Source organism: Cheilinus undulatus, linkage group 21 (genome assembly GCF_018320785.1).
Source record: "Cheilinus undulatus linkage group 21, ASM1832078v1, whole genome shotgun sequence".
Taxonomy (NCBI): Eukaryota; Metazoa; Chordata; class Actinopteri; order Labriformes; family Labridae; genus Cheilinus; species Cheilinus undulatus.
In genome coordinates this window covers 27,834,780-27,938,608 of record NC_054885.1, presented here as the reverse complement: position 1 = coordinate 27,938,608, position 103,829 = coordinate 27,834,780, and the positions used below count along the sequence as shown (strand labels likewise).

At 39.4% G+C, this 103,829-nt stretch overlaps 8 protein-coding genes across 11 annotated transcripts; 5 read left to right on the top strand and 3 right to left on the bottom strand.

Annotated features, from left to right (window-relative positions):
- The first annotated feature begins 19,489 nt into the window (after positions 1-19,489).
- LOC121529607 (G-protein coupled receptor 183-like) lies at positions 19,490-20,455 on the top strand. Its single transcript, XM_041817548.1, has one exon. The coding sequence runs from the start codon at positions 19,490-19,492 to the stop codon at positions 20,453-20,455; it is 966 nt and encodes a 321-aa protein (XP_041673482.1).
- Positions 20,456-20,683: 228 nt separating this feature from the next.
- Positions 20,684-26,438, bottom strand: LOC121529248 (zinc-binding protein A33). The gene is made up of 6 exons (XM_041817023.1): positions 25,865-26,438; positions 25,534-25,629; positions 24,447-24,677; positions 24,348-24,370; positions 24,148-24,266; positions 20,684-24,031 (listed from the first exon to the last, which is right to left on the bottom strand). Exons 1-6 carry the CDS (start codon positions 26,264-26,266, stop codon positions 23,493-23,495), a joined length of 1,410 nt encoding a protein of 469 aa, XP_041672957.1. The 5' UTR covers positions 26,267-26,438; the 3' UTR covers positions 20,684-23,492.
- Positions 26,439-29,997: 3,559 nt separating this feature from the next.
- On the top strand, positions 29,998-32,684 carry tubb4bl (tubulin, beta 4B class IVb-like). The gene is made up of 4 exons (XM_041777845.1): positions 29,998-30,125; positions 31,003-31,111; positions 31,198-31,308; positions 31,401-32,684. The coding sequence occupies exons 1-4, from the start codon at positions 30,069-30,071 to the stop codon at positions 32,456-32,458; spliced, it is 1,335 nt and encodes a 444-aa protein (XP_041633779.1). The 5' UTR covers positions 29,998-30,068; the 3' UTR covers positions 32,459-32,684.
- A 4,204-nt stretch (positions 32,685-36,888) lies between these two features.
- crb3a (crumbs homolog 3a) lies at positions 36,889-41,819 on the bottom strand. Its single transcript, XM_041817077.1, has 5 exons — positions 41,557-41,819; positions 41,266-41,363; positions 40,837-41,042; positions 37,848-37,894; positions 36,889-37,762 (listed from the first exon to the last, which is right to left on the bottom strand). Exons 3-5 carry the CDS (start codon positions 41,009-41,011, stop codon positions 37,553-37,555), a joined length of 432 nt encoding a protein of 143 aa, XP_041673011.1. The 5' UTR covers positions 41,012-41,042; positions 41,266-41,363; positions 41,557-41,819; the 3' UTR covers positions 36,889-37,552.
- A 1,194-nt stretch (positions 41,820-43,013) lies between these two features.
- On the top strand, positions 43,014-47,822 carry asf1ba (anti-silencing function 1Ba histone chaperone). Its single transcript, XM_041777758.1, has 4 exons — positions 43,014-43,401; positions 44,167-44,282; positions 45,377-45,553; positions 47,038-47,822. The coding sequence occupies exons 1-4, from the start codon at positions 43,293-43,295 to the stop codon at positions 47,227-47,229; spliced, it is 594 nt and encodes a 197-aa protein (XP_041633692.1). The 5' UTR covers positions 43,014-43,292; the 3' UTR covers positions 47,230-47,822.
- A 616-nt stretch (positions 47,823-48,438) lies between these two features.
- Positions 48,439-79,287, top strand: prkacaa (protein kinase, cAMP-dependent, catalytic, alpha, genome duplicate a). Of its 2 annotated transcripts, none has more exons than XM_041817293.1 (10): positions 48,439-49,224; positions 65,807-65,868; positions 66,295-66,423; positions 66,958-67,056; positions 67,147-67,229; positions 67,321-67,447; positions 67,540-67,635; positions 67,805-67,927; positions 70,094-70,258; positions 76,255-79,287. In XM_041817293.1, exons 1-10 carry the CDS (start codon positions 49,179-49,181, stop codon positions 76,378-76,380), a joined length of 1,056 nt encoding a protein of 351 aa, XP_041673227.1. In that variant the 5' UTR covers positions 48,439-49,178; the 3' UTR covers positions 76,381-79,287. The 2 variants fall into 2 exon arrangements, with proteins under 2 accessions (XP_041673227.1, XP_041673226.1); XM_041817292.1 differs by lacking the exon at positions 48,439-49,224 and adding an exon at positions 56,425-56,791.
- Positions 79,288-80,290: 1,003 nt separating this feature from the next.
- samd1a (sterile alpha motif domain containing 1a) lies at positions 80,291-95,566 on the top strand. The gene is made up of 7 exons (XM_041778198.1): positions 80,291-80,805; positions 83,326-83,680; positions 84,830-84,969; positions 85,091-85,151; positions 90,809-90,890; positions 91,040-91,154; positions 94,204-95,566. The coding sequence occupies exons 1-7, from the start codon at positions 80,443-80,445 to the stop codon at positions 94,348-94,350; spliced, it is 1,263 nt and encodes a 420-aa protein (XP_041634132.1). The 5' UTR covers positions 80,291-80,442; the 3' UTR covers positions 94,351-95,566.
- Positions 95,567-96,132: 566 nt separating this feature from the next.
- Positions 96,133-103,289, bottom strand: tecra (trans-2,3-enoyl-CoA reductase a). 3 transcript variants are annotated; one of them, XR_005991380.1, is made up of 13 exons: positions 103,041-103,289; positions 102,544-102,889; positions 101,857-101,908; positions 101,703-101,747; positions 101,494-101,597; positions 100,115-100,230; positions 99,792-99,897; positions 99,637-99,709; positions 99,507-99,550; positions 99,361-99,418; positions 97,664-97,752; positions 96,543-96,823; positions 96,133-96,247 (listed from the first exon to the last, which is right to left on the bottom strand). XR_005991380.1 is itself a non-coding variant. In XM_041778200.1 (12 exons), exons 2-12 carry the CDS (start codon positions 102,709-102,711, stop codon positions 96,650-96,652), a joined length of 1,029 nt encoding a protein of 342 aa, XP_041634134.1. In that variant the 5' UTR covers positions 102,712-102,906; positions 103,041-103,289; the 3' UTR covers positions 96,133-96,649. The 3 variants fall into 3 exon arrangements, 2 of the variants coding, with proteins under 2 accessions (XP_041634134.1, XP_041634133.1); XM_041778200.1 differs by having other exon boundaries at positions 96,133-96,823; positions 102,544-102,906; XM_041778199.1 differs by having other exon boundaries at positions 96,133-96,823.
- Between the last annotated feature and the right edge of the window lie 540 nt (positions 103,290-103,829).

Below are 103,829 nucleotides of genomic sequence, written 5' to 3'. Positions count from 1 at the left end.
ATCATTGGAGCCAGTTAGCAAATGTAATTAGGAGAGGATCAAAAACATTTTTTTCCCAAGAAAAGCATTCTGTTTAGTCCAATTCTGATAAAACTACTGCTATAGTTGCATCTAATCACCCCACTGGAGGCCATTTTTAACTGTCTTTCAATACAACTTAATCATGCCTGTAATTACAGCAAATGCATGCTAGTCCATCAAAAGAAGATAAATACAATCTTCCCTACCATGAAAACCTTTTGGTGTGTTTTTTTTTTCTTTTAATAAAGAAATGCTGTCCAGTTTTAGTGTAAACTGCAGCTAGCGCTGCATCCAAACTAAACGCTTCACTTGGCAGCCATTGTTTACTGGCTTGCTGTAAGACTAAACCCTGCCTGCCTTGGGCTGTCCATTCTCAGATCTGGCACAGTGGATGTGCCTGATGACAGATGTGGGATCTGGCCAGTCAATCAGCTTTATAAAATTAGGTTCAGTAGCTCCTCAGAGTTACAAGAGTAACAAAATTCAAATCAATCTGTTGAAACTTCTGTGAAGAATAATTTCCTTATCTTTAGGGTGGAACTTTTGGCCCGTTTATACCAGCCAGCCCTGCTACCGAAATGGACAATTAAATGACATTTGCTTATTTTTACCCCCAACAGTTGTGTTAAACGGTAACTTGAAGTTTTGTATTTGGCATAAATCAACAGGTAGCTATACTGGCAAGTTGTGGTCCAAGCCAAGAAACTGCCAGTAAGATGTAGTGTTTTTAAACCTCTTTTATGTATTCAAAGGGAAATACGAGATAGATAAGCATGTTGGTAGATACTGAGACGTTGCACTAGGCTAATTAAAATAGGGACAGTTTTGGCTTAGGGCAATATTAATCACGGAAACATGACACTGGTCCTTATTTTCACATCTAAACTCTACAAGAAGGTGAGTATTGATTCTAAAACAAAAAGAAAATATCACAACACTTTGTTGATAGTGCGCTTGGACTGGTGTTAGCGTCTGAGATATGCCCAAACTTCTGCAGGCTGATATGAAATCAGTATATGCTTTCAGGGTTTGCATTTAATGATGAAGCCAGAGGCTGCAATAAAATTAAATCCATCTACCAATCTATCTAGTATCTACCATTCTGGGGACCTTCTTTTAAAGGAACATTGTGCTGCCCCCTCAAGACATCTCATACTGATGAGTTTTAATCTGACATTTCCCAAAGCTGTTTTCAGATTTTACCCTGACCAAAGCCATTTCACTTTCTATACTGAGCAGAACTAATCCATTATTGAAAGGGATATGGTGCAGGAGTAGTCTTTCACTAAAAATTAATTGGCTTTAGTATTATCACCACTGAAATGCCAGCTGGAAGTAAAAAGAAATGCCTTCAGATGCAAATTTATTCTATAAGCTTAACATCCATTACATAAGACGTATGGATTGTGTTGTGGCGCTAGGTCAGATGGATGTGTTCACAAAGGATTAGACTGAGTGAGAGCTACTGAAAATGCATGGAATACTGTCAGCATTTCCAGAATTAATGGGTAAACTCTCAGTTTTCCCACTATAGGGCTTCTTACGGCATGGCTCACAGTCTGGGGAATTTTTTTGGGCCCTGAACCAATTTAACAATTACATTGCCTTCCAGTGTATTTTATTGCATTCCATCCCTTCTTTTACAGCATGTCTGAGGAAAAGAAGGTGTAGATAGTTGTATGCAGCAATAGTAAATCTCTGGACAAAACAGCCAGAAAACAAGCACATGCAACTTTTAACATGAACTTTGCCCATAAACAGGGTTCATTGACCTACTGCAAGAGTCAATAAGCCCTGCAGGACCAAAGCAATGATCTACTAGAATTGACCTTGAAATAAAATATTGTTTATACCATGCACTGTTTTTAACACTTTATGTTAACTACATACCTTTAGCATTATAAAGCATGAGTACATCAAGAGTTAAGCATTAGCAAATACTTACCTCATCATCTATAAAGCACTTTTAACTTATGTATGTATAAACTGAGATATAAATGCTGTATTGGTGTAGAGGTAAAGCATTAGTAAAACTTGAGTAAAGCATTAGTAAAGCCATCATCTACAAAGTGTTATCAATTAATTTCTGTTTCAACGCACCTATAAATGTTATGTTGATGATGAAGCATTCATAATCCTAACCTTTACTTGAACAGCAATCCTATCATGCTTTAGGTCCAGTTCAGGGCAGAGATTTACAACAAGACCAGATGAAACCCACAGCTGATTGCGACATGTATTCACTGTTTTTTTCTGTTGCATGAGGATAGTTCAGCACTGATTCCTCTTTGTCACCGCTATCATAGTATGGAAGTGCAGTTTTCACAGAACAAAACCGTGAAATCACAGTCTTTTCAGGGTATAGCTTAAATGTCTACTGATTTAATGTAAACCATCAGCCGACCTGATTCATGGTGTGACGGCTCAATCCACACTGCTGCAACTGTTGCTCGAGATGTCTTGTTGATGTGAATCTTTGGTCTGAACTGTGCTTTACTGAAATTTGCTAATGCTTAATAATGCACAGCTCTTATAAAGCGTTTCCTAGTTTTCGTCCTTATTTGACTGATTTGAATAATCATGTTTCAATTTCATTTCATTCTCTTTCAACATTCAAAGTGTTGCTTCTGTAACTTTTTCACCTTTTCTCTTATTTGTTTAACTTTTTTGGCTACAGTATGAGATTTGCCATCAATTCACTGATAATTTGAGCAGATCTAATGTCTTAACCTACACGTTATTTCTATCAGTTCCATGCTTGAAAGGCTTTTGATAAAGCTGGCCAGCTTTGAACAGAGTAAGAGACAGGCCAATAATCTTCTGTATAAACAATATATATGCAGAAACAATGCTTGACTGATCACTGATGTCAAGGCTGCCTCAAGTCTATGAAGTTTAAGTGTCACACAAGATGCTGCTACAAAGTCAGTTATCGCTGCCTCTAATAAAAGAAATGCTTTAAATCAGATGAAGACAATGGAAATTATGATTAAAAGCTAGGTCTTCATCTTTTCCCTGAGTCCCCTGAGAAGTTAGCAATAACAGCATCTTCAAGCATTAAGAGGCTCTAAATCTGGCTCAAGTTACACAGCATCTAATATAACTATTATCATTATTTGTGTCTTTTATCTGTAGAGGAAGTCAATAAGCAATAAAGAGCCAAAGGGAAAACACTTACCACTATAATATATTTTGTTGAACCCTCAGCACTCTGTGGTTAACTTATGAAAAAAGCCTCGAGATGTTAACTGCAAAAGGCATGCAGTGGCTGCATACACTCAAAAAATAAATACATAAATAAATGATACGTCTACTTTTGTCAATTTTACATGTTTCAGTTACATCACAAGTTTCCATCCAGATCAGTTAAGGAAATTCTAACACCAATAAAAACTTCTTATGTAAAGAAATCAAACTGAGATTAATTGACAATAAGTAAACGTAGCTCATATAAGTTACCTAAACTAGGTATATGTAATATATACCCTTAATACCCTTAAGCACTTTGCTTTTACACTGCAAGTCATACCTATCTATTTACATGGAGAACTGGATATTGGTTTTAGCAATTACCATACCATCACCACCAATGGGAGCAAATTGGGGTCAAGTGTCTCACCCAGAGACACTTCGACATGTGACTGGCAGCTGGGAATCAAACCCACATCCATCTGATTTTAAGATGACCAACTCTACTGAGTCTTAGTCACCATAGCTCAGTTGTGACTGGCAGTAATCTGGTGTCATTACCATCACCAGTAAAATTTAAAATAGATTTTTTGTGGAGCTATCATCACTGGTTTAAACACGTGTTGTGTTGTAGTCCATGCATGAGGCAAACTGATGTGTAGTTAAGTGGTATGAGACGACAACAGCTCAGCCTGAGTCCTATGCTCTTGCATTAGAAGAACCTAGGTAACTAATAGAATGTCAGACACTCGTATCATTGTAATTAATCACAGTAAACAGGTAAAACCTGTGTTCTTTCCTCTCTAAGCCTGATGTCTGTAATAACAGCAACATACAGCGAGTGTGTTCACTTTACAGAGTGTCTCTGTTGTCTTGTGCTGGAACAATGATGCCGCATTGGATCATCTCAGAATGTGTTGAGCCTAGCACTGCAGCATTTATTATTACAGCTTTTAAAAAAACTGTCGAAAGGTGTGTTTAACTTGTGACTTGCTTTTTTGAGTCCATGATGAGTCAAAGAACAAGGCACAGGTTTTAAATGAGGACAGAGAGAAGGGGCAAAGCACTTAAGTGCTACGTTTTAGTGCAAAGAAGGGCCAAAACACTTAAGTGCTACGTTTTAGTGTAAATGCTCTTTTTCTATTGTAAACCCTGCTGATATAACACCTGAACAGAAACATGCTGCCACCTACTGAGAATCAAAAATCATCATGTGAGTGTAGTTGCAATAAAAGAGTGGTTCTGTGTATGTGTTTGGGTTAGGAGTATATAGACCATCCAACAGAGGGAGCAAATGGCACAATGCCAACACCACAACACAAACCCAAGATAATAATGGTTCCACAATGCCTTAAAAGACAAACAGTTATTGTTCTGATTTATGCTAATCTCTCATTCATTCTCTCTTCAGGCTACAATCTCTGCACCACTGCCTAGAGTGCAAAACATGCATGTCTGCAGCTGCACAGAGTTAATATTTGAAGAGAGATCAGTCTTACTACATAATGTCAACACTGGATGTAAAGTTCAAATTACTATAATGGTTTCTGGTTTGGAGTCTCTATAGGCAACAAAAACAAACTTTGCAGCCTGGATAACATAACAGGTTTTACAAAGCTAGACCTGCTGTTTCAGTCATATAAAAACACTCACACAGTCCTAACACAGCACCCTGCTCCTACTGTAGTATTTAAAGGGGGCAAAAAATAACTTTAATTGTTGTCATGGTATCTACATCAGAATAAATGGCTTATGTAAATCTTACCATGGGGATACACTGCTGCAGGGATTAACTTGTGTTCTTACAAGGCTGAAAATCTCTACTACACATTGTTTACAGTATTGAGAACAGTCAGCACTGAGGTGGAAAAATGGGGAATAAACAGGCTTGGGTGCAGTCCATAACAGTGAGCCGTGTGTTTGGGTCAGCTGGGGTTTGTCCTCTCCTCCCTCAGAGACAAGTTTGTTTTCAGAGTCTGGTCATGCTCTTTGAGTTTGGGCATTTGGCAGGATAGCTTATTCCAAGCAAGACAATGAGATCAGTGCACTGTGGCATCCCAAAGTGCTTTCATTGCACTGAAGCTGATTGGAGGCTTTTGATATAACGGCCTGCCTTTGTTCATAATAAGCAGTGAAATGTTGGCTTTACATTCCAGTTCATTTCAGGGCAGATAGTATGTTCTATAGTCTACAAGCAGGTCAAATTAAGCAACAATAAATGTTATCCTATAGAATGTTTGATGCTTCCTCCCTCATTAGTTAACATGTTATCTCCATTTACATAGTGAAGGCTTTTATGAAAGAGCATCAGTGAGGCCTTTGTCTGAGTTCTGCAACAAAGGTTCCAATTAGTCTAGAACTTTGGTGTTTCTACAGCTAATCAAAACTCCTCTAATCTCTTTTTTCCATCTATAAAATTATCAGCAAAACTTTTTGAAGTTAATGTGGCCTCTTGAGATGAAACTTTCCCCTTGATTGTTCACTTTTTAAATCGTCACAAAAACTGCATATAAGCAATATTTGGCACACAGAGGGGCATACTGCAGTTATACCTCTTTCTCTCTTATTTGAATTCTTTGCACTGAAATGTCTATTTTAATTAAAAAATGTCATATATGTTTTTAGTTTAGGTCTTACATTACCCCTAAATTTCAACAGTATTCAAAACAAGAGAAACTATCAGTTTTTATAATGTAGCAGGATGTGTTTTGTTACAGAGGCTGTCATGATGGATCCATCTTGGCAGACACAACTTGCTAATCAGTATCTTGCAAACGTGGACATAATGTGAAAGAATGCTATGTAATGAAATATAAACTGCTAATAGAGACTGCTATTCTGATGCTGTTATGTTGTGCTCTGCTTACTTGTGATGGACCACATTTGTTGCCAACATCTGTGAGTTCAGCCAAGTTCACCTCTCGGTAACACTGACTCCATCAGCCCAGCCTGTAATGTTGCAGCCATCATAGGCAGGTAAAGGAGAGACCAGGCTCACTGCTCAGTGCCCATCTCTGACCTCTCATTATTAATTGAAGACTCTGTTCATTAAATCCTTTAAGGTGTATTTACTCTTCATTGATAAATTTCATATAATGAGGTAGAAAGCGGTAGCTCTGTTGGCCTCTTCACTTGGGAGACCTCCAGCAAGCATTGGGGTAGTTTGTAGCCAAATGCGAAGCAGCCAGGGTGATGGTCAAGTCTGAGGCCATGGTTCCCTGCTGAAAAACGGTGGATTACTCCCTCCAGATGGAGAGTGAGTCTTTGCCCCATGTGAATGGAGTTCAAATCTTGTTCATAAGTGAGTGTAGAATGGACCGTAAGATTGGCGGACTGACCACTGTGGTAAAGAGGGAGTTGACCCGGAAGGCAAAGCTCTCCGTTTACCAGCCCTCGCCTATGGTCATGAACTTTGGGTAACGACTGACAGAATAAGGTTGCAGGCTCAAATGAGATACCTCAGGAGGGTGCCTGGGCTCAGCCTTAGATAGGATATGAAGCCTGGACATCTGGAGGGAGCTTGAAGTATAGAGCCACTGCTCCTCCATCTTGATAGGAGCCATTTGCAGTGGTTCAGGCATCTGAATAGGATGCCTCTGTATCACCACCCTACGGAGGTCTTCTGGGTTAGAGGAACCCTAACCCAGAAGGCCTAACCATTCGACCCTACCCTAACCCTATCCAACAGGGAAAGAAGCGGTATTATATATCTAATCTGGCCTGGGAACAGCTCAGAATCCCCCAGGAAGAGATGGAAAATGTTACCGGGGAGAGTGGTGTAGGACTGACTTGCCTGTTGTTACTGTGGCCAAGCCCTGAGAGGAGAAGAAAATATGGATGGATGGCGGGTAGTCATGCCCTTCCTGGTTTGCACTGCAAGCAATCCCAAAATGCTTTGCAAGTAGCTCATTAGTTGAACCAGGAAGGCTACTAATAACATATTTTCTCCCTCATTATTTGAAATTCATCGATAAAACAAAAAACATTGGTTTACAGTTTAGTGAATCTACATTTTGGAGGGCTTTTTTGTTCCTCAATTCATCACATTTTGTGAATGTTGGTGGAATTTACATAATGTGTGTTTCCTGGTACCATCCGCAGCACTTTAAGTATTAAGCTATCAAAGATATCCCACCAAATATATCATTCAGTAATGGCTTCATAAAATCTAGTGAAGTTAAACTTTTGCTGTATTTGTTGTACAAAACTCATCAACTGGGGGCATTTCCCTGCGCTTTCAAGTTTTGCTCAGAGGATCAAAAATATTTCATGTATGTTTTTCCCTCTCTCAGCTGAATAGTTGGCCCTGCCATCAGCGAGACACAGATGGTCCACCCACTCAGAGATGCTGTATGTAGTGGCACTATGTTGGAGTTTCATGACAAGAGTACAACTGAAGGAGGAGACTTTCCAAACTGAAAAATAGACTTTCTCTGTCTAAAATCGTTTATTTGACTTTGAGCGGAATCCACAGAGGAGAAATAACTGTAACGGCATGAGGCCAGTGATTTAAGCAGTGGAGCTGCTCGTAATGGAAAAGCACACATACTTTCCCAAACAACTAGAGGTGACATATGAACAACCGATGTGTGTATGTTTCCATTCATGCATTTGTGTGTTCATGACTTAGCCTGAGTGTTGTACAGCCAGATCCCCATCATCAGCAGCAGTGGTGGCAGGTTGTTCAGAGAGAAACTGATAAATGTACAGTCATGCTGAAAGGCTATCAGCTCTGTTCTCACTCTAATACCTCTGACAGCCAGCTGCCCTGGGCATGACTCTCTTGGGTGAGTCTGTGACATGGACCAGTGTGAGAGGCACCTCTTATCAGAAATCACCTCTCTTTCCAAAGTGAACCTATAGGAAGCCTGACTAAATGCAGGCTGGGTTCAGGGACCTGGAGGAGCTTCTTCCAATGACAGTAATGGTTTATTTCTAGGTGCAAAAATTGGTTCCTATCACTCTGTGGGATTTATTTTTATCTCCTGTATGGATGAGAGCTCTGCACTCACCTCCAGAGCAATTCAAACTGTGTATAATTATTCTGAGAGCAGAAGCAGGTGTTTATTTCTGCGGTCTACAGAGGCACAATAGAGCCCAGCAGCTCATGTCCCAAAGTTTAAAAATAGCCATTTGGAGGAAGGCCTTATCAGACTATTCACACAACCACTGAACGACATACTCTTTTACTGCCCCTTCTCCTTACAGTTTCACACTTTAAGTCTTGCCAGCTCTGTCTTGTACCCAGTTTTTCCAATAATGTATTCAGTAGCATTGTTAAGTTTTTTACTTTTCTTTGCTTGTTTCTAGAGTTTTGGGCCCTAAGCAAAAATTAATAGGGGTCTCTCCTGCCAGCATTCATCACAATTGTTATGAATAATGTAACACCAACAAAATGTGTGGTAATAATGTACTGCTGCCACTATCATAACTACAATTTTACTTAATGAAGCTTAGTGTAAGTCCAAGCATGTGGACTGGTTCATTTCCAATCATCCTTCCATTCATTAATTATCACTCATTTACATGTCTCCCTTTCCCCGGTCTGTTTCTTGCTGCGGTAATCAGCTGACATGCTACTTAGCCTAAGTTCTAAGCCAATCCCAGACCATGACCTCTCTCGATCCAATCATCTCATCATATTTCAAAGTCTGTTGTCTGTGTTTTCAGTGTGAACGCTTCAACCTTCCTCCACCCCAGCCACCTCCATTACATCTCCCAGCCCACATACTGCATGCATCCCTTCATTGCAACCTTCAAGTCATCTCAGATTAAGTCGCTCCTGATTGAACTTTCTTACAGCCTGGTATCAAAGCAAACAAGTCAACTGCAGTGTCCCCAGCTCTAGGCTGCTTTGTCAGAAATCTAGTAATGTAAAAATTCAAAGAATCATTATAAATTTAAATGCTCATAACGTTTGATCTCAACTCAAAAATATCAAGAATTTTGAATTTACAACAAAAGTTGTAAATTTACACAAAACAAAAGTGAAAAAGCACTTGGATGGACCCAATTTGCAAAAACTTCTCTTCTATGTCTAGATGATAGTGATAATGTGATAATTCTGGGCAAATATCACAATGATTTCCTTATTTATCAGTCCCAGTAAGAAATGTAGTCTGATTAAGCTCTCAACTGCAGTACTAGTGAAATGAAGAAGGCTTCATCTGGTATCATTTTCTTCAATGCAATTTTGACATTATTATCTCAGAAATTCCACATTTGGTTCACATAAATATACAACTTTTAAAGTAAAAAAAAAAAAAACTTTTAATGTAATGAGATTTTTTTTTTTTTTTTCAAAAAATTAGTAGATCCTCTTTATCATTATATCTTTTAAAGTGGTGCTAATACACCATAGTGATGATAGATAGTTTATGTATAGACCTTTTGGCAAGAACCTGCTTTGTTAATAAAATCAATTAAAATTGATGTGTAATTTTTCCAGGTGGGTCCTGGTGGTGGGGGGCTTTTGTCAGATCTGAGCACGGGGGGCCCTGAGGGAAAAAAGTTGGGAACTGCTGGTCTAAATCTAAGGTGAAAAATTGTTTTACACTGTCCTTATGTACGTGGTCTCCCACGATTTTAAATTGTTAATGACTGAAAATCATCTAGTGTGTGGCCAGCCTTTGGTAGTGACAGGCCTTGCCTGTGAAAGGCAGGGCCTCTATTAAGGACACATAATGACTGATTTGATTTTGGCTCATGTTCTATATGATTCTGTTGAGTTTTAGTAAAATTAGCATAAAGTGAACAAGAACTGATGTTAGACAAAGTGTACTTTTTTAAATGTCTGAAAAAATGTCCAGTGTCAGCATTCCATGCATTAAGACCAGAGTGGTTCTGTATTTGCAGGGATTAATTATAGTCTCACTGTAGATGGATGAGCTCTTTTGTATTCTGACATGCTACCACTCCTACCATGCTGTGCTTCATAAACAAACAATTCTGCAAACAGCTACAAACAGCTATTGTGTCTCCTGGCATCACTGCCGAATAAAAATAATCAAATGTCCAGTAAGTCGCAGAAATTCTTTGTCAGCATTATTTTTTCTGCTATGCATGTCTGAAAAAAAATCCAACAATTAAAAATGCCTGGAAAGCATTTTCAAAATCCTCTCCTCACTGCTGTATGAACTCAACATTTACTCTGTTATTAAACTAATCACTCAACCAAACACAGCTTAGCCAGTGCTTGACCTAAAAGGCTCTGTGTGAAGAGAACACTGAGAATTCAATTATGAGCTATGAGTGGAAAGAGAAGATAACAGCACAAACAAATGGAAATATAGCATATTGTTAAATAATTGGTTACAAACAGATTAACACTGTCCTTGTAAGAGAAAATCTTCGATATACAGACTGAATCAAATGAAATCCCTGTGACAAAACCAATAAATCTTCTAAAGCCACTCAGCACTGACTTGAGAGTTGTGTGAGGTATCGAGGCATCTGGGAATCTGCTCTCCGTTATTAAATTTGTTTTCATGTAAATTAGTTTAAAGGATTTATTACAGCATGATCTCAGTGAAGGTGTGCATTTTCAAGTGACTTACGTCTAGAAATGATACTCTTTAAAACACAACGCTGGCTGTCTTTGTTTCCTAAATATGAAACAGTTAACTGGATTAAAATTTCATCATGACAAATGACCCATATTATTTCATCCAGATTTAAATAAGGAGCTCCTTCTGTCTCACAGCTCTTTATGCATTTAAAAACTGTAAAATCATTAATCACATCCTGTTGTTTGATTTCATAATTAATCCCATTAAGGGTGCTTATTGCTAAATGAGACTGGATGTTTGTAAGTTAGATGCCCTAAGAAGAAAGAGCCATAATTATGAAAGAAGAAAGAGCCATAATTATACTGCTGGCTGCATGTTTTGAGTGGCTTTTTGTGATAATGGGGATAAAGCTGGTGGAATGCACATTATTCTTACTTTGGCTCAGGGCTCATTTAAACTAAAACTCCATTAAAAACAACCAGTAGCTGTGCACCACACAAAAATGTCTGTTTGTTCTCTGGAGGACAGCACACACTGCTCATACCTTCATACTGGTATAAAACATTTAGTAAACTCCTTTACTTATCTGGTCAGTCTTTAAAAATGTTCAATGAAGAAAGCTTCAACTGTCCTACCTCATAAATTATTACAAAGTAAACACAAACCAATGCTAGCTGTCCAACAATCATGGCCACCCATGTGTGTTTGGGTGTGTGTGTGTGTGTTTAATCATTTATTAGATTGTATTCAAAAGTTTTTTGAGTAATTTATTGAGCATATTGATTAGATAGAGGTATCATAAAAGTATGTATCAAATATGATACAACAGGCGTTAAGGGGTTAAAATGTGAGTGTGTACATTGAGTGGACCACTTGGAAAGTAATGTTAGACTTCAAAGCAAAGCCATGAAATGCACAAACACCAGGATTCAGGATGCCAGAGAAGAAAGAAGCAGGAACTGAAATAACTTTTCTGGAAAAATATTTAAAAAGGCTGTGACAAGAGGCAAAAATGGGATAATAATTTGTGGGAAAAAAAAGTGGTAAAAGTGGTTACAGAGTGACAAAAAGAGGATAAGAAAGGCAAAAAGCAGTTTAAACTGACAAAAGAAAAAAAGGGCTTGGGGGTTTAAATGTGTGAGAGATGGGCAGAGTGGCAAATAGGGGTGAATACTGACAACAATTGACTACAAAGGCAAACGTGCAAAAAAAAGTGGTAAAAAAAGGACAGATGAAGTAGTGCAAAGGTGTTAAAAATGAGCAAAAAGCGGTTAAATCAGCAAAAATAGGTTAAAAGTGGAAAAAAGGTGAAGAGAGTGGCAACAGTTGCCAGAAAAAAGTGGTTACATAGCAGCAAAAGGGTTCAAAGAGGTATAATGGGATAAAAACGGGAAAAAATTGGTTCAAACAGCTAAAAATGGGATAAAAGTGGCAAAAAAATGGGTTCAAAGAGGTAAAAATGGGATTAAAGTGGCAAACCAGGTTTGAAGAAGTAAAAACAAAATGGGTGTAGTAAAGGTGTTACAAAGTGGCACAATAAGTAATTTGAATATTAGACTCTAGTAATAGCTTGGCATACTTGTCAGCTCCCAAATGAGGAAAGTGTTAGCCATGACCAATGCTACTAATTCAACACACACCCATTGATATCTGTATTAGCATCAATTTAAAGAAATGTATGTCCTGTCTCCCTTTTTTAATGTTTCTTTTTTCATCCACAGTATCTCTGTGGTTTTTTCTTTTGTGCAGCAGGTTTATGATTATTGGCAGCTTCTTCTGTGCGTTGCCTCTTCAAGTTTCAGCCTTTCCCAAACCAAGTGCTCCATCTCCAAACTGCCATGACACACGAGGGCTTCTTTTCCAGCCAATCTCATTTCTCAGTCCCATTTTAGAGGATAAACAAAGCCAAGAATACAAAGCTTTCTAAAGCATTATATCTGACTAATTGTCCAATCATTTATCAACCATCTGTAAGTATTTTTTTTTATGATTTGTTCTCCTGTTTCTGCACAGGTGTTTGGTGTCCTGTACAATAAACACAGGTGAAAAGGAGATTTTTTTTTTCTCTATTAGTGTGTTTCATGGCACAGCAGTCAGCTGTTCCACCTCTATGGTAGCAGTCACTGGCACTGTGTTGTAGAAAGGCAACACAAAACCTGCATTTCTCTTTAGTTATATATTTGTACCAATACATTGTTTGATTCACTCAAAAACCAGAGCTCAAGAAATAATTCTGACCCACTTGTTGCCTGGATGAAAAATTGGTTCATTATTTTCCTAAATAGTGCATAAATGTGCATGCAAAAGATGTTGATAAGAACTACAAATTTCAACCTTGCACTGATGTAAAGAAATTTACCAAGGTCACTAGAGGTCATAGAACATGTACAGTAAAGCATGTGCTATCTCTGCAGACATACAGAATAAGGGAATAACTCATATTCTACTCTTATGGAAATCATTTTGAAGTAAACCAAACCAGTGGACCTCTGAGGTCTTTCATGGAGTGGTATTATGCGCTGACATCGTTGATTAAAAATATAACCCTGATTTTATTTTTCTTTCAAAATCCACCGGATATTTAAACTCGGCAGGTTGTAGTCTATCCATCTTGGAGTGCTGAACACATACACATATGACTTATTCTGACTGATACCATCTATTTTATATGGCCTCATGCATTATACAACAATACATTTGACTTATTTCATTCAAGACAGGAAATATGAGAAAGCATGAGCAATATCCTAACAGCATGATTTTACGATGTGTTTATATAAGAGGTGACTCATCTCTGTTACTGTTATATGAATGGAGCAGACTGGACTGATGTCCTGTGTCTCTGTGCTTTAACCAGATTGTGTTTGATTTAAAACATAAGAGGATGTGTCCAAGATGTCGTTTTATAAGTTTTGTGTTTTGCTCTATTTTATTTTAATCTTCATAAAGATGTTCTCCACTGGATGTGTCATCATTGTACTTCACACTGAGTTGGATGTCCTTGGATTCTACTTTATGATTGACACTGTTGGTGATGAAAGAAGATGATGTCAGGTGCTATTTTTATTTGAAAGAGACTCAGAGGTGGATGGAAATGTAAGACACTTTTTGATTTATTTCTGTTGTCAGAAATTTCAATTTCTTTATTAGTATTGCCCAAGAATGATCATGATGCAGTTAGATCAACAAAAATAACCAAACTCATGGGTTACATTATGAACCCTCAGAGGGTGTAAAAGAAACTGGACACAAAAATATATATATATTTAAATGCAAACTGCTAATTGGATTTCCTTGAATGGAAATATCACAGTGCTGAATATGTTAACAATCTATTTTATTATAAAATAATGACCAAAATATTTAATACAGATCATACAGATAAGACAGATTATTATAGATGGACAATATGTGTTTACTTTATTACTAATTTTTGTGGAAGAGCATAAAAACTTGTTAATTTCTCTATGGATTTTCCTTGTTAGCTTGTGAAAACCAGCTCTGTCATCTAGAGAAAAGGAGATAAATAAGTAGAAATCTTGAGAAAAATACTGAAATTATACAAAAACCTAAAAAAAAAAAAAGAAAAAAAAACCCACATGTATCAAATTACTGCAGCTCAATTCAGGGCTTAAACTTTTCAGCAGTGTTTTTTACCTGAAACACATTCACAACCCACTGGAAGGGGCTTTGCAACCCACTTTTGGGCCCCTACCCACCAGTTGAGAATCACTGATTTTTATAAATTGTTACAATAGCGCCGCTGCAGGACACCAGGGGGAAAAGTATGCTATTTCCCCTCATGCCAAACATAGGAAAAGAGCTGACATTTGATGAAGAACAGGAAAAACTGCAAATTTGAAGCAATGACTCCAGAATGAAAGCCTGATATCTTAAAATGCTTGTTGTTTTCTTTTTTTTTTTGTTTTGTTTTTATGTTTTTGTTTGTTTGTTTGTTTGTTTGTTTGTTTGTTTGTTTGTTTTTACTGCAGTGGCTGCGGAATCTCTTTGTGAGTGTACAAAACTTATTATTTAGTTTGAAAATTTTCAAAGTTATATATCTTAACCTCCAAAATGTATCTATTTAGTATTAACACAATCAAAATGAAATAAATGCATTTTAAAAATGACCAAAATGACCTCCACACCCTCTATGGGTTAAAATGATCAGATGAAAAGCTAAATCGTCTGCTTACAGAAGGCCTGGATTTCAGAGTTTTCTGTAAAAAATTTGAAACTTTCAAGGTAACATTTTGCAGCCAGATATGTGCAGATAAAACACATGGTTGTGGACTGACTTCAGATTTTTAAATATTTTCTGTCAACGGGGACAAAAGTTTAGAGGATTCTCTGGAAAATATGTTAAAACACAGGCACCCCCTGTATAATGGTACTTCTTATTATATCTCACATTTTGACCAACATGCATAAGTACTTTTTTTTTTCCAAAACTCTCATCCTGTGATTTTTATAACAATGGGAGAAAGAAGAATTTTCATTTTGCACTTCTTGAAAAAAATGATGAGAAAAAAGGATAAAATGCTGAGAGGGAACGTTAAAATACAATTTTGACTTTTTAATGAAATTGTAAATCAAACATCATTCTTCTTTCTTGTTTCCGCTTTTTTGTTTCCTTTTTTATTCACTCGTTCCCGTAACTCTGTAGATTTCCTTATCATAGGATAAATAAAGGTTTATCTGATCTTGTCTTATCTCATCCCATCTTGAAAATGTAACCGTATTCTTGGCATTTTGACTTCATTATCATCATTATGACTTAAAACACTTTTATCTTGTGCTTGACCATATTACCCACCAAACATCAAACACCAAACATAATTTGAGCTTTGCTTTAATTGGTTTAAATCTTGTCAGTTCATCTAAACCTCTGTGTAGCCCCAAAAAAGGTGCTGACTTTTATGTTTTGTTTAGTTCTTTGGATTCAGTCCAGAAAGAGCCCAGCTACAGTTGTTTAATGCTGTGTTTAGTGACAGCTTTTTATTTTTCACTTTTATGTTTATCTGACGCCTACCCTGCAGCACTCATTTCAGACATGACAGCATAGAAAGAATCAGTCCAGCCTCTGATGGTCTTGCATACTTTTGTAAGTCATAACAGGGCATTTGTATCATTTTTTGTCTGTTTAATAACCAGTTAAAACTCCTCATTTGAGTTTTAAAATGCAGACTAGATATGGAGGATAAAAACAGTATTCACAGAAACAAGGCTAACAGACAGGGAAATACCCAGAGCTCAGACTCTGTATGGATCAATAATAATCACTTTTAAAATGTTTGATTCCAAAATACTACACATCAATGGTGAATAATGTGAGTGTAGTTTAAGAAATCAGTCAAAATATTCAATAAATAAAAGAGACAGCCTTTGTGATCCTAACTGCCCTGGAGCACTGACACATGAAGTAAATATAATTTCATTTCATGAAACCCTGCTCCTCTTGTGTGAGTTTTTTAGAATGAAGCACAGAGCGCTGCTGCCCCCAGAGGCCAAACAGAGTTAAAACAACCAAATTAGACAACCCCGCTCTTTCTGTCTGGTTATTTTCCTGTCAGTAAGATAAAAGATCAATACTGTTTTTGTTTTTATGTCCACATGGGAACAGGACATCAGGCTCTACTAAGCAGGGACTAAATCTAATTAAAGAACCTGTTAAATAATCAATCTAAACTCACCCTGACACATCCTTGCATGGAGGCTCTTTAAAATTTCAGACTGTTCTTTTATATGTAGTTGATGAGGGATGAACACTTTGGCCTTTTATCTCCACTCAGCCTGTGCGATTTAAAAGAGCAACTCTGCCTTTAACCAAACTGCTGACATTTGTTCCTGTTGTTCTTGTACACCTAACTCATCTCCTCTCATAACAGACTGGAAAGGATGAAGTGAGTGAGGATGACATATATTGCTCTAAGGAAAACCACAGCACCTCAGCCAGCCTGGTCCCATGATGCTCCCTGAATCCACATGTCAAGCTTAGTCTGACAACCCGGGAGATGAGGGAGCAAGAGGGCAGCACCTTAGGCAGAGCCAGGGGGGTTAACAGGACCTAAGCTCTGATTGATTTCTAAAAAGACCCAAATTTTAATGTTGGTTAAAATATTCTGCTTCTAAGAGTAATGATAGAGAACTACAAAAAGGAATAGATGTAGAAGAAAAAATTAACTCTGATTATAACAATATAATTCTATTCTTAAAGCTTAAATTACAAAATAAAACTCTTTCTACTTCTAAGACTTCATACCCTCTAAAGCAGTTGTTGTCAACTGGTTGAGTGATGGGACCCACTATCAACTCCTTAAGGAGAACTGCGACCCAAATTTTGGGGAATGTTTTGGTCAGTCAGATGTATTTAATAAAAAAGAGTAGAGCTTGGACCTACAACTGCACAAAAGGTGAAACCAAAAAATGAAATAGGACAAAATGTGCATGTTTTATAGAGTCTCATAGACAATTTGGTACTTTTTTCTCAAGGCACACAGCCCCATAACACTATGATCATATCACTTAGAATAAAAAGTACTTCACCAGCCTAAAAGATTCAGGGCTTTGGAGAAAACATCCAGGGCATTGTAAAGTTTTAGCCAAGGGAAGATGTAAAGAGTTCTTAAGTAGAATAAAGGAAAATGTGGATTCAGCAATGACGAAAACAGGTAGGTGGTAGAGATGATAATGATTATAATGAGTGAAACATAGGATAAACTTCTGAACAACATGTTTATGACTGTTTTATGTCATTTTTGGTATAAATTTTGCATTATATTTTCTATTTTGGTTAACAAGGCATGGTGTAAAACCACTCTAAGGCATCACGATAACAAAGCCTGATCTAAAAGCTACACTCGCCCCTCTGGACACCAAAAACGGTGAGAGATCCTCCCCTCTTGGTCAGCATCAAACCTGGGACACTGTGGAGAACTTTATAAAGGGGTCCTGGCACAACTCACACCGATGTTTGATATGCACCACATACGACACCGAGCAGACGAATATTCCACTCTGGTGAGTAAAAACAATATCAGACTTGGTGAAATTGTTTAGTTTAGGTTGCATCCAATGAGATTATTCATAAAAAGTGGGACCTATATTGCATTAACATTAATGAAAACCTAAAGAAGTGGTCAAATTCCTTCTTGAAAATTATTTAGAATAAATTAGTGAGGATGTGTTGAAGATTAAATGGCTCCATATCATGGTTAATCAATTGAAACTTCAAAATTAGGGCATATTACTGGGAAAATCTCAATTTTTCACTGCTGAACAAAAGTATTTATGCACAGAATGACCTTTTTATTGGCTTATTAGTGTTTTTATTGATCTTCAAATGTTATATCATCATTAATGAAGGTACTTTAATTTGAAATAGACTATAAAAATTGCAGAGATAATTAACCAGAATAGATTCTTAAGTGTTGTGAGAATCTGTTGAATAATATTAACCATCAAAAGCAGCTAGAGTTAGTTTAAAAGTCTAACAACATATTTGTGTTTATAGCTTCAATGTGCTGACACATTTCACCTTAGACACCTTTTCCAAACAATCTAGCTTTGAAAAGAATTGCAAGTAAAAAATAATTATGCATTTGGGTATTCATCAGCTAATCATACTGTCTAGAATGCAGATAAATATTCAGTTTTGTTGATTCCTTTTTCACCACCTGCCTGCAGAAAACCATGACTGATTAAATCTGCCGGCCTCAGGGACGAGTGTCTTGGCAAAGGGCTTCACTCCTCCGTCAGTGTGATTAGTCCCTGGGGAGCATGTGTGGCCTGAGGTAGAGCCAGCAGGTGTGGTGAGGTGAGAAACAGCATCCACTGAGGGAGCAGAGGGGAGAAAAGGTCCACCATTAAACCAGAATAGGTCCCTTGATGGCTGTACAAGGAACAATCACAGCCTCTGGCTCCAATCGTCCGTTCAGAGGAGGGGGGGTAGCTCAGGTGTAAAGACTCATACTTTCAAAGAGCTGTTGTGAATCAGCCTGAGTCAGAAGTGCTGGAAATAGTCCTTGACGCAAGAACAAAATGGGGTTCGAATGGCTCAAAAATCTTCCACTCAGATACTCTTGTTGAGGCAGAAACAGGACACAAAGCTCATGGCATAGGGCATCTGTAATGGTTTGTTTTATGTCTTATTTTATTTAATATTCTGACATTTAATTTAATCTTTTTATTTTCATCCTCTTTGGTCAGAATTTGCATTATAAGTAGCCAAATCAAAGAATCAACCTTTAGAGAGCTCATGAACATCCAAATATCTGTTCTTTCAAACATAATCATGCAAATACCTGCATGCAGAATGAAAACCATAAACCTTCTGATTTTAATCAAGCCTCCCTTTTATTCTCTTCTAAAAGGGTGGAGCATTTAGTAAAAGTCCCCAAGGTGAGTTAGACTTCCCAGCAAACATGGAGCTACAGTCCCGTAGGAGGGTACATACAGACACAATAACAAGAAAACAGCCTGAGGAGAAGCCTTGAAGATGTTTGCTACATGTTTTTGCTCTCCAGGCTTTCTGTTCGCTTTGCTCTGTGGTTAAAGTTTACCCCAGCTGAGAAAAAACATCTCAGCAGAAGGGTTCACAATGAACATTTTGACATCCCAGACTGCACCACTTCTTTTCAGAAAAACAAGACCTAACTTTAAAAAAAAAATGTTGATACAAGCTGTGTGGTCCAAGTCCAAGGACTATGAATGTCAAACACTGATCACTGTTTTTCTTACTCTTCCTCCTTCAGCTCTTCAGTTACAGAATCATGGAGAGAAATGCATCCACATTCAGCTCCACTTCTCTCCCAATGCCATCCCCCCTTAATGTCACAGCTGACATCAACGCCACCGTGAAGCCCTTCAGTGTGTTTGACGGCTGTGAGCTCCAGGTGGAGGGCATCCTCTTTGACCTGACCCTCCAAATCATTAACGTAATCGTTGGAATCCCTGCCAACATTCTTGTCATTGCAATCCTCATCCACAACCGCAAAGAGCCCTCCACCTCAGATATATTCCTGGGTTGCCTAGCTTTCATGGATGCCTATTTTGGTGCAATGACCCCTCTCAGCTTCCTTAACCTTTACCACCTACAAAGCAAGGACATGTGGTCCGCCCTGAAGTTCTCCTATGGTGTGAAAGACACCAGCGGCCCGTTGTTTCTCTCCTGTATCTGCTTGGATCGCTTCATCGCTGTGCTCTTTCCCATCCTGTTTGGGCAAATCAAACATATAAAGTACAGGTTGAGCCTATCCATTCTGGTCCTCTGCTTAACTTTCGCCTACTCAGCAGCCAAAGTTGTAGGAGGCCTCCCCAACTTTGAGAGGGTGTTCACCGGTGAGGTTCTAGCCACTTTTGCATGGATGGTGGCATGTAATGTGAGCATCCTGTGGGCCTTGAAGAAATCCCGTGGTGCAGGGAAGGATGACATGCACCCCATGAAGAAGAAAGCCTTCAAGATGGTTCTGTCTATCCTTTGTATCATTGTGTTTAACTACCTGCCACCTGTAGCCCTGTTTCCCTTTGAAGACTACTACTCCCCAGATATGTTTCGCTGCTATGTGCAACCTGTGGGCTTTGCTTTCCTAAACATTAGCAGCACCATCCAGCCACTAGTCTACCTGTCCCGTCTGGAGAAGCTGCCTTTCCTCCCAGACTCCTATGTGAAGAAGCTGTGCCCCTGTGTCTCTGCAGAAAACAATAAAACCCCACCTGCTCAAAACCAACAGGTTTAGCTTCAGGATAAATAAAATATTGAACCCTGGGCATGTTTCACCTAGTAAAGCTGGGAAATAAGGAACTGAATACTGTCAATAAAGTTTGACAGATGTTTTGTCTTGCCTTTCTCTTATTTTTTTAAAATATGAATGTTGGGTAAATTGCTTCAACAGAAAGCAACCTTGAAATATGCATCAAATGAGTCAGCCAGTGAAAAATCAATATTTTATTTTCTGTTTGCATTAATCCATCATGCTCTCTACAAATCAAACTAAATGAGGAGAATGCATTTAAATGTTCTTCATTGTAATGAAATCCTTCATTATATTTATTTGACTTTGGCGCCACCATGTGTACAGAGAGATGACCAAACCACACTACACAGCCGAATCCCTTTAAATACACACTAGGCCAATAAGCAGTACATTTTCTGTACCCAGTCAAATTTACACCATGATGAATTTGATAAAGTGCATGATAAAGTACAACTTCTCTCCTAGCCCTATCCAACATGATATGCTTATCACAATTAAAGACGCGCCAACGTAACAGTATCATTCGTTTGGACAAAAGTTACAGGCGTTTCAGCAGAATGAGAAAAGAATTCCTGCACCAAAATCCCAAGACCAAATTACAATGTGATAACTTAAAAGTGCTTTCAATAATACAGCATTTAGAAAGTTTGACAGACATGAAACTGGCAGGCAGAGCTCTGGCTTTATTACTTAACCATGTATAGGTTATCCATATCCATTGGCATTGTTTCAGTGAAAAAAGACTGCTTCAAATGTAAACCTCCTCTTCTTAAAATGGTATGAGCCTTTGTTGTATACAGACCCATTAAACCTTGGGCCAGTAGTGCTGGACTGTGTAAAGCCATGTCAGAACTCACACAAAAGTCAGGATGCAGGAAAATAAAGGAGTCATTCACAACTTCTTGTTTCTTCATCAGTCTGCCCTAGAAGCTGATCCGAGGCAGGCCACAGAGGCAATTGTAAACTAGAAGGCTAGCACTAATGCTACATATCCAGTGTGCATGTTGTATTTACATTTCATTGCTATGCTAAGCTAACTCATCCTTCGCAATATCTTATTGTATGCAGAAAAACGTGGTTTAAACATTTCAGCTGATTTTAACTCCCTAAGTGTGAGTGAAATGATCTCCAATACTGGAGTTATTTGACAGAGATGTTCAATCTGTGTTAGTACAACTCTGTAGAGAGTCAGTTAAACTCTGCCCACTGCCTTTTCAATCAGGTCAAGACAGTCTGGCTGCAGACTGTTCATTTCTGACAGCCGTTCTAACAGACATTTCATCGGAGACTCTGTATAGCTCAGAACAGAAACATGCATGCTAAAACTTTGAAAATAGAATAGAAAGAAAAACAGAAAAAAAATCTGTTTAGATTTAGGATAGAGGTGAGGACGCAAAGGTTAAAAGTCAAACACCTGACCTGCAAAACCTAATTACAAAACACTTGATAAAGCTGACTTTATCTTACAGGAGAAGAGCTCGTCCTCCATTAAAACATTCCAACACAGCCAGTGTAGCTTATGTAGGTTTGTTAGCTGTTAGCTTGTTAGATTACAGAGCTATATAAGCTATGTAGCAAACAGGTTATCTATGTAACAATGTTAGCTTTAGCTAAAGCTATTGAAGCTAAAGCAAGCCACCATTCCTAACTACTTTTAAAACAGGTCTAAACAAAACTGTATCCTGTATTACACTTCCGATCTTTTCTCTATTTTATCTAGGAATAATAAAAATACATTGTGTTGGCAAATTACAGGACTTTCTCCTAGACATACAGTGTCTCGGATGAACGGTCTGTGAGAGTGGCCATTACAAATGTATGGTCTGCAGCTAGAACCCTCTTGATCCGATGGGTGTTAAGGCAGAGTTTTCCCATCATGCCCCTATAGGCAGAGTCTTTAGACTTGTTTTACATGTGTTTATGCATGTTTATATGCTGGATTTTGCCTGTACAGTGATCACTGCTGAGACTCCTTTGCTTATGTCCTGGTAGATTGTGGTTGTTTTTTCTATGTTGGGTGCTTTTGCACCATAAGTGAAGTTATCCACTTTGTTAGTTGGCACCTACCAGTGGAAACTGGTGAAGTAGACTAATTTGTTTTCAATTATCCTTCATCAAGGGCACAGTCTGGCCAAGACTTTGATCATTTTTAAATTTGTGCAATAGGATACTTGTCAGTGCCATGGGTATTCAACATGAGATGGAAATCTCAGCAAAGTGTGACAATTGATTTGTAATGTTTGAAGAGTTGATGATAGAGACATTTTGAAAAATACATTGTGCCAAAACTACACTTTGACTTGCAATAAAATAATACCGTGGGTGTTGAAAATCAACACACACTAAGATAGTAAGAATATCAACATTTTCCAGAGTCAAAACCTGTGAGAATTATATTTACTTAGGGAATGTGTTGAATTGGGAATTATATTGAGACTATTAATTTTGCTGTGCAAAGACATGTAAGCGGTGTCAAACATTTTCTTCACAATAACAATGCAATAAAGCTTGTTTTTCTGTGGCATCAAAATAAGCAGCATGACCAACAATATAGTATGTGCCTTGATCTTAAAGCTCAAGTGAAGGACTTCGGTTTGCATCTTTTTCAGTGCCTCCAACGGACAAGGTAATTCCTCTTTTCTTTTTGCTGATTTTGTCCTATACGTGCAAAAATACTGTATTACAAAATAAAAGTCCAATCCAGCTTTCTTTTAATGGTCATGTGTTTCACCCATTTGTAAAAAGACTGTCTTGAGGTCAATCACTTTATCTGGCACCTTACAGCAGCATTTACAGGCATTTAAAAATACTGCATATAAATGATCAATCTGCCTCCTAATGGCCATTATTGCTTTTACAGGCCATAAAGAGGAATCTATTTTCTTTTAATTGTGTTTAAAAACCAGTTAGAAATTCTTCACGTAAGCTTGAAGATTACAGCAAACCAGTCGGTAATTTTTTTGCATGGAAACAGTTCTCAGATCCTGCTTTCTCAATAATTAATAAATAATTAATCTACTTACTGGCGCAACATTGTGATAAGTACCTTTTCTGGCATTATTTTCAGTGGGTGACTACTTTGTGTGTAAAAATATGGAAGCAAAGGTTCAGTAAATGTTGCTGTAAATTCATAAATGAGTGTGTCATCAGCAGAGTCGGAAAAAGCTACTGTCCCTTTGTTGTAATCCAGCTGCACCTTGACTTGTTTGGGCAGTACTGTAATTGTCAGAGGAGTCGGAGGAGAAGTCATCGCCCTGAACCCCCCATCCCGGAAACACAAAGTCCAGAAGCCATTCTCGGGCCGAGCAGAGACCTCTGTGTTCCTCAGTACAGACACAGAGGCCACGCCCAGGAGCCAGTCCTGATTACTTCCTGTTTCCACAACCCAGTGATGACTTCCTGAACCTAGTGTGGCCGTGCCTACCACCTCGGCGCTGATGTGGAAGCGCTCTGGGTTGTCAGGGCAACAGTTGGCCTGCTTTGAGTAGTGGAGGGAAGTTAGGTCGTCAGACAGGATGAGGCAGGGGTGTGCTGTGTTTGGATCCAAAGTCACCGGGGCTAAAAGACAGGAAATAAGCCATATAGAAAGACTGATTATGAAACTGGGTTTGGTTTGAATAAATCTGCCTCTTTTTCCCTTGAATGTGAAGAAAATTCAAACAATGTATACTCACTGTACTCTATTTGGTCCAGCATTTTCTCCCAGACTCTGTACTTGAGGTTGCCAACATGCTTGGTCATGTCAATCAGTATCCCAGACATGCTGTCTGAGCCAAGTGCTACACTTTTCCCTCTGTGATAACAACAGAAACCTCTCACTGAAATGTCATATCATCAGAATACACAATGTAGCTGCATCGCTTTGCTCACATACCTTTCCTGGGTGTCTTTGAAATTCTGGAAGAAAGATACATTTACAGTCATGATGGGTCATTTAAGGCAACAATGATTGAAAATCTGACCTGTTACACACCTTCAACAAGACCATATCATCCTCTTTCAGCTGCTCCTGTATGAATGAGATGATCTCTGTGAGGTTTAACACCTCCGCTGACAATTCTTTAAATTTATCCTTCAATCCTGCAATTTTTTCTTCTTCTTCTTTTTTCACAGCTGCTATTCTGGCTGACTCCTCTTCATAAAGGACTTGATGGAGCTCCTCGAACTGGCTCTTGATTAATCTCTGTGTTTCCAGTGTCTGGTTCTAAGGATTAAAATCGTATTTAAATTTAGCACAAAAAGAAAGGAAATTTGTATTTGGTAGATTATTCCTTTGTTGTAACAGTGTTTCTGGTAAAAAAATCTTATACTGTTGGAAAGCCTGTTTATTTAATTTTTAAAAAAGGTCCACATTTGTAAGGAACATGCATTTGTGGGATGAGCAGCAGAGCTGAGTATGCAGCTTGCACCCATGAAAAATTTGCCAAATCTTCTCTGCCAATGCCAAACAGCTGATTTTGCCATTGACTCTTGTTTGGTGTTGTTTGGTAGGATTGGAGTCTGAAGAAACAACACATATTAGTAATGTGCCAATACATTCATTCAACTAACATGAGCCTCAGTAGCGTGTGGAAGAACCATACACAGCCACAACAGTCTGGCACCTCCTCCTCATGCTGGTCGCCAGCCTGGCCACACACTACTCTGGAATGGCATCCCATCCGCAAGTCAGCCAATGTGGTTGTCCTGGTCACTCTGGCACGCCCACGCAGATCCCACAGTGTTCAAAGGGGTTGAGGTCAGGACTGCTGGCAGGCCAGTCATCCTCTCCACTCCCAAATTCTGGAGGTAGTCTCCTGCTCTGCATTGGCAGAGAAAATATGGCTAAATTTCATGGGCACACCCCGCATTTCTCCGCTCTGCTGCTCATCTTGCAAATGCATGCTCCTCACAAATGTGGCACCATTCAAAACAGTTTAAGATTTATTGGTAAGAAGCATTGTTACAACAAAGAAATAATCTACCAAACACAAATTTCCTTACGTTTTTTATTTGAGCTAATTTTCTATTTTTATTATTGTTAAATAAAAGCCAACTTTTGTTGTTGTCACACAGGTTACCTTGATGTACTTGAATGTGTCTGTAGATGTTTTGTGGATTCGTTTGAGACTGTCAAGTTTTTCTTGCAAACTCTTGAGGGATAAAGATAGTTCATCCTGTAAATAAAAGAAGGCCTCAGTCAGGCTCAATAGAATAATGTTGCGACATTAGGAGCACTTTAATTTTTTAAGGGCATTGCTTAAAGGTAACAATCAGGACTGACTCGTAGGGCCACATTCTACCATTAGGTGTTACCTTGAATACTTTATGGTGACCAAAAAATCAGAGTCAGCTCATAAAGCTGATGTTGCAATGTAGGGCAGCAAAATAATAATATGTTAATTTTCTTACCTTACAGTCCTGTGCTGCCTCCTCTATAGGCGAACAGTCGTGGGTCTTGTGCAATTTTGAGGAGTGACACACCACACAGATGGGCTGTTTGTCAACCAGACAGAAGAGTTTTAACTTCTCCCCATGTTGACTACAGCTTGTCTTGTCTTCCACCACCACCGAGCTCTGCCTCCTGACCTCCAGAAGAGCCTCGCACACATTCTTCAGAGCTAAATTAGAAGGGGCGCTGGACTTGGTAGCTCTTTTTCTGCACACTGGACACTCACGTAAGCCAGTGTCCCAGCAGCGCTTTAGACAGCTCCTACAGAAGCTGTGGCTGCATGCCAGCAAAACAGGGTCTGTGAAGATGTCACAGCATATAGGGCATGTAAGATCCTCCTCTGGGAGTGACATTCTTTTCATATAGTACAATAAAGTAAATCCACAGTTTAAAACAGCATAAATCCTCAGGTTTTAAGCCCCAAATGAATCCTCAGTCAACAACATCATCCCCGGTTAGACTCGTCCTCTGAAAGCTTCTGAGCACACTGACTGCTTTCTATTGTTCTTCATGTGAAGTAGCAAATGCTCTTCTTAGTTTTCCTGCATGACTTCTGTGGGAGTAACTTAAATCATGCAGCCGGGTGAAACAACACTGTATGTAGCAGTGCTGGGAAACAGGAAATAGAACCCCATTGGCCAGCTGTTAGAAAGCTAAAAAAAACTGGTTGGTGGCTTTCTGCATGCTTGGAATGTCATCAGTCAGGATACGAATCAGTGTTTCAGAAACATCCATGTTAATGGATGCACATTGTTGAACATCTTAGTAATTCACAGTATAACCTCATCATATATTTACACTGAATATGGTGAATGTAGCACCATAACTTAGTACTCTTGTGTTTCTATCTTAACTTGCTAAACCAGCTCAGAGCTGATAGAATGCATTTACATTCATGCTATTCTACCTAACCAGCCTACAACATTTTGAAGAAGACAGTTGCAGTTATGATAAAATGGGATGTGATAAACTGGTAGTAGTGTTTCCCTTACGCGAGTCATTTACAGAACAATGGGGCTTTGTATTGATGACCCAAGTTATAAAATACTAAATTTAGGCTGCAGGTCAATGCTGCCTCACACAGGCTATATTTTTCTTCACAAAAAGAATCCAGCATGTAAAATAGGTGTCGGACAAAAATAGATTTAACGCAGCAAACATCTACTCCCAGCTCTATTTTTTGTGAGTTTGAAGAGTCTGTTTCTGCACATGTGGAGGCGGGTTAAAAATCCAAGTGACAAGTTTTAAGAGTTGGATGTGTCCTGGATTCTGAAAATAAAAACCCAGCTATGAAGAGTTTTAAATTTTAGGGCTGAGGGAGGAATACTCAGAATTTAACTTAGACTTTCTGTCAGTGAAACAGTTTGTTGTTACAGCTCACAACAAGTAATATAAACTAAATGCACCTTTAGGAACAGGAAGATAGGCTCACAGCTAAATTTGTATCAACACTGTGGCTTTCAGCATTAATGTAATTATCGCAATTAATTAAGGTCAAGTGTAGTGTTTTTCCAATGGCACTTACCACATGATTTATTGTCTCTTTTAGCACACTTTGGATAACCCGCCTCTCCTCAGTTGCTTTTTTCCTTGGGCAAGGTGAGAAGCTTATAACACTGAATGTGGTTCAAGATTGGCTTGGCACTATAACACAGCTGTAGCCCATTTCCTGGACACGTCTGTGTGTAATGGCTCTTAATAAGTCTGATGAAGAGAAGTAGAGCTCGAAACGTCACTACTTTGGTGCAATAAAATCTGGATTTTTGTAGTCCTGTAGTGTGCAGGATGTTTTTCTGTTCATTCTTTGTCTCTTTATAGGCTAAGCACCTGCCCTACTAGTTTAGATGTGCGTGTAAGACCTTTCTCTCCCTCTTAACATGCGACTCCAGCCTCAGTCCACTTCTTGTGAAGTTCTCCTAAGTTCTTGCAGTAGGTTGTGCTCATCCCTGTTGCTTGTGCTCCTTTTTTTCACCACACCCGTCTCTTCCAGTCAACTTTCAGGGGATACACTTTGATACAGCACTCTAAGAGCAGCCTGCCCTATCAGACATGACCTTTTGTGGCTTACCCCTATGTGGAGGGTGATGATGACTGTCGTCTGGACATTTGTTGAGTCAGCAGTCTTCCCCTGACACGCCAGATGGATGTGTGAAACACATCCATCTGGAAAACCTTCGATACACAGCAGTTGGGAAAGGGAAGAGCCTTTGAAAAGAACTTGGAGGGTGATTGGATGAACATTCTGTCTGTCTTATCTTTATGGGCCAATCAGAGCAACAAAACACGTGACGTAGCTGCTAATGAGGTATGTGTGCAAAGCTACCGAGGAATAAACTCCTTATAGAACTGCATAACGCAAACCATGGTGACTATAGACATTAGGGGTGCACCAATCGATTGGCCAAAACCAGTATTGGTGCCGATTTCCTTAATTTTAGGAGATCGGTGATCGGCCGATCCTTGTAAATAAGATCGGTGAATAAGATCGGTTTCATATGCCTCTACCTACCAAAATGTGAAAAATGAAAGACTAAGGGAACTGATATAATTTAGTAGTTTGGACAGCAATGCTTTAAACTTCTCATTTATATTTGAGAGAACTACCTCATGTGCAGTTGAAACAACAAGTTTGTATTGTTTCACAGGTATTGTTCAATGTTATTCAATAAAATAAGATTGGAACATTGAAGGTGTATGCTGTCGGTTATAAAAAAAATCGGTATCGGCCAAAATCAGAATCGGCAGGTCAGGCTTTTTAAAGATCGGTGATCGGCCAGAAAATTGCAATCGGTGCACCCCTAATAGACATGTAAGTATATGACTTTTATTGTTTTTGAAAAGAAAAAAACTCAATGCTGTTATGTGTTCTACTTTTAATGAAGAAATGTCAAGTTCTGATAAAACTGGCACTTTAGCAGCATCCACGCTAATGTCTCCTACTATAACGGCACCAGCCTGTTCTTGCTGTTTGCCAACGTCACTACTCTGCCACGCCTGAAAACACTGCCCCTTGCTGCTGGTTGCTCCTGTCACTTTCTAACCAGGCCCAAACGGTTCAAACGGGTGTGAAAGATCTATCAAGAATGTATGGGCATTTAACTTTCTGGAGTAAATCACAGGAAAAAATTCAATTTAACATGTTATTCTAATTTTTTTAAGATGCACTTCAATTTTTAAAGGAGGTAGTTAGGCCAACCAAGGCATAGCTAGGAATTTTAGGCCCCCCAGAAAGAATATTACACCGCATCATTTTTTACAAATATATATGCATTTTAATGCATTTTCGAAGCATATTTTTACCATTTGTGAGCAATATTTTTAATTGGTTAAACTGAATTTACCTGCGTTATTTTGCAACGCTTGACAATACCATTTGAACATTTTTAAGGGAGGAGCAGAGACCCCCCATTTTTTTTTTTTTTTTATCCTATTTGGTACAAGTTTCAGTCTGTTGACCGATTCCTTTTATCGCTTTTGATTCAATAATGACACTAGTTACTAAAAAAAAAAAAAAAAAAAAAGATAAAAACACACTTTTCATTGCAGGTTTCTCAAGGGCCCCTCCCTACTGTGGGTAACCCCCCCCCCCCCGTGCTACGCCCCCTGAGGCCAACTGCTCTAGGATTCCTTATAATGTAGAATATAGCCTATCATCTTAAGTATCCAAGCCCTTAATAGCTTTTAGCCTCGTGCATGCAGGCCATGATTGTTTGATACTGTGTATCTGACCTGAGAACTCTGAGATCCCTATGAGCAACACTGTAAAAACTGCAAACCACGACCTTGATACCATATGTGCAGGCCTCAAACACTAGTGGGCCTGTCTCCGTGAGTAAATGTGGATCCTCAGTGAATGGGTGTGCTAGGGCTGGGTGTGTGGGTGCACCCAGTCCGTGAGAATAATGAGAATCGTATCGACAAGTGATTTGGCTCCTCCTCGCGCCCTATCCGCCATCTCCACGGATTCGGGACCCTCCCTCTCTCCTCCGCTCTTTGGTTGCCATGGCAATGACGTCAAGTTGCACCACCGATTCAGCCCAGTAGACGGTCTAAGAGGCGGTGCAATAAATCTCGGTCATTCGACGCAGGAACCACCATCCTGTGAGCCTCTACTGCTGTGATTCCCGTCTCGTCTTTGGCCGTCCCCGTCTCCATCCGTCCAAAATGCGCGAAATTGTGCATTTGCAAGCCGGTCAGTGTGGAAACCAGATCGGAGCAAAGGTATTCTTCTATTTCTGTGTTTTTTTTTCTCTGCTCGGTTTTCATTTGTGCAGCGGGCTCATGCTGGGGCGCTATGAGGAGCCGTTTAATCCATCTTCCCAGAATTCTCTGGAATAAACCCTCCCCGTGCCATGTAGCCTACTGTCTGGATTGAAGCGTCTTCGTGAAATGAATGAAAATAAGATCTTTTAACACAGGAGACTCTCTCATTGACTTCCTCAGCAGGGCTTCATTTAGGCTCAAGATTCCTGCAGCTATTGATGAATGCAAGCAACCGAAAACATAATAGGCTTAAGATTCTGATAAGCTTTTTGTTTCTGTGAATTTTTATCGAATGCTGCAAGCGATTATATGGACGACTATGGGTAGAAATAATGTAACCATTGTGCCAGTGTAGATCGGCTCCCCCTCCCCCTTCACATTTATGACCTATTTTTACCTATGCTTCTTTACAGGCAGATAATGTCGAAAATGTCGCCATCATCATATATTTTCAGTCAATTTTTGTATTTTAACATCGCCAAAGAATAGCATATTCAATATATGTGCCTTTTTAACACTGCATGGTGCAATGGGTTCCTAAAGTGTCAAAGATAATGTTACTTGTCAGATTATTGCCATCTGCTTGATTCCTCCTGAGACTGTCTGCATTTCAGACCACTAGATTGCCCTTTTAACCTGCATTACGGAATTAAGCATTCTTGCAGCTTATGCTTGATAATTAGCTTCCTTTAAGGTAGATGTAATTAATTCAGGCTGTTGGGATTTTGGTACCCAGCATATTGAAGCTTTTTTGCATTATACATATTTTAAAGCATTTACCTTTGGCTAAATTAACATCTGTCTCTCTCTCCTTCCACGCCTTTTTTTCTGTCAGTTCTGGGAGGTGATCAGTGATGAGCACGGCATTGATCCCACTGGTACCTACCATGGAGACAGTGATCTGCAGCTAGACAGGATCAGCGTCTATTATAATGAGGCCACAGGCAAGTCCTTCTGCAATCCAGATTGAAATGAAAAGGCTAAGATTGACCAGAAAATGACAGTTTTGATATATCTGACCTGCTTCCAGGTGGAAAGTATGTGCCCCGAGCCATCTTGGTGGATCTGGAGCCTGGGACGATGGACTCAGTCAGATCTGGCCCCTTTGGGCAGATCTTTAGACCTGACAACTTTGTCTTTGGTAAGATGAATCATTTCACAGTAGGAGCACCTACTTCTTCTGTTACATGTCTGATTTTCTACATCTGTGAACTCTGTCACTCCTGATTCCAGGTCAGAGTGGAGCTGGAAACAACTGGGCCAAGGGCCACTACACTGAGGGAGCCGAGCTGGTGGACTCCGTCCTGGATGTAGTGAGGAAAGAGGCTGAGAGCTGTGATTGCCTCCAGGGCTTCCAGCTCACCCACTCCCTGGGTGGTGGCACTGGCTCTGGCATGGGTACCCTTCTCATTAGCAAGATCCGTGAGGAGTACCCTGACCGCATCATGAACACCTTCAGTGTGGTGCCCTCTCCTAAGGTGTCCGACACTGTAGTAGAGCCCTACAACGCCACTCTTTCTGTCCACCAGCTGGTAGAAAACACTGATGAGACCTACTGCATTGACAATGAAGCTCTCTATGATATCTGCTTCCGCACACTTAAACTTACCACCCCCACTTATGGAGATCTCAACCACTTGGTGTCCGCCACCATGAGTGGGGTGACCACCTGCCTGCGTTTCCCTGGCCAGCTCAACGCTGACCTCCGTAAACTAGCTGTCAATATGGTGCCATTCCCCCGTCTGCACTTCTTCATGCCCGGCTTCGCCCCCCTCACCAGCAGGGGCAGCCAGCAGTATCGCTCCCTCTCTGTGCCCGAGCTCACCCAGCAGATGTTCGATGCCAAGAACATGATGGCCGCCTGTGACCCACGTCACGGCCGCTACCTCACCGTGGCTGCTGTATTCCGGGGCCGCATGTCCATGAAGGAGGTGGACGAGCAGATGTTGAATGTGCAGAATAAGAACAGCAGCTACTTTGTCGAATGGATACCAAACAATGTGAAGACCGCCGTCTGTGACATCCCACCCCGTGGCCTCAAAATGGCTGCCACTTTCATCGGCAACAGCACCGCCATCCAGGAGCTGTTCAAGCGTATCTCTGAGCAGTTCACTGCCATGTTCCGCCGTAAGGCCTTCCTCCACTGGTACACCGGTGAGGGCATGGATGAGATGGAGTTCACCGAGGCAGAGAGCAACATGAACGACCTGGTGTCCGAGTACCAGCAGTACCAGGATGCTACCGCTGAGGAAGGCGAGTTTGAGGAGGAGGGAGAGGAGGAGGTCGCCTAAAACCTCGGTCTACCCAGCTCCGAAACCACATTTCATATCACCCATCCCCCATGCTGGTTCCTTACACCCTGCAACATGAATCAAATGGTCCGCCACACTCTGGAAAACTGTTACCATCTAGATCGCTGTTACTCTAGTGTTAGACTTTGATGTTAACTGATACTAGTGAAGTTTGGTTTCCGTATGTTGTGAATGCACTGAATTCTTCCCCTTTACATTTGTCCTGTGATTGCCTTGCAAAATTCAAAAGCAAGTGATTTTGACTGTGAAGCTTTGAAATTGGAGGATGATTAAAATCTGATAATAAAAAGTCCATATTTACTGTGTTTGTGTTTTTATTCATGTGAAATCTAATTTTTCTGCATACATTCCAATATCTGATTACTTAAAGTGAAAGTAGTTCTCAACATTTAAGAGATTCACAATATGATTCATGAGTTTGCAAAGTCCTTTTATCCTTATCAAGTTAATTTTTTTTCATACTGAAGATTTAGCAGCCTTTAAACTTTTACATACTTTACAATTATTCTCAAAGTGAAAACAAGAGACTTGGGGAATCAGCTCAGCATCTTAAATGCTGAAGGTGACAATAAGACCGGGTAAAATAATAACATTTTAAGAAAAGGCTACTTTTTTGGTGTTGCATGTTCATCTTACAACTGTCTAAATATGTAACGTTCCCCCATTTCACTCTAAGTCCACAGTCACGCCTACATTTGGAATCAAGATGGAGGAGTGTTTATCATAAAGCATACAGTACAGTCTGAATTCCCCAATGAATTCCACCAGTGGAGAGTCTCAGTCATGTGAGTGACTAATGTATGTGAGTGTAACAATGAACAGAAGGAACAATTAATCTTTGTGAAACTAATCCAGCTCCTGTGATTAAGAAAGGGATTTTTTTTCAGCACTTTTCATACATCATTCCTCTGAAAATTCAGTCTGGGCTGTTTATACAAGCCCCGCCTGTTCTGTGCTCAGCTCAGCTGCAGATAAGCTTCCTCTATCAGTGGGATGTCTCGCTGAAAAAAATGTATTTAACTCAAGTAATAAGAGTTTACAATTAACCACATATAGGACAAAACAGCTATTTTATGAATCCTAATATTTGGGAAAGAGGTCATTTCTCTCTTGTGCTTCAAATCAACTAATCTGCAGGCAGCCTGCCCTGCATGGGGGGACTTTCCAACATTCTGTTAATGCTCAGTCCAAACACTCAAATCAGTCTAATGAAATTTATTTTAAACCACATTCAGCTGGGAGACAAACCTCTAATTTTAAGATATAAAATACAAACACCAAGGCCTGCATAGCTTGTAGTAAGTAAAAAGAATTGAATGCACTATTTTAGAAAGCACATGTATTTAAGATCTCATTAAGTATATTTTGCTCACCACTTTAGCAAGTATTTTCTAATTACAAGCAATGCAAACCTTATTTTGCTATGTTTAAGATATATTTTCTGGACTTGTCTGATGAATTTGTTTTAAAATGTGTGAAATTGAATATTTTTGACTGAAATTAAACAAATGCACCTTCCTAGATTTGATTCTTTGCAGTGCTGTACACATCCAGAATTCAAGACAACTTTACTGCTTTGTTATCTTAAGAAATGTGAACCTTATCTGAAGATAATCAACTTCTTTATTATCAACAAATGGCCTTTAGCTGTTCTCTTTTATTGCTCACGTTTTTCAGAGAGCAAGGGCAACATGCCACAACACATAAATGGCATACTGACACCTTTGACACTGACCGAACTTGAAAAGTTCTGATCTAAGTGTATCAAAGAATAGATTTTGGTATAATTGATCTCACAAATTTCTATTTTAATAGTTATTTACAGTCCAAAATTATAGATGTGTTTAGCACAAGTCTGTATTAAACCATGTAGGCCACCTTTTGCATTATGGAATTTTGTTTGTCCCACGACAGACTTATAATGACTCCAGTTTACAACTCATCCGAATCATCCTTTGCAATATGCTTGGAGAGAAGATATTCAAGAAGGCATTATCAACGTGGATGACCAGGGTTGGATTCAAACTGCAAATATCAGAGGACGATTACTACAACTGGCTGATGTGACTTACATAACACCAGCCACATTGCATAAGTCTATAATACTACCACAAACATTGTAGTTATTAAATGTGACCAGCCAAAGGCACATTTTCACTGTATGTGGGATTTTAAAGACAGCTGTTTTTGTGAAAGATTTTACAAATAATTTAAAAATGCTAGAACTGAAGCTATTTATTTGTCTTTAAATGTTCTTTTTAAGTATAAATCTTGCTACCCTAGCCATATCAAGAGATTAACAAAAAAGCCTCTTATGAGCATGTGCCTAATCTAAGGGGTCGCTGTCAGGAGCTTGAATTCACTGAGCTCCTGAGAGCGACCGATTCTTTCACAAATGTTTGTAGAAACAGTCTGCATGCCTAGGTGCTTGGTTTTATTCACCTGTGGCCATGGAAGTGATTGAAACACCTGATTTCAATTATTTGGATGGGTGAATTAATACTTTTGGCAATATAGTGTATTTTGGAGGTCAAAGGTTAAACATAAAGGTCATTAGGTCTCATGTTCATCTCATGTACTGATTAAGCTTACCATAAGTTCAAGCAGGAAGACTTTTTCATCTACATTCATGCTTTCATTCATTAGTTTTCACTCACTCATGTCTCTCTTTTCCTGATCTGGTTATCAGCTGGTATGGTCGTCTACTCACTTAAACTCTGAGCCAATCCCTTTGAGCCAAAACCTCTGTTGATCAAACCATCCAGCAGCTGTCATATTTAAAATTCTGTTCTCTTTCCTCCAAAGTCAGTCGTTTCAGTGTTATGGCTGCAACCCTCCTCCCCAGCCACCTCCATTTCATCTCATCTGTGTCCAGGTTCAGCCCCTTCGTGCCATCCTACAACCCTTCATCGCCACCTCCAAGTCATCTCATAGGTGTCCAGGTCAAGCTCCTCCGTGCATGCCGCATCCCTTCATCACTACTTCAAAGTCATCTCATCAGTGCCAGGTAATCAAGCTCCTTGGAAATCTGCGCCTCAGAAGTCATTTACTCATCTTCTCCATGGCTCCACAGGGGCCGTGTGTGTGTGTCTGTCCATCAAGTTAATAGACATCACGATGGAGTCTCAGCCCCAAAGACGTTTCACAATGTCAAACATTTCCAAACTTGTATTTTAGCTCATTTAGCTCTCATAATAGTGACACTTTTGATACTACGTGTATAAGGTTTGTCTTCATATACAATCACATTTCCAAATTAAGATCAATAATAGTGTATGACAGCAATAAAAAAAGAATGTGGTGTCTTTATTGGGTAAAGTACTGCTGCACTAACTAAATTTAGCACAAAAACTAAGAAAATTTGTGTTTGGCAGATTATTTCCTTGTTGTAATAATGCTTACTGGCTATAAATCATATGTAGTTGGAAAGCCTGTTTATTTCCATTTAAATGGTGCTACATTTGTGAAGAACATTCATTTGTGGGATGAGAAGCAGAGCTGAGTATGTGGGCTGCGCCCATGTTGTTGTTTGGTGGGATGGCATCCCATTCTTTAACCAGCATTTGTCGCATGCCAGCCAACGTGGTTATGTTGGTAACGCTGCCAGGAACAGTACGCCCAAGCTGATCCCACAATTGTTCAATGGGGTCGAGGTCAGGACTGCTGGCAGGCCATTCCATCCTATCCACTCCCAAATTCTGGAGGTAGTCTCTGATAAACCCCACTCTGTGGGGATGAGCGTTGTCATTTTGGAGGACAGAATTTGGCCCCAGACTGTGGAGATATGGGATTGCCACTGGTTGCACAATCTCATCTCAATATCCCTCTGCATTGAGATTATATCCAATGATGAAAATCAGGTACCTGATAGCATCTGAGGACAACAGAAGCTCAAAACAAGTGTCAATAGCAACATCAAAACAAGTTGTCTGGCACTAAAGAAGATTTGGCAAATTTTTCATGGGCGCAACCCACATACTCAGCTCTGCTGCTCATCCCACAAATGCATGTTCCTTACAAATGTGTCACCATTTTAAAGGGAAATAAATGGGCTTTCCACCAGTACAAGATGTCAAGAAGTATTGTTACAATGAAGAAATAATCTACTTAACACAATTTTTTTTCTCTTTTTTTTTTGCAGAATTTATCGGGGCTCCTAATCTAATTGAGTAGATAACTGTTCAAATACGTCACTACTTTTTGGAGCATTTCCCCTTGTTGTCTTATTTTGCTTGGGTTTGCAAATGGAAAATATAACCTTACCACTATGACTTCAAGGAAAATAAACAACAATAGGATGATTATAATGATGCTTGAAATGTTTCAGTGCTTTTCTGAGTTAAACTATTACACCACCTCAAAAACTTTTTTATATTTATTTGAAAAAAAGCATAAATAAGCTTGTGACATTCAACACATACATGTTAGATTTTTTTTCATTATGTATGAAATCTTGAGTGTAAACAATTGCTTGCTTTCCTTAGTGTAATTTACCAGTGTAGCTCAACCCCTTTTTCTAAAATAAAAATAGTTTTATCTCATTGTTAGGCTGAAAATATCCTTGATTTTTATTCAGAACAACTTATTACGATTCTCATGAGCAAAAATAAAAAATATCTTAACATTAAAGATCAGTGTAGACAATGCAGGTGAAATAATAGATTCAATGAATCAAGAGTAAGGATCAAATGTATTAAGACATTAAGAAGTGAAATATTTCTAATCTCAAATATCCATTGAGACAAATACTGCTGCTCAGATTTCATTTGTAGAGAGGAAATACTCAAAACATCTTTGAAATGTCATTTTTTCTTGAAATCAGCTCGGTCCATACAGCCAAGGGTTTCTCTTCACAGTACCATATGGTGCTTGTTGACTTGTAAGTTCTGAAGTGGCAGCATCATGTTTCCACAAACACACCTGACAACCTGTCCTTTCCTGCATTTGGAGATTTGCTTTCATTCATCTGCTCAAAGAAAGAGCATCGTCGCATTGCATCGAGTTGACACTGCATGGCAAAATTTTTCAGCCAGTCTCCTCACAGAATAATGTGCAATTAAAAAGCGCAAAATCTCATATGAGTCTTTCCTCTTTGGGTAGCTTTAATGCATCCGGTGCCACTGCACTGCATGCACCAGACTGTTCCTCAGCACTGGGTCTATACGTCCCTTCAGTCTGTCTCTTCTTTTTCACCACACAGAAAAGCCATGCAAGAACAGCTAAGACTATAGCCAGAACACCCAGGGTGACCGTGGGGGCCACGATAGCAGCAATGTTGGGTCCCTGCAAATGGGGAAAAAAGGTTAGTGATCTGTCTGTTGGTAGATAATGTCTGATTATGTGGTACTCAAAAAAGTTGTTCACTCACTGTTGAATTGTTAGAAGGGTTTTCTCTCCCAAGACTGGTATAATTTCCTTTGAGAAGAGAAAAAACATCAGGAATGCAAACTTTTCAGGTAAATTCGTTCAGTGTCTTTGTTCAACACAAAGCAAGCCATGGGCCTCCTAACTGTTGACATCTTATTGGCTCTCCATCAAAGCCGGCATTGATTTTGGAAGGGTTATTGTTATTTGTTGAAGTTCATGCACATGTATTCAGTGCAAATTAGAAAAATCTTGCACAGCCTAAGGCTATCAAACTGTTCTCAAAAGAACGGCAGAGAAAAAGAAGAAAATGTCACAGGTCTCTACCCTATGCTCTCTTTCCTCCACCACTCTTGAAACGGTGTATGAGAACAAGAACAGTGCATGAGTGTTTTTGGAGAAGTTGGCTCTGACATTGTCTAGGTTGGATGCTTTAAAAATCTAGCTTAGCCTAATGTTGCTGGGACAAAAGCTGCTTACAAAAGCTTTAACTTTTCAGTTACCTAAAAAAATATAACAGTCCTTGAGCTTGTTGTTTTGTCAATGCTAGCATCTATTGAATGTAAGAACATATAACCACTGATACTAAAACTGAATATATAGTTACATGTTTTTAGTCTGGCAACAAAGATGCAGATCAGATAACAACACCACAGATGTATTTATTTGGATGGTTTAAACAACCAAGATGTTACACTGAGTTTTCAAACCCTTAGACAAGGGCATTTTAGCTTTTACCGTGGACTGTAGAAAGAATTGGACAAACCCTGTGTGATGTCAGCTGTCTACTTACAATGGGCGGACTCATCCAGCTCTTGAAGCCAATCTGCGGCGGCTTCCATATTGAAATCGCTGTCTCAACCAACCTTTGCATTAACCTAACAGCTCGCCTACTAAGCTCGACTTCCTGTCAGCTAGCTGGCTAGCATTCTGGTTGACAGAAATGTAGCTTCTGCCTGTTGAGCTATCTGTCAATCAAATGGGACGTGCCAATCAGTCCACAGTGAGGTTTTTCTAATATAATCTAAACAACTGTGGTACAAAAAAATTCAACTGGCTTTTTAACAGGTGTCCAGACGGGACTTCTGGTGTTGCTGCAGCCAGCCTCAAGTGGACACGCCCTGTATTGCAATTTTTTGCACTTCCACATTGCTTCAACATTAACCATGCAAATAATGGTGGCACCTATTTTCTCCTGTACAGTGCATTCAGAAAGTGTTCAGACCCCCTTTACTTCTTCACTTTTGTTTTGTTGCAGCCTGATGTTAAAGTTAAAAAAAAAAACTTTTTGTTTTCATTAATACACTCAGTACATCACCATGACTACATGAAAACAAAATTTTAGACATTTTTGCAAATTCATTGCAAATAGAAAACTGAAATATCCCATTTACAGAGGTGTCATGACCCTTTGCAAGGACACTTGAAATTTAGCTCAGGTTCCACCCATTTCTCTAAATCTTTGCTGAGATGTTTCTACACCTTGATTGCAGCAATCCTGTCTCTGAGCTCTGCAGGCAGACCTCATTCCTTGGTTTTTGCTCTGATGTGCATAAACAGCTGTGAGGCTTTCAATGGAGAGGTGTGTGCCTTTCCAAATCATGTCCAATTATTTTAATTTAACACAGGTGGACTCCAGTCAAGGTGTAGAAAGATCTCAGGAAAGATCCAGAGAAAAGGGAGGAACCTGAGCTAAATTTCAAGTGTTTCTGTAAATGACCTGAATATTAAACTTGATATGATGTCATTTTTTTATTTGTAATGAATTTGCAAACATAAATAAATAAATAAATAAATTTCTGTTTTTTCATGGTGGGGAACTGAGTGTAGATAAATGAGAAAAAAAAAAGATATTTTAGACAGTAGCATCAGGCTGTAACATAAAAAATGTTAAAGTGAAAGGGGTCTGAATATTTACCAAATGCACTGTAGATTGCATACTATTGTCAAGCATTTAGTACTTTTGTATGCAGAACTGACAAATATTAATGTATAGATAAATGCAAACACAAAGAGGATCATCAAAATGTGCAATAATGCATAATGCTTTCATTTTTTTCAGATTTGACTGCCTGATTAATGCTCTGCTTGCAACTAATGGCCAAATTAATATGCTGTGATTTATGTTTAACTAGCCTAAAATATTGATGCACCTTGGCTATTCCAACATTTTAAATAATTCCTGTAAAAGATTAATTCCTCTTTATATTGCAGTAGTATTTTACTGGTTCAGAAAAAATGAGCTTGAAGCCTAAAGCACAGCAGATTGCTTTGAGTCTTAAACACCTTCAAGGCATAAAAAAAATTAGAAATGTAGTATACCAGATATCCCACCAGTCTTGTGCTGCTTCCACACTTTTTATCCATGACCGGCCATGTGATTACTCAGGGACATCACGGAACTACATAGTAACTACTTGATCTGGAGAGTGAACGGAGAGGAGCTGAGGAATGCAGAGTGTACTGCAGTTATACTGTCAGATGAGTGAAAACACAAGCTTATTAATTAAAGATTGTAAATATACATGAAAAAAATCCTATCTATTCAATATGTGTTTTGAAATTAAGCAGTAAAAAAATTAAAGATGTCTTTGAAAAGAAGGTCTTGTTATGGGAAATTAACTCTTCACTACTGCCTTCTGAGTCAATCATTCACTTGGGTAAATAGAAAACTTGGAAAGGACATAAGTTCAACTTGATAACGAATAGCGTGGGTCATAGAGGGGGCAGCCATGCTGGAATGGGAATGCCAAATGTTCTGTGAAACTGTATTCTCTAATATATAGTTACAGAGAATAAGCTTATGGTAAAATGTTCTTGCTTTGTGCAGAAGTGTTTATGCATTTTTAAGATTAGCGCTGGGATGACGCCTATGTCTTTATTTATCACTGCAAGATTTTATGGAGTGTTTGTGCATGTATAGTTGCGCAGGTGTGGTCAGCTGTTTTGCTTGTGAGGGAGTGTGGCAGATAAAGGGATGGTTACTGACTCACCCCATACAGGATTATTGCTCAGCACCAGCAGTAAAACACTCCCAACCACGACTCCTCCAGGTACGGCCATCACGTCCAAGCTGGCTGCCATCTCGTCCTGGGACCAGCAGGGCCAAGTGGGGGCAGACTGGGACTTAGGGGCATCAGCTTGCGTCCATTTCACAAGGTCCAACATTCATTGTGGATTTATATCCCACCTTGATCAGCTGAAGACAGATTAACACAAATGTTGGGACAATTATTTTGAGGTTTCTGTTGACACATTCAAGGTTTTATTTAATCTGAAGTTGAGACAGAAATCTACCACTATAACTACTGAGTCACATTCAGGCTGATGCTGAATCACTATTAAACCTGCACAGACCACAGGGAAAATAATACGCAATAAATAATAAGTCACACGGAAGAGGAGATATGAAGTAGAGATACCTTTGATCTGACTGTTTTCAGGTGATCGAGGCAAAACGGGAAACGTCGACCAGGTTGATTCCTCACGTATAAACCACACCACAGTGCTTCCACCTCACCTTTGTAAAAATGAGACGCAAAAATAGTTTAGTCCAATGACAGACAGGTAGGTAAGACTACAACACATTAGACGCTTTAGAACAGGGCTGCCATCCTCGTCGCAGTAGCTCTTGGTGTTTTATGTAAAACAGTTTTTCCAGTCTACTCTTCAAATCGCCAATGGTCACATGGGTCAGTTTCGTGTTACATTACCTGAGCGCAGTTATCCACCTGCTGCACAACGGACAGATACTCCTTTGTCGAAGAGAAGCGCGGTTTACTGAAGCACAGCAGACAGCATTTCTTCTGTTGCCATTCAAAAGACTCCTTAAAGAAGACTGAATGCTACATAAGTTACTATTTTAATCTCCCCTGTGTCATACTTTGCCCATAAACCTCCAGAAACTGGTTCAAACTGAACTTTTTGGGCTGCTTTAGAGACCATCTGCTCCCACTTGCTGTAGTACAGTGTTTGACTGCACTCCCTGCCCAGGACTCACCTAGCAACCTGTCTGATTGTGTTGGCGGAGGTGGTGGCGACATGAAATAGCGCCTCCCTCAGGTTTCAGGTTGCCCAACATGAGAAAGGATATCAACATTCCTGAGATATTTGAAGGATGAATTCGGCGGCCAGCTGGTCCAATGGACTCTAATCCTCACCTAATCTCTCTCTCTCAGACTCAGAGGGGCAAAGAAAATGTAGGCTGCTTTGGGCCTAATCTGTGCTGGTCAGATAGTTTTCATTTGGACAGTGTGTGAGTGCAGAGAGGACTTTCTGAAAGCAGGGGTACTGCTGTGGAAAATTACTCCCATAATACAGCAGTGAATCAGTTTGAGCCTGAGAGGAGCTACCCATATCAGCCTATAAATATTTGTTTTTACCCTCTAATATAGCATTATGGCTATGAAATTTCAATATTTTCATGGAGGTTAAGGAACTGAACAATTGCTATGTCATGCCAAGTAATGCATTTTACTTCTCATATGCAGGAAAGCTTTAGCCAAGTTGCAGTACTATCCTGGCGATTTTTCTATTTATTGATTCACTGTATTGCATATGGGCAAGGTTGTAAGATAATACAAGAACTGCAGTCAAGCCTCCCCCAAATTAGTTTTTGACAACACAAACGAAAATGCATCTCAATGGTGTAATCATCATTCTGGTCCCTAATGTACAAAGTTGTCTTCTCAGCCTGTTTGTCTGTTTAAAGGGTAATTGACTAAATACAGCCTGTAACAGTTAGTTGCCCCATGACTGCACAGAGCATCGCTATGTTTACAATCAAAGTCTGGTAAAGCAGTAATGTGGCATTGCTGTATTTTCTGTATTATTTTTTAGAATGTCTGGTTACTGAAATAGACAATTTTAATGTTATTTTTTCACGACAACACCAGGTTTTACGTTGAAAAAGGCAACCCTCTATAAGTTTTACTTGAGATTAAATCAACCAAAGGCTTATTTGAGATTATAACTGGTCTTAAACCTGATTAGAACATGGTCAATATGAAAATAATCTCCTGTAAACGGTAAAATTTTCAGTTAGTGATGGTTTCAGGCCCAGATAGGACTCTCTTGTGGGGCCGCTAGGGGGCGACAAGGGCGCTTTGCCTTTAACTTGATGGAGGTTGTTTATCGCGATTACGCACGTACCACTCGCTTGCCGTAAGGCGCGCAGTGCAGCCTGGGTATGACAGTGAAAGCGGCGGGAGAGCTGTGCATACATCTCAAAATCTAATATTTTGCCCTAAATGCAGATTACTTCTGAAGCGAGTAATGTGCATGTAGTCTCATAAGGAAGACGTGCGTTTGGATAGCATAAGGGCGTTTTGCTAAAAATCCTCGGGCTCTGTTAAAGCTATTGTCGTTGTGGTGTTGCTTTTAAGCATTCCCCGGGAAATTGGTTTGAACGTTTGTTTTTGGTTAGCTGCTCTCTAGCATTTAAGGAACAATGGCGAAGGTACAGGTGCTGAATGTGGCTGTCCTAGATAACCCGAGCCCATTTGGAAACCCTTTCCAGTTTGAAATAACGTTTGAGTGTATGGAAGACCTCCCTGAAGGTATGTACCATCATGAAAAGCTCCCACTGTTGTGTGCTTATGGCTAAAGCACGAGACTTGTGCCTGTTCGGTCCAGTTAGCTAACTGCTAACGACAGTTAATTGCTAAATGCATGCTAGCAATACACTAGTAACCCAAAGTACTGACTTTATAATATGATTTTCAAATTGTTTAATGTTATGGCCGAGGAAAACACGCCTTGGCCAATGTGTGTGGTGACATATTGAAAGAGTCAGGCCTATGCAACTGATTATTTCATAATAACTTAAGTTTTTCTAGTGAAAACTTGACATCCCACATTGTTAAGTTTTTCATCTTCTAATTTATCAAGGACTCTTAGGAACTTAATTGTAATGGACATAGAACAGTTTAGAGAATGTGTGTTTATTTTACTTCACTGACACGAATCGTTTGTCAAAGAAGATTGCAATACTAAGCACAAATGACCACGTTATGTGCTTGCTTTATATTTTCATTGTTAACACAAAGACTTGCTGATATAACTTTGGTGGAAATTTATTCATGATAAATTGATAGGATTTGGAAATGATTCTGCAAGCAAATCACCATCATTGGGAAACTTTACCAAGGCTGTGTTGCATAATAGTTGTAAAAATGACAAATATGAATAGTATGCTATGGATTGTAGACCGATTTCTGTTCATTATTTAAATAGTCAATTCGCTGAATTTCAGAGCAAAAATGTTAGCCAATTTTAAACCAATCAAGTAAAACAACCTCATTCTCTTTGTTTATTTTTCATAGATCTTGAATGGAAGATCATCTATGTAGGCTCAGCAGAAAGTGAAGAGTATGACCAAGTCCTGGACTCAGTATTGGTTGGTCCAGTACCTGCTGGGAGACATATGTTCGTGTTTCAGGTGAGTTCAGAGAAACTAAAACTGTGCTATGTCTTGCTCAAACTAAACTGCCTGTAGTGAAAAAAAAAAAAAAAAGGTTTGTCTTCTTTCAAACTCTCAAATATTTCCTGTTTCCATATTTATTGGATAGTTCTCCTACAGTCATGTCCCTTTTCCTCTTTTTTCCCCACAGAGTTGCTTGAAAAATTAAAAATGACTGACTTTTGTACCTTTCAAACAACCTTATTAGCTAATCTCAAATAAAGTGCTTTCAGTTTATTTACCTGCGTGTGCATGATAAAAATTTTCAAACTAGTGTGACTGACCATTTAATTATCTGTCAACAAGCTTGTAATTTCTTTCAGTATTATAGTGCCCTGTCGAGTTAATGTTTTGGTAATTATCACAACACGTATACATCCAAAAGCAAATGCAAGTTAACATTATCAAGAATGTTGATTACTGCTTTGATTTGAACATATAAAACACAACAATTCATATTTGCTGACCCCAGCAGCCTCTTGTCATTTATGGTCAGGGGAACAGCTTAAAGTCTGAGGCTTTACAGGATCAAAAATTGCCTGTGAAGCCACTATGATGCAGGATCAGTCAGGCATACATTGGCAGGAGCACTTTTTGAAGAATACATTTTCCTCATGGATGTTTAAGATTTTTTAAGATGTGAGACAAAAGTAACTTGTTTATGGCTAACAGAAACAAAGTCTTTCATGCATCAGTCATACAAATCGACAAATAATAACCATCATTCCCTTTGAAAAATAGTGCTCTGAATCTTAATTTTGCATTTATTTATTGTTTTTTACTGCAGAATTTATAACTGTTTATCAAAGCTACAAATTATAGTACTTTAAGTACATTTTTTTTATGTTTGAATGCAGTCCATTGTCCGTTTTTAGATGATTGGTCAAAACTGAGTAAAATTTACAAGGGTGTATTTCATGTAGACTGAAATGGTTTATTACAATCATAATTATTACACCCGATGCTATAGCTCCTATGACAGAAGTTGAAGGTTGAAGTTCCCTGAAGTTTTAGTATTCAACAAGCTGCATTATACTTTTCCACTTGTGAGCAAGTACTGCTTCTTTTGACAGGCTGATGCCCCAAACACTGGATTGATTCCTGAAAGTGATGCTGTTGGTGTAACTGTGGTGCTGATCACCTGCACATACCGAGGCCAGGAGTTCATTCGTATTGGTTACTATGTGAACAATGAATACACAGACCCAGAGCTTCGTGAAAATCCACCAATTAAACCAGACTACACACAGGTCAGTTTAAAGATACAAGGATATGAAAAATTGCTTTATTGTAACTAGGGGTATTTCTTTTTAACTGTTTATTGCTATGGATTTTGCGCTTTATGGCAACTAGAACTGCTTTTCACAGGTTTGAAATGATGCTTTTTGTTTCTGCTTTATATAGTGGAACATAAGGTTTATTTCTAGTTCTAAAGGCATTTTGTTGTAAAACCAAGGGCAACCTGGTAACCCAATTGTTAGTGTGTCTGCTTCATATACCAAGGCCTTACTACTGTGGCTGTGGGTTAGTTTCTAAGTCTTGGCTGTTTGCTGGAAGTTATTTTCTGTCTTCCCTGAATTTCCTGAGTATATGCAGCTTTTGGTATTAACTGAAAGCAAAATGGAAGAAAGAAAATCATATATAGAGTAGCCACTTATCTTTAAATTGGTGGAGGTACCTCTCACAGTCATTATCTTTGAGAAAACATTTATTTGATAAACCAACATACAAAGCTAGAACAGAGATAATCATCAAACAGTATTTCTCACTAATCCATTTTAAAAATGAAGCTTTCATTTTAGTGGAGAGTGCACTTGGGAACAAAAATAGCTAAAATAATCCTTACAAATTCACTTGGTTACATAACTTCAGCAATAAAGCCTTGCAAGTTTTGCTTTACTGGTGAATTATGTCAGAAGTTTTTACATTAGGCAGGATGACTTTAGGACTGAAACATGTAATTTACAAGTTTAAAGGGCAATATGCAGTGCTTAACAAATTTTTTTGGCCACCTGTCATATTTGTCTCAAAGATCATCCAGCATCATGAAGTGCTTTCATGCGGACTCTTTCATTTTCAGTGAGCTCTCCACGTTTTACCATTTTGAACAGGAATGAGGGACTTCAAACTGAATTCACCCAGATTTGAGCCGGCTCACTGGGCTTCTCTGAGAAGTCAGAAATGAATCAAGCATAATATTCAACCACTTAAACTCATTTTTCTGTTCAGGAATGCAAGTAAATAACTATAATTCGACATATTATCAAGAAATATTAATGTGCTTTACTATTTTTTCAGGTTTTTTGTAAATCAGTAAATTTGAAAATTCATGGATAACAATAATAATTATATTTTAGCATTAAAAATATCATTTGGGTTAAAGAGCTTCTACATGTTGGTGTATTAACCATTGCAGAAACATAAAAAATAATTTTGGTAATTAACAGTGCTGTTAATTTAGGGCAACTGTGGCATAAACCTTACTTTGGTTAGGGTTACGGTGGTCTAATAAATTTGTTAAGCACTGTATATTTGTTTTAACAAAGGATTATAATATAATTTATTCTTGAGTGTGTATGAATTGATACCTTTGTACCATTCTTATCTTTAGGATTAGGGATTTCTTGCTGTATAATACCTGATCAAGTTAGTGATAAGAGCAGTGAACAGAGTCCCTAACAAATCAATTTACCTCTCCAAAGTATTTAATTATTTTTCCAACTTTCTGTTTCAGCTCCAGAGAAATATTCTGGCATCAAACCCTCGTGTTACTAGATTCCATATAAATTGGGAAGGCTCCGCAGAGAGAATGGAAGACTCTGAAAATGTCGATCCAAGTTCAAACTCCATGCTCCCTCCAGCCTGTCTCCCAGGCAAGGCACCACCCTTGGGTCTACTACCAGATAACTCTATGGACTGCTTATAGAGAACAACTCTGCCCCAGAGAAGAGAACTCAAAGCACCAGACCTTATTTTTGAGGAATGCCTGTGGACATTCTAGTATTGAAGTACAGACAGACTTGTTTGCCTTACAGCTGCCTTCATTAAATGGAAGCTTGTCAAAAACCAGCCCTTACCTGGGGCTTTAGGTGAGAGCTTTTCCAAGGATGGTACAAAACATCTTACGGGTACAGTCATCTCCTTGCAGATGGGAGTTCTCTCCGTGGTGTTAAATGCAATATTGAAGTAGTGTAACTCTGAAGGGGTACATGTAATGAAGTGACACAGCAAACTAGAAACATAAAGCTGGTGTGGGATTTACCTTTCTTCCTTTTGTTGGAGCAAAACTTAAAGATTTAAGAGGATTTCAGCAATGAAGCAATAGGCAAATAACTTCATTTTGTTTCTGTACAGGAATTTGATAATCCACCATTATGTGTGTTCTAATACCTTTTGCACTTAAATCTTTTCCCACTTAGATTTTGGGGCTTTGTATGGTCTTTATTATTTCTTCCTGTCTTAGCTTGTTTTGCTTTTTTCACTTTTGTTTGAATAAAAAAATATTGTATTTGTTATGTATCAGTGAATGCATGCCTGGATTGAGAGTGAGCACTATTTTAGTCCCCATATCTTGGTAAGTTTCTTGAAGTATTTGTGTCAACAGGTAAATGAAAAGTAGATTAAGACCACTTTTGAATTTACCCAAATGCATTGTGTTTGCCGTAAACACGTTTTAATGATAAAATTATAGCGACCCATCCCTTTTACATATATTTAAACGTGAATTTAGCAATATATTTCCACAATTTACTAAAAATAGCCCGTATTAACGTCACAACCAATCACGGGTCGACGTATACACAGTGGGAGGGCTACTTAACTTTTTATTCATAATAATGCTTCAAATAGGTGAGTGTTTGTAAGATGTGCCCTAGCTTGATTAATATCTTGAATAAGATTTAATGAAATCGATGCATACCAAAAATTATGAAAAACAAAGCAAGGAGCACGGTGACAGTTTAGGGCGTATTGAGTACTAGTGGTCTGGGGGCCGGAACGAAACCGTTTGATTGACGAATCGTATCAATGCAAAGACTGGATGTACTGATGCCTATCCAATCAACACCGGCGTTATGACTTCTGTCGCCTATATGTCTGTGTATGTAGCCAATCAGAGCCGGCCAAAGGCGGGACCAATTCGATGGATGACTGGAGTTTCCCTTGCGGTCTGAAGATTAATGGAAGGGGTCTGTTGATCTCAGGAATCGGCTATCAGATGGTCGGTCCCAGGAAACCGTAGCAATTGGTGCCTGGTTTTGAAGCGAATGGCGAGATAACAGCTTAAGTAAATCAACAGCAGCAGAGACGATTACCTGGACACTACTTTTGCTATCCAGGTCTTACTTGAAAAGGCCTGCATGCACGGAGATAGCACCTGGTTTGCTCAGGCCAGGATACGACTTCGAGGGACGCTTGAAGCTAATGCTAGCTTGCTTGTTAAATTTACAGAAAACATCAGTGGGCGATCTGTTAACGGTCCGGACTGGATTTTGGACAAACCCCTGGGATTAAGGCAAACTCGAGTGACTTCTTGATTTGCCGAAGCTCGCTTGAAAAGTGACGGGCTAACGCTATAGAGCTAACATCCTTAGACCATCCCTGCCAGAGTTAGCTAGCTTGCTAGCCTAGCTAAGCGTTGATGTTAGCTGCATACTTGGAGATAGCATCTCGCCTGGTTTGAGTTTTCTGGACACCTTAAGGAGAGTGATAGAGGTAAATGTACTTATACTTTTTAGTCGATAATGATAGCTGTTAGCTAGTAGCCAGCTGCCAGCTTCATTGAGTCCAGAGAGGTGTTAGCGGTGTAGCATCACTCAACAACTTGTAAAGGAAGACCCAGTTCAAGCCCAGGGACTCAGCCATCAGCCTGCCATCATGGGCAACACGCCCACCGCAAAGAAGGGCAATGAGATGGAAAGTGGTGAGTACCCTTTAACCCGTATCTGCTGCAGCTAGCTCCACTATGCCCCTGTCCTTGGATCGTTTATTTGTTGTCTTTTTGGCAGCGATATAAAAAAACAAATTTACACCTGCAAAATATATCAAGGCCCAGAGAACCTCCACACTTGCACCATGGTAAATTGCTCTTGACATGCTCTTCTGATATAAATAAGTGCAGAATATGTTTAAATACATTGTGACTATAGATGACATTACAGGAAAGTTAGTTAAAATAAACTTATATAATTCAGCCAGGCTTTTTAACGGTGACACCCAGTTTATCTAATCTGACCAGCTGTGGATGTTATCCTTTTTTCCGCTTATTCTGTGGAAAAGCTCGTGATGAAAAGCCCCCGGTTACATCCAGAGGTACAAGTTAGGAGCACAACAACTAACCTTGTACAACAGTCATAGTGTTCTTTTGAAAGTCATGTGTTCACAACATTTTTTTTCTCTTGCTCAAGTTGAGTAATAGCAGAATAGGCTACAATAACATTACGGAAACTAAACCACACTGAGAATTTTTTTTTTTTTTTTTTTTGTGCATTTGTCTCAGTTGTATCCGGACAAATCTGGAAAGAGTGAGAACCAACAGTGGGTATCACGTATGTCAGGATGGCTGTTTAAATGATAGAATCTTAATGCACAAGAACTTGATAATTCAGTCTCTCTAACTGTACTTGACAGTGAGTGAGTAGAAGGGAGTTGGCTGTTATCAGAGGAGAAGCCACCAGGATGGGGTCATATGATGCATAAGGGTGATCCTCTCCAGGCAGAAACTTGGGAATTGAGGAGTCTCTTGAACATCATGTGATGAGAAGCAGCTAGAACAAGGGCACTTGTATGTGTCACTAAGTATGTGTGTGCATGTGTTTGCAGAGAGGAGACGATGCTCAGCCCTCCAAAAATGTTTTGTAGACCCAAAACTTTATATTGCAGATGAGTATGTCAGACATCGGATCAGGATACATTATCACAGCTCTAACACTCAAATGTGAGGTCAAACTTAGATCAAAGCTAACAAAAATACAATTATCTACAGTTATGAAATCTTAAGTAGGCCTGTATCCTATTTATAGATAAAATACATCTTAACTAATCCCAGATGTTGGGATTTCATTTTCCCCTCTGAGCCTTCTCTTGGGCTGATCTCTGATCCTCAAGAGGGCCTTGGCGGACACATTTTATGTTTTTATCCATGAGTCTATAAATAACACTCTGGAGTGCAAAGTCTGAACAGGTATCTGCAAAATGAGTGTCAGCTCCTTGTTGATGGTAGAGAGTATGTGTGAAGAACGACCTCTAGTCTCTCTGTAACATATTCCCAATACTGGAAACCCTTGTAACAAGGCCCATGACTTTCAGGTGTTATAGCACAAAACTTCACAGCTCAAGAAGTCTTAGAAATTAGAGGATTGGTTGGTGAAACGTAGGGACAGTGGAGGCCTTCCTGTGGGGAGGTTTTTCCACATGCCATGCTTCACATCCTTATCAGCTTGATCACAGAGGGTCCACCCTGATCCCCAGAGACAGGTGCAGACCAGGGGCTCAGAGCCCAAACGTTGGAGCGTTCTTTTCCACAGACCAGCTACAGCTTTAGGACAACATCAATGTCTGTTTTGGTTTCTGCGGAAAAGAATAGAGATTGTTGAGAGCCTGTTCAGGTACGAAGTTTCTGTTTCCCCTGTGCTTTGCACGCTGGAGAAAACAAACAGAGCTGCTGAACTGGTATACAAAGCTGCTTTCTGGCCCAAAGGAGGAAGCTGGGTGAACAGACAGGCACTGAACTGCAGCAGGAAGTTATGGAGCGAGGAAGGTCCAGCCCAGCCTCTGCACAGTTGGTCATCGCCTCTACTGCTCTGTAAAGAAAAAAATAGCAAACCAGGATAGCCTGAAGATTTGTCTTTAAGATGTGATTTTCATCGCAAATTCTGGATATCCCATTTTTTAATAGCATCTGTATAAACTGCGGTTTGGAGACTCTGTTCTTGCTCTCAGCTGGCTTCCTCCTGCTTTGTATGATGTCTGTTATCCACAGACTAGCAGGAAGGCTGTTTCAACGAGCTGGGCCCTGTCTAGGGGACGCAGGCAGAGAAGACGACCGACATAACCCACCACAGGAGGAGCTAGAGTCTTGTGGCTGGCGTGAGTTTTCACTAGAAGCTAGACATAGGTCAAGGAGTCAAGTCCAGACTATTTGCCATTAGCTTAGCAAGTCACTAGCTGAGTAAATCTGATGTTTACATAAAAAGAACCAGTTCTTTATTGTGTCTGCTATCAATTTATATCCATACCAAGTGACTAAAATGCCAGTTGGTTTTGTTGGAAGAACATTTCAAATGTAAATGAGTTGTGTAGGTATTTATGGTCAACAGCCAAAATCTCTATGCATATGTTATTGTTTACAGATATGCTGTTTTACTAGTTACAGTTAAAATGGATTTCTCAGTTGAAAGTGTCTTTTTGTTTCTCTGTGTAATAGTGAACCTGTCTTAACTCAGACTTTATTTTTGTTAGAAAGCTTTGTCCTTCTCACAGGAAGAAATCTTATAAGTCTACCTGATTATATGAGTGTTTGATAACTTGTCTGCACTTTGAAATTCTTCTTAACTATCTGAGCCAAAGCATATTTACGGTATGTTATGACATCAAAGATTGTGATATTGACTCTTGATTTTATTTCGGGCATATAATGAGGCGGCACCCAGACAAAGTGCAACTCCCTTTTCTATAAATATCTGCATGGTTCATGTTCATGTCCTGCCCTTGCTCTGCCTGCAGCTGGTTTGTGTAACAGGGGCAGGTTTGTGTTGAGATCGTTCATCACTTCCTGTCTCCAGTTAGAGGGGCTTTGTTAATAGCCTGCACTGATTACTAGTGGGTCTTACTGTTGATATGCCAATCATTAACCTTGGATAAGCTTGCAGCACTAAAATGACAAGTTGGAAATCTTATATAATGCCAGGGAATGTTCATGTGATGCACTTCAGCAGCAAGCAAAGGAATTAAAAACAAGGATGGAGTTCACCATTTTAAAATGAAGGGTAGTTTTGTTTTCGTTCCTGATAATCTAGGAAGGTGTTGTTACACTTAAAGCAACATGTTCTTGTAACTAATAAGGCACAATGTGATGCCAAGCTGCAGAAATCATAGCTCCCAGAGAACCATCCTCAACTATATGATACCAGCCTGACACTGAAAGTCAGTTTAAAAAACAATAAATGGATAAAATAGGTTTACAAATGGTATGAAATTATCATTGGTTCATTATAGCTTCTCTAACAGAAAAAAAATATCAAGATAAATTTTAGCTTTTCAACATTCAAGCTTTAGTGTTAAAACAACAAGTCATAACAACTATATAAAACAGGAAATGCATACATAACGCATGTATTTATTTGGACATACACATAGGTAAGCCAGCGCCATTCCCATACTTCCTTTTGCTCACTTGCAAGTCAAGGTTGTTTGAACAAATTTCGGGGTTTGAATATAATTTGAATATTTAAAAACTAATGTATATTCGAAAGCTAAAGTTACTATTAGAGCGTGTTTTTAAAATTTTTTGCTGTTTATAATCGTTCTCGAGTCTCTCCCCTTGCCCTTTAGTTCACCCATATGTAGGTGTAGGAACCAAATGTTTCGTCAAATGACACGTTATGTGATGAACAATGAAGTTTTCACGCCAGAACACCGAGGCCCAGCAATGGCCGCCATTGGGGATGTTTGCAGCTGTTTATCACCAAGGTGGTGCACATGCTGGTGGTGATTTGGCAAGTGAGGCTTTGTTACATCAAGAGATGCTGATGTACGAGAGTTAAACCGCGATGCCCACCGACAGTAACCTGCTGTCGTGGTGGAAAACATTCCAGTCCAGGTATCCTCTCCTGCCCCAGCTGGCACGTTACCTGTGCATCCCAGGCAGCTCCATCAGGGCAGAGAGGGTTTTCTCCACAGCTGGGACTATAGTGAACAAAAAAAAAACGCTCTGTTCTTGATTTAGAAGAAGTGGGTTGCCTTTTTTTAAGGTAAAAACATGTAGGGACAAGATAGTACCAACATACTTTTTATGTTTTGTTTATTATAAATATGATGTCATCACCACCCTAAAGCAGTGCAGTTCAATTTATTTTTTGTTTGACATTTAATTTCTAACCTGTTTGTTCATTTTAAAGTTGACCATCAGTCCCAAAATACCTGTTAAAGGCCTCTAAATGGTGCAGGTGGCTGTGTTTACACTAAAAAAAGTACATAAAAATTAACATTAACTACTTTTGCTTTTAGCTCATTATTTCTTCATTGCAACCTGTAATGTAATATTGGAGGGCCCTCTAGTGGACATCTGTGTAACTACACAGTGATTAAAGCAACTGAGTGCTTTACATACAAAAAATTAGCATCAATATTCAAATAAAATTTGAAATCTGTAAAAAATAAATCAAATTTGAATGGGACTGTAGGTAAATATTGACAGCCCTAATGCAAGCCCTGCCATATAAACTGCATTATCATCAAAAAAGCTACATCTGCTTAAATCCATCAGCCACGTCTTTGTCCAAATCTGCCATTGCTAGCTGCAACCATGGAGGTTTTTGGTTTCAAATAATTCCACATTTAGACTGAAATGTTTTGAAAACAATCTCAGATTAGCATGAGACCGCAGGTAACACAAAAGCGCTGTAGTAAAGTGATTTACTGCCCAAAAAATCAGTCTCTGTAATGAGGACAGTACTGCACATTCGCTGTTTTTCCTTTGTTTTTGATAATGTGCAAAATTTTTTATCATACAACGGTGCACGAGAGTGTTTCATCACTAAATCCTTCTCCTCATCAACATAGTACTGCAACAGTGAAATTTCAAAGCGCATATTAGCACAAAAATGCTCTGCTAGATCAGTCTTGTTATAACAAAGATAGGAGTGTCAAATGAATGTACTGACAAATGTATCTCCTACGGCCTTTAATTTCTTGTGGATTTTCTCAGAAAGTACAGCGCTTCCTGCTTAAAGCGCAGCCGGAAAAAAATGGCCTTTTCAGAACAAAATTTCTATTTCCCCCTTTTTAATTTATCTGCTTCTTGGAAGTGATTACAACTATCTTTTTCCACCTTAACACGTAAGCTTCAATCCTGTCTCCTTCATCAGCGGTGCAATGATGGGTAAAGGGGTTAGTTGTAATGCGAATGGGCATACAATGGCTGCTAGTGGAGTGATTAGCTCGTACTAAGACACAGCTGCAGTTTTGTCAGAACAGGACAGCATTTCGTTATTTGAACAAGGGCAGAGAGCAACACTGAAAGCTTTTCATGACATACAAGGTGTTTCTGCTCTTCTCCCGGTCTGCTTCGGCATGGGTTTGAAATTGTTACCATGGGGTTTGCCGGTGTGTCCAATGGCTGCTGCTGAGTAGTTGTTAGCTCTGATATATCTGTAGAAAAGCTGTAGTTTAATTGGAACTGGACCACATTTATTTTTAAAACAAGAGCAGAGATCCACACCAAAAGCTTGTATTGGCAGAGAAGTTGTTTCTGCATGTCTCCCAACCGACCTTGGCATCAATTTTATTCACAGAGAAGCTCCGCCATGAACAATCTATTTCAGTGGTAACCTGACAGTTTAAGAGGAGTGCATGCGAACGACATCATTTTGTCTTGTCGCTCTGGTTGGCCTGTCATGATTGTGACAGACAGAACGTTCCTCCAATCCCCTTCTGACTTTTTTTAAAAGTCCTGCCCATCCAAACGCTTACTATGGGAGCTTTCCCGGATGAATATGAAATACATCCATGTAATTGCAAGTTGTGTGTGGGTGTGGGTGTGGGTGTGTGTGTGTGTGTGTGTGTAAAAACACCCTTACAAGGGATGCATGGTGCATTGGTTTAACATCAGTATTAGCTAAAATCTGCCCTTTTGGTGGACATTGGCAATAGGCAAATGATGTGGGTATGAACTAATTTCATTTGCACTCGTTTTTCTGTTTTGCTTTTTAATTCTAGTTGTATTTTTGAGCAGGAGAAGTCACGTTGGACAAACTGCACTTTCTAATCTGTTTAATCATGAAAACAGATAAGACATTGTGGAAGTGATACACCAAAAGAGGTGATGGAAAACATCTGCATTGGTATCAGCCATTGGCTAAACAATCGGTGCAACTCTGACCATTACACAAAAAACACATTTAGAGACAAGAACAGTGGGGGCTAAAACAGATGCATGCACTTAAACTCTCCAACACGTGCATCTTAATGGAGGTAAAGAAACAAAACTGTCATGATTATTAACACAATGTCAGGAATTCTGCTTCTAAAATGGTGTTTATTAAAACCAACCAATTATTCTTACCGCAGATGTAAAATACCTCCCTATTGGTGGTTTTGTTTGAAAATTCATACCGTAAAAATTCCACTGCCCATTTGGAGCTGTTGACTACAGTTGACCTCTCAGTTCTCACCTTTGTACAAATAAAAAGACCTACCTAGTTAACATGCAGCTCTTTTTGCTTTCTGAGATTTCTTGCACATCATACAGGCATGTCTGCTATCTGAACAAGGCCTTATGTAGACTAGGGCCTGATTTGTCGTGCTTCACAGCTAAATGTCGGTCAGCTCGCCCTAATATAACCCCTCTGTTTTTGCGTCAGAGTGGGCCAGTGAGGCCCAGGGGAGAGATGTATGATTGATTTTTGAAGAATCAATTCAGCAGTGGCACTACATAGACTCTGTGGTGCATTTGGGCAGGGAGAAAAATTTTGCTGTGGTTGTTGCGTTCCTGTTTAGCTACTGTCTCCTGAATGACCAATTTTGATATTTATTTAAAAACACTGGGATCAACTGAAAGTTTTTTTAATCACAGATGGGGCATCTGATTGGTTTGGTAATTCGGGCCATTTTAGTCACATTTGATGTGTCTGGCTCATCTCAAGGGTCCTTACTAAGGCCTAGTTTTCCGTATAACTTCCTCTGGGTTGGATAAATATACCAGCCTGTGTTTTATGCCCCTCCCCTGGTGCTCATGCCCCTGTTTTGATCAATACATAGCCCTTATGTGTGCACATGTTTGTGTGTGTGTTTGCGTGTGTTTGACATGGGAGGGAACAGCAGAGAGTACTTTGTGCACAGAATAAATATTGATACAAACCAAAGCAAGGGTCCAATTGATCTGTGAGTGTAGCAGGAACATTGCTGCTCCCCATGCTAAATCCGACCACACGCTGGATGTGGATGCTGCCTTCTGAACCTGTCCAGCAGCGAAGACAGGAAAGATTGGCGACAGACGTCTTGTTGGCAAGGACAGTTGACTTGTTTCTGTGGATGAGAGGGGCTCCCAACCTGACCAGAGCACTCTCAGTGGGGGAGGAAAGGTCATGACTCAGTGACTGCAAGGAAAAGGCCAAGGAAGAAGAACAGAGGAGACTTTGCAGGGCTAATGTGTGACAGGAAGAGCTCCAGAAGACATGCAGGGAAGAGGGAGTCATCCTCACGCTCAAGTGAATCAGGGTCTCACTCGGCAGATGGTGCAGTACTAGAAGTACCTATAGTAATCCCAGATGGTAAGAGATTTGGGGTCAAAGGAATCGCTGGGTGTTGGAATTTGATTGATCATCTCACCTGCAGTTATCACCTTGACTTCTTTAGCAGCCAAGACTCCTAAATCTATAGCAGGGGTTGGTTTGTTTTTGATTGGACCATTCAGCTTCTAGCAAGGCCCATACATTTTTTTTCTATTTAACGCCACCATATGTGGTGCAGACTTACAGGAGTTGAGCAACATTTACTGGAAATGTTTTCTCCCCATTGACTGGTCTGGTTCTATTGCTCTTTGTGGGAGCAACAGTGCTCTTGACATGTTTATGCAAACTTTGGTCTTTGCCGTTCAGTGCTTGCTTTCTCCCATCCTATTGTTGGACCTTCTGGTCTTCAGAGAATTAGCAGGAAATCACGTTATCAGGATCAGGATTTAGCTTTTTTGCTGTGCTCATGTGCATGTGTGTGAGAAATGCTTAAACATTTTCAAGTGCAATTTTCCCTGTGAATATTACTTTGTTTATAACATTGTCATGCTATTCACCACGGTTTCCTAGTAGTGCATTAGTTTAACACTGTACAAGAGATCGTTAGCTTACTACGTACTGTCAGTATTGACTGCTGGCTGGCTTTAAATAAACTGAGCTGAAGGCATTAATGATCCAGGCAGATAGATATTCCATGTTATCCTTAGAAGTTCAATGTTTTCAGATGATTTTCCAGCTGTTAATCAAATGCTATCATTATTCCACTTGGACTTACTGTGATTCCTACTTCAAGAACGGTCCTGTGCAGATATTATTTAAAGCACTAGTTTCAACATGTTTGATTTGACTTGTAAACTTAATCTGTTATCCCATTTTTAAAAACAATATGTATATTAACAACCCTAACCATGCTCATAGTTCTAAAATCTTCTAGGATAGCTACTGTCCTCAAAGAGAGCACACAGATGGTGGGAAGGAATGAGGAAGGACTGGTTATCTACATGTTCCCACAGAGCACTGTAATGAGCCCCATAAAGGTGAAGGCAAGTAGAATAACCTACTACATATGAGATAATGTGTGCCAAGCTGTCAGTCGGTCCACAGGCATGAAGCTCTGTTTGTGTGTTCAAGTCATAAACTGTTCTCCTCTGAGATCATGATGTGTTTATTCTGAATGCAAGGCAGCTGCAAGTTTAAGTCCTAGTGAAGATCAAATCGTCATTCCAGATATGTCTTTTAATGCATTTCCTATACCAGTAGAAAACGCCTGACCTCAGTGACCTCTAATGCTTATTGGCTCCCGTACTGCAGGTGTACAGTGTCAAAGTAAATGACATTACACTTCTTAGGGAAAAAAATTTACAATATTGTTTTTTGAAACTGAAATCTATCTGGGTTATCTCTGAAATCAGTCACTCAGCGTGCAACTCTGCTAGCTAAAATGCCCATGCATGAGGTTGTTTCATGCTGCATGGGTAGTATGATTGACCAGCAACATCAGAGTCTTTTCACATGTTCTCCATAACCTCAGTCTACAGAGGTTTTTCATGTAGGACTTGTGTGTTTAAGCCTGTTCTGTTGGCTGATATCGGGTGTTTGCATTGACCATCCACCGATAATTAACTGGTTGCAGAAAGTTTCTTGCAGTCAGTCCACATCAGAAAGTGGATGTCTTCTTCAATTATTTAAATTGTTCGTCTGCAGAAGACAAAATCTTATTGTGACAAGCTAACCCATAACAATGTTAGCAAAGGACTGAGACCGAAAAAGCTACAGTGGCTCTATGTAAACCTTGGGTGAACCCCATCTTCTATTCAAACAAAAAGATGCAGACACATAACCTGTTTGCTCATAGTGTTTCTGACTTGTGGTCATGCCCAGCACAGAGACAACGACCCAGAGAGCCCAGTCATCAACATGTTTCTAGGGCTTGGCAATTATGGCAAAAATCAAAATCAGGATTAATTGAACTTTTTACCTCGATTACGATTAATGAATGATAATTTCACCCCAACCTCTGACTCAGTTTTTTCGGTAAACATTTGTATAATTTCAAAACAAATATCTGAAAGGAACATACACAGATTAACAACTTATGGTTATTTCTTGAAATAATTGAAATCAAAACACACATCAGCTGAAATGAAAATGTTTTTTGTAAAAAGTCAAATTTTCCAAGAAAAGTAGAAAAAAACATCTTGTATTTCTTGCTAACTAAATTATTTGAATACTGTTGTATAAAAAGTAGTAAATAACTTTGCAGCTCGTGTTGCACAGTCAGCTCCATGTTTGAGTTTTAGCCAACTGGATGGGATGGTGTTACATGACTAGTACTTCTTCTCTTGGGTTCCAGCAGGCTACATGCCTTACAACACCTGGCTGCCTCTCACATGACTACACAGCCAGTAGTGTGTTTTTAAGGGGGTGGTACATTATTAGAGAGAGAATTACAAGGGAACAAATTGAAATAATTGACACAGCAGGTTTATGTCTGTTAGAGGCGCTAAATGTCTGTTTTGATTATTTTTCATTTAATTGCCAAGCTCTATGTTTCACCCCAGCACTAAAAAGAAGCCAGGGGACAAGCCAAATGTCACCCATCTGTGACAGCATAGGTTTATTAACTTGAAGCGCAGCAATGAGGTATAACATATATCCTCTCCACTTCTCTACAAGTCTAATGGGTATAATAATAACAACATAAAGTGAGTCAGTTTTGTTGTTGCATCATATCTAGCTGCTGAATAGAAGAAGATTTTTCTTACGTGGTTGTAAAAGTGACCTGTTGGGAAAATCTGATCTGACTGCATGGTCAAATATGAGAGAAAATGATGGCATACAACAGGTGTTTAAAAAAAGAAGTAATGAAAAACTGCATTATCTGTATTTGTATCAGCTAAGTTGTTAGGTTAAACATTGCCTGTATTTTCATGGCAGGTGCATCTTCGTAGTGCTTGAGAGGTAACAAAATGCAGAAAGGCCTTTGAGTTTACAATAGCGCCACTGTTGCACTTTGTAGACTTACCTTTATTTAAAAGACAGGAAATCTTTTTTAAAAAGCTATTTTGAAAGCAGAACTGTAAAAATGTTTTGTATTTTTAATACTTCTTAATATTTGTCATTTTGAGTTGAGAAACACACACTTCTAAACTGTCATTATTCTTTGCATATTTCTTGATATCCAAGCAAGTAGACTCATGATAATATTCACTATATTGTAATTACAATCACAAATAGCATTATTGTTAAGTATAATCATATTTGCACATTATTGCCAAATCATGCAGCACTACCTTAAACTTGGTCACAGAAGCAGCAGTAAACATAGTAGCTGGCACCAATGGTAAAACTAAGTTAAAACAATGATAAACATCCTGTTTTCAACAGGTTCTTCAAAAAGTCTGCAGTTATTTTATTTAGGTGCTTTTATTGTTAACACTCATGTCAGGAAATGTGTTTTCAGTTGCAGCTTGACTCACCTTAGAAGGAGGGAAAGGAAACTTAACTGCAGGTGCAGTTTCAGAAAAGTGAAGACAGAGAGAGGGACATAAAAAAGCTTTTTTTCTGTGATTTTATTCTCACATGCGTTAGGTATGCCATCACAGGCTTTTCTTAGGGGAGAAGGGAGATCCTAGTTCCTGAATTCGCATTAAATGCATTACCTCTTACCCCGAATTTCCATGAACAGCGTGCCCGCTTCGCACCAGAGCGCCACAGGTTTTCTCCGACCGAAAGGCGAATGACCTCACCCACTGGAAGCGAGTCTAGAGCGCTGTAGCGCGGCGCGCAAGCCCTGATCAGCAGGTGGAGTTCACGGGAGAACTGCGAGTTCACGCAGGAATAGCATGTCAACATCGAACCATTTTAACTTTTGGGGTTAATTTATAAGTCCATGATATTATTGATTCCTCCATTGAGTGAGTACATTAGTTAAAAGGTTAATGTTTGCTTAAAGGATCTGTGGTTTTATGCAAAACACTTTGGCTAAACATCCCGAAAGTGAACTTTTCCTCGTCAATAGCGCCATTGTAGCTTTGTGACCCACTGACCTCTCGGTGACCCTTTGCTCTCGCTGCAGGATGAGACGTAATGTTGATATAGTGATGATTTATGATCAGGAGTTCGTGCATTGTGTTTTATTTTGAAAGAACCGGATGTTTTACGCTTGTGACTTCCATGGTCGGTGCTTTCTGAACGGTAGTGAATTTACGAGGTTTGGCAGCGGCCGGTGCTGAAATAGACCTGCAGCATATCTGAAACGAAGCGGAGCGAAGTGCCGCTCCAGGCATGCACCGCTGCCGGTCTAGAGTGCCGGCTATGAAAATGCTCTGATAGACTAGAGAGGGAGCGAAGTGCTCCGCAGTACGATTCGCTGGCATTCCACAGCGCACATGCTGTATATGGAAATTGGGGGTTAATTTTTTAATGCAGTGATATACCATTACTGCATAATGGTAAGGGCATAAAAACAACATAATACTGTGATACAAGTTTTAGGTTAAAATCGCCTTGCCTTAGTGTCAACTGGTTTGTCAGTGGATTTTGTTGTTACAATTGATGTTATAGTATTCTTTTTGTTAAACAGTTAAAACTACACATTAGCTATGCCTTTCATGAAAACCCTAACAACCACCCATTTAACTGAAAGTCATCAGTAAACTCAGTCACTCTTTATACCATAAAATGTAGTAAAGCAGCAGCAAAGGACATAAAACACAGCTTTACGAGAAGGGGCTATCATAAAAAAAGTAAACCAACTACATACTGATGGGGTAGTACACTTAGAGAGCTTTATCAGTATCAAATCTCGTAATCATTTATCAAGGTGTGTAATGTATATTTTAACTAGGGATGCACAGATGCATCGGTTTAACATCAGAATTGGCCAATATCTGCCCTGTTGACAAACATCAGCCATGAGAAAATAATGCGGGCATGAACCAATGTTGGTAAAATGGTAAATTGGGTTGTAGCAGTTTATTGCTGGCATTTAGCACACATAATGGCAGATTAAGAGAACAGATTTATTACTGTGTAGAAGGTGTGACCTGTTACACTAACTGGGCTGTAGTGTGATCAAAAATGAGAGAAAATGTTAGCATGCTGGGAATGTTAAACTAAAAGAAGTAATGAAAGAATCATCTGTACCGGGTAGGGCTGAACAATTGGGGAAGATAATCTAATTGCAATTTGATATGCGATTATTTGTTAAGTTCCTCATCTCATGTATTTTCTCAAAAAAAAAAAAAAAAAAAAAAACAAGCAGTAAACCATTCTATATCATAACCAACACGATATTAGATTAAGTTAGGGCTGAATAATTTTTTAAAAATATCTTATTGTGGTGATTTTGACTCGTATTGCAAACTGAAGATGAATTTTTGTATTGAAGGGAGGGTGGTAATTTTAATGTAATTCTCATGTTTAATTTAAAACGTACAAAAATGAGGAAAGTAGGATTTTTATTAGTAGACTGTTCCAAGAAAATGATACATTGATGATAGCATGATATGTAACGTATAATATCTCTGCTGCAAAAACAGTTTTTCAACTGGTATTTTGACACTAATTTCAAGTTAAAGAAATATTGAACCTTTTGTGATTTGAAAATTGCAGCAGGCCATATTGCCGTTTAATCTAATTTTCAATTAATTGCCCAGCCCTAGTATCGGTATTGTCCAATGGCAGTTATTGCTTTTAACACTGTATCGGGCTTGAATTTTGCATCAGTGCATCTCTAGTTAGAACAATGTAAATCACTTGGAGTACTGCTTCTGCAACTTTATATAAACATTTGTGGAAGTATGTTTAGGAAATCAGCTGTCTAATTACCTTCTTATAGTCATATGCGCAAAATCAGTGCATTGTCCTTATAGTAAAGCCCGGCTATTTCCATTTCCTTTGCATGCCTAAGTTGACTTTTTCAGCCACTGTTTTACTATAAAAATCCTTTTTTTAACCTTAAAAGTGGTATGGGTAGTAATCCCAAAAAGGCAGAACTGATGGGGCTCTTACATTTTCCTGCATTCGTTTCTACCATTCAATGACTGTCTTACAAAGGAAGTCAACATTCATTTTTTGCTTGTCAGGTTGCTCATATTATCAATTTTCCCCCCATCATTTGCCACATGGAAACCAAATTTGAATCATACGTCACCTTCAAGAATTAGGGATTGATTGGCTCTTGAAGTAGGATGCCCATTGACAACACATGGTCATTTTAAAAGCATGCCTACTTGAGCAAGTTATTTAGCTACAGAAATGTCTGCCCACAGTTTTGTTTGTTCTACCTGCCATGTACAAAGTCAGTTGGATGACCATTTCTGCAATAGAAAGGCAGTTAAACACACACTTCCCTCTGACATGTTCAGCTGATTTATTGGCTGTACATATCAGCAGTATAAAACACACAATGGCCTAGAATAACAGCAACATGAACAAGTGTGTCATCAGGTATAGTTGGTTATCTAGGGTGCCACATACTTGAGGAGGCCCACAGCGAGCCATGGACAGTTTGAATTAAGCCCCAAACACAAAAAAACTACCTTGCTTCTCTTTCAGCTCCATTTGACTCGGCCTATGTTTGCACAGGAGACACTTGGTGTTTTTTACAATAAAAGAAAGATGTGTATATATTAGGCCTTTAGTCAACCAAAGAAAAACTTGCTCGATTGAAATTACACCCATGCATCAACCAATCAATTCCTTCAATGTAGAATAAAACCCCTTTATCTGAGGATCAGATTAATCCATGACAGGTTCCTCATTGAACCCTTTTGGTGTGCTAAATGAACTTAATAATTAAAATAACATGTTTTTTGAAGCATAAAATATTTTAACCTCATTATGTTGCACTGAAATAACAATTCAGACCTGTTTGGCATGCACCAGCCTTCAATCATATAATTTTTGTGATCATGGAAATCTTTGGAATCATATAACCCACAAAACAGCCTCCGATAATTTTAACAGGAGAACTTCTTTCAGCCTGCTGGGGGTGATTTACTAGCAAATATCAAACAGCACGCCTTGTTTATTTACTGAGGTGAAGTGAAAACAAAGGTAAGCAGGTTGGGACTTAATGACCAGAGGACATCATCTTCTCTCTCCTCTGCTGTTCATCTGTCTGTAACAGACACTAATTCTGATGTGTACATTTTAATGAAAACACATTTGCAGACTGTTGAATTAAACAGGCAGATGGAGTTGATGCTGTGAAGGATGGTAGAACAGTGAAACCCTACAGTGCTACTTTAATACTAACATCCAACAGCTCTATGAAGTTTAAGATGTGTTGTTACTATGTTTTTTTTTTGTTTTTTGTTTTTTGAGTGCATCTTTTCTTGGTCAGATTAAAGAAAGCTCATCAACCAATCAATCGACAAATCAAATTGAAGCTGTCAGGCCTAGTTTATATATCGTTATCGGAAAAATTCTATTATCAGGCATCCCTACCCACAACATGATGTTGGCACTATTTATAAATCGTACTGATGTTGATAAGATGAAGTCAAGTTGAAAACCTTTTAGAGTGGCCGCGTAAAGGGACCTCTGGTTTGGTTAAACCCTGCACCTTTCTGCTCAGGTCATTCTAGTCTGTCCTTTGCCTTCTGGGAATTATACAATTTTATGCTTTTTTATCGTCCTGTTTTGTGACGGATCTGGCCACATGTTAAGTGTCTTTCAACTCCAGCCATGGAATTTTAATAGGCCTCATGGTGGTCTTGTATTTTTTTTTTGTTTGTTTTTGTTGTTGTTGTTTTTTGTTTGTTTTTTTTTGCACTGCTTTGAAAGCAATGGCAGAGGACTCTCAGGAGAATGTATGCGGTGCAAAAAAAAAATTTAATCCTCAGCTTCACAATAATGGGTAATGAAGAGAGCCATGCTACCACCTCCTACCAGTGTGAGAAGTTTTTCTGCAGTTGAAGAAATAATGCAGATCAAAGCTGGACACTGAAAATGAATTAAGTGTGGCAGTCTCACGGCATCAGAACTAAGCACCAGTCTGTAGGAGATCTGTGGCATGAAGACCAACTGGAAATTATTGTAGGGCTGGAGATACAAATAATAGAAAGTTTTAATCACTTTTTTATTTCTATAAACTATTCATTCTAAGAGAGTGGGGTGTAATGATAAATATTTAAGTTATGGCTGTTGTTACAGAGACCCATGTTAAAGTAAATGCTGCTGGTTAGTTTGTTAGCAGAGAATGTTTAATAATTTCTTTAAAAAAAAAATACTGAATTTGTAAGCAAAGGGCATGAATGATGGTGTGTTTTGTGTGTATTAGTATACATTTATGTTGTGATGTGTGTAGTGTTGCAAGAGGGCTTTGGGGAGCCACTAGTGTAAGTACATGATTTTGTTGTTTTTCCCTTAAATAAAGCTGTTAAGTCTTTTTTTGTTTTTTTTTGTTTTTTCTGGGGGGCCTCTTTTGTCAGCATGTATCATGACTTTGTAAAGACATTGATACACTTGCTGATAAAGCCTACAGGTGTATAATATTTTACCTTCATTAGACCATTCCTGGGTGTCTCGATCATCTAAAATCAATTCTAAATCTGTGATGTTAAATCCATGTTTTTGTGACTGGAGAAATACTCGATTAAGCACTATCTGTTTTTAATTTATTTCAGGACATTCATTGTTTTTTTTATTTTTTCTATTCCAACAGGAAATAGCTGCATTGGTACATTCTGTGGCATTAACATGAGTTGAAGCCTTTTTATTATTCACCGGGTCTTTATCCTAATTTATCTCACCATTAAAGTACAGGAAGGCCAAGCTGAAAGACACAGATGGACAGCAGCATGAGACTTCTGTCGCATTAATTTTTATTTGTAAATAGGGACAAATGCATATATTGACAAGTGGATTAAGTTTCTTGCCTCCATATTTTATTTGAAACACAAATTTTGTGGTGTTCTCTGGGTTTTGATTATTATGTGAGGTAGTCTGTTTCACAAAATAATTTAGATCTGGACCTGATTTTTCTCTATTTCTTGAAGAATAAAGATAAACTTGATTTATTTGATATTTTGTTACTTGTTGCAGTGAAGGAGTTTCTTGCAAAAGCCAAAGAAGATTTCCTGAAGAAATGGGAGAATCCAGCACAGGTGAGTGTGAAACAGAAGAAGTCTTATGTTCCAGATTATTTTTTTTCAATATTATTTATGATTATATCAGTATGGTTATTGTAACTGTGAAACAGACATTTCTCTTAAGATTCATACATGTTTGTTTACTTGCACAGGGAGAGTAAGTCAAATGAAATCCTAGAGAGGGAGTGCTCCCTCTGCTGGGGTGTTGTGATATTTGTCTGATACTTAACAATTTTATTCACAAAAGTAGATGAAATACTGACTCCACTAAAATTACAAGATGACCAGATTTAATCAAAAGAACGATTTTTTTCTTTGTATTGACATAACTGTGCATTTTTTTCATGAAGTAGTAATTAGGCACATGTAGTGCTCTTAAATAGGACTGTATGTCTGTTTTATGCCCTTTTCTCAAACTGACACCCTATTCTCCCTTCACAGCAAACTGCGGCATTGGATCACTTTGATCGTCTGAAGACCTTAGGCACTGGTTCATTTGGTCGAGTCATGCTGGTTAAACACAAAGAGACAGGCCAGCACTTTGCCATGAAAATACTTGACAAACAGAAGGTATTGTACTGAAAGGCAGGATAGTCAAGAGATACTCTACTGGGTTAATATCAGTTATTGTATGTCTTTGGCCTTGTAGCTTGCATTTCTGACATAAAAATAATGTCTTTTGTGAAATTGCACTAATGTGTGTGCCAGTTCTTGTACTTTTAACATGAAATACTACTGGGACAAGAAGCCATGTCTATTCTACAAGTAAAAGGGTTTGTTTTAACTACAAAGGAGTTGGTTTTGTAGAGAAATGCATAGTTGTTGACCCTCTAGATCTTAAAATTTAAGTAATCTTCTGTGTAGAGTCACATTTATGTCTGACCAGTGATGCATGTGACTGTCTATGACTGTGACAGTCTATCTTTTACAGCAGAACAAGTGCATCTTCTGATGCCATATCGATGTTAGAAGGGCACAAAGATCACTTTGTTACAGAAGTTCAAACGCCCCAGATTTCTTTGCTTTAATAACACTGATGTAAGAAATCAAGTAGCTAAAGTCAGAATGTAGAATTTTTAACACACTATTTTATGTCGACCCCAGGTCGTGAAGCTGAAACAGATAGAACACACACTGAACGAGAAACGTATTCTGCAAGCTGTCAGCTTTCCTTTTTTGGTGCGACTGGAGCACTCTTTTAAGGTATGCATTATAAAGACCATTAGTTCTTCTTTGAGTCATGTTCACCTTGTTTTTGCATGGAAAATTAAGGGTTTGCTCATCCCTCCTTAGGACAACAGTAATCTGTATATGATTATGGAGTATGTTCCTGGGGGTGAAATGTTCTCACACTTAAGGAGAATCGGCAGATTCAGGTAAGTTTACTTGAAGGTAACTCTAAGATATTTCCACGCACCCTAGGGGTTGACTGTAAACATAATATGTTATGCCCAATGTGTTTCACAGTGAACCACACGCCCGCTTCTACGCAGCCCAGATTGTACTGACCTTTGAATACCTTCACTCGCTGGATCTCATCTACCGGGATCTTAAACCAGAGAACCTTCTCATTGACCAGCAAGGTTACATCCAGGTAAAGAATTCCGTTACTTCTGCCCTCAAGAATAATGATGTTTTATTGGTCTTGGTTAGTTGGTCCTCAGAGCTGTGAACTTTGTTCCACAGGTAACAGATTTTGGATTTGCAAAAAGGGTGAAGGGCCGAACCTGGACGCTTTGTGGGACCCCTGAGTATCTGGCCCCAGAGATCATCCTCAGTAAGGTAAGTCTTAACTATTTATGTTACTTATTATGTCACATCACAAGGATGTCACAGTTCATCAACTTTAGGACTTTGGTAAAGTTTCTATGTGATCTATCTGTGATTAGTCTAATGTGTTCCCATTATGTTGGAAAATACAACTGACAGTCCTTGAATTTCTTTTTTCCAGGGTTACAATAAAGCGGTGGACTGGTGGGCTCTGGGAGTGCTGATATATGAGATGGCAGCTGGTTACCCTCCCTTCTTTGCAGACCAGCCTATTCAGATTTATGAGAAGATTGTATCAGGGAAGGTGAGTTGAGGGAAAACCACAGTGCATTTTGTTTTGGTGTGTTTTGTTTGACTGTCCAAATTCAGCAGCCACAGTGTTCTTATCAAGGATTATTTATAAGCAATTTCATTAGCTTTAACAAAAAGTACAAGCAATTTTTAGTCCATTACAAACAGCTGTGCTATTTTCAGGTGTGAGATGAGTTTTATTTAGGGTTCTTGTGGTGCATTAAAACATCGTAAAAAGTCATACACTTTACTTTTTTAATTTCAGTTCTAAAAATATCATATAGTCATGTTTTTACTCTTAGACATCTTAACTTTTAGATGGCACTTTCACTGAGACATATCTGTTTCCAGTCTAAACTGTCTGCATCATAAAATATATACACATTTTTATATTGTTTAACCTTGCATAGCCAGATGGATTGGCCAGATTCCAGTTGTACTGTAAGCTGGTTTACAATGGCTGCTAATGGAGTGAATAGCTTGAACGTAGCTACAGCGGCAGTTTTAAAAGAACTGGATACATTTTTATGCTAAAAGAAGAGCAAATAATCACACTGAAAGCTTTTCTTGGCAGAAAATATGTTTTTTCTCTTCTTCTGGCTGGCTCTGACACGAGTTTATTTCACCAACTGGCTCCAGTAATACTTTCCTAAACCTTTCAGTGGGTAGTTGCCCTGATTGTTGTGTGATATATCCCATGCAATGGATATGTGAAGGTTAGGGATTTGTTAGTCTGACAGTTCATGTCATTTAAGGCAGCATGTTGTGGACTTGCTGACAAAGCATGGATGGATGTGAGGAGAAGATGGGGAAATGAAATGAAAGACTGGAGATGACTGGCTAAAAGCACCAATGCTATAAGGTGGAAAATGATATTAATTTGTCTTCAATTAGAGTCTTGAAAAGGTCTTAGGTTGGTTTAGCTCGGTGGCCAGAGCAGGCATCCATATTCAAAGGCTGTAGTCCTCAGCGCACTGGTCATAGGATTGATTACCCAGTCTTAGCACTTGTTTGGTGCATTTCTTCCCCCACTCTTTTTCCCCATATTTCCTGATGCTCTTCAGCCATCCTCTCAGTTTAGTCTCTGCCAGGTTGATGACATATGAAAAATGTTGAAAGGATAAAACAAAGCATACAAGTTAATGAAATGCATACAAATAAATAGAGAAACTCTGATGTCATTATGTAATATTAGATTAAAGATTTGAAACAGAAACTTTTATTTCCACTTACCTAGGTGATTGTCAAGTTTGCCATTGACTTTGATGTCTCATAAAATCCAAGAGTACAAGATGCCCTTTCAATACTTTTTTTCTTCCATCTGAAAAGTTAACTGTGTTCTATATACCAGTTTTACCAATATACCAGTATAAATGTGGAGACATGCGCCATCATAGCTAAAAGTGGAGCTGCCATCATCACGCGCTGCACAAAACCTGAAGCTATTGAAAATTCACCATTACTGATTGTATTATTGTATTGACTGCTCAAAATATGTAGGGATACATCTTCAACCTCATTAGCTCACTTCATGCATTTAGAAAAAAAGATCATCCACTGTTAAGGAAAGGAAATCATCATGCAGAAACATAGTTTAAACCTTTCTTCCCTTTCTTATATTGTGGATTTTAAAGTAACTGTTAATTTGAAGCTTTCTGTGATCCAAGTAGTCATGAACTACAGTGTTAAGTTGTGGATTAGCAGGTCACTCAGATACATTTCAGCAAGTAATTTATCACTTACTCTGGAAATCATGCAGACAACTTTCCTATCATCAGTTGGTGTTCATTAGCATTGGAACAAACAGGTGCCCTAAGTGACTTTGAACATTGCATCATATTCAGCATTAGGCTGCATAGCTTAAGTATCTGCCAAATGGCTGTGATCTTGGCGTTTTTGCATGGTCGTTTATCAGCTGTGGTGGGAAAAGCAAAACTACTACTTTGGCTCACTCATCAGAGGGATCAAATAGTGGAATCGTGCAAACAAACAGATGTGACACAACTAGGCAAATGACTTTCAAATTCAACAACTATGGACACAATGTCATGTCAGCCTGTACCATTTACAACTCACTCATACAATGCTCGTATCCAGCTGTAGACCAGTGTCTTCCAGTCTGTTTTGAATACTCGGCACAGGGTTTAAACTGACAGTCATGCTGCTTTACTGTTTTCAGGTCCGCTTTCCCTCCCACTTCAGCTCAGACCTGAAGGATCTGTTGAGAAATTTGCTGCAGGTGGACCTGACCAAGCGCTTTGGCAACCTCAGGAATGGAGTCAATGATATCAAGACTCACAAGTGGTTTGCTACCACTGATTGGATTGCCATCTACCAGAGGAAGGTGAGAAGTCTGGCTAAGGTTTTGTGGTAATCTGGTAATAGCATATCCCATGGCATTTAAAAATAGCTACACTATCACTTAAATTACCATGATGAAAAATCTGCTGTTTAATATGGGCATGTTTATAATAAATGCCCTAAGAGTGTGTGTCTGTTTCCAGCCACAGCAACACTGCCTGATGCTGTAGAGGTGATACCAGAAACCCTGTAAATACAAGTTTAGGTAACAGGTTTACCATTAACCATTTAACTTTAATGTGACCTTCTTATTAAGTTACTGTCAGTGTCTGTGGTGAGAGAACAGAAGGATTTCTTCATTTGCATTATAAACATCAGTTTGGATGTGATTATACACGTGGATGTGTCTTGAAATGTTGGAAATATCTGACTGTTACACTGGTTATAATTATTTTATATCAGGGTTATCCAAACAATGGCTTCTGGGCAAACTGTTGCCCGTATTCAATAAATTTAAGGTTATTTCTATTTAATTTTATTCATTTACATAAACAAGACATTCTTTTTTTTTGGTAAAATTAGTGAAAAGGTTAAAAAACGGAATTCCAAAAAACATTAACACAGAAAAAACAGAATTTGGCAAAAAATAAAACAGATTTCATAGGGCCCTACATATACTTTGCCACTAATACTGGGCCTCCAATTTTCCTTCATGTCTTTTTTTTACTTTTTTGCCAGTATGGATGTGAAATGGGTCTTAAATTGTATTTATTATGGTCTTAAAAAGTCTTAAATTTGACTTGTTGAAACCTGCAGAGACCCTGAACAAGCAACATTTGCTAAATCAGACCTCTAATCCCTGGAAAGTTTACCGTAGTCTTATAAATAAGACAGAACAATAACCTCCAGCTCTCATCAGTATTTTTTCTGCATGAGATGGTAACTCTGTCTTTGATAAGTTTTATTGAATAAAAAAGGAACATTATTTACCAGAAATGGCTGCACAATGTGTGTTGATTTTTTTGCGGTGCCCACACACAGATACAGGCAAAAAATGTCACAAAAAATGAACAATTTCTTTCATCCAAAATTAATGCCACCAATAATGAGACGTTTTAAATACAATGCCATATACTTACTGTTTAAAAGTCAGCACAGTCTGCAAAGTTTGAAGCATGACAACAACAGCAGCTGTATCTCTCTGTGACTCGCTCAGACACCTCCAGCAGCCTCTCCGCACACAGTCAGCTAGGAGACTGATGAACTTTCACTGCTGTGTGAAAGTCAGTGCTTTAGAATAAAAAGAACTTACGTTAATTTTTCAGTTTATTTAGTTTACCTGGATAATGCAATGAAGACAGTGTCACTGACTATGTTGAGCTAGAGATAACATGCAGGTTGTTGTTTTTTTTTCTTTTTCCAACAACCAACCGATCGGTTGGTGTGGGTGTAATTTCAGTAGAGCAAGTTATTCTTTGGTTGACTACAGCCCTAGTTTAATGAGATATTTGAATTTTCTTCAGTCAACATTTGTGGGCTGGGTAATTTCACACCATCTGTGCTCTCTCTGCACAGACCGTATACCATTGGAGGCAAATGAAAAAATGGCTAAACATGTTTCCCTCCTTGTTCTTTACATAAAAGCTGTTGGATTTAGCAGGATTACAGCAAAACAGTAACAATCTGAAGTGGATCAAAAGTACTATGATGGCTACAGATAGAACCCCCTTTTTTTAACCCCATTAATTTATATTTATTTTGAAGCCCTGTTAACAGTGTTGGTTATCACTGAGTTTCTTGAAGGTCAGATATTTAAAAAAAAAATAACATTGGGGGGTGACTGTCTTATAGTTCTTACACATAAGTCACACTGAGCAGCCAAAGTTGAGTGCTCTTGGAGAACAGGGGAAATATTATCCAATAAAAAAGAGAAAATCATGCACTTCAAACATGAAAAAATGTCAAAATGAGGAAGGAAATACTTGAAAAGAATTTATTATGATGGCCAAATCAGTTTAAAAAACCAGCATGTATCAAACGATGTGGGTCTTCATCAGGGCTAACAGACAAACGTTTGTGGTGTGGTCATACCTCTATATAAACTACAGCTAATAGCAGAAAGTAGCAAAAATCAGAGAAAAAAGAAGCCAGGTTAGATTCATCAACCAGGGCTCACTAATCAGTCATTATGGTGTGGCCTCCCCCAATACCTGCAAAGAAATCAACAACAAATGAAGACACAAAAGAAATACTCAAATGAAATATCCAAAATACAACAAACATACACAAAAACATCCAGTGTTTAGGTTTGTGAACAACAGGAAAAACACACCAAAGACACAGAAAATGCATTACAAAAAAAACAAAAAAAAAAACAAGATGGGTCCAAATCCTTATTCAAACCAGAATAACCCCAAGCATACAGCGATGGATCCCGAAGGTTTCTCTTTGATTGAGCTTCTCGATTCTGTCACCTCCCTCCTCTGAACAAAGGTTTGAAATTTTTAATACCTTCAATGGGCAATAAGGAATCATTGGCATTGTGGGATTCATTAAAGTGTCAGCCATTGGATTAACTTGATTTCTTTTTCTAATAGCCAGACGATGGCATATTTATGCTCAGCCAGGCGATCCCTCAGGCGTCCTTTGAATGCCCTATGTAAGAAAACCCTTTCTTACATGGACAAAACAAACGCACCACAAAAGTTATGTTATAATTAATGAATTCTGTTTGTCAATTTCATCTACAAACCCTTTTGTTTGTGCAACATTATGACAGTGAGGGTAATATATGCATTTAAATGTATCAGGTGGTTTATTTAACCAAGTCCTTGTTTTGTCTGCTGGAAGATATGAATGCCTGAGTTTCAGGGAATAGCTTTTCTCAGAAGGGGGTGACTCTGTATGACAGCCGAGTGACTGTTGACAATAATTTTAATCTGTTTGGCATGAGTACCGAAAGTAGTAAAAACAAAAAAATAAATAAATAAAAAGGGCTGAGACTGAGAAACTGTCTCTGCTGTTACACTCCAAACATTGTGCTCTGTCAACAGCCTGTTGAATTACTCTGGGCCGGTAGCTTCTGTCAAAAAATCTGCAGGACATAAACTCAGTCTTATCAACAGAATCAGTATCTTGGTCACAAATGCAACGTAGGCCCCAAAACTGACGATAAGGAATGTTATTTTTGAGGTGAAGAGGATGAAAAGAATCAGCTCTGAGGACAGTAATACATGATGTGCTCTTACTAAAAAGAGTGGAGTGTAACGGTCCCTCAGTATCTTTTAAGACGGGGAAGTGAAAGTGAATGCTGTATACTGTGAATATTCAATAATATCTAAATGAGACATAAATGAAATGTCTGTGTTCAGTTTACATTCTACATTTACATTCTATACAATGATTTGTCATTATTAACACTCTGTTCCTCCCTCCTTGTTAATGTAACCCATAAACAATTAGTCAATTCACAGAAACAGAGACATTTAAAGCAGCTATATTCTCTCTAATTCCTGAAGGAATTATGAATTATCCAACAACTAACTAAAATCAGAGACCGTTTTACTCAGCTACAGCTGAAAATCTTTCACCTGACTGCCTCTATCCCTTTTTTTGCCTTATTAGCTGGTGCAAAGATTTTGTAACATGTTTTATACCCACTTAAATACTTAATCATTTCCTGTTAAGTGATATGTCTGACTGAAGCGAAATATTTAATAAATTTGACATTAAGGTAGCCTGTGCGTTAGAGAGGCATGGCGGGAGCTCACCAATCCATACAGATAAGCAGATCCTACATGAATCTAAGGTAGAGGGGAATAAATGTTTCACCTGAAATGTTTCAAAGCTCGAGTGTCTGAAGCTCAGTCACACAGTACAGGGCGTTTGTCTGCACCACACTCCATGCACAGCATGGCTCATGTGCATGTACGGGTTTAGTGCTGAGCAAGTTGATGTCGGCTTTAATAAAATGTTACGTTGGTGGGGCAAAATAAACGATGGTGATAAAAATCAGACCATGGCAGAGTGCCATGGACCATGTTATTGATGGGAAACCCTGGAACTGCAACAGTTAAGTCACGCTACCATCAAAAGCCAACAAAATGTCATCAGTATGCTGCCCATACCAGGTGATAAGCTGGTGAAATGGAGTCACAGGAATCTATACATGTTCCTTTTTCCACAGACCCCAAAAAACAAGCATAGTTAGGAGAAAACAAGAACCCATACTAGAAATGCCAATCTTTTGAATGTACGCTTCTTCCATAAGCAAAAAATGTTACTAAGAATGACACAGTCTGTCAGTTTCAAAAGAAAATCAGAAGTGGGTTGAAAACTGTAGAGATGGGATTTATGGCTCTTTGAAGGGAGCCAGATCGTGTGGATCTGTTCCTCTCGGAGAGCCGTTCAAAAAACTAACCCAAGCTAGCCTGGGGTAACTCATTTTATCTGGAAAATTATCACTGGAAGGAATGAAAAGGTATGATTTGGTTCAAATCATTCAAACATATACATCCCACAAATATATATTCTAGTGGTGATAAAATCACTGAAAGCATCTTTAGGAAATCTAGTATACAAGAGAAAAATATAAATTTATACCACATACTGCAGTAGCTCTGTACTGTTAGTATTGTGTGCATGTATGTAGTATGCCTGAGTGATTTTAGTGCAAATTTTAGAGATAACATCTCACACAAGAATGTTTTGATAGAAAAACTCAATACTTTTACGAAACAATATTTCAAGTATTAGAAAAATAGATACAACTATAATAAATTAGAGAAAAATGTACATACAGCCCACTAATACTTCCAGTTTTAATACTGCAATGGACTGGTGATCTGTCCTGGAGTACATATTGCTGCTTTGTAAAAAATTTAAACCCTGCAGAGGACTCCTGAACTATCCTTATGTGTATAATCATCTCACTCCGATGAGTAGCAAAGGAGGAGATTGTGCGTGCATCTGTGTGAAACATAAGGATAAAAAAAACAAACAGCTCGCAGCTGTGACTCGGTTCCCAACGTTCATGTTAAAGAGCCGTTGAAAAGATTTGGGTCGTTCATAAACGTCACATCTCTATAAACCTGTCTGGGCCTGAAATAAGTGACCCAAAGCAATCAAATTCTACTGGTGGTCAATATTAGTGTATAAACTCTGTCCATTGACACCAGAAAATGAGCTTGTATGTCCCAATTTTATTTATACATCAGAAGTGTTCTCAATGAAGGATGGAAGTTTTCATACCAAAGGTATGCAGGAATCAGTATATTTGGAAGTAGGCACTGTAAAGGTGCCATTGCCAGGAGGATTATCTTTTGGCTCTGACTTGGTTGAAACATGTTGGCTTTTTTTTATTTTGCCATTATAATAAAGGCTTTTTAAGTATTTCCTTCCTCATTTATTAACGTTTGGAGTGTCTGGTTTTCTCTTATTAAAAAAGAACATGTTGATGACCCCAACTTAAAATTGGCCTCATCAGGGAGAAATGCTGCATGGAGAGGGATCCTCTGTTGAGAACACATGCAGAATTAAATGCTATGTTGATACAAAAAATAAATAAATAAATAATGGAAATATCAATCTAACTCTTGTTGTTTTTGTTTTTTTGAGTTTTAAAAACTTTTTTTTTCTGAACACATTTGCATGTGTGGCAAAGGAAGTTGTTTTTATATGCAATTGTTGAAATTTATTCTGGGAAATCTGGAAAAATGAGGCAATTAAATGAGTTTGTTTCAGGGAAAGAAAATAACGGCACGATTGCTGAATTCCACCTGCAGTGTGACCTTAGTTGGATCATTTAACAAGTCTTCCAAGAATTCAATCATAGTCTTTTAATTGTTAATTTAGTTTTATTTACATTTTAACTAATTAGCAATTATTTTGTACTATTTTAGATGAAAAGAGAAATGTTTTAGTGTCTCATGTGGATCTTATTCCAGTGGCATCCTGTAGTTAATGATGCAATGACTTCAGTTTAGGCTCTCTTTAGAAAAAAAAGCATGGTTCTGATGATATGATATCTCTCTGTTCCAGGTCGAAGCTCCCTTTATTCCTAAGTGCAAAGGCCCTGGTGACACAAGCAACTTCGACGACTACGAGGAAGAGGAAATCAGAGTCTCCTTCACAGAGAAGTGTGCAAAGGAGTTTGCTGAGTTCTAGATTCCGACCATGAGTAGCGAAAAGACAGAGAGAGACAGATATGTAGAAAGTCAAAGGGGGTCAAAAGGAGGAAGCTCTAGGGTGGACTGCTAACTTGCTTATATGTAATGGCGACAACAATGTAAAATCCCCCAAAAGGAAAGGTAGGCAAAGTGCAGACAGATCCAACAGAACCAGCAGTGTTGCCTTTTCTGATTGTTTCTCAACTGTTACCTTTTCATTTTATTTACCCCTCTTGTGTTTGTGGCAGGGGCTGGAGAAGAAAACAGGCATAGGTTGTGGCTGTCCAGCTATACGTGTATCTTTTCTGATTGTATAATGACATGTTTTCAGTCTTTGCAGGTTGAGGCATTGATTTTCTGTTGAGGTACTGAATCTGCTAGGCTCCTTTTTTAACGGACCATCTCTACAAGCTTCTCAGAGAGTGATTGTTGTACCTTGTCATCCTGCCCCCCCCCCAAAAATCTCTCTATCCTGAATCAGTCCAAGCAATACCAAGTCCAACAGATGTGCCTATCATAATGCCAACTGGTTGGAAAACTGTGTCGAAAGCATTGGCGCAGAGCTTTGGCCATGGTGGCATCAGCCCTTGTGCCCGTTTGGTTTAAAGCTTGAACACACTCAGCGCCTGCCTTTGTCTGCTCAATGTGGCATGATTATTGGGTAGATGATGCACTCACTGCTTGCGGTCGGTGCAGTGGTGACCTCTTTGATCAGAGTGAATCTGATTTTATCACAGTACACTTCGTCTTCTAGGCCTTACTCCACGTGAGGACCTGTGAGAAACGGTAAACTTGAGGTCTGCATTGAAGTCTGTCTTTCTCTTAGCTGAATTTATTAGAGCAGTTTAAGAATCCTATTGGTGATCATTTTGTCCTTTTTATGTCGATCTCTGTGCTTGTGTGTTACTTAGTGCTCAAGGGTGGGTTTAAAAAGCTGTGATTTAGCAGCAACTAACTGTGGTCACACTCCTGACTATTGTTTATTTAAATCATAGTACATTTATAGCAGATTTCTCTATCTTTACTTATATGTGTATCTTTGTATATAAATATATATATAAATAATGATAGAGAATATTAATCCATTTTCCTCTTTTTCAACTGTGTCTCATAGCTGTGAAACTGAAATAAGATTTCATAAATAAACAATTATGACTTCTGCCAAATTTGCAAACTGAGAGCATTGCAAAGTTTTCTGTATGTAACTATGATGGTGGTGGATTTTAATACGCAAAAAAAGTAGCAAAAATGTCTCAACAAAATGTGCATGTTATTTTTGTACAATATCACTTTGAAAGAAAGATGGCAGAGCGTCATGCTTTATTTGTGCTGAGGTACATGGCATCATGGATAAAATGCTTAACTGACAACATTGACTCTCGGCTGCTCTATTTTGAAGATGGAACTAGGAAGTTCTGCTGGGCTGTGTTCAATATTCAGTCGTAAGGTAACAGTGCAGATAATTTTCTCTGAACGTGTGCTTCTCATATTGATATTTTTTAATCCCTTTCCCCTTCTCTTGTATATACCATCATGTAACACCTTCAGATAGATTTGAAGTCCAACCAAATTATTAGGCGTGTTAAGATTGGAGTGTTTTTCCCTTTTTTTTTTTTATTTTAGCTTTCTATGTAACAAAGAAAGCTATCCTAAAACTGTCCTTTTTTGCCAAGATTATTTCTGTGGATGCAAGACAATCGCAGACCAAATCTTATTGCTGGTTTGTTGACTGAACACATTATGGTTTGATGAAGGATGTTCAACCGCCTCCCACCCCTCCTCCATAAGCCCTAGGTGCTAGTATTTTTCCATCTCACTGAAAAGCTTCTGTGAATTGTTTAATGTGCATCAATTTAATTGTCAGTCTTGTAACATGACATTTTTGAGAATGTTTTTTTGACTCAAAGTGATTTCGCTAGGCTTGAGTCATCACTTTGGCCGTCTCTTAATGTAACTGAGATCAAATGCAGGATAACTTTTGAATGTCTTGATTTGTCTGATGGAAATATTTCAAAGCTGTTTGGAAACATGAAATGTTTTTGTATAATGCATCTCTGGTGAGCCTGGTTTTTCTTGCATGTGGTAAAGCAGCCCAACAGCAAGACATCTCCAGGATCTGAGGGATGTTTGAGAATACAATGTTTCCACAGCCGACAGTCTCATCTCTATGTAACCTTTGTTTTGTTAGAGCATAACTGAGCATTGCAGTGAATCAACAAACAACTTTTTAAGTCTTGCAAATAGTGAAGCACATGCCATACCCTTTCAGATCTCTGATTATTGATCCTTGCTAATTATTTGAAACTTCCAAGACACAATGTAACGCTTTAGAGAGAGCACATGTAAATTTTTTATTTTCTGACAAGACTACAAGTCCTAGATGATTTTGGTGAGTAGAAGGCAACACCAATTGATCCACTTTGGACACTGAAGCCATCAGAATTATTTTTCAATTTACATTTGTTTCCCATGCAAAAATGATTTCTATATGCTTGAAATTTCTCCTATCAGCTTAACAGTATCATCTGCTTTGTGCTAATACTGAATTTTTCTCCTGGGTTTGCCTTCTATTTTCATAAACTTTCCGCACATTCATTCAAACATAACACTTTTTACATCAGAGATGTTTTGCGTTCATATTTTCTAATTGTATTTTCAAAAAATAAGAAAAAGCAAAAACAGAAAATTAATCTTTTTTTTCCTCATGACCTGGGTACAGTGATTGTGTAGTCTATTGTACCTTTTGGGAAACAATACTGTATATCCTTGCCTTTGACAGTCTTAACTATCTTACCCTCTGGAGAACTTGACAGATACCCTTAGAACACAATGAGTATGTTAAAAAAAATATAAAGTAATATTTTGCAAAATGTATCATTCCAATAAACTTTTACTTGTTAAGACTAACATGTCTGTGTTATATCTAAGCTCTGTTCACATGCACAATGTCACAAAAATGTACATGTATACTGGGTTTTTCTTCATGACATACACATCTGAAGGAAAGTAGAAGTTACATGCTAGGGCAAAGGAACATAACTTTTGGTAGGTGAGAGCTGTTGCTGTATTTTCACTGGCCTGTCTGTTATATTGAATGTTTGAAAAGGTGGTGGTGCAATTGAATAATGTAGTGCTGTGTTCATCCTGCCTTTGTTCAAGATCAGCTACCAGCCAGCTTACAGGACACCTTTCCAAAAGTGTTCTCATTGCATTGCCCATATCTGCATCATTTACTTGTGGAAGACCTAGGGAGCTTTCAACATGGCTGGCAAGCAGCTAAGGTAAAGTAAAAGACAATAAAGGGAATAAAGGGATAAAGGGAAATGGATCATAATGCAGATGTATAAAGTAGGGAAACATTAAAATATTTGTAAATTAATAATTCAGCCAGAGAAAGAACACACAAATTAACTTAAAAGAATGTTTTTTTTTTCATGTTTAAAAAATATGTTAAATGTTCCGATTTAATATGAAACCGCATGTTGAACGTCCGCTGTTTTTAAGTCTCGGTGTTTTACCCTTTTTGTTGTTTCGAGAAACTGTCGAATTATAAATGTAAAACTATAACGCAATTATGTCTTTTTCACCACTCTTTCACAGTCTCCTCGAGTTTGTGGTAGGGTAGCTCGCAAAGCTCAAAATTCACAGCTACGCCTTGTGCTTAGTTTGATTCTAACATGGTCCGCACGAGCTGCAGCTTCGTGGTCCATCATCGGCTGAACGTCAACAGTTGTTGGTGTCACGCTATCTCAAGCATGAAACAAAAAGCCACCTTCAGAGCCCACAATGGCGCACACTGGACCAGCGTGCGCGCCCTCGTCTCCCTTCAGGACTGCAAGTTCCACCTTAAAAACCTTCTCGAGTGAAACTTTTCGTTCTAACTCCGTTGGTCCACCTTAAGCGCACACGCAAACGCACTCGCAGGAGGCGTACAGCGAGGTTTCCGCTTCTCAGTTGGGCTCGGACCGCGACTCACGAAAAACACGGTGTGTAACGTGAAAGGTTGACGCACTAAGGTAAGAAAAAAGAAAGAAGACAGCTAAAGTACCGAGCAATAGAGATGTCTGAATCAAAGTACCGCGAGTGGATCCTGGACACTATCGACTCGCTGCGGTCGCGGAAAGCCCGGCCGGACTTGGAGAGGATTTGCCGAATGGTCCGGAGACGACACGGGTCCGAGCCCGACCGAACCTGCGCAGAACTGGAGAAACTGATTCAGGAGCAGACCGTCCTGAAAGTAAACTACAAGGGCTCTATTTCGTACCGAAACGCAGCTAAGGTTCAACGCAGAAGCAGAAAAAAAGACGATGTAACGTTAACCACGGCTGCGAGACGGAGCACGGTGGAAGAAGCCAGTCATTCTGACTTGAGCAACGGGGACAGCGCTTTCGGTCCTGTAGACCAGGACGACGAGGATTTGGAGGTATGTTGTTAGTGAGGAGGAGGCATGTAACGAGATCACATCTCATTGTCATAACATCTTACAAAATGAACAGGTGGAGGCAAAAGCAAGGCGCGACTGTAAAACATGGTTTGCAAAAGCACGGCTTTTTGTGTCTACACGGGGAGTGGTGAGGGGAGTGATTTGCAAGTGCACCCAAAACTGCCGCAGACGGGGAGCGGCGGTTGGACCTCGCTCGAGCGCTATCGAGGTGGAGACGGAAAAAAACGGAAGGTGCGCGTGTAGTCAGAGTATGGCATATTGTACACAGCACCGACTGGAAAGCACTTTTAACGGGCAATGCAAACCCGCAAGTAGAAGACAGGAAAAGTTCTTCCCGTCCGCAACAACCAGAGCCACCATTATCAGCAGCAGAAAGCGCTTTTCAAGCCCCAAACTCGGCGTTGAGCGAAGGGGAGGAGGGGGACTTCACAAAGTTAGCAAGATGTCCGAAGAGCTAGCCTGGAAGTTTGACAGATGTCCCTCCAAAATAATAGTTTCAAAATGCATACTCGCAAGGCTAGATTTTATTCTGAAAACCACAACTGGAAGTACATGGTATGCATTCTCATAAGCTTATAAATGTGGGAGTGGGTGAAGGAAAAAAAGTCTAACATCGCGGATGAAGGAGCCTGATGGGGGACTCTGGGACATTGTTGGGTTGTTGATTGTTTTTTTCCCAGGGGGAAACGGGGGCAACCACCCCAGGCAAAATATTAAAATATCAGTACCATGCTTAATTTGTATGCACATGACGAGACATCACTTCTTCCTTCTGACTTTAATGCATATCACGGTGGTTCGTCCTGTTAAAAGGGCAACCTAATCGATTATCATCACCCAAAAGTAGCCAAAATGAAAGCGTTTGCGGTTATTTTACGCTAAATTCGTCTATTTTTTCGAGTGACTGTCGATTGTCGACGCACTGCATAAAGTCGAAACCCTGGATCCATTATCGGACATGCAGCCAGCTCGGTCACGTCTAATGCTTGGTTTCGTCTGTTGTTGTGGCCTCTCCCGTCCCGATCAGTAATTACATCACTTCTTTGTGCTGGGAAACAGTTTGTTGACACTATTCAAAGAGAAGCCACATCACTGCAAAGTGATAGATTGCGTGAGAGCCGGTAACACGGTGAGACATGAACTAACGTAAAGCCACCGCAAACTGTTCGTCCAGCGCTAGCTGGTGGATGCTCCATCCGATTTGGGTTAAGCTGAGATCATATTCACTTTGTTCACTAAAAGCCGTGTGTGTAGCTATAAAAAAAGAACAATGTGCACTTATTTGAACAGGCTGCTGTCGTGGCTTGTTTCAAGGTTTTACCCATTGGGGTTATATGTAGACAGTGGTGTGTCCGATAACGGAGTCATATGTATTAGTCTTTATGTTCGGTTCTTTCTACAGTACATCGTTGACCCGGTGCAAAGTCAAAGTAGAATAGTGATCGAGGTGACCGCAGCCCCCTTTGCTCGGAGTGCCGCGATGATCTATCGAGTTAAAGCTCGTGTTTCCCCCTCCGATGTGCTTTTTTCGCTGTGGCTCGGCCCCGGGAAGCGCTCCGTTTAAGACCACAGACACAATGGCGAGGTCTTTACCGCGGCTCACAACTCCATGCGCACTTTGGAGGAAATTTGAGCAAAACCAAAAACGCCTCCCTTCGGCCCTTTCTGTGCTCCCCGTGTGTAAGAATTAACAAGCAATAAGGCCTCTAAAGACCGGGACGCACCGAGTATATGGTCTCCTTAATGTCACTCGACGTGAAAACCCTGCTGGGTTGAGATTATCAGGGGGCATTGTGTTTTTTTGTGACCGTGTCTTGGTGAAACTTATGTGAAATGCAGTGCGCGATGGGTGAATACTGTGCAGGCGGCTCTTTTCAGGAGCGGGGCGGGCTTTAGTGCGCTCTTGTGCTCTCGACTGCTGGGTCTTGGACACGCAGTCGCACACTAGGTAATTCTTTACTCAGGGCGCCATCGACTAAAACCCCAGCGAAAGGAATGCGTGCATATTCCTAAACTACTTATGTACAAACAGATAGCACTATAATTCCAAGTGTTTAACTGCGTGGAAGCCCCTTTGCGGCAAAAGATCACACAATCTGTCGCGTAGTGAACACTGCACCGCGAAAGGGGGACGAAGGCATTCAAAGACAATAATTTACAACCTCAGCGGTCAAATTGCGACATCTGTATGAGTCGTGTACGTGTAACATGTTCAGCCTACAATTAGTACTCTGTCATGACAACAACTCAGTGCAGGGTTTTAAGTTGATTTCATAAAATGAACTTAAACAGCTGTTTTCTTCAATCCATTTGATTGTTTCCTATCCACTCAAGCTAGTTGCCCTCATAGATCAAAGTAAAAAATAAGACATACTGGATATAGGCTTGTTTAAATAGTCTCCAGTTAACATGAATATGGTGCTCATATCCTGTTACCATTAAAATTACAAGTAAACAAACCCATTAGGATTGAAATAGTATGATGCTTCTGTTTTGCAGGCTGACACATCCATGGCAATGGACACAGACAGTAATGCAGATGAGGAGGGAGCTGAGGAGAGCCGGGATGGTCAGGATGGACCCTCTCCTGGCCGCACATTTGAAGATGCCTCCATGCACTGCCCCTCTGTGAGAGCTGTTTCTGCGCCTTGCTCCCCCTCTGGCACTCGGCCTGGCCCCGGCCCCGGCTGCAGCCCTGGCTTGGGTCTGGATTGTGTCTCTTTCCAGAAGGTTGGTGAGAGGCCCAGCTCCTTGCCCCCCTCCAGCCCCAGGGCCCTCTCACACAATGACTGGGCCTATCATTCTGCTGTCTGCCCAGCGGAGCGCCAGCACCCAGGAATGCAGAGGGACAAAGGTATTCACCCTGCTAGACATAGTCTAATATGGAGCCCTCAAATATTGTTGCATCTGCACACTTAATGTTTATTTTGCATTGAGTGTGAAGGAAGGATCGAAGCCAGAGGATTGTAAGTGTAGAAAAGCATGGTAGTTCACAGCAGAAATGCTACAATAAATGAGGAGCTGTGGAGATGCCTGGCTTATGAGTCGTTTTCAATATCTTTAAACATGTTTCTTTGGTATAGATACCACAAATGCCACATAACCAGAATATTAAGAATTTTTTACTGTTACTTTTCAAATATGATGTTAAAAAGTCTCAAATCACTGTGTATCTTAAAGAGGGGGTATTATACATTCCGATTTTTAAAAAATAAATATAAAGTCACAATGTTGGGTGTCCATACTCCATGTATGCAAATTTTCAAACCACAAGATAAACGTATGTGGCAGTAATCTTTGAATTATGGTTAGGGTAGACTGTAAACTGATGAAAACGGTTCATTGGGAATCTCTCCGAGATCTTCCCGAGACGAGATTTCGATGGAGCGAACTGATGAGGTCATCGCAATAGGATCTCCTGACTGGTTCATTCGTGCTGCTGGCAAAGCGGAACAGACCGCCTCCACAAGGCCTTTTAGCCATTTAGTAACACAGTAACTGAAAAACTTACCAAACAGAAACGTCCTGCTCTATCCTTCATTGCTGCTGGTTTTCTTCCCCCTCTCTCTCCAAACTATCAGCGTCAGACTCCGGGTCTAACACGGACGTATATCAAAATTCGCCATACTCATTCCTGTTCATTCAAAGTTTACAAATACTAGCATAGCCACATTAGAGGGGGCAGGCACAAAACATTTAGTCCTGCCACCTGCAAGCCTCCTGAAAATCAGCCAATCGGAGGAAAGCAGATCCATGGGGGGGTTAAAGAGACAGCAGCGAAAACGAAGCGTTTCAGACAGAGGTTAAAATAAGGTTTTTTCAGGGCGCCAGTGTGAGAAACGTGAGTTTTTTGAGCTGTAAACCATGAGAAGCTACTATGTGGGTATCAGAGAGATGGTGTAAAGCCTTGAAAAAAGGCATAATACCCCCTCTTTAAAGGATATCAATATTATTTTTAGCTGCTGGCCTAATCTAATGTAAATTGTCTACCTTTCATTATCAGCAGTCACAAAGCCAGCTGTCCTGCCTGTAACTACCAGCCCCATTGCTTTAAAGAACAACGTGAAGAAGGAAGATGGAGGCAAGTTGGAAGACAGTGGCCTTTCATCTGACCAGTTGGTGCCAGACTATGCAGCGGGGCTGGTAATTGGCCTCTTATATTTTTTGTGTCAAATAATACCACCTGTATGTCAACTATTCATTTGTGCTCCTGCTTTACAGTTGACATTTTCATTTGTTGTGTTCAACTGTGTTTGGTCAACAGGAAGAGACCAAGAATGTATCTGATGAAAGACCCCAGTCACTGTCTCTGGCATCTGACAACTGTGAGTAGCATTGTGTCTCTCATTATTTATTTTTATAGCTGCTGTGCAGCCTGCCCCCCCGCTTTTTTTTAAATGCATTGATCAGTAAGTTACTCTCATTACGGAGAATAATTTCCATTAAGAACACATTCAGGGAATTGACTGATGACAGCTTACAGGTACATCTCAAAAAATTAGAATATCATGAAAAAGTTCAATATTTTTTGTCTCTCATTTCAGAAAGTGAAACCCATATATTATATAGACTCATTACACATAGAGTGAAATATTTCAAGCCTTTATTTCTTGAAATGTTGATGACTATGGTTTACAGATAATAAAAAAAAACCAAATTCAGTGTCTCAGAAAATTAGAATATTACATAAGAGCAATAAAAAAAGGATATTTTAACCAGAAATGTCAGGCTTCTGAAAAATATGTTTCTTTCTATGCACTCAATACTTGGTTGATCCTCCTTTTGCATGAATTACTGCATCAATGCGGCGTGGCATGGAGGCGATCAGCCTGTAGCACTGCTCAGGTGTAATGGAAGCCCAGGTTGCTTGATAGTGGCCTTCAGGTCATCTGCATTGTTGGGTCTGGTGTCTCTCATCTTCCTCTTGCCAATACCCCATAGATTCTCTATGGGGTTCAGGTCAGGTGAGTTTTCTGGCCGATCAAGCACAGTAACACCATGGTCATTGAACCAGCTTTTGGTACCTTTGGCAGTATGGGCAGGTTCCAAGTCCTACTGGAAAACAAAATCAGCATCTCCATAAAAGCTTGGGAGCAGAAGGAGGCATGAAGTGCTCTAAAATTTCCTGCTAGCTGACTGCATTGACTGTGGACTTCAGAAAACACAGTGGACCAACACCAGCAGATGCCATGGCAGCTCAAATCATCACTGACTGTGGAAACTTCACACTGGACTTCAAGCAACATGGATTCTGTGCCTCTCCACTCTTCCTCCAGACTCTGGGACCTTGATTTCCAAATGTCATGCAAAATTTACTTTCATCTGAAAGAGAACTTTGAGCAATTGAACAACAGTCCAGTTCTTTTTCTCGACAGCCCAGGTAAGACATTTTGGATGCTGTCTCTGGTTCAGGAGTGGCTTTACATGAGGAATGCCCCATTTGTAGCCCATGTCTATGATTTGTCTGTGCGTAGTGGCTCTTGATGTGCTGACTCCAGCCTCAGTCCACTCCTTGTGAAGCTCCCTCAAATTCTTGAATGGATTTTGCTTGACAATCCTCTCAAGGCTGTGGCTATCCCTCATGCTGGTGCACCTTTTCCTACCACACTTTTTCCTTCCACTCAACTTTCTCTGAATATGCTTGGATACAGCACTCTGTGAGCAACCACATTCTTTGGCAGTGACCTTTTGTGGCTTACCCTCCTTGTAGAGGGAATCAGTGACTATCTTCTGGACATCTGTCAAGCCTGCAGTCTTCCCCATGATTGTGTAGCCTACTGACCCAGACTGAGAGACCATTTAAAGGCTCAGGAAACCTTTGCAGGGGTTTTGAGTTAATTAGCTGATTAGGGTGTGACACCATGACTTTCCAACATTGAACTTTTTCACAATACTCTAATTTTCTGAGACACTGAATTTTGTACCTGTGTACCATGTGCCTGTATGTTCAAAATACCTTACCGTCTGTTATTTTGCCTCAAGGTGTGCTCAAGATTTTTTGAATACTTCTACAAAGTTGTCCCTCTGTTTTGCATCCAGGTGGTGCTCCCTTTAACTGTTAAGTCGCCATTCAAAACACACTGCCATTTTGCTGTACTTAACAATCAACAGAAGTGTAGAAGAGGATATCTAGAGACTTGAATAATTTTAGTTCAGTTCAGAAGAGAATGTATCAGGATTTCTGGTGAAAAAATCACCTCCTTCCCATGTAAAAAAACAACAAAAACAAAACCAGCATACAGCCATGTTTTTTTTGTCTCAGGGGATCTTGCATGATGTGTATGTAGACCATTGATTGTAAATTAAAGCAGACAACAAGTGATCCATTTACCTCCATCTGCAAAAGGGACACAAAAATACCTATATGATATAGGCCTTGTCAAATTGGCCCTTTCCACTAACTAAAGCACAGATTTAACTTATGAAACGTTAAAGATCCCTTAGGATTGGTACCTTCTACATCAGAACACATTCCTTTGTCTGTTTTGAGGAAGCATTTATGGTTATGGAATGTCTGATTACTGCATTATTAGCTCTCAATGTTTTTGCCTTTCCTTCTCTGTTCTGAAAGGAGCCACATTTGTCAACAGAGCTGTCATGACTAGTGATTTTCCTAGGCTAGTGATGTTTCAAATAACTTCTAATCTGGTTAAACATTGTGATTGCACTTAGTCAGGTAGTGTAAAGTTAAAAAAAAAAATCCTCAGAAGACATTCACAATTGAACACTATTTATTTTATATGGAACCAGAGTGGCAGTGGGTAAATGGGGTAAATGGGGTAAATGATGCAACGTTGTTTGACAGAATATGCTAAATGTAACGTCCGCATGCATGTGTTGAACGTGAACGCACAGCCTCTATACAACTTTCTCCCCATTTTCATGACAAAAATAATGCAAAACTACACTGTTCCTAAGAGGTGCAATCAGTTCACCATTGTTTACATTTCACTGCTGTCGGGCCATAGCATCCTATCTCCAAACTCACCACTTTTCAGGGAATTAATCAAACACTGTATTTCTCAAACAAGTTTTGTTTAAGGTACTCCCTGATAGTAGTGGCATTAGGCTTCAGCAATTTTAGTGAGCACTGACCCTTTCAACAGGACACACTTGGAGAAACTAGGCTATACAGTGTAGCAGACAGGTATAGTTTCTATGCTTATTTTAGTGAGTTAAAGGTAAAAATTGGCCAAAAAACAATGCTGGCTTTATTGTATGCTGTATCAAAAATTTTTGAAGCATTTTATTTTTCACCCAGAAAGCGCCTGTGTTTCGCACTATTTTGCAACGTGACGTTTGGCTACTGGCCACAGACCCAAACAGCTGTTCAGATATGCTGAGGAGGAAGAGCACATAGACATAAGCTGAGCTCGCACTGAAAATTGTGCCAAACACACAGGTATTCTGGGTTATTTTCTTTTTTTTAAATTTAATATTGCACACAGTTGAGCCAACATTGTTTTTTGGCCAATTTTTACCTAAAGCTAGCTAAATTACAAATAGAAACTATACCTGTCAGCTATGCTGTACAGCCTAGCTTCTCCAAGCGCATCCTGTTTGAAGGGGCAATGCTTACTGAAGTCACTGCAAGCTGATGCCACTGCTATTGCCAAGAACACTATACAACCCAACTTTAAATACAATGAAATATCCCTTTAAAGAGCACTATGGCAGCATGGCAGTAGCCGTGAACTGGAGCTACTGCAGCTACTAGTGGTAGTTGTAATACTTTCAGATGTCCTTACTCCGACTATAATAAAGGAAATTAATAAGTAGGAAATAGGCCTTCCTGTGGACCTCTAGCTGGCATGGACTATTTGTTGCTGCTAGTTGTGTTTGCAGGCAATAGTGTGTGAGATAAAGATGGTGAGATCTGCTTTGTTGCTGTTTGTAGTAATTTGAAGTGTGAAAATGAGACAATAGATATGACTTCAACCTCTGTAAGACATTTGTCTGTCCCGACTTACCTCATACAGCTTGAGCACTCAGGTTGTGCATAACCATACAGTTTGAGCACATAAATTCTGTGCTCACAGCTGGCAACTGGCATTCCAGCACTACTGTTACAGTGACAGAGTATTTGATTAGTATTGTGGGCCACAAATAAAACATATTGAGAGTTAGATTATCCGATTAGTTATTGTGGTGCTAACTACTCTGGGACTGGGTGTTTCATTGTCTTTTTTTTAACCAGCTAATTGCATGCATACCTAGTCATAATGTTAAATAAGCTCTTTGTATTCTTATATCTAATAACTAATTAAATCACATCTCACAAAAATAGTACCCTATTATATGTATGAACATGATATAAGAAAAAGGGTTTAAGAGAAGTTTGACCCATATCCCATCTGTTAACATGGAGAAGGCAGAGTTTGTTACCTGTACTGCAGCCAATAAGAAGGGAACGGCTTTAGATATTGTGATTGCTAGATACAATATTCAATCTAGGGTATAACGGTGGTTCCCAGCCTCGGTGGAGCCTCCCTTAAAAACAAAACTTTCTAAAAGAACAAAAGGAAGAGCCTTTGAGAACTCCAACCCAACAAAAGAAAAAAAAGTAAAGACAGCTATTAAAAAAATAACATACATTTTGATTTATTTTGTTTGAACCTGAATTGTAAGTGCAACAGACTATGTAGCCTAATATTATTTTGGAGGGATTTTTTTTATAGTTCTCCAGACTTTTGCAGAAACCATCCAATAAGTTTGTTGAACATTGTGTTAATAAGTGCAAATCTAATTTTGACAATCTTAGAGTGGACAGAACATTGTAACCCCTCCTTTCAAGAATTTTGGTGTGGGGCCCCACCAAGGGGGCAGACCCCAGGTTGGGAACCAGTGGTGAAAACAAGAAAACATCTTGCTGTGTTTTCAATACAATGCCTTTAGAGTTTCTTTATTGAAAACAGAAATATGACATCCAAATTTTAGTATTATTAGAAGTATTATTACTGTAGATTTCCCTCCTTAGTGAGACATTGCAAAGGGACCTACAACAGTTCTCCTGTGGCATAAGGGACAACAAACAACACTGAAGTGTTTTGATCACAGTACTAATTCCATGCCACTTTGTTCAGGTCTTGTGCTGTAACCGGATATGGTTTAACATAAAGGAGCAGTTCTTTTCTCAAATCTGAAGCTTCCTCCCTGTCATGTGTCACATGTATGAAGACAGCCCTGCCAGCATCCTGGTACAGTGTAGTAAAGGCTGCTGTATCAACTTTCATTTACTGCTCTTCCACTGTACTGAACCGTGAACAAACTCTAATAGAAAAATATACTGTACCGTGACAGTGAAGGCCTTAGGCTTCTGTACCTGAAGCAAAGAGAAGGCATCACCTCAATTTCATCACAAATCTGCTTCCATTTGTTCAACATCTAACTCCTCAATGAAGTATGTGATTTATATCAACAGAGGAAGTGTTTTTGTTGAAAAAAATTTAGTTAATTGTTCATCCTGATGCAGAACTTGAAAGGTTAGAATCATAGCTCTCATAGAAATTCCTGTCTTTGATGGGATCAGCCATTTGAATTTAACTCCCCTCCTGTGGCCCATTTTAGGTTTTATTTTATGTTACCAAAGTTGGAGCACCTCAATTTAGATTTTGCAAATTATATGGGGCCTAAAGGTAGTAATACTGTAGCCATTTGTTGCATATTTATAAGACCATGAAAAAGAGACAAAGTAGAATTTGAAGGGAGATTAAAAGTGCAGGTAATTTGGACTCCAATCAAATCTCAATGATGTTTGGCACTGCTGTGTTCTCTTTTCTAGGACAAAGCAGTATACTTGAGTGTTTCTCCCACACTCTTTCAAATTGCCACTGTTGTCAAAACCAGTGGAACAAAATCTGTATGGGGTTTAAGCTATTATTAAAAAAAATGCAATGCAGAAATTATTATAACTAAATTTTAAATCAGTGTGGCAGTAGAGGCAGAAAATGTGTGATTATTAAGCTTTTGTTTTTGTTCGCAGGTACATTGAAGAATAAGTTGGATACACCCTCCTTTACAGCAGCCGGAGACAGTCTTCTGAATGGAGGCAAAGATGAAGAAGTGTTAGTATTCTGTTATCAATTAATTCTTTTTCCCTTCAGAGTTGCATCTACTATTACTGTCGTCCCTTTCTGCAGCTGTCTAAAAAGTTTGCAATGTTTCAGTTAAGCACTAAACCTCATGTCTGAGTTGTTGTGTTATCTTCCTCCAGCTCTGTAAAGAAGGAGAAGGTTGGACAGAACTTGCTGCAGTGGACTGTGGCAGATGTTGCTAGTTACTTCTCAGCAGCAGGCTTTCCTGAGCAGGCTATGGCTTTTCGAACACAGGTCAGTGTCAGTGTACCATCACAAAACTATCACAGAGGGAGCTACCTGTTCACTATAAACCTCACATATTCCATCAAGGCTGAGGGCCTGACTCACTTAGACTGGATTGTGGTGGCTAATAGCACCAAAAATTGTGCATGTTTTCTTACTCCTGCAAACTCCTCAAAACTCCTCAACTCTGTCTCAAGGTGTAATTCACAAAGCACATAAGGTAATGATGGCACAAACCTCTTAAAGACGTGTACTCTATGCAGTTTGCCCTTGTTTTGTGTAGGAATTGGTGTAGAAGCTATCTTCAAATTTACTCTGCACAGAGCTCCCATCTCATGCTGTTGAGCATAATTTTGTTGACCTAACGCCCGTTTCAGACTGGGAGCATGACAAGCGCGTCTCTACCGCGACATGCCTGGATTTTCAGTTTGATTGCATGTTAACAAGTCAGGGCTTTCAGACTGCCTAAATGTGTGCCGCATTTCACGCGCCTGATACGCGCAGCTCAGGCACAGAGAGTTTAGAGATTCAGAGTCTTGCCTATTTTTTCTGTGCACCGAGTGCAGCTATGGACCATATTAGACAGGAAAATGATAAATGGAGACATATTTACATTGTTGTAGCACATATGCACATAGAATATGTTTACAATGTGTTTCTTGATAACCCAGAGGAAGGCCACAAGCATACATGCGCCTGTTTGATAAAGTTGTTCTCTAAAGAGCTACTATTATTGAGACTTTCTCTCTCCACGCTGGTAGAATATGTCACTGCAAAGTCAAACACAGTAAGTGCTTTTCTGGTTTTTGCTTTTCAAATCAAAAGCCCTGTTTAGCATTTCTGTAGAGAAACTTTCACTCCTAACACGCTCCCAGTCTGAAACGGGCTTAAGGGTGGTGAGCGAGGAGTAGTGGGACTTTTTCAGGGTGTGTTTTGATGCTAGACACAAAAATGTAATGTGAGTTTCAGCATATACAGCAAAGCTTCCTCTCTGAAATAAGCAAAGAAGGACAACTTAAAAAAAGTAAAAGAATAAAAATAAACTTTGACTCTTATCATGCATATCAGCTCCAGACTGTCCCCACAGATGTGGTTGAAGGATTTGGGTAGTTGACAGTCCTGGACTGATTTAACCTCTGGTTACATTGGTAACTATAATATTGATAATGTAAAGTAATGTTTAGAGACATTATTATCAGAGGATTTATTTTTATGTCATGTGGGATGTTATATTTTCCTAATCACTGGAAAGTTTTTGTACAACATCTTGAAAATAATGTTGCAAAGTTACCACCATTCCCAACCAGTCTGAACAGATGGTTATTGCTCCACAATAACGGCATTTGGCTGTTAATGTCGGTGTTTGTGAGTTAGAGGCTTTTTGCAGTGAGGCCAGTTTGCACAGAATGGGAGCAATTTTTCACCAAATGACTGCATAATGTCTCATTCATAAACCCACAAACAGCACAGGTGCACAGAATACTCTTTGATCTGTAGTGGATTAATGGGACCATTCATCCTCTGCTTGTATTTTGTGAATTAGCTCATGTCTTTTGACCCATTTGCACAGGTCAGGTGGGCCCAAAGCTGCACAGTCCTTTTGTGAATAAGGCCCTAAGTATGTTTTGAGATATAAAGTGTTTTCCATGATCAATCTTGTTACATAAATTGGGTTTTCACTTAAATTTGGCATGTATGAACTCCACATACAACAGTTATATAAACTTAGCACAAAAAGTAAGGTAATTTGTGTTTGGTAGATTATGTTTTTGGTCATAACAATGTTTCTTGGCAATAAACATTATACCTTTCAAAAGTCTGTTTATTTCCATGTAACTTGTGACACATTTGTAAGGAACATGCATTTATGGGATGAGCAGCAGAGCTGAGTATGTGGGTTGCACACATTTGCTAAATTTTCTCTGCCAGTACCAAGCAGCTTATTCTGTCATTGACTCTTGTTTGGTGTTGTTTGGTGGATTGGGTGATTGAAGTCTGAAGAAACAACAGCCTGGCACCACATGCTGGTCCCCAGCCTGGTTACATACTGCTGTAGGATGGCATCACATTCTTCACCCAGCATTTGTTGAAAGTCAGCCAGAGCTGTTGTATTGTTGGTCACTCAGGCACAAACAGCATGCCCAAGCTGATCCCACAAGTGTTCAATGGGGTTGAGGTCTGGACTGTTCACAGGCCATTCCATCCTCTCCACTGCTAAATTCTGGAGATAGTCTCTGATAAACCCCGCTCTGTTGGGGCGAGTGTCTTCGTCTTGGAGGATAGAGTTCGTTCCCCGACTGTGGAGATTTGTGATTGTCACCAGTTGCAGAATCTTATCTCGATATCTGCCACCATTGAGATTGCCTCCAGTGATGACAAGCCTTGTTTTTCCAGTAAGGTAGGGGCTGCCCATACCATGATATGGTCTCCACCAAAGCTGTTACTGTATCAGTGTAGTTATCATAATAGCGTTCTCCACTTCTTCTACATTCTTTGAGCCTGTGATCGAACTGCCGCTGGCAGAATCTGGATTCATCGCTGAACACAACAATCCCCCACATGTCAGGTTCCAGTGACATGTTGCCAATACCAGCACAAACGGGCCTGATGGTGAAGGGCAGTCATGGCAGGCTTCCTGTCATAACTGCCCATGCATGGAGGAGACACCTACTGACCATTGCAGCAGGGCCCATACTCACAGGTGCTGAAAGCACAAAACAAGAGTTAATGGCAGCAGCAAAATAAGCTGTTTGGCATTAGCAGAGAAGACCATTTTTTATTGGGTGCAACTCACATACTTAGCTCTGCTGCTCATCCCACAAAAAAAGGCTTCACAAATGTGGCACCATTTAGACCTAAATAAACAGGCTTTCCAACAGTGTAAGAGTTATTGCCAAGACTCATTGTTACAACAAAGAAATAATCTACCAAACACAAGTTTCCCTACTTTTTGGACTAAGTTTATGAAACCTATTTAAAGATGCATCACTGTATGTATACTGAAAGATAGCAGGCATTTAAAAAGTCAGCTGTAAATGTTTATTTTTCTCCCCAACAGGAAATTGATGGCAAGTCCCTTCTCCTAATGCAGCGCAGTGACGTGTTGACTGGTTTGTCCATCCGACTCGGCCCTGCCCTCAAAATCTACGAGCGCCACATTAAGGTGCTGCAGAAGACCCACTTCCTGGAATACGAAGATCTCTGAAGTGATGACTCACAAGACAAACAGAAAGACAAACAATGCTGCAGTGACCCAAACGTGCATGCAGTGCCCTCTCCCATCCGGGTCCTGCCACCCACCTTCATATACAGACTATGTAGAGGGTGAGTGGAGGGAGATGGCAGCGGTGGAATTAGCTTTCACTGTGAGAATGACCAGATACTGAAAGACACTCATCCTACCTCTCATTATGGTCTTTCGTATTCAAATGGTTTTCATTTCACATACAATATGTGACTATTCCATTGTGTTTTCAAAGAAAGAGAGAGTTATGTTCATAGTATGTTTTAAAATTGAGGACCAATGATGTTTCTGCAAGTTCAAGTGATTGGCGAAGTTGAAGGGGATTGAGCCTTGCACATTTGGACCATCAGAGACGTAAATGCATACTGCTGGGAGCAATATGTGCAAAAGTTTTGGGTCTATAATGAAATACTGGCTGATAGTGGCTCAATAATTCCTCCCAGCATTCTTGTTTTGTCCCTAATGGTACCATCTCTTTGCCCAGATACTGTTGTTACATCACATAAATAAACATAAAGCACATTTAATGTGCTTTATCCTTTTCTCACGCTGGAAATAGAATACAATTTCATCAAAGTATATGCCCCGTTAAGTCAGAGTCTACATAGCTGCATCAAAAGCCATCAAAAGCCTAGTTCCTGACTTTTCATGTCACCAAAAGATGCTGATGTTGAATTGTGTCTTCAGTGTCCCTGAGGTATATACAATACTATCTAATACTACCTGCTGTCAAGGCAATATTTTGCATTTTCCTCCTTTTTCATGTCAATTTGATTTGCTTGTGGTCCAACTTAATGCATTCTGGGGAACAACTGCAGATATGTGACCAGGAAATCTGTAGCCTAATCTAATTTACTTTCATGCATATGCGAAATAAGGTAATAAACTTGGGAAACATTTATTGTTATAGTGAATATATTGTTTTAAATTCAATACAGCTGCTCGGTGCCTGTTTGCAGAGCAGCTTTCTTGATCAAATGCAATATTTTATGTTATCACCTATGTCTAAGTTGTCCGGTGTTTTTTTGTGTTTCTATGCTAGTCGGCCTCTTGAATTGGAACATTCCATGATGTAGTCTACATCACTTGTGTATCTCTTGTCATTTTTATCTCTGACATCTTCATCATCTTTAACCTCTTCCAGAGTCACAAATAAAGCTTGTGTCTCCCTGTTCAATTTATTTAATTTTTATTTTTTTGTGAAAGTTATTAAATTCATTTTTTTATAGTCAGTCATTGAAGTAGGTCAGTGTCACCTAGAAAGGGTGCTAGGACAAAGTGATGGCCCACAACCTTCTAATGGAAACAAGCTGCTGACTTGAGATTCAAATACTGGGCTAAGTTTGTTTCTCTGGCTAAAATATTACAGGAAGATGAAAGGCTTTCAATAAATAAGTATTATGAATCGAGTTCCTCATTTAAATCAAATGTTCAGCCTATGCAAAGTACAGAAAGGAACTCCTCGTCTAATTTTGGTGGCACAATCAGTTTCTGTCAGCAAAAAATAAATAGGAAACAATTGCACAATGCTTACAATGCACAAATACTTTTTACTAGATACACAATACATTTGCAGTAATTTGATAATTGAAACTTTGTATTTCGACAACTTCTCTAGCTTTAAATTGCCTTGTGTTTATTTTTTTGTAAAGTTTTGGGCATGCTGTCAAAATGGTTGCTCTGTAGTTGATTTTCCCTTCACAAAATACACTTGATCTATCTTGGAAAAGTTGGAAAATGTTGGAATCTGAATACACTTAATCCAGAGGCCAAACGTCGTCAGCTCCAGGCTTGTTTGACCATGCTGTTTAGCCTCTTGGTTCCCAGGCTGGACGCTGAAATCTCAGAAATTGATGGTCTATTAAAAAAAAAAAAAAAAAAAAAACTAAACAACACTCTTTCTCAAACCTGTTACAATAGTACCAAAATAACATCCTCTTGCTTATTACGATCACACACAACATAAAATTAAGACTGTGTTGCATTCAACTCTGAAGGCTTCATTGCCATTGTCAAAGTCTGCTATTGGTGCAAGTCTGTAACAGACATGCATCCACCAGACTCTTCCAGTAACTGCCACCCTCTGTGATGGAGTGACTTGAGAAAATGTTACAGAGTTCATATGACCAAAAAAATCCATCTGTTAAGTTGACCTTAGCACACATTCTCTGACGTCCAGCAGATGGAGAGGCCTTAAAGAAGGCCTTGATCATCAATGGGACTGGATGTGTGTAGCAACTGTTGTTTTCTGTGCCAGGCTTTACAGGATGAACGGGAGGATGGAGGAGCGCAGGGTTGGATAATCCCTAAACTCCTTCAAGTAGCTGCGGTGTTTGCCTTTGGCCCACACAGTCATCTGGATGAAGGCCACGAGAGTGAAGAAAGCCACAGGCACACACTGGGTCATCACTGTGAAGCCGATCCAGGAGCCCAGCTGTGAGAAAGAAGTTTACATACACACACACACACACACACACACAGCCAGAGATGCACACACACAGGGCATTGAGATTTTTGGTGCACATGCAAAATGAAAACAGTAGATGGCAGCAGTAATATCTCTAACACAGGCACTCAAGAGTAGTACTCTTGCTGCCCAGACCAAAACACAAGAGCAGTTTCCTCCAGTATCTCACAATTAAATCAAAACATTAAGGCCTTGTTCTTTGCACAGATGTTTTAAAGTATATCTAATACAAATATTCGGTTTCACATGTGGGCATTTTCTTAAGTTATTACACCAACAGGTCAAATTCTCTTTTTGTATCCAGCTTACTTTCCTTGTTGAGCTTTAGAGGGGTACGAATAAATAAACACAAGGAAGGATTTACTACTAGAAGACAACTGATAGGGAGTTCTCTTTTTTATGTAAGATTGTTTAAGCCTCATATAAGCTTTGGATAAAATTTCGAACACATTTTTGCACAGGATTAGGATTATGGATTTTACCTTGTATCACACTGAGAAGAAATCTCTTAATGTCTCGGGATAATGAAACCTGCTTAAGGGTTCATGTGGGTGTTGGAATATTACTCTAAAGACAACCTTAAATCATTGCAAATATAACCTTTGAACTGAAATGCATACAAAACTTTTATCCAAAGCTTCTTAAATGTTCTTTAAGCCATCCACTGAGAGATTAAAGCTCACTAAATCATCTGTGAGATCAAAAGGGTCTTTACATTGTCTTTCATTTCTTTCATATAAATTCATATTAGAAATCATAACATTTTTTTCTTAAATAAAAGACTGTGTGAAGATTTGTTTTGCTTACCTCATATGTGTAGTTTGGACAAGAGACCAGCCAGAAAATCCAAGTGAAGGGATTTTTAGTTGGATAAGGAATCTTCTTGGATTTTGAACCTGAGATAATGTATAAACACAAATTAAACTAGTTCTGGCATAAAAATGCAAATTCGACAAAATACACTCCCCTCTGAAAGTATTGGAACAGTGAGTCCAGTACCTTTATTTTTGACTGAAAACATTTAGGTTTGACATCTAAAGGTGAATATGAGACGAGAGATCAAAATTTCAGCTTTCTGAATCATCTGGATCTGATACACAACTTTGAAGATAGCATTATTTGTAACGGAACACCAAGTTTTTAGGTGAGCAAAATTTTTAGAACAGATAGACTTAAAGGAGATTAAAGTAAAGGGGACTTAATATTTAGTTGCAAATCTTTTGCTTGCAATCAAGTCTCTGTGACCCAATGGCATCACCACTTTTCCATTCTTCTTTGGTGATGCTTTTCCAGGCTTTAAAAGCAGCCTCTTTTTTGTTATTGTTTGTTTTGGGGGGGGATCACTCCTCTCAGTCTCCTCTTTAGCAGGTAAAATGCTCTGTGGTGTTTAAGTCTAGAGATTGACTTGGTCAGTCTAAAACCTTCCACTTCTTGTCCCTGATGAACTCCTCTTTTGTTTTGGCAGTGTGTTTAAGGTCGTTATTTTGCTGCATGATGAAGAATCTCCCAATTACTTTGGTTGCATCTCTCTTTAAATGGGCAGACAAAATGTTTCTGTTGACTTCTGAGTTCATTTTGCTGCTGCCATCATGTATTTCATCATCAGTGAAGATTAATGAGCCCGTCTCAGAAGAAGCCATGCAAGCCCAAGCCATGACACTACCTCCACTGTGTTTCACAAATGAGCTTGTATGTTTGGGATCATAAGCAGATCCTTTCTTTCTCCAAACTTTACCTTTCCATCACTTTGGTAAAGGTTCATCTTTGTCTCGTCAGTCCTTAAAATTTTGTCCCAGAATTTTTGAGGTTCGTCTCTGTTCTTTTTGGTAAATTTCAACCTGGCCCTCCTGTTCTTAATGAGTGGTTTGCATCTTCTGGTGTAGCCTCTGTACTTTAGTTCATGAATTCTTCTATGAACAGTAGATGGTGATACCTTCACTCTCTCCCTCTGGAGGTTGTTGCTGATGTCACTAACTGTTTTAGGGTCTTTCTTTACAGCTCTCACAATGGTTCTGTCGTCAACAGGTGCTGTTGTCCTCTGTCTACCCGTCGGGTATCTCTTACTGAGTACGCCAGTGGTTTCTTTCTTCTTCAGGATAAATAGTTGTACTGGCTATGACCAATGTTTGTGCAATGGCTCTGACTGATTTTCCATCTTCTCTCAGAATCACAGTCACTTGTTTTTTACCCATAGACAGCTCTCTGGTTTTCATGTTGCTTTCACGGCTAATATGAATGCAGTCTGCACAGGCAAAACCCAAATCGGAAACTGAGTGTAGATACTCGGCACGATTTATTGTATGACAAAACAAATTCACATGTCACATGTTCCAGTAAGATAAAAATGGTTGGGTTCAAACAAAGTGTGCTATATTCTGAGTTGCCTTATGTTCACTTCTGATGTCAATCTCAAATGTTTGCAGTCTACAGTAAAAATAAAGTAATTTGCCTCACTATTCCAATACTTTTGGAGGGGAGTGTATGCATTGAAATGAATTGCTCACCTGATAATTTGAGGTTACGAAGAGCAACATGGATGGAAAAATTCCCTACTTGACAGAACTTTGGAATAAAAACAAATGATTTTTGATCTTTAGATCCATGTTTAAAGAAGCGAGAAATTAACAACTTGAGCACATCTGTAACTTACCAAGAAAATGTACAGCCCTGTGTTCACCTGCTGCTGCCCGTAATCTGTTGAAGTGTCACAGAAAAAGTCAATTAAGATGGAGGTAAACTGACTAATGAGTTAAGTGAGAAGTGCAGTGGTCTGAACTTACATGGTGTGGTGTAGAGAGGGTGGTTGATGTAGTATGCCATCCATGCTGCAGTGGCCCAGTAATAGCCACAGTTCTGCAAAAGAGAGAGGGTTTAATATGTCAAAACAATATCTTATAAATCACAAAGAAATGTCCAAATTATGCAGCACGCTCACTTTGAAAATGTTTCTGAGAGGCATGGTCCCATGGGAGATACGATGGACAAATAGTGTCTCCAGGATCCTCTTAATGTAGTGGAACGAGTGACACATACAGGCTAAACTGCAACAGGAATAAATAGACTCACATATCATGCTGTGATTAATACATTTTCCCACTGCAGTCCAATACACTTGGCTCTGCTTCAGTGTAGCTAGAGGAATACAATTCCTGCATGTTTGTCATGCTTCGTCTGCATCTGTTTAATGCCTGGGTCTATTTGATTATCTGCAGCATTACTATAATAAATCCTGGAAAACATGTGTAAGCTGACACTCACTGTACAACCCAGTGCTTGCTGCTTGTGAAGTCATATTTTGGAGAGTAAATGAAGGGAAGGCGGAAGTAGAACATTAAGTAGATGATCAGTGGGCCAACACACTCTGACAGGAACACCTTAAATGAACAAAGAAAACAGATTTTTTTTTTTAAAGTCAGGTGCATTAAAGGAATTTTTTGAAAAACAGCATTCACAAAAGGATACCTGGAAATAGTGATACTTAACAGCTCTCAATAGTCACTTGTCTAATAAATATGCTCTATTATCAGTAATATTACAGTATTTTCTTCTGGCTGCATCAGCATTTTTCAGACTACATCCTCTGCCAAAGAGACAAAATGAAATGGACACTGCCCTAGATCTCCATCTACACCTCCTCAGCCCTCACAACAATTTAGTGTAACAATAATAGTACTGAACATGTGCCCACGAAGAGACTAAAACACTAAGACAGCTTGTAATACCAGCTTTCCACAAATGATATGATCAAGTGAAGCAGCACAGCTGACTGTGAAATGGATCCCTGAATCAGCACCTCCAGTACAGCCCTGGCTCAGCATGTCTGACCAATGACGACCGCTGGTGGTCCCCACTGGGGCACCAAATGCCCCTCCATCTTCAGTGACATTAGTCTAAAGCCTGACACAGTGCAGGGGGTTATGCCACAGGTTGATAAGGATGGGGAGCATAGAGGCCGAACAGGCAAGGGTGAGTGAAGAGGCACAGTGCAAGGCAAGTGAGAGGTCAGGGGGGATAAACACCTTTGGGAGAAATGAGGCCATGAGATTAAATGTCCTAGGACAGAGGACAGGCAGAGTAGGAGGCGAGAGCAAAACGAACCACATCAAATCACCTCTATCTGTCACCGTGGGTTGATATTTATATTCAAGTGTGAATGAGTGGGTGAGACACTGTCTGTTTATATCTACAGTAGGAGAAACTTCAAATACAACACTATAATTTCTGCTTGTTTAGTGAAATTAAATCCTTTATAATTCCCAAAGCAAGCCTCATTTTGTTCGCTGACTTTCAGCTAATAATAAACATCACATTCACTAGCTAAAGCTTCATGCTGCTGAGTCATAACCAGAAAAAAGAATTTAGAGAGTGGCCACATAAATTTAGTAATTTCTCCCATTGATGGGGTTAATGCTTAGAGGTTTAGATCTAGACGGCTGGGAATATTAATTTCTTAAAACATACTCAAAACTTCAAAATCTGACTCAAACATGGGATAGTTTACTTGTATTGCTTCACTAAAAAAACAGCAGACTCATCACTCATGACCAATGCCTGACTTCATGATTCATTGGAATAAAGCATGCAAAACAGCTGTAAGTAGAACTATATATCATGTGTCTGTGCACATGTCAACTCACTGTTCCCCATGTGAGCTGGGGTCCGAGGTCACTGAAATAAAAATGGGCTGTGGTTCCCACAGGAAGTGTCTGCAGTACTTCCTCATCCCTGAGACACTTGGCCTCTAAAAACAATCCAGTCCACAACAATCAGCCAAGATAAGTTCACAAATACAAGGCAAAACAGTTGCCAATCAAACAACAGATTGAATTATACAAAGAGTACATACTTGGATCCAAACGCAGGGATTGTCTAGCTGGATACCACTTTGGATCTGTCAACACAAAGAAGGGCTTAACTCTTGGTGTGATTTTTGAGTTGAATTTAGAAAACAAACTGGCTGTAAATCAGAATAATGGAAAAAAAATCTTAAATGTACTCACATGACTTTTGAAACAAGGCTTTGATATCCAAAACAGTGGCGGTTGGCTCCACCTGCAATCACAATAAAAGCGTGCTTAATGTATGAATATGAGCTTCATTAGTGTGCTAATGACATCTCTTTTTGCTGTAGAAATTGCAGTGTCTTCTGGAATTTCTTAGCTTTGCATGTCATTTGTTTATCCTTGCCCACATATACAAGCTGCTAATCATGTGTGTCTGCCATTTGGCCCTGTGCAGCGCTGGCATGTACTGTAGCTGGGACAGAAAATTCCTGCCAGATGAAAGAGGAATTCTCACCTCCTAAATGCAACTTTAAGTCAATAGAGATGTAGCTGATTATGACTATGCTTGACCATGCAGCCTGTCATTCACAGTGAAATAAAAAGTCAGAACCCTGTAGTTCTTGAGTTCTAGTTCTTAAAACACACATGCTTCCATTGACTTCATAGCAAGGTCTCTTTCTGCGCTTCTTTTAGAAAAAAGTGTTAGAGGTTTAAAGTATGGGAACTCACCGGGAGGTGATAAACTGTTGTAAAATCTATATGGCAAGTAGTACGTTCTTGAACACCTTTTATTCCAATAATACTTAAACATTGGCAACCAGAATGAATTAAAGCAAGTACTATCCATCAAACCATTACAGTCAATATAAAAGGTGAGGGTAATTAGAAACCTTCCACACCTACCTTGTCCAATAGCAGCAGTTTCTCTTTAGTCTTCAAGTCCACTATCTCCACCTCAAAGTAAACAATCCTTTTGGCCTTTTTAGGAGGTTTTGGTTTTGGCCTCGTTGCAGACTTCTTCTCAGCATCTGCTGTATTCACATTCTTTGCCTCTAAGGCGAGTACATCCATGATGGTGTTTGATGCCAAACCTCAGTAACCTGGCGAAATAATCTCTGATATGTCCAGTGACGATGGCTGTCCTCTGCTTGTATGGCAAGCAACCCCCTGCTCACCCTCTGCACAACTGTCAGTCCAACTCAAGTGTGTCGTCTTCGGTGTCTTTGGGACTCTCTGAATAGCCCTCCACCTCCAGGAGAAGAGTGACTGAAATAAGTTAGATCATAAACACTTTTTCCCCCTGGTGGATTGTATGTGTGTGAGAGAGTAGGGGGAGAATAAAGTAAGGAGAAGCTGAAGGAGAGCTGGCTTCAGAAAAATCAAGTGAACCTGCTTCTTACCTTAATGGAAGCCTCTTCATGATCCACAGCCCCCCTTCATGCAACAAAACGCTCTGAAGACGAAACCGGAGAGCCCTAAGACATAATCCACAGTGCGCCATTTGCAAGGCTAAATATAAGTTGCCTGATTTGCTCTGCACCAGCTTGGTAACCTTGGGCAGCCACATGCAGCCCTTCCCAGTGACAAATGCCAATGTGCTCTCATTAGACCTACAAGACAGACACTTCCACTGTCTCCTCTGCTACTCGCTTTGTTTTACAGTGATGGGCCCCGCTAAAAGCCTGAACCATGGGATGAAAGACCTCCACATGCCATCACAACCCCCCTCCCCCAAACCTGCTGAGTGGCCGGTTATCTCACTCTTCCTGGCCTCCACAACTCAACAAACATATTTATTTCAGGGCCTGTGTGATTACAGGTTTTTGTTCACAAGGTTTCTAAAATTCCTTCAAGGTTTGCCACGGGAGGAGGGTAAAAAAAAGAAAACGCTGATAGGGAGGAGATCAAAGATTCCTTTCGCCACACAGGGTCAACTAATAGTGGCACATATGCCAACTGCATATCTATATTCTGTGGTCTATTAATAACTAGAAGGAGCTGTCCGAGCCAGCAGCACGACGTGGTGTCACTATTTGCATTCTAACATCAGTTATTAGTCTAGTATTAGAAAAAGACCTAGTGACCTAACCTAGTTTGAATACTGCTGATCAGTAGTAAATGTGGGAAAGTGATCTCAGAGATACTTTCTGGACTGGATCTAGTTGTATGTGAAAGGTGGTAACCCTTGG

Excerpts from the sequence above, each read along its gene's own strand:
- tecra (XM_041778200.1), bottom strand. The coding sequence starts at position 102,711 with ATGGATGTACTCGCCTTAGAGGCAAAGAATGTGAATACAGCAGATGCT. Across the intron at positions 99,898-100,114 it reads AGCAAGCACTGGGTTGTACA|TTTAGCCTGTATGTGTCACT; the intron begins GTGAGTGTCAGC and ends TTCCTGTTGCAG. Across the intron at positions 96,824-97,663 it reads GTCCAAACTACACATATGAG|CTGGGCTCCTGGATCGGCTT; the intron begins GTAAGCAAAACA and ends TCTTTCTCACAG.
- tubb4bl (XM_041777845.1), top strand. The coding sequence starts at position 30,069 with ATGCGCGAAATTGTGCATTTGCAAGCCGGTCAGTGTGGAAACCAGATC. Across the intron at positions 31,112-31,197 it reads CTATTATAATGAGGCCACAG|GTGGAAAGTATGTGCCCCGA; the intron begins GCAAGTCCTTCT and ends ACCTGCTTCCAG. Across the intron at positions 31,309-31,400 it reads ACCTGACAACTTTGTCTTTG|GTCAGAGTGGAGCTGGAAAC; the intron begins GTAAGATGAATC and ends TCCTGATTCCAG.
- LOC121529248 (XM_041817023.1), bottom strand. The coding sequence starts at position 26,266 with ATGAAAAGAATGTCACTCCCAGAGGAGGATCTTACATGCCCTATATGC. Across the intron at positions 24,267-24,347 it reads TTCAAAGACACCCAGGAAAG|AGGGAAAAGTGTAGCACTTG; the intron begins GTATGTGAGCAA and ends TTGTTATCACAG. Across the intron at positions 24,032-24,147 it reads GCTGGACCAAATAGAGTACA|CCCCGGTGACTTTGGATCCA; the intron begins GTGAGTATACAT and ends CCTGTCTTTTAG.
- asf1ba (XM_041777758.1), top strand. The coding sequence starts at position 43,293 with ATGGCGAAGGTACAGGTGCTGAATGTGGCTGTCCTAGATAACCCGAGC. Across the intron at positions 43,402-44,166 it reads TATGGAAGACCTCCCTGAAG|ATCTTGAATGGAAGATCATC; the intron begins GTATGTACCATC and ends TATTTTTCATAG. Across the intron at positions 45,554-47,037 it reads TTAAACCAGACTACACACAG|CTCCAGAGAAATATTCTGGC; the intron begins GTCAGTTTAAAG and ends TTTCTGTTTCAG.
- samd1a (XM_041778198.1), top strand. The coding sequence starts at position 80,443 with ATGTCTGAATCAAAGTACCGCGAGTGGATCCTGGACACTATCGACTCG. Across the intron at positions 83,681-84,829 it reads AGGAATGCAGAGGGACAAAG|CAGTCACAAAGCCAGCTGTC; the intron begins GTATTCACCCTG and ends TTTCATTATCAG. Across the intron at positions 85,152-90,808 it reads GTCTCTGGCATCTGACAACT|GTACATTGAAGAATAAGTTG; the intron begins GTGAGTAGCATT and ends TTTTGTTCGCAG.
- LOC121529607 (XM_041817548.1), top strand. The coding sequence starts at position 19,490 with ATGGAGAGAAATGCATCCACATTCAGCTCCACTTCTCTCCCAATGCCA.
- crb3a (XM_041817077.1), bottom strand. The coding sequence starts at position 41,011 with ATGTTGGACCTTGTGAAATGGACGCAAGCTGATGCCCCTAAGTCCCAG. Across the intron at positions 37,895-40,836 it reads GAGCAATAATCCTGTATGGG|GAAATTATACCAGTCTTGGG; the intron begins GTGAGTCAGTAA and ends CTCTTCTCAAAG. Across the intron at positions 37,763-37,847 it reads ACCCTTCTAACAATTCAACA|GGACCCAACATTGCTGCTAT; the intron begins GTGAGTGAACAA and ends CCCCATTTGCAG.
- prkacaa (XM_041817292.1), top strand. The coding sequence starts at position 56,668 with ATGTGTGACAGGAAGAGCTCCAGAAGACATGCAGGGAAGAGGGAGTCA. Across the intron at positions 65,869-66,294 it reads AATGGGAGAATCCAGCACAG|CAAACTGCGGCATTGGATCA; the intron begins GTGAGTGTGAAA and ends CTCCCTTCACAG. Across the intron at positions 66,424-66,957 it reads AAATACTTGACAAACAGAAG|GTCGTGAAGCTGAAACAGAT; the intron begins GTATTGTACTGA and ends TGTCGACCCCAG.